This window comes from Crinia signifera, chromosome 7 (genome assembly GCF_055691185.1).
Source record: "Crinia signifera chromosome 7, ASM5569118v1, whole genome shotgun sequence".
In the NCBI taxonomy this organism is placed as follows: Eukaryota; Metazoa; Chordata; class Amphibia; order Anura; family Myobatrachidae; genus Crinia; species Crinia signifera.
The window spans coordinates 29,128,423-29,250,719 of record NC_139223.1 but is presented as its reverse complement, the minus strand read 5'-3'; the positions used below and the strand labels follow the sequence as shown (position 1 = coordinate 29,250,719).

Below are 122,297 nucleotides of genomic sequence, written 5' to 3'. Positions count from 1 at the left end.
TGTTTGAGTGTATCTCTGTCTTGTTTCTTCAAGACTCTGGTATTGGGGTGTGTGTGTATGTGTGTGTGGGTCGGCTTCGCCTTTTCCTGTTCCTTGGGTTTTGGTAGTAAGTAAACTGATTAGCCTGGGAGCAGGGCAGGGTATTAAGGAGACCATCCCAGCTGCACTCTCAGAAGTTTAACTCCTTGGTGCCCGGTCTGGAGGACCTACAATATCCCATGGTACCAGTGATTCACCATGGCTTCAGAAAAACAGAATTAACAGGTAAGACCAAAATTCCTGTTATCCACTACGCAAGGAGTTGATATTATATAGTGTGGCGAGCGCAGCAAGCCACCGAGCCCCGCGGATTACTGCGCTCGCCACACTATATAAAATCAACTCCATGCATAGTGGATAGTGGAGTTATGAACAGGCAAAAAAATTGCATCGGATCGCATCTGATATATCGGCCGCCGTGAAACTAAACAAGTGTTTTCTGTGTGTAGCCCAGTAGTTACTTGGTGACTGCGTTAGAATCAGGCTGAACAGGGCCGGAGCTGATGTCACATGACTTCCCATCCAATGCCTGGGCACGCCTGCGTTTTCCCTTCCAATGCCTGGGCACGCCTGCGTTTTCCATAGACAGGACTGGTATAGCATTCTGAAACAAGGTGGAGACTGAAGGCTTCTTAAGTGCATTAAAAGGAAAGTTATGGTAGAACCTACCTTTGTTAACTTTCTTTCCTTGAAGTCCATGGGAACCACAGGGGACATCGGGGTTGTAGGTGGATCCAGGGGGTCCGAGGCACCAATCAGCGAAGCTTCTTAAGATTTCCCAGGATGCCCGGGCCCTCTCCCCTATAACCCCGCCTCCAGGCTCACACAGCTCAGTTTTGGTAACAAGCCGTAAGCAGGAAGCGGAGAAAAGAAGAGGACAGAGAGAACACATGTCCAAGTACACATACATACATATCACGGTACATGAACAAGACTATGGTCGTTAAAGGTCACAGTGCAGTATATCACACCTAGGGATACCTCAGGAACAAATTGAAGGGAGGGCGCCCTGTGGTTCCCATGGACTTCAAGGAAAGAAAGTTAACAAAGGTAGGTTCTACCATAACTTTCCTTTTCCTTTTCAGGGTCCATGGGTCCCACAGGGGACATCGGGGATGTCACAAGCCGTATTTCAAGGGAGGGAATTTGCCTGAGGTGTCAGAAGTACCCGACGACCAAAGGAGGAATCCTGGGAGGCGAACGTGTCAAAAGCATAGAACTTAATGAAGGTATGAACAGATGACCACGTTGCAGCCTTGCACAGCTGTTCGGCCAAAGCACCTTGGCGTGTTGCCCATGATAGGTCAGCCGCTCTGGAAGAGTGTGCTTTGGTGGAAGGAGGAAAAAGGCAGATTATCCTGCCAATAAGCATCTTGAATAGCCATGCAGAACCAGCGAGCAATAGTCTGTTTGCTCGCTGGCCAACCCTTTTTGTGGAATTCATAAACCACGAAAAGGGAATTAGATTTTCTGACCGTCTTAGTACGGTCAATGTAGATGGTCAGAGCCCTGACCACATCCAATAAGCGTTCCTCTGTAGAGATATATTCCGTGTTAAATGCCGGAATCACAATCTCCTGATTGATGTGGAATCTGGAGACCAACTTTAGAAGGTGCGATGTTTTAGTCCACAACATCCCTATTGGGATGAAATATGAGGAGCTTACATGAAAAAGCTGACATATCTTGCAGAAGCAATGACCAAGACAAATACTATCTTGTCTGTCAACCTTTTGAAATCCGTCGCTTGTAGCGGCTCGAAAGGAGGCTTGATTAAGGCCTGCAGTACGAGTGACAAATCCTACTGAGTTGTAGGAGGACCATATGGAGGTGAAAATGAATCACTCCTTGTAGGAGTGTACGTACCTCTGGTAAGAAGGTTAATTTCATCTGAACCCAGATGGATAAGGGTGAGACTTGGATTATCGGAGACGGCAGTCTAAGTCCAATGTTCAGACCATTTTGTCTGTTTGTTTGTTCAGACCCTTTTGTAGGAATGCCAGAATTCTGGCCACCTTGAAAACCTTTGGATCAAACTTCCTAGCCGTACACCACATACAGTAGGCGTGCCATATTTGGTAATAAATTCTGAATGATGCTGGCTTGCACGCCTGAATCATGACCTTTTTGGAAGAAAAACTTTAACTTTACAGTAAAGTAGTTTCAAGCGCCACGCTATCAAAGACAGGCGCTGACAAGGTCCTATAGTATGAGACCACCCGAAAGGTTAAGAGGAAGGGTGGTTGGGAGGACATTTGTAGAAGGTCCACATACCAGTGCTGAGTGGCCAGGCTGGAGCTATCAGAACGAGATTCCCGCCTCCCTGTTTGAATATCCTAATTACCCTGGGAATCATGGATCTTGGTGGGAAGGCATACGGAAGATGATAATTCCTTGGAACTGCTAGGGCATCCATGAAGCTAGCTTGAGGATCCCTGTACCCTGACCCGAATGTTGACACTTTTGTTGTGTCTGGACACTATTAAGTCCACGTCTGGTAGGTCCCATCGGTCTTTGAGGAGGGCGAACAACTCTGGATGGAGTGACCACTCCCCCCCCGATGGAAGTCGATTTAGGGATCTGTTTTCCAATTTAGAACTGCTGGGAAGAAGATCGCAGACAGAGCCAGAAGACACGGTTTCGCCCAGAAAGAGATCCTAGAGACTACTTTGAGAGCAGCAGTGCTGCGAGGGTCTCCTTGGTCAAGTATGTACACCACAGCCGTGGCCTTGTCTGCTCTGATCAGGACCGGGTTCTTCTGAAGAAGGTCCTGAGAGCGGATTAGGGCATTGTAAGTTGCCCGAAGCTCCAACACGTTGATGGAGAGACGTGTTTTTGGATTGGTCCACACGCCCTGCAAGGCTCGGGAGTAAGCTAATGTCCCCCAGCCTCGAAGGGTGGCGTCGTAAGTGAGGATCGTCCGTTCTTAGAACCAGAAGGGACATTGACTTGTGGACCTGATATTGTCCATCCGTTTTGCCAGAATGAGGTGTTGAGAGGGCAAAAATGAAACTGTGCCCACTCCACCATGTTCAAACAGTGACATCAGCAATCCCAAGATTTTCATTGCGCCCAGTGGCTTAAGACTCTGGAACTCTGCAAAAACACCCATATTTGGTGATGCAGAGAATCGTCCTTGTCCATGAGAAGAGACATCCTCCATGACTGAGTGTCCAGGGTAGCTCTCCAAATGCCACATTTATTGCGAGAGGAGCCAACCGAGATGTTGGAGTGTCCCGATTGTTATCGATAGGTGATAGCAATAATAGGGACTTGGCCACCAGTAGTAGGTCGTCTATATATATAGAAAGACTCGGATACCCAGACGGTGGAGATGTTCAGCCATAAATGCCATGAGTTTTGTGAAAATCCTGGGGCTAGAATTGAAAATGGCTATTTTAAAAAGCAAACCTGAAATGTTTCTGGTGTGCTGGCAGAATTGGGACATGCCAGTAAGCGTCCCGAATGCCCAGGGTGACTATTTATCCCCCGGTCCATGGGTAGGATTATTGTCCTTAAAGTTTCCATCCGAAACTTTGAACCCTGCACCACCTTAAAGAGACTTCAGTTTTAGAATTGGCCTGTAAGTTCCGTTTTAGAACCAGGACCAAAGACGAGTAGTAGCAGAGTCTTCTCTAGTGGTGAGGGATGACCCGAGACCGTAGCAGATCTTTTTATTTTAATAATTGTTCTGCTTAGTCTGAATTGTGAGGTAGACCCATGCAAAGACCTTATCCCTTTGACACCACTTCCTTTACCCAGGCATCCTTTTTATGTATAGTCACTGGTGTTCCTACAGCACCTGGTGTTCCCATGTGGCACCGATCCACTTAGTAACCAGGTCTAACACTGTTTTCCAGGATTGGAAGAGATAGGTCTTATACAGTGTGGTATGGATGCAGGTGAGGAAGACGAGAAGTCAGCCTCCCGCTTGGGGTTCCCCCTGTGGAGGGGCGGTTATGCAGGTGGTTGCCGGGATTGGCAGGAGCCTGTAGCAGCCCATGCTTGGGCTTGCCTTAATGGCCTGATTGGTCCTAGAATAGGACTGATCTCAGGCTTTCCTTTTTGAGGTAAAGCCGTGGATAGACACGCCATTTTGGCAGCTGTCAGAGAGGCCACAAACTTGTTAAGGCCTTTTCCCAAATGAATTTTTACCCTTAAAAAGGTTAAAGTTCCAAGGTCTACCAGGACTCCAGGTCCACTTTCCTTGTATTGGGCAAATGATACGGCTGGCCTGAATGAAGCTGGTGGATGTCTGGGCAGCGACAGTGCCAGCCTCTGATATAGCTCCTATGTATATATAGATATAAATATATATATATATATATATATATGTATATAATGCTGCTTGTTTAATGTGAAGTACACATAACTCAGCATCCTCAGAGGAGTCTTCTAGGACCTGTATAAAGTGGCTTTAGCCATGTCAACAGAAGTCCTTCCCAGTGAATGGGGATATGGCCCTTAAGGAATGTTTCAAACACCTTGGTAGGGTCTTTTAATATCAATACTGAAGTGACCAACAGTATTGAAGGATACCTTAGAATAAACCAAGGGATTAGTCGTGGTTCACAAACCTGATTAGCCCCTTAATCCCTCCTGACTACCATCAAGTGGTCTGAATGAGGGCATTAGGGTTAGTTTCTGCTTTTATTAAAAACCATCTCTGGTTTTAGCAGTAGGTTCAGGCTTCACTAAGTCTGACATTAAGACCTCACGGATTGCATGAGTGAGAGCTGCCACATCAGTTGTCCCTGCTTTGAAACAGGAGTGCTGTAGGCATAGCATCATCATATTGTCATTATGAATATTGATGACATCCTCAGCATTAACATTATTTTCCCCCTTATGATCTGTGTCAACCTGTGCTACAGAAAGCCATTGTTAACAGAAACCTATTAGGTAGTGCAGCATCAGGTAGCAGGTGTTGCCTAGCTACCGAAAACTGCTGCCAGATCTGCACAGAGGTAGACAGGGCATCCAACCAAGGTGGAGGGGGCTGGACTACAGAGGGTGCAGTAGGGGGTCAAAGGCAATCCAATAGGTTGCCTAGTAACTGTTGTTAGGCTGCCCAGGGAGGTTGTGGGAAACCACCGTGGTGGCAGAGGACTGGCCAGGGGGGGATAAAGTGAATGACACATAACCCGTCCTGGAAGACATCCTGTGAGACAGGCTTGCAGCACAGCTCTTGCAGGACAGGAGCTTTGTAAACTCTGTCTGGTTGTACCCCCGTTTGGATATAATGCAAACAAACCCAAAGTGGGGGGTTACAGTGCACAATAGGTATATACCACAGAGGAAAACCTAGAGTGATATCACTGAGTGTATGTGACCCTAGAGGATTAAACCTCTGTCATCCTCCTCAGAAGATGAGAGAAATACAGAGGACAGTGCAGAAGTACTGACAGAAAGTGAAAGAACTAGCACATTGCAGTCACATACACAAGCATTTACATACAGCCATTTTACAGCCTATAAATGCTGTCACACCCTGTATCAACCGCTTGAACTCTAATGGAGTAAGGGGGATTTAGGGTGTCTGTGAAAGCGATCACTTAGTCAGTGAACGGTTTCACAGGGGAGACTGTGCCCTCTCTCTGGAAGACTACTGTGCCTGTGGGAATGGCGCTGGTCTGAGAGAAGGGGGGCGGGCACAGGGTTAATGCAGCTAACTGAGCGGCTATCTCCGAGGAGAATGGCGCCAAAGCTGGGGGAGGGACTGCAGGCTACGCGCCACCTCCCCTTGCTGGTCTTCCCCCACCAGGTAAAAAGGAGCCTTGTAAAATGGATGTCCCCCACATCCTGGCCTGCGCTCCGGTCCCCGGTGGTCTAGTGGAGTCCCTGACTCGAGGGCCAGTGTCCACGCCAGCTGCTGCGGCTGTCTCCCACAGCGCGCAGCATGGCAGCGGTTTGTGCTCTCTGAGAGAGCCTTACCTTCTCCTGGACGCCGGCCACGCTGCCTGGAGGAGATTCCGCGGTGCTAGGCGCTGTCTCCCCTCCGCCGGGCTACCCCGCTTGACCGAGGTCGTGGGGGAATGTCGGCGCCGGCAGGAGTGATGCGGCTGCTCGCGCCGCCGTCAGATGATTGACGGCGGTGAGCAGCCTCAGCCGCAAAGCGGCTCAGCCGCTTAGGCGGCAGATTCAATGTCAAAATAAATAAAAGTAAAAAATATAGCAGCTTCTTATGGGATTACCTCAGTGAGGTAATCCCTGCTGATAAAAGGTGCGTCTGCTTCCTGCAGGCACCAAACAAAAAACTAAGCTGTGTGAGCCTGGAGGCGGGGTTATAGGGGAGAGGGCCCGGGCATCCTGGGAAATCTTAAGAAGCTTCGCTGATTGGTGCCTCGGACCCCCTGGATCCACCTACAACCCCGATGTCCCCTGTGGGACCCATGGACCCTGAAAAGGAAAAAGAATTAACAAACCTTCCAATGCAATGCTTGTGTCATGGACACGTACTGTATATCTAAAGGAGTGATCCACATCCAGCGAGGGGTCGTTCTACGGGCCTGGGCATAGAAGTGGTGATGCGGAGGAAGCCAGATCCTTTCTTTAACCGGGTGCTGGACTGGGTCCAGACAGTCATTAACCCGACGTCGAGATCCCGACTGTTAAAACACAGACGGCCGTCGGCTATTTTCCCTCGTGGGGGTCCACGACCCCCATAGAGAGAGAATAGGTGGCGAGCATAGCCGTGCCCGCTGTCTGAGACTGGCCAGTCGGGATCCCGGGATAATGACTGTCGGGATCCCAACTGTCGGTGAAACATACCACACCCTCTTTAACCAGGGTTTCCCAATCTTGATTCTTAAGGCTTGTACACAGATGGTATAATCAAACTGACTGGGGTACTAATGAAGTCACCTGTGCTAGGTCGACATACATTTTGTCGACAACTAAAGGTCAACAAAAGCATTAGGTCAACAATGGGAAGGTCGGCAGTCAAAAGGTCAACATGAGGTTTTTCATGTTTATTTGAGCTATTTCATACCCTACATCCACTGGGGCGTAGAGGGAGAATATAATAGTGTGCCCAGAGAAACGAGTCACCGCGCCCGAAGCATGGCGAGGGCAGTGACTCATGCCAGGGGACGCGGTACATTGATATGGTGTCATGTCGATATTCTTTGAAATTCGGGACAAAAAAAAAAAAAAACTGTAAAAAACTCATATCGACCTTTTGCCGGTCTACTTTCCCATTGTCGATTTAATGTATGTAGACCTTCACAATGTCGACCCATAACCCCCCTGCCTTATACCGTTTTAGTTTTTTTTATTTAAATTAAAAAATTCTAATAAAACATTACATTATGGCAAAGGTAACAAATATTTACAAGGTGTATATACAAAAGGCACTTTCTTATCTAGCTCCTAGTATTGGAGAGCAGTAATTGGGGCGACTGTCCGGACAGTGGTGGGATTAGCTACAGGACCCCCAGAGTTACACGGTGCATTATAAATTCTGTATGTCCCAGACAAGCACTTGGTTATAGGACGCGGTGAAGAGAAGGTTGCCTGAAGGAGATACTCGGCAGAGATGTACGCAGTCGTCGTGAGCTGAAAAGTCTTGTTGTGTGCCCGTGGACGAGTCAATGACGCGCAGGAGTCGCTCTGTGGAGAAGTAACGCAGGTTACCATGGCGGGGAAACCAAGGAGCATAAAAAGCGAAATATTGTGTAAACAATTTTAAGAAAACTTATTCCTATAGTACATTAATAAATAGTTTTAATTAGATGGATTCTTATCATTTTATTTTTGTGCTAGAGATTAGGATTGACACAATACAACATTTAGGTTATATGCACATTTTAATCCAGTGGTTCCCAAAATTTTGTAATTGAGAAATTTAGAAACAAAATATTAAATGGAGTAAATTGTGTTTATATGTCATCCTGAAGGTGCGTACACACACTGGGTGATGTCATCCTGAAGGTGCGTACACACACTGGGTGATGTCATCCTGAAGGTGCGTACACACACTGGGTGATGTCATCCTGAAGGTGCGTACACACACTGGGTGATGTCATCCTGAAGGTGCGTACACACACTGAGTGATGTCATCCTGAAGGTGCGCACACACACTGGGTGATGCCATCCTGAAGGTGCGTACACACACTGGGTGATGCCATCCTGAAGGTGCGTACACACACTGGGTGATGTCATCCTGAAGGTGCGTACACACACTGGGTGATGTCATCCTGAAGGTGCGTACACACACTGGGTGATGTCATCCTGAAGGTGCGTACACACACTGGGTGATGTCATCCTGAAGGTGCGTACATACACTGAGCGTTTTTGCCCATAAATGTTTTGGGCCAATAAATCACTTAGTGAATACAAACTGAGCAATTTTCACACTGGCCCAGAGATTTCCAGGGTGATTGTCAGCGATTATCAGTCTCACCACTCATAGTCCGCCCATACACACTAGGGGATTTTGAGCACGAAGTAGCTTGAAACGGGAAAGGTGAGCCACTATTTTGGAGCCACTTTATTAATCAATTCTAATTTGCAATTATTAGTAGATGGTGAATGTCCTGGATAATGTCCTTACTATAAATGAAGGTACCACTCTCCAAAGGTGTAGAATGGAAGTAATCCATTGAATGGCTTATGTGATAGCGCTGGCTGATGTTAGACGTAGCAAATAGGGATAGTATCCCGCACAGGACAAAAAGTTTGGTACAATGTAGTTATAGAACCAACTTCAATACTATTGAGTCTTAACAAATATAGACAGTATTAAGTGTTGGAGGTGCCCCCAGGAATCAAGTACTAGTATACTTAAACACAGGGAAACAGTGGTCCACAAGTAGAGGGCCACCGTTCACAGAAAGAATTCCTTTTTGGAGGCACACTTTTGAATAGATGATGATGGTGTTGAATGAGTGAAGTAAAACTTAACTTTTATTTCCAATGATTTTTTTAAAATAATGCTAGCTCTATGTTTACATATGATGCATAATTTACCATAGAGAATTAAATGCGTGAAAATAATTATTTAAGAATTTTTTAAGTTTTTAATGAAAAAACAAAAGTGGAAAAACAAAACAGGGGTGGGCCACTCAAAATTAATAACGTATTTTTATCAACATGAAGGCAAATGGCCATGAATTAATAGCAATAGGGTGGCCGATAAGTGGTGTTATTAAGTAATCATGTGTTGTTAACAAATGATTAAATAGGGTCCCCAATAGGCCCAAATGATAGTATGTCCAGCGTCTGTGAGAAGTCTGTACTACTGGTTTGTTTCGTATCGTCAAAAAGTAATTTTACGAAAAAATATATATATATGAATTAACCAGGTACAGATACTTAGTCACAAATAATACCCGTTATTATTAATACCCGATGTTAGACGTATAAGGATAATCGTGTATAATTATGGGCAGCATCAGACTGTATCGCCCATCACCCGTCCCAAATACACAGCAGCTTATAAACCCCTGAAGAACCTAATCAGTGACAGACTGCACATACGTACAGCCCGTAGTACGCATGCCCGCGGCCGCGCTGCAATCAAATCCTGCTCATTTATATATCCGCAAGCCGTTCGTAAGGTGATTGACAGGAAATAGGCGTCTGTGGGCGGTAACCGGCTAGGGGAGGGTGTGCGACGCCAGCGCCAGGCCGGATATCCCTTTCTCCATTGCAACCGCTGAGTAAGTCCCTGGTTACTCTGAGCCTCGGTTCCCAGTGTAACAATCATTCCATGGCTAATTTGCATGTCGGGATTTCCCTCGAGAGGGGCAGCTGCGTAACTGAACGCTGGCCTCTGCAAATTCACTATCGTGCGATCAGGACTGAATTAGCCTCAATGTCCAGATAACATCCTGGTACAACCTGTATTAAGTCTTAGGGGGGTCTTCAATCGCCCATGGGGGAGATGGTCGCCGGGCCCTATTCAATGCTGTCTTTCCAGACAGCATTGAGCAGGGTTTCTCGGCAGAACGAGCCCGACTTCACAAGCTGTCGGCTGCAGCTCGTCACTTCCCGGCCACGCCCCCTTCTCCCTCCCCGGCAGGTGGGACATTGAATCCCGCCTGCATGTTCTCAGGGTCATGACCTACACATGGAATACCCCCCTTATAATGACCTTACTATAATATATTGTGAGATTTCTAAAATAATTGCTCACTGACGACATTTGATCTGATTATAAACTAGTAAATACTTATCGGCGCGCGTCAAAATAACCGAACGGAGCAGCACTGGACTTGTTCTGCTGGGCGCCATCTAGTGGCCACGGGTGCACACAACACTGAGGAGCAGTGTTAATTAATTATTTTAGACAAATAATTAATGGGGACAAAAATATATCTATTGTGCAATTACATTGTCATTAGAATCCATTAGAAGAGACATTAACCCCTTGAGTGGTGGGTTATGCTGGGGCAGGACAAACCTACCAGGGGAAAATTTGTCCTGCCCCAGCAAAACCTACCACAGAACATAGGAGCCCCCGCCTCACCTTTGCTCCGGATGAGCTCCCCTGCCACCGCCGCCAGTCACAGCAGTGACCACAGGCGGCAGACTCGAGGATGTTCGCGGCGGCTGGAGAACCTGAACTCCTGAGCGCTCCAGAGTCCCCCCGAACATCCCCGGGGTCTGGGGAGCTCCGGCGCATGATTGACAGAGCAGAGGTGATGGGGAGGCGGGCAGAAGCAACAGGGGGGGGGGAGGTGTAATTTTGGCTGCTTATTCCAACTTGAATACTAATATCTGAGGACTCACCGCTGCTGCCCAGGGCTAGGAGTGAGGCTGCTGGTGACATGGAGAGAGATGTGGCGAAATGCGACAGTGGGATACTCAGCAGGACCTGTAGGAGAGAGATGTGAAGAGAGAGAGAGAGGCAATGTATAAAATAGCAGGAAAGGAGTCAGTGGCATAGAGAGTCCAGGCGGTAACTGCGCAGCAACCTGACATGTCCTCCGCTCCCCGTTGCAGCTCGGTTATTCCTCCATTTGGTTTTGTAATCTAACAGCAGAGAGACACCCTCGCTGTTCTACCCCACACTCAGCTTCTCTGTGTACTGGTTAATCCCCCCCCACCTGGCCAATGCGGAGAGATCAGCAGAGGAGGCCATATACAGTAGGACACACAACACCACACAGACACAAGCACATGTTACATCTGCCCCACCTGCAGTGCAGCATGGTTTTCTCCATTTGCTAAAAAAGCAGCTTTGCAATCAGGTCTGAACTAGACCCATAGTTGCACTCGCCCAACAGACCTAATGAGAACTGTAATGGTCAGAGCATCACAGTGTAAAACACTTATTTTAGCACTTTATAGCCCCCTACCACAGTAACTGCTGCCACTGATCTAACCCTCCCTAACCTACCAGAGTAACTGCTGCCACTGATCTAACACTCCCTAACCTACCACAGTAACTGCTCCCACTGATCTAACACTCCCTAACCTACCACAGTAACTGCTGCCACTGATCTAACACTCCCTAACCTACCACAGTAACTGCTGCCACGGATCTAACACTCCCTAACCTACCACAGTAACTGCTCACACTTATCTAACCCTCCCTAACCTACCACAGTAACTGCTGCCACTGATCTAACACTCCCTAACCTACCACAGTAACTGCTCCCACTGATCTAACACTCCCTAACCTACCACAGAAACTGCTCCCACTGATCTAACCCTCCCTAACCTACCACAGTAACTGCTGCCACTTATCTAACACTCCCTAACCTACCACAGAAACTGCTCCCACTGATCTAACCCTCCCTAACCTACCACAGTAACTGCTGCCACTTATCTAACACTCCCTAACCTACCACAGAAACTGCTCCCACTGATCTAACCCTTTCTAACCTACCACAGTAACTGCTGCCACTGATCTAACCCTCCCTAACCTACCACAGTAACTGCTGCCACTGATCTAACACTCCCTAACCTACCACAGTAACTGCTGCCACTGATCTAACACTCCCTAACCTACCACAGTAACTGCTGCCACTGATCTAACCCTCCCTAACCTACCACAGAAACTGCTCCCACTGATCTAACACTCCCTAACCTACCACAGAAACTGCTCCCACTGATCTAACACTCCCTAACCTACCACAGTAACTGCTGCCACTGATCTAACCCTCCCTAACCTACCACAGTAACTGTTCCCACTGATCTAACCCTCCCTACCCTACCACAGAAACTGCTCCCATTGATCTAACACTCCCTAACCTACCACAGTAACTGCTGCCACTGATCTAACCCTCCCTAGCGACCACAGTAACTGCTGCCACTGATCTAACCCTCCCTAGCCTACCACAGTAACTGCTGCCACTTATTTAACCTTTCTTAACCTACCACAGTAACTGCTGCCACTGATCTAACACTCCCTAACCTACCACAGTAACTGCGGCCACTGATCTAACCCTCCCTAACCTACCACAGTAACTGCTGCCACTGATCTAACCCTCCCTAGCCTACCACAGTAACTGCTGCCACTGATCTAACCCTCCCTAGCGACCACAGTAACTGCTGCTACTTATCTAACCCTCCCTAGCCTACCACAGTAACTGCTGCCACTTATCTAACCCTCCCTAGCCTACCACAGTAACTGCTGCCACTTATCTAACCCTCCCTAACCTACCACAGTAACTGCTGCCACTGATCTAACCCTCCCTAGCCTACCACAGTAACTGCTGCCACTGATCTAACCCTCCCTAGCGACCACAGTAACTGCTTCCACTGATCTAACACTCCCTAACCTACCACAGTAACTGCTGCCACTGATCTAACCCTCCCTAACCTACCACAGTAACTTCTGCCACTGATCTAACACTTAATAACCTACCACAATAACTGCTGCCACTGATCTAACACTCCCTAACCTACCACAGTAACTGCTGCCACATATCTAACCCTCCCTAGCCTACCACAGTAACTGCTGCCACTGATCTAACACTCCCTAACCTACCACAGTAACTGCTTTCACTAATCTAACACTCCCTAACCTACCACAGTAACTACTCACACTGATCTAACACTCTCTAACCTACCACAGTAACTGCTGCCACTGATCTAACACTCCCTAACCTACCACAGTAACTGCTGCCACTGATCTAACACTCCCTAACCTACCACAGTAACTGCTGCCACTGATCTAACCCTCCCTAACCTACCACAGAAACTGCTCCCACTGATCTAACACTCCCTAACCTACCACAGTAACTGCTGCCACTGATCTAACCCTCCCTAACCTACCACAGTAACTGTTCCCACTGATCTAACACTCCCTAACCTACCACAGTAACTGCTGCCACTGATCTAACCCTCCCTAACCTACCACAGTAACTTCTGCCACTGATCTAACACTTAATAACCTACCACAATAACTGCTGCCACTGATCTAACACTCCCTAACCTACCACAGTAACTGCTGCCACATATCTAACCCTCCCTAGCCTACCACAGTAACTGCTGCCACTGATCTAACACTCCCTAACCTACCACAGTAACTGCTTTCACTAATCTAACACTCCCTAACCTACCACAGTAACTACTCACACTGATCTAACACTCCCTAACCTACCACAGTAACTGCTGCCACTGATCTAACACTCCCTAACCTACCACAGTAACTGCTGCCACTGATCTAACACTCCCTAACCTACCACAGTAACTGCTGCCACTGATCTAACCCTCCCTAACCTACCACAGAAACTGCTCCCACTGATCTAACACTCCCTAACCTACCACAGTAACTGCTGCCACTGATCTAACCCTCCCTAACCTACCACAGTAACTGTTCCCACTGATCTAACCCTCCCTACCCTACCACAGAAACTGCTCCCATTGATCTAACACTCCCTAACCTACCACAGTAACTGCTGCCACTGATCTAACCCTCCCTAGCGACCACAGTAACTGCTGCCACTGATCTAACCCTCCCTAGCCTACCACAGTAACTGCTGCCTCTTATCTAACCCTCCCTAACCTACCACAGTAACTGCTGCCACTGATCTAACCCTCCCTAACCTACCACAGTAACTGCTGCCACTGATCTAACACTCCCTAACCTACCACAGTAACTGCTGCCACTGATCTAACCCTCCCTAGCCTACCACAGTAACTGCTGCCACTGATCTAACCCTCCCTAGCGACCACAGTAACTGCTTCCACTGATCTAACACTCCCTAACCTACCACAGTAACTGCTGCCACTGATCTAACCCTCCCTAACCTACCAAAGTAACTTCTGCCACTGATCTAACACTCAATAACCTACCACAATAACTGCTGCCACTGATCTAACACTCCCTAACCTACCACAGTAACTGCTGCCACATATCTAACCCTCCCTAGCCTACCACAGTAACTGCTGCCACTGATCTAACACTCCCTAACCTACCACAGTAACTGCTTTCACTAATCTAACACTCCCTAACCTACCACAGTAACTACTCACACTTATCTAACACTCCCTAACCTACCACAGTAACTGCTGCCACTGATCTAACACTCCCTGACCTACCACAGTAACTGCTGTCACTAATCTAACACTCCCTAACCTACCGCAGTAACTGCTGCCACTGATCTAACCCTCCCTAACCTACCACAGTAACTGCTCCCACTGATCTAACACTCCCTAACCTACCACAGTAACTGCTCCCACTGATCTAACACTCCCTAACCTACCACAGGAACTGCGGCCACTGATCTAACACTCCCTAACCTACCACAGTAACTGCTCCCACTGATCTAACACTCCCTAACCTACCACAGGAACTGCGGCCACTGATCTAACACTCCCTAACCTACCACAATAACTGTTGCCACTGATCTAACACTCCCTAACCTACCTAACACCCTGAACGTAATGATTAGAATATTAGGGACCTACCAGAGGAGGTTAGCTGGATGTGGTGGGTCGGCCTATAATTTTAGCCAAAATGACACAAAGAACCTCACTTTTACTTGATGTTAAATTGCTAAATGATTACATATCTAATTAGTAATTTGCTTCCGTGTGTGGCACTACAAGTCTCAGCATGAGAGCACCTTTCATTACTTCTAGTTAGGATTTTCAGTCTAGGCCCGGGCGTAGTTAATACCCTGGCTAAATCACTGACTGGTCAGCAGGCAAAGGCTACAAGAACAGCAACAGCATGGCAAGTTTTCAGGAACACCTGGAGGAAGAACAGGGATGAAAGCATGAGACTACAGGAGTAGCGGAGGGCAAGAGCTGGGAGAATGGAGGCAGAGTTACAGCCGGTGCCATCCCAGTATAGCAGTACCTGCTTCTGTGCCAGGCTATAGAACAGAACTTCCTTCTGTAGCCCAAATCCTGTGTACACCACCGTGCCCGGCTGCCACGGGCAGAACGCTGCCAGGGTTGGAATGGGGGACTCCGCTTCCTGCGTGACAAAACAAACTTTAGGCAACTGCATCAGATGTAAGGACTCAGGACTACAAACAATGGTAACATGTATCAGATAATGAGACATACAGGCGACTCGTGTGACATCAGCATGTAACGCTACAGGCCATGTGTATAATACAGCAGCCTGATAGTACATGTGTAACTGCACCAGGTGTATATATACCATGCAATGCGGTCTCCAGCCGCAGTCTCACCACTCACCTTTTCACTGTCTGGAGCTGGGAAACTCAACCAATCCAAGAGTTCGCACTTGTCTTTTAGCCAATCAGAGGCCCAGACACTTACACGCCTGTCCAAACTGGCCGCCAACCAGATCTCTCCTCCCTGCAGGCCTAGTTCCTCAGGCTTTAAAAGACAGAAACATAAGTAACTGTCATATTCCATCGCCCCCTAGCTGTAACATCTGAGATGTGCACCAGGTAATACAAGGGTGCAAACACAGTACAGGCTGCAGTCTGACAGCCCATTTGGTACCTTTCTAGGTGAGCACTGGATGGTGGTGATGGGGGAACCCTTGTGGTCACTCAGTATCCGGATAGTCATTCCTGTACGCGGGCTGCTGATGGCCATCAGTCCATCCTTCCCGCCGGACAGCAGTACGTCACCTGTATAAAAGTATGGCCGTCACTGACACAAGAACCATAGCCAGAGACACGTAGATGGGCCCAGCAGTCACTAACCAGTCCGGGAGAAGGCAATGGCGGTCACGGCACAAGGGTGAGGATGAATCTTCATCTCCATCTCCGTCTTAGACACACTGAAGATTCGGATTGTCCCATCGCTGTAACCGGCGGCGATCCTCTGCCCGGTGCTGGCATGGCGGCTCCAGTCCAGACACAAGCAGCTCTGTGGCATAAGGAGTATACCATGCTGTAATAGCAGTAACCTTACACCGGGCACGGCAGATCCCCGAGCAGGAGATGTACAATGAGGCTGGTGGTACCTGGTTGAGGACTTGGAACTGAAGAAGCAGCTCGCAGCTATGGAGGGACCAGACCCGGACGCTGCCATCTTCCCCGCATGTCGCGCAGTGCGTCTCCCCCGGACCCACCACCAAATCCGTCACCTACAGAGACAGACAATTCTCTGTTCTAAGAAGGGATCAAGTAGTTACCAAACTATGGGGCCATTTATCAACGAGTGATAAAACCCGCTGTGTACAGAACACAGTGCGTATGATAAATGGGGCTCCAGACAATCAGCTCACAAATGTCATTTTTCAAACACATAACAGTTAGGAGCTGATTGGCTGGAACACAATGAGTCTGATCACTGGTTGATAAATGAGCCCCTATGGATGAATTTGCTCTCCCAGAATAATGTGTCTGTACCTTGTTCCTATGACCACTGATGAGTCGGATGCTGCTATTCTCCACCCAGTTGATGTACCATAACGTGCTAGCTGTGGTACCCACGATACCCATCTCCAGGGCATCGTCAAAGGTCGCACTGACAACGGCGCCATCTAGCGTCATCTCTTGTTCCATTAGGACAGACGAGGAGCTACAGAGGAGAAGCAATAAATCACAGTCCAACAGAAATAATGGAAAACATTTCCTCGCACAAAGCAACCAGGCGTATAGCACGGCAGATTGTACCATTCACGTGGGGGGGATCACTGGTGTGCAAAGTGCACCCATCACCGTTACATAGCGGCAGCAGTTACTCTCCTAAGAGTCACAGTAAATTCCTACAGAGAGATCCAGTTCATTGCCCTGTCCTGCATGCGCCAAGCCTCCCATCGCTGCGGTTGGTGGCGCGTCGGAGTCACACAATAAACCTAACTCCCGTACCTGGCCTCGGACCCCTTCTCTCTCAGCTCCTGCACGGCAGCCACAGACCACAGCCTTATCCTGCGAGTGTTACTACCAGTCACCAGCCTGTTGCCTCTGCACAGCAGAACACCTTGGGGCGGATAGAAATAAAATAATTATCCTGTTGTGAAATGAATGCAGTTCTTGCCGGACAGCTGAAGGAGCTGGCACTCACCGATCTCCCCCTGGTCCGCTTCCCACGTCATAAAGCATCGGTGAGTCTGGGCATCCCACACGCACACCTGCCCTGTGCTGCAGCCCGTATACAGCAGAGAGGTGGGGTTATAGGTGAGGGACGTCAGCTCTGCTGAACCAACCTCATCCGGTACCGCGGCTCTGTATAACTGGGATAAGACAGGGAGGGGGACAGGGATGCATCAATGGGTCTGTGGCTACACTTGGAACCGACACGATCTCCCAGTTCCACAGTGAGCAGACACAAGTAAGAGAGTTCATTCCAGAGGCCCTTACTGGAGTAGACAGCAGGACTTCACCAATCACATATTCTGTAGCTTTTGCTGTCCAATGGGAAAGCTTGCTTACCTTCAGCTGAGATGATGTCCCATTTTCCTCTAGGCGACAGAAATTTACAGCAGCGGTGCCCACACAAGCCAAAGTATTGGCATGTGTCGGGTTAAAGGCGACGGCGTGCACAGGCTGGATCATCTTACTACTCGCCAACAGCTCGTAGGTCCTGGTGCTCCACAGTGCAACCTTCCCATCCCGGAAATCTCCTGCCAGACAAAAACACTGATTTACGGGAGAACTCCACCGAGTGCCAACAAATGCTGCCCAGACCGCCACCGCCATTGATGGACCGGCCAGAAACAAAGGAGGGAAAGTCATTTTATTTTATTGTATGTATGTTTATTTGAAGGGACTTCAAATAAAAGGCGAAAGAGCAACCATTAAAGGCCTAATTCAGACCTGTACGCTAGGCTGGGTTCCCTCACAGCCTAGTGACCAGGTCAGCGCCGCCTGATTGGAAGATTCCTCCCCCCCTTTGGTAATAAAACTCAGTCAGAACTGTGAGTGTGTTTAGCGTATATATCTAGTACGCTTAACAAAAACATCCATGTGGCGGTAATTCCTCCCCCCCTTTGGTAATAAAACTCAGTCAGAACTGTGAGTGTGTTTAGCGTATATATCTAGTACGCTTAACAAAAACATCCATGTGGCGGTAATCGCCGGCCTGTCACATTTATATGGAACCCAGAGGTCAATAGTAGATTTCAGGAAATGCTGCGGATCCAGATCACAGAGAATAAACGCCATCTTCCCTTCCGCAGTTTGAGTGCTGACAATGGTGGGAGTCTAAACAATATATAGTACTTATGGTTCAGTGAGAACGTAATGCCTCATACAGATGGTTCCATGTGGTCTATTTTTCGATTTTATTCTGCTTATATAAGCAAAACCGAATCGTAATCGAACGGAAATCAAAACACATGAGATTCCGATGTGGCCCCGCGACATCGATATCAAATAGAAAAATAACCTGTGCAGGCAAACCTATATAGTACAGATCTGTCCGATATAGTCCAAATCCAATGTGATTGCCTTGCTGTGCGAGTCGATCCAGATCGGATCGGGATCGAATAGCAAGGCAATCGCACCTTGTGTGCACCCATTAAGAAACATGTGACAGCTGGATGACCAATGACTAATCTCCAATGAGCTGCATACTGACCGACAGTGACGAGAAGCCGGTCATCCCGGGAGAAGCTCATGGCCTGCACCTCCGCCTGGTGATACTGTAGGATTTTCTTACAGACGCCTTCTTGTGTGTCCCAGATTCTAATCTGGCACAGAGAACACCCATCTCCCGAGCCCGATGAGGACGCCAGAATCTAGGCAGAAATAATACACAAGGCTACAGTGCTCGGAACATAATAATAATAATCTTATTTATATAGAGCTCTTTCTCCAATGGGGCTCAAGGCGCTTAACAGATCGAATGAATGTAGTACAGTACAGGAACAATAAAGTACAGAAAATATTTTCATAAACTCCAGAGAGCATGGAGATTCCTAAGGGAATTAAGTAAATGCTTGAGTAAACAGGAAAGTCTTGAATCTGTTTTGTGAAAGGATTCTAGAGTGGGGGCCTCTCTAACTGTGCGGGGAAGTGAGTTCCATAGAGTCAGAGCCACATGGCTAAAAGCAGGTGAATTATGGGAGATTCTAGATACTGCTAAAAGTCCTTCATCTACAGATCGCAGTAATCGGGTGGGACAGGGATCAGAAGCTGCTGCAGGTACCTCGGGCCTTGCTCATATTGGGCTTTGAAACTCAGTAGGTTTATCTTGAAGATGATTCGTCCAGGTAAAGTCAGTGGAGGGAGTAGAGAATGGGAGTTATGTGGCTAGAACGGGGCTGGTTGGGGCAATAGAAGTAAGAGTGAGGCAATATAATGGTGTGAAAGAAATCTTGTGAGATTTACTGATGCACATAAATGACAAGAAGGGAACAGTTGGGCCATACTCACCATGGCATCATGAGTCAGTGCCAGGGTAGAGATCTCCTCGGGGTGTCCCAACCAGTGTCGCTGCATCCCAGAATGCAGATCCTCCACCACAATCACACAGCCGCACGTGTACGCAAAGAACCCTGCACAGTACACGGCAATCACTGACAATCCCATTCACGTCCTATCACCGCCATTAACAATGATCACACCCTCGCACCCCTACGGACAGTCGGACCCCTCCATATTCTTAGGACAGCATCACAATGGAAATGTTATTCTTGCATCATATCCTTTTCTCTGAATGGGGTAGTAAATTTACTAACATGGGAGTTCTATTGAAGATGTAATGTTACCCGTAGCAACCAATCAGATTCTATCTCTGTGAGAGATGTGCAAAATATCCGCTAATAATGCCAGCGTCGCTCTCATTTGTTATATAAATGCAAATAAAAATGTGGTGTAAAAAAAGATTACATTTCCTGTATAAGGTAACATTACCGGTCATTATGATGGATACAAATGTGTGCTTGGCAAATTTCCCACGGTGTTGACAAATTCACTCAAAGGGGTTAAAATGTTAGTGTACTTTTAACTAGAGCAAAACCGGATGGGCACTCGGTGTTCCCCAATGGGTTCGGAGAAGGATACAATATAAGGATCCCATTTTCTCTCTCATGGGGGACATAGGACCATGGCAATATTCCCAAAGCTGCCTCTACATATGAAGTGTCAACGCTCAGCATGCCACGGTGGAAAGAAAGCAGAAATTTCAATTTCAAAAAGAGGAGACTGCAGTCATTTGAGCTACTGTGACATCACTGTGCTTAAACTAGTGAGTGTCTTTGCAAAGCCTCGGGACACACTAGCAGTGCATGTTGGCCAGGTCTCACAGAATCGCAAGTAAAATAATCAGCACCACCTGTGGATCTTATAAAATGTGTCAGTCAGCAATGAATACACCTGTGCCTCGACATGGAGATATGGAAAACATGTACTGTCAGTTTGTCCTGAGAACTGGATTGGAGAAGCACAGCCCAGGTGTATGGAGCAACCATGGAGCATTTCTGCAGTGCAAGTCCAGCAAGCTGTCAGTCAGTGAGTGTGGCGCACGTCTCTCTGCCAGGGGGCAGTAACAGGAAGCATGCATATTATATATCCCAGTAACGCAGCCTTTCATATACACTGTCACACAGTGGCTGCAGCGTACAGTATAAGACATGTGGAGCCGAGGCTATGTATATATCATGTACCTGTATCTGGGTTCCACGCCATGTTCCCTCTGCCGTTACCATTGTACCCAATGACTGCTTTCAGCTGCAACATTTCCTGGCCGGGCGGAGGTGGGCACATTCCCTGTACAATACACAAGGTGCAATTACATCAATTCACCAGCCAATCAACGCCTGTCATTTTTCAAACGTAGCTGATTGGCTGGTGCATTACCACCTCCTACTCTGTCTCCACTTTATCCCTGCACCAGGCGTAATACATCTGCCCCACTGTGAGCGTCTTACCTTTGCCAAGCAGGGGGCTTTGAAACGAGGGTTGAAATGAGTGTAAGCATCAGGACGGGGCGTCTCCTGCCTCACATCTAATGAAGGAACACAGGAGATAAGATTATATAGAATGTGCACACAAACTGGGGAGTATGGAGGACAAGGACGTCTATAGTCCGCTCAGCAATCAGCCGTCTCTGACAGGTGCTTAGCGCGCACTCATCTCCGCATACAGGGAACATGCATTGCTCTGCACATCAGCACCGTTGGGTTACGGTGATTCTGTCTGACAATGTTGGGTTCATCATTACCTTCTCCCTGACTGCTGCTGATGGTCCTGGAACCCCAGGGCAGCTTGGACCTATTGGGCTGGCTCTCTATAATGATCAGAGATGACTGCCCATCACTTTCCAGTGGATCTCGCAATTCCACCTCTTCCACCACAGATTCTGCGTGCGCAGCTCCGGCCGCCACCACGTCCCCATCATCGGACTCTGAAAGGAGCCCTGCAAGCAGCGAGATAGGAGGACAGCAATGAAAGAGTGCAAAGATGATATCTCACAGGGGTGTTCTATACCGCACCATACCATATTACAGCGATAGTTCCTCTCACCTGCATAACCGGTATGCTGCACTGGGCTGATATCCAGGCGCGGAGGGGAGGAAATACAAGGACGAGGAGCTGTGCCCCTTGGCACTCCACTAGAGATGAATGTGGAATCTCTCCTCTGATCTACGGGACCTGTTACGGGAGAACCAGATTAGGTTCATGGGGTGCGGCCAAATCCCCTGCAGCCAGTAATGACCACTCTACGGATCCACTTACCAGTGCTGGAATGGATGGCAGAGGGTAAAGGACCATTTACACTCAACTGGCGGGCAAACGTTGAACCTCCACCAGGGATGAAGCTAGTAAAATAAAATAAAAATTGTCTTTTAGTATATAAGTAAAGAAAAACTAGCAGGCTAATAACAATTAAAAGTTACCAAAAACACACATACAAAATAAAAGGAGCACATAAATAAAAAAAAATAAAAAAATATTACCTTCTAACTGGAACATCGGGGGCCGCTTCGAAGTCCCAAATAAAAATGGCGTCCCCAGCAGTGATCACACTCTGCTGATCTGGGGAGAAGTCCGCTTGCTGCACAGGTTCCGAGTGTCCGATGAACACCTGAAAGGGGGGAGGAGCCAAGATACAGGGACGTGAATGCACAGATGCAGCGAGAGAGGACTATAAACTATAGCAACCACAGAATGACGCCACAAAGAGGAGAAAGCAGACAGCGTTATTTGGTCACGTTACCTGTGGGCGGGCGATTCCAGCCAGACTATAGTTCCAGACTTTGATAATTCGGTCCCCAGCAGTCAGCAGGAAGCGGTTGTCGTCACTCACTGCCAGTGAGTAGCAGTGCTGTTTATGTACTTGTGTCACCTGAGGAAGATCAGAGGTGTCACCTACATGTGGGACATCACCACAACAACAATGGTTTTATCAAACACCTGTAAATCTGGTTCTTCATTTACCCAACACTGACATGCGGATAGACAGATGTACCACCTGAGTCTGCTGCTTCTGAGATTTCCAAAATGAAAATGTGTATTTATTACAAAAATTTACCGTTGGTCTCCTGGCGAAATGCGTAACCTGCTGCAGTGTTTATGTAGACCAAAGTGCTAAATCTGGTGTTTTATGGTCTAGAACCCTCACCTCTCTGGTGAGACGTCCGGTCTTAGGATCCAGCCACAAGATCTTGTTGCCGGAAGTGGAGACCAGCAAGTGATAGGGGCGAAGCGGGCTGAATGCGAGGCTCAGGGCACAGTCCAGCTTAGTGCTGCCTAGATCCAGGATGCTGACATCAATGCGCAGGAGCTGAAGGAACAAGAACAAGAACAACAAGTGACGAGGAGGCAGAGAGAACCAGCTCTTCCAAGAGAGCTCCTGCTACAGAAGAGGAGGACGAGGTGTACTGGGGTCAGAGGGCAGACACTAAACTGGGCTTAAGGCCAATGTTCTAGAAGTACCTCATCTAATGACCGGCCGTGCATGACAGTCACGGTGTACTCGATAGGTCCAACGAACGCCAGGAGACATCCGTCCATGCTCAGCGACAGAGACTGGGGCCCCTGCTCGGAGTTCTTGCACACCACGTTACCTGCGCATTAGACAGTGTTTAGACCTTTGCGGTCCGACAGAAGAGAAGGGAACAAAGGATATAGGGTACGTGAAGGAGAGGGGTGAAGAGAAGCATTTGGATGATCAAGAAGGATTCCGGCTTCACAGCACTGGGGCAATGTGACGGGTCACATGTATTGCGCTGTGTGATATGTGAGCGTCCATCTAGCTATGATGTCATCACTCACCAAGCACCCGCAGAACATGCTGTTCCTGGTGTCCGATGCTGTAGAGAGCCAGAGATCCCGCAGTGCAGGCACTGTACATCAGCCCGCCTTCAGGAGAGAAGAGAAGGCCAGTAATGGCACCTCGGTGCTGCCTGGTGTACAAACAGAGCAATAGAAAATACTGTCATGATGGGAGTGACTGACAGCCGCCCATCATCTGCTCAGGATGTAATGAAGGGTCTCCCGCTGAGCACCAGTGACAATATGGGGTCTTTTCGGGAAAGTACATTTCTATTAAACATAGGACAAATATTGGGGATGATTCTGGTCTACTCCCAATTGTGCGAGTTCGGCCCTGTCCCGGTGCTCTGGGGACCGCGCTTGTGCATGGTCTATTATGCGCATGTGCCGCCCCCTTTGCGGATGGATTCGGTGACTTACATAGTCGCCGAACTGTATGCAAGCATCGGGGCAAGCGGCCGGGGGCGGAAGTGGGCATCGCCCAATCGAACGTCCAGTGATCTATGAGCGAGGGGATGTGTATTCATTACATATCCCCTCACATGTTACTGAAAGGAATCAGCATTGGCGGCATCTCAGCCGATGTTTGCAGCTTACCAAGCCAACCTGAATGGGGCCCATTGTACCAGGGGCCACACTTCTTCATACATGGGGTAGAAGCAGTATCAGTGCACATAATGGTGCGGATACCGCGTCCCCCCCATAACGAGCCTTCTTACATCCACACCGTTGTCTCTTCCATCCAACACAGCTACACCCCGGCCAGAGAACCGGCTAGGAGTGAGAAAGCCGCACTTACTTGTGTTCCTGCTGCATAGTGGTAGCCGTCACATCAAAGTATCTCACCACCCCGCTGCTGAAGCCGCATGCCAGGGCCTGCCGGGCAGGGTGAAAGGTCACAGTGCACGGAGTCTCCTCATTGGCTGTGAAGTCATACAGCTGCAAACACACACAAGAGCAGAGAATAAATTGTACACTTTGCGGATACATAAGAGAGACTTTTTATCAGAGACAATGGAGCAAGGGGTAGAACGCTTTCTCCAGGGCATTGTCACTTTAACCAATAGGATTGTGCTATTTGGGTGGAGAACCTGCTTTCTTTCAGTGTAACAGCACATTTTACTAGCATAATATTAGGGCAACATACATTGGGTCCACCACTAAAGGTCATGGATGGAAGGTTGACACAAGCATAAGACCGACAGTGTCTAGGACCACATGGGCTTTTCACAAATACCATCTACAAAGTTGCCGGCATGTTCTGTGAGCGCAATGATACAAACCGTCACACAATCCATTTTAATTCAAGGTTGTGAAGCAACAAAAATATAAAAAAAAAATTCCAGGGGCGTGAACACTTTTGCAAGGCACTGTAGCAACTGAATTGGTGTATTTGGCATTAGAAAGATACAGTCATGTGACCCACTGTACAATTACCTACAGTCAGTTATTACTAATAGTATATTATATGAGAAAACAGGCGCTGCCCATAAGCACACGGGCGCGGCCCATAAGCACACGGGCGCGGCCCATAAGCACACGGGCGCTGTCCATAAGCACACGGGCGCTGTCCATAAGCACACGGGCGCTGTCCATAAGCACACGGGCGCTGTCCATAAGCACACGGGCGCTGTCCATAAGCACACGGGCGATGTCCATAAGCACACGGGCGCGGCCCATAAGCACACGGGCGCGGCCCATAAGCACACGGGCGCTGCCCATAAGCACACGGGCGCTGCCCATAAGCACACGGGCGCTGCCCATAAGCACACATGTGTCCGCCAAACACCCAATACTCAGTCAGTGCACCTTCAGTTTCTGTTACTACAATGCCAGTGGAAATAGCCATTGAGTCGCTATTATCTCAGCGTTTCATCCACAGACATGAATGATCTGCTGCTATCTCATAATAAAAGGGGAAACAATTCTAAATAAATAGGAGGAGAAGGCTGGGTCCATTACTGACGCATACCTCCCAAAATGACCCATTCCAGGAGGTACAAAATGCTCTGTATCTGGACTTCCTAGCCAGCGACAGTTGCAGCCACAGCACAGCCCAAAGTGCCAAGAGGGGTGGCACACCAACTGTCAGTGAGTCCCTGGCTGTAGTCAGTGTTTGGAGTGACAGTTGATCTAGCTCCCCTATAGAATTGTGGCCTGTGCTGCAGCTGCACATCTGCAGCTGGCAAGGAAAACCAGGAAAAGAGCATTTTGTCCCTCCTGAAATGGGTCATGTTGGAGGGTATGCTGACGGGAAATAGTTTTTTTTATTTGGTGAATTTCAACTAATTATATCTAAATAGGGTGATACAATCACAAAATCGGCAGCCCAGATACTACATAAGTACCGGATTATCTTCCTTATAGGGCTCTAAATAGGGTGATAATACATTCCATATTGCACCAATTTTAATCACTGTTTGAAATTACCTAGATATCATCAGTGGCATAAATAACACATAACAATCAGCCTGTGATGTCACAATCAGCATGTGATGTCACAATGCCCAGTGTAAGCAGAGAACACCTCTGGCTACAATCTGCTGGACTCATTTGCTGCCTTGGGCTGAACCAGGAAGCATCATATACAACGTGCTGGAAACAGACCCTTATTATTGGAGTATATTCAGCAATCAGAGCCACCACAGACCACAATCAGTGCTATAAAGAACAGGACACTGAATAAGAATGTGGAATTGCTTGACATTCCCATGCTGCCGCAAGGCAAGCACCCCTGATGAAGACACATCAAGTGGGGCCAAGCCCACGACTATCGAGAACAGTGAGATAGGAAGATCTGCCAAGAGACAGCCGCTCTTCGGCCGAATGAGGCGATTTATGACTAAAAGAAGGCCGCGCATAAATGGCCAGGTTGATGTTACCCATCTTGTCAATGAGAGCCTAAAGAATTCCATCTCCTGTGTTGACTTATCAATCTACACACAGGACTCACAAGATACTATTGCCAAGAAGCCTGTCTGTGAGCCTGCAGAAGAAAAGCAAGAGTTATCGCCACCAGAATGCAAGAAGCCTGACTGTGAGCCTGCTGAAGAAAAGCAAGAGTTATCACCACCAGAATGCAAGAAGCCTGACTGTGAGCCTGCTGAAGAAAAGCAAGAGTTATCACCACCAGAATGCAAGAAGGTGCAGGCATCCACCGGCGAGCTGCTGGCCTGTCTTTCGGTGTTCCTCTGTCGCAGGTGCAAGCAGCGGGTGTCACCAATACGCATTGCTGAATGGATGGTGTCTGTAGACAAATCTCTCACTGGAACCTGGCAGCCCTTTGGCTTCCTCACACCGGCCAATTTAATGTTTCTGTACATGCTCTGCCGTGAAGTGATTGCATCAGAGCTGGACACCAAGCGGGAACTAATGGAAACACTGTCAACCTGTCTGTACATCTCATATTCATACATGGGCAGTGAACTAAACTGCCCAATGAGCAATTTCGTAATTGACAGCTCGAGGGAAGCCTTCTGGAACCGTGTCCTCTCTATTCTCAACCTAATGAGTGCAAAAATGCTCCGCTTCCATATGGATCCAAAATATTTCATCCAGATCTTGGAGGATCTTAAAGCTGAAGGTGGAGAGCTGCTTATACAATCAGTTTAAGACAGTACAGCTCTGGCTTGGGAACCAAAAAGAGACCCACATACAGGCTTGGGAACCAAAGACAAAGAGACCCACATACAGGCTTGGGAACCGAAGACAAAGAGACCCACATACAGGCTTGGGAACCAAAAAAGAGACCCACATACAGGCTTGGGAACCGAAGACAAAGAGACCCACATACAGGCTTGGGAACCGAAGACAAAGAGACCCACATACAGGCTTGGCAACCAAAGACAAGGAGACCCACATAATGGCTTGGGAACCAAAAAGAGACCCACATACAGGCTTGGGAACCGAAGACAAAGAGACCCACATACAGGCTTGGGAACCGAAGACAAAGAGACCCAAATACAGGCTTGGTAACCGAAGACAAAGAGACCCACATACAGGCTTGGGAACCGAAGACAAAGAGACCCACATACAGGCTTGGGAACCGAAGACAAAGAGACCCACATACAGGCTTGGGAACCAAAGACAAAGAGACCCACACACAGGCTTGGGAACCAAAGACAAAGAGACCCACATACAGGCTTGGGAACCAAAAAGAGACCCAAATACAGGCTTGGGAACCGAAGACAAAGAGACCCACATACAGGCTTGGGAACCGAAGACAAAGAGACCCACATACAGGCTTGGGAACCTGAGACAAAGACACCCACACCCCTCCCCCTCCCCTTCCCCTTTCCCCCTCCCCACCCGTGGCTGTTATTGCATGGCTATCGGGCGTGGCCCCTTGGCGATGGGGTTACCAGTTCTGTAAAAATTGGTAGTGGCACAGCCACCATGGACCAACGCAATATTTTTTTAAGAAGTCTAATGCTGGGTACACACTAGACAATATTCCAGCGATAGTGTCGCTCATGATTCCCATGAACTCACTGACAAACGATATCTTGGAGAAACAAAAAATAAAATCTTCTAAGGTAACTTCAGTGGCCACATCCAGGAGTATACTGTAACTGACCATAGAGCAGGCATGTCCAAACTATGGCCCTCCAGCTGTTGTGAAACTACAAGTCCCTCCATAGCTTTGCTATTAGGGACCGCTACAACTATGGCAAGGCATGCTGGGATGTGTAGTTTCACAACAGCTGGAGGCCACAGTTTGGCCATGCCTGCCATAAAGCAGGATTGAGCTGCATGGATAGAGGACATTGGGGTCACTAACAACCTGCGGGAGCGCGCACCATTAACAATATAGTGCGTACACACTAGACAATAGGCAGCATACACACCAAGTGATACACGCGGGTCGTTAACAACAACACCACAAACTGATGACCGCATACTTTACGAACTGGCTTCTACCTACATGTAATTGATGGGAGTCCCGGTATATAATACACAAACACAATTAGCGGGAAGAAGATCGCTTTATTGGGTAACTCTAAAATTAAAGGTAAGTGCACGACACTCAAAGAGCAACACGAAAAGCGTATTCCACTTTCCACTGCATTGTGCAAGCTGATCTAATACGGCTTCTATAAGAAATGTACTGTAGCCCGCTGCATACTGCAACCTTCATGGCTGAGCAGTGGGGCAGGAGATCAGGCAAACGGAGATGCAGAAGGGAAGTCAGACAATGCAACAAGCCCAGTTACACACAGGAGAACAGGAATGGGATTGCAATTCTAGCTTTAGGAAAGTAAAATAGATGGAGGTAAAAGTTTGGCCTATTTATTAGGGCTGGATGATATAACCAATAGTGTGGCTGTGCCCTCTCATATAGGACCTAGATCAGCAGTGAGCGCAGATATGCAAACATTTTATTTTTAAATCGCTATTTTGGGGCTACTGGTATTATGCAAGCGCTTTGCTACCTATCACAGCACTCGCATTATAGCGATGTATTTGCTACATTTCTGGGTACTTATGTATTATCTGGGCTCCCATGTTAAATGCACCCCATTTTTTCATACCCTTACTATCCAACTACGCATGGAGTTGATTTTATATAGTGTGGCGAGCGCAGCGAGCCACCGTGCCCGAAGCGTGGTGAGCGCAGCGAACCCCGCGAGGGGACGCGGTCTCATAAGAAAAACGGGAGCCCAGATATTACATAAGTACCCATTTCTGCTATTGCATTGTGGGGAGGGCGTCCAAAAGTACAAATGAAGCTGAATCAGGCCCATAATCCGCTCCACTATTACAAGCACAAGGTCTCTACATACAGCAACATTAAAAACAATGACACATATCTCCACTAACATTGAACAATGCACTAAAACAGGATTTGACAACATCCAGCATGTGTTTCTGCAGGAAAATACATTCACGCCACCCCAGGTCTCTGTACCTATCCTGCCTGCCCCATACGTAGCCATTGCATGCCTGTGCTTGGTGTGTCACTTAGTGCAGTTGTACCCAATCTGTTCCTAGGCACCCTGGGGTGCCTCCAGACACATTGCAGGACCAAAACAAATGATTTATGGTCACACTGATTGGCAGCCACTAGCACTGGTTTTGCCTATTATTAAATGAGTGGATAGCTAGAACCACAACTATGGGGAAGGGTATGCAATAGTGTTCAATCTAGGCTGTGTTAGCAGGGTGAGGCAGTGTTGGAAGTGTGAGGCTGTGTTAGCAGGGTGAGGCTGTGTTGGGGCTGTGTTAGCAGGGTGAGGCGGTGTTGGCAGGGTGAGGCTGTGTTGGCCAGGAATGCCCCCAATACAGAAGTTAGCAGGAGGCCCTGCCCACATTAGTGATGTCATTGGGCCCAGCCCAGGGCCCCCTATCCCCCAGCGCCGTGCCCTCCTGTAATCCTGCAGTTATACTGTATAAAATAGTAACATACTTTAAAAACATTCAAATTTGTACAAAAAACGTATTTGAAACAATTGATATATATATATATATATATATATATATATATATATATATATATATATATATATATATATATATATATATATATTATTGATATGTTTGTTTTAAATACGTTTCTTTGTACAACTTGGAATGTTTTTAAAGTATGTTACTATTTTATACATGAATTATGTTTTATCCTAAATGCACAGCTAAAATGCCTGGTTACATGATAGTTAAAGGTCCATCACGCCCACACACCATGTGGGAGGGGAGGAGAGTATCTAAGGTATTTAAACCAAACAGAGGGCTACAGGCAACACCACCTTGAAAAAGACCTGTTGCTCGAAACGAGTCGGTGCGGTGTTGCCATTTACATTTTTATATCCAGACTATGCCTCTTACTAGTGACCATCAGAACTGGTAAGCATCCCCGGGTTTTTTAACATCTAAAGTCTCCCAGGGACGGGTCTAGAGTAATACATAGGAACTGGCATATACAGTCTTTATCATTGGAAAAATATTTGTTTTACAATAAAAAGTCGTTTTTATGAAAAATCACTGGAAGTACGTCCATATCTAAAGATACCTTGATGTGAGGATCCCCATGCATACGAAAGTAAGTATACAAGTAAGAATACTTGCTTAAAAGATACCTTGATGTGTGTTATAACCTCCTGCTATATGTAAGCATCAAATCAGGGTCAGGTATTAATTATGGGGGATTTTAATTTACCCGACATTGATTGGGAAAACGAAACAGGTAAATCAGCAAGAAGCAATGGGTTCTTAAGCTTACTTAAAGACCAGTTTATTACACAAACGGTAGAACCTCCAACTCGTGATGAGGCACTCTTGGACTTAGTATTAACAAATAACACAGACTTAGTTTCAAACACAAAAGTAATTGAACAATTAGGGAACAGTGATCACAATATGGTTTCACTGGAAATCAACTTCAGTAAATTACATCAAAAAGGATCTGCAAAAATACTAAACTTCAGAAAAGCGAACTTTGAATTATTCAGGGAAGCCCCAACAGGAATTGGGTGGGAAACGGTTATGGAGGGAAAAAATGCAGAGGAAATGTGGGATACTCTAAAAAAGGTGTTTGATTTACTAACTATTGAATACATTCCTAAAGTAACTAAAGGTAAATTCAACAAAAAAAAGCCACCATGGTTGGACAAAGAAGTAAGGTCAGCTATCAACAATAAAACCAGAGCCTTTAAATTCTATAAAAATAACTTGAATGAGGAGGCGTTCGCAAAATACAAAGAATCAAACAAAACTTGTAAAGGGGTAATCAAAGCAACTAAAATATTATATGAAGAGTGCATAGCCACTGAAAGCAAAACCAACCCAAAGAAGTTTTTTAAATACATAAATAGTAAACGTTTAAGGAAAACATAGGCCCACTAACTGATACTAGTGGAAAAAGTGTTACTGAGGACAAGGGAAAAGGAAAACTGTTAAATGTGTTCTTCTCATCAGTATTTACTAAGGGAGAGCAGACTGTGGAATGAACATTTACCACAAACGGGACAAATAAGCCAGATCTCATTGTGGATTTCACGCCGAAGGAAATAATACTCAGGCTAAGCAAACTCAAAACAAATAAATCACCAGAGCCAGATGGGATTCATCCAAGGGTATTAATGGAATTAAGGGATGAACTAGCTACCCCCCTACATTATATCTTTAGCAAGTCACTATCGTCAGGTATAGTACCAAAAGATTGGAGAATAGCAGAGGTAGTGCCAATATTCAAAAAAGGAAAAAAGGAAGATCCCGCTAATTACAGACCCGTTAGTTTAACATCAATTGTGGGTAAACTATTTGAAGGATTTTTAAGGGATGGTATCCAGGAATATTTAGATCATCACCGTCTACTCAGTGCTAACCAACATGGGTTCGTGAAAAATCGTTCATGCCAAACTAATCTACTAGGGTTCTATGAAGAGGTTAGCAAAAACCTTGATAATGGAAATGCTGTAGATGTGATTTTCCTAGATTTCGCTAAAGCATTTGATACTGTCCCACACAAGAGATTGATTAATAAAATGGAGAACCTAGGATTGGGTGAAAATATCTGCAGATGGGTAGGGAATTGGCTATGTAATAGAGAACAAAGAGTGGTTGTGAATGGTGCCGTATCAGATATGATACCGGTACTAAGTGGAGTGCCCCAGGGTTCGGTTTTGGGGCCCATTTTGTTTAACATTTTTATTAACGATATTGGGATAGGGTTACTCAGCAATGTATCCATCTTTGCGGACGATACAAAACTTAGCAAAGCCATCAAATCATCAGAAGAGGTCACCATGCTTCAAAATGATCTTGCAATTCTAGATGAGTGGGCAAAAAAATGGAAGATGAGGTTCAATGTAGATAAATGTAAGGTTATGCACCTTGGGAGACACAACCAGTGTGCAAGTTACAACCTTAGCGGAGAGGAACTGGGTAATTCCATACTTGAAAAGGATCTAGGAGTCCAAATAGACAGCAAACTGGGATGTAGTGCCCATTGTAATGTAGCTACAAAAAAGGCCAACAAAATTCTGGCATGTATTAAGAGGGGAATGGAAACTAGGGACTCAAGGCTAATTATGCCACTATATAAAGCAGGGGTGGGGAACCTTTTTTGTGCCAAGGGCCGTTTGTATGGGGAAAAAATCCTTCGGGGGCCATATGTAAAAATTTCTCTTACAAATTGGCCTGCTGCAGCCGTCCCACGCTCCGGCGGCTGACGCTGAATGGGACTAACAGTCTCTGGCTGCTGTTGATTAAGAGGAATCTCGCAAGAACTACCGACCACTCGCGAGATTCCCCTGTACTTGACTCCTGGCAAAGCCGCCTGGCAGGTGGGAGGGCCACTCAGACCGGCCACGGGGGCCGCATACGGCCCCCAGGCCGGAGGTTCCCCACCCCTGATATAAAGCATTGGTGAGACCTCACCTAGAGTACGGAGTACAGTTCTGGGCCCCACACTATAAAAAGGACATCATAGAATTAGAAAAAGTCCAAAGGCGAGCAACAAAGCTTATTAGGGGAATGGAGAATTTAAGCTACGGGGAGAGATTAAGCAATTTGGGACTATTTACATTAGAAAAGAGATGTTTAAGGGGGGACATGCTCAACATGTACAAGTATATCAAGGGCCAATATAAGGAACTGTCACACACCCTCTTTTCTACTAGAAAGGAATCTAGGACACGAGGGCATGAGTATAGATTAGAAGAAAAAAGATTTCATTCAGCTAGTAGAAAGAATTTCTTTACGGTCAGAACAGTCAAACTCTGGAACTCTCTTCCCAGAGAGGTGGTAACGGCTGGCTCATTAAATGCGCTCAAGGCAAAGTAGGACAAACATTTACTGGAGAAAAACATCCATGGGTACAAATAAGAAATATAATCTGTCTGTAAAATACCAGAACCTACCAAATCAGCAATGGATATCTATACCAGGTTGAACTAGATGGACGCAAGTCTTTTTTCAGCCTTACCTACTATGTAACTATGTAACTATGTACGTCTATCCCTTGGTGTTTGATAAACACGTGGTGAACCCCTAAAGTTTCTTTAACACAAGGGAAGAGGAGACATTTTTGGTGGCCCTGGAAACCCCGATATATTGAACTTATATTCAAACAGGACTACACATTGTTTTTTGTTATATTTTGTTTTTATTTATATCTCATCTGGAGGAGATCGGGCAAGGAAATCAGTGACTGCATAATACTCCTGGGACGTAAGCCTTTTCCACAACAGTGGGCGCTTTTTCCTACTCTAATATTTTTGAGCACTGAATCATGTTGCAGACGGCTGAATGTTGTGAGTCTGACACTTATCCACCAGCCATTGTCACACCTTTTTTAAAGGGGAGGGGGCACCAAATTTCAACTTCCTCCGGGCAACTGGGATGACCTTACACCTCTGTGTCACGCAGGTTACGGACACTAGATGCTGATTTATAGGGATGTCACATTATTACACATGGGGGAGCTCAGCAATGAGAACCTCTGCTGGCTGTGAGATCACAGGGATCACGTTACACAGCAATGATGTCAGCATCAGAAGTTACATATAACCTCACCACAAGGGTACAAGTTGGTGAGATTGGCATCATTGTTGCACAGGCCTGTTATGCGATCGGGTACAATTCTTGCTAAAAGTCAATGTTCATACAGAAGCCTGCGACACAACATAAGAGACCTGTGCGTGGTGCCACATTACCTGCTGCAGAGAACACAGGTCCCAGATTCGGATCGTGTTGTCCTTGGACACAGTGGCCAGCTGAGGCTGAGATGGGTGGGTGGAGAAGGCTAGAAGAGAGTCTGTATGTGAGCGCATTAGAGTCTGGTAACCCCGGGAGGGCACATCCAGAACCCCCAGCTCTCCACTTCTAGTGCAGGATAGGACGCGCAGACCTTCTGGACTGATGCACACACAGCTCACCGGACCCTCGTGTTCTGCAGTGGAAGAGCAAAGACTGTTACACACTTATCAGGTCTACCTTCCTCAGGCACCAGTAACACCCATTCTCCTACATATCTACCTTCCTCAGCCACCAGTAACACCCATTCTCCTACATGTCTACCTTCCTCATTCACCGGTAACACCCATTCTCCTACACGTCTACCTTCCTCAGGCACCGGTAACACCCATTCTCCTACACATCTACCTTCCTCAGGCACCGGTAACACCCATTCTCCTACACGTCTACCTTCCTCAGCCACCGGTAACACCCATTCTCCTACACATCTACCTTCCTCAGGCACCGGTAACACCCATTCTCCTACACGTCTACCTTCCTCAGGCACCGGTAACACCCATTCTCCTACACGTCTACCATCCTCAGCCACCCGTAAGACCCATTCTCCTACACGTCTACCTTCCTCAGCCACCCGTAACACCCATTCTCCTACACGTCTACCTTCCTCAGCCACCCGTAACACCCATTCTCCTACACGTCTACCTTCCTCGGGCACCGGTAACACCCATTCTCCTACACGTCTACCTTCCTCGGGCACCGGTAACACCCATTCTCCTACACGTCTACCTTCCTCGGGCACCGGTAACACCCATTCTCCTACACGTCTACCTTCCTCAGGCACCGGTAACACCCATTTTCCTACACATCTACCTTCCTCAGGCACCGGTTACACCCATTCTACTACACATCTACCTTCCTCAGGCACCGGTAACACCCATTCTCCTACACGTCTACCTTCCTCAGGCACCGGTAACACCCATTCTCCTACACGTCTACCTTCCTCAGCCACCCGTAAGACCCATTCTCCTACACGTCTACCTTCCTCATTCACCCGTAACACTCATTCTCCTACACATCTACCTTCCTCAGGCACCGGTAACACCCATTCTCCTACACGTCTACCTTCCTCAGGCACCGGTAACACCCATTCTCCTACACGTCTACCATCCTCAGCCACCCGTAAGACCCATTCTCCTACACGTCTACCTTCCTCAGCCACCCGTAACACCCATTCTCCTACACATCTACCTTCCTCAGCCACCCGTAACACCCATTCTCCTACACGTCTACCTTCCTCGGGCACCGGTAACACCCATTCTCCTACACGTCTACCTTCCTCGGGCACCGGTAACACCCATTCTCCTACACGTCTACCTTCCTCAGGCACCGGTAACACCCATTCTCCTACACGTCTACCTTCCTCAGGCACCGGTAACACCCATTTTCCTACACATCTACCTTCCTCAGCCACCGGTAACACCCATTCTCCTACACATCTACCTTCCTCAGCCACCCGGAACACACCCATTCTCCTACATGTCTACCTTCCTCATTCACCGGTAACACCCATTCTCCTACACGTCTACCTTCCTCAGGCACCGGTAACACCCATTCTCCTACACGTCTACCTTCCTCAGCCACCGGTAACACCCATTCTCCTACACATCTACCTTCCTCAGGCACCGGTAACACCCATTCTCCTACACGTCTACCTTCCTCAGGCACCGGTAACACCCATTCTCCTACACGTCTACCATCCTCAGCCACCCGTAAGACCCATTCTCCTACACGTCTACCTTCCTCAGCCACCCGTAACACCCATTCTCCTACACGTCTACCTTCCTCAGCCACCCGTAACACCCATTCTCCTACACGTCTACCTTCCTCGGGCACCGGTAACACCCATTCTCCTACACGTCTACCTTCCTCGGGCACCGGTAACACCCATTCTCCTACACGTCTACCTTCCTCAGGCACCCGTAAGACCCATTCTCCTACACGTCTACCTTCCTCAGCCACCCGTAACACCCATTCTCCTACACGTCTACCTTCCTCAGCCACCCGTAACACCCATTCTCCTACACGTCTACCTTCCTCGGGCACCGGTAACACCCATTCTCCTACACGTCTACCTTCCTCGGGCACCGGTAACACCCATTCTCCTACACGTCTACCTTCCTCAGGCACCGGTAACACCCATTCTCCTACACGTCTACCTTCCTCAGGCACCGGTAACACCCATTTTCCTACACATCTACCTTCCTCAGCCACCGGTAACACCCATTCTCCTACACATCTACCTTCCTCAGGCACCGGTTACACCCATTCTACTACACATCTACCTTCCTCAGGCACCGGTAACACCCATTCTCCTACACGTCTACGTTCCTCAGGCACCGGTAACACCCTTTCTCCTACACGTCTACCTTCCTCAGCCACCCGTAAGACCCATTCTCCTACACGTCTACCTTCCTCAGCCACCCGTAACACTCATTCTCCTACACATCTACCTTCCTCAGCCACCCGTAACACCCATTCTCCTACACGTCTACCTTCCTCGGGCACCGGTAACACCCATTCTCCTACACGTCTACCTTCCTCAGGCACCGGTAACACCCATTCTCCTACACGTCTACTTTCCTCAGGCACCGGTAACACCCATTCTCCTACACATCTACCTTCCTCAGCCACCCGTAACACCCATTCTCCTACACGTCTACCTTCCTAAGGCACCGGTAACACCCATTCTCCTACACATCTACCTTCCTCAGCCACCCGTAACACCCATTCTCCTACACGTCTACCTTCCTCAGGCACCGGTAACACCCATTCTCCTACACATCTACCTTCCTCAGCCACCCGGAACACACCCATTCTCCTACACATCTACCTTCCTCAGCCACCCGTAACACCCATGCTCCTATACGTCTACCTTCCTCAGGCACCGGTAACACCCAGTCTCCTACACGTACCTTCCTCAGCCACGGTAACACCCATTCTCCTACACGTCTACCTTCCTCAGGCACCGGTAACACCCATTCTCCAACACGTCTACCTTCCTCAGGCACCAGTAGCATCCATTCTGCTACACATCTACCTTCCTTAGCCACCCGTAACACCCATTCTCCTACACGTCTACCTTCCTCAGCCACCCGTAACACCCATTCCCCTACACATCTACCTTTCTCAGGCACTGGTAACACCCATTCTCCTACACATCTACCTTCCTCAGGCACCGGTAACACCCATTATCCTACACCAACACAAACAGCTTAGATTTGTACTTAAGCCAAGGTGAGAAATGCACAAACGCTAACGATCACCGAAGTAACAACTTACCTGCTTCCAGGAAGACCCCAGAAAAGTCTAAGGGCCACAGACGTAAGTAGCCGTCCTCCGACCCAGTAGCACAGTAGGTGGCAGAGATACAAAGGCTGTTTATTGCAATACCGGGACCTGAGAGTAGAAGAAACACGGTGGTCACTGTTTAGATCAACATGCTCAAGACCAAATTTGACAAAAAGAACGATGTGGAAAAGGTTTGGGTTTGTTTGGGGTCAATGTCAAGTGAACACGCGGCCCCCCAATTAGAGTAGTGTCCAGAACACTTTACCTGTCCAAGTCCACGTAGATGGAAAAGTAGGAAAAAATTGTCAAAGTTGACCGCGTGCACGTCCACCTTTTGTCAATTCGACCTACACATCATCGACTTATCATCCAGATCCCTTTGGCACAGGGCAACAGTTGTAATTGGATGGTGTTACAGTGCCGTATGGTCACCGTCCTCAGAAGACTGGGTGAGAGGACCATATATGCAGCTACAGAGAGAGCGTCACTGCAGAGGCTGGTGGACACTAATCACAGGGGGACTCTGAAACTCCTCCCACTATGACATCAGCAAGGGCTACGGTATAACAGATAGACAATGTCTAGGTCCACAGTCACTCAATCGACACCTTGAAACGGTCGACATGTCATAGTTTGACATTGACAGGAGGTCCACACAAGCTTAAGGACGACATGGGCATGGTCAACACCCACTAAGTCAACATGCGTTTTTCACGTGTCTATGCCAACATGGACACCGTATAAGTGTACCACGTCCCCTCTACATGCTTCGGGCAGGATGCCCCGCTGCGCTCAGCACACTAGTATACTCTCACTCTATGAATCACAGGCGCATTGCCACAGCTTGCGACGGCTATTCCCATACGCAGTAAACATGGCTCCGGAATCTTTTGTCCTCCAGGCCGAATTACTTAAAAAAAAAAAAAAACTAAATTGTGGTTTTCTCCAGCAGCTGGATGACCCAGATGGTGGTGATCCCAGGTAGAACCCTAATCATTCTTCGCACATGACAGCGTTGTGTACCGGTAGGATAACAACATGCAGTGAGACCGTATCAGTAAGAACACAGTCCCATAATGCATTCTCACCAGAGCTGAAGGTCTGCTTCTCCCGGCGTTCGCTGTGTTGGGGCTGATTCGGCTGCAGGCGGCGCACGTTAGACAGTACCACGTTCTTGTAGTCTATCTCTAGGATGTGCCCGCTGCGGCTACACACATAGCTGAGGAAAGGAAGAAGGAGTGAGTAATCTGTAAGCGGACAGACAGACCTGGCTCTAGAACAGGCGGCATTGAGTCCGTTCTCTATACCCTCGCTACTTACAGTGTCCGGTCCTCGGGTTCTCTATCAGGACTGTGTCCGACCTCAAACGCCAGGTCTGTGAACTCCAAATTGTGGAACTCACCCAAATTAACTGGGCAGGACCGCAAGGAGCCACTACGCACCCGCCACAAGCGAATATTGTCCCTCCCGCACGATACCATCCTAAAAGCGAGGAGATTACTCATTGGTCACATAGGACAATGCACAGAAACATTCATCTTTCAAGTTTTTTTAAAACATAACTGTACAGAATAATTTTCTCCCACATCGTCATTACATAAAACACAGATATCAGGCACATGGACCAACCGCCGGGCTGCGCCACCCTAACTGGAATTCTTAATCTATCACATTTTAGCCCTTAAACTAAAACTGATATTAAGACTTAAGGCCCATTTACCATAGGATCCCATATGCAATGCGATCTGAGCAGGATCTACCGCCCAGAATAGCATTGCAATATGCGATCCTATCGCTGCGATGGATCCCCCTGCAGACGCAGGGACAGGGGCTCTGTGTCAGATAGAGAACATCAATGTATGGAGATATATCAAATACAGGTTGAGTGTCCCTTATCCGAAATGCTCGGGACCACAACCATTTTGGATAAGGGATTTTTCAGTTTTTTACACACTTAGGGGGGTATTCAATGCTCCGCCGCTATTCCAGACGTGGGAAATAGCGGCGGGTCCCTATTCAATGCTGTCTTTACCGATAGCATTGATGCGGGATCACAGCAGAATGAGACAGAGGCTGTAAGGCCAGTTCTGCCGATAACGGCCGTGGATTGTCGCAATCCCGGACGCAGACTGACAAACTACGACCGTTTACGTGGACACGCCCACTTTCTGCCGATAGCAGGCGGGACATTGAATCCCGCCTGCCGATTTGCTGTCGGGAGGGATCGACAGCCGTGATATCTCTTGTGGTGCCCCGATAGTCCCCCGGCGGCCTTCAGGATCCTCTTCAACAACAAAAACAAAATATTCGGAAATACCACGGTTTTTGGAATAATTCGGTTTTTGGATATAAGGATAAGGGATAGTCAACCTGTATCTTGTAAATACCCTTACTTGCTTACAACATCCCAGCACCATCTATTGGGGGCTGGCCTTTACATGCTAAGAAACTCCAAACATGTGTATCTTCCTAGGAGATGCACGCACATCATGCATAGTGACCTGTGGGAGTCTTTGGATGATGCCCAGAATCCTCACAAGGTTTACAAATAAAAAGAGAAGTTGGGGTTTATTTTGCCCCCAGGAAATCTTTAGAACTAGTGTAGGTCACACTGCGATCTCCCAGCATTCACCGACCATTGACCAGCAACAGGTCGAGTTCCACAAGTTGTATGAAATCCCATGATTGGTGTAATGTTAGCACTGAGGCTGTGGGTTCAATTCCCATCATGGCTCTGTGTGGAGTTTGTAGGTTTTCCACGTGCTTGGGTGTGTTTTTCTAGGTCCTTCCGTTTCCTCCCACAATTCACAAACATATTATATTGTAACATGTATAAGTATTTCTGCTGCTGCTGCGATAATGATACCTGGTGTCATCAAAGAATGCAATCTTCATAGAGTGGATGTCCACGTCTGTATGAGCCTTTGCCAGGACCACAACCTCTCCACCGCGGCCGGCCTGAGATGTGTTCCACACAACCACCATCTGCAGAGGAGAAACCAAAAGCCGAGGTGCTGAGGGCCTGACCTCATGATACCCTAGACCCAGTGTCTGGGAGGACAGATAACTACTCACATTTTTCCCGTGTCCATCTTTCCCAACGCCGCACAGGACTGAGCCCGTGTGTGAGAAGCTGGAAGAGACATCACAATGAGATGTTTGTTATTCTGGTTGATCTCCGAGTATACCAGACGCTGCCCGCCGAATGCCGGTATGCCCGTCCCCCTCTCGCACGGGCTGCAAATGGATTATTTGATGGGCGCCAACCATTTAATGATGTGGAAGGCCCACACACATCTAAGGTTACTTTCAGGTAATCTTAGATATGCTTGGACATTCAGGAGAAAGTGGGCGGGCAGTTGACATCCGGTGAGGTCAGCTGCCCGCCCCCGGCACCCGCGTCACGGGCCGTCACCATGGGAACAGCCAGCAACTTCTTATTCATTTAGAATCTTCTAGAAGATAATAGATAGCATCTGATTGGTTGCCCATAGCAAATTCACATGTGAAATAGAACTCCCACCTTAGTAAATTTCCCCCAGACACTAGAAAGCTCCAGCCAGGCTAGGGTGATCCAAATAGATCAATATCCAAATATAACTGAACCTTCATCAGGCTTTACCCTACCAGGGCTGAAGCCCGGAGCTGTCCCCATCATCCCTGGTACCCTGTCTACGGCTGACCAGCCAGGGTGATCAGGGTTCGTCCAGGGAACCTTGCTTAAAAAGTGTCTCCCGCAACTGTGGCTGTGGAGCCGGATGCTGGTTCCAAAATACAGGGGACCTCCAGTCTTTTTGTCCCCCCATATTTTTGGAACCAGGACTGGTCCAAGAGCCTGGTGTTGGTTTCTAAATACGTGGGATCCCCGCAAATCCCCCCCCCCCCTTATTTGGGAAACCAGGACTGGCTCACTGAGCCCGGGGCTAGTTATGCTCCATTTTAACAGAAATCTGCACACTCCTATTTCTAAATTACCAAATTCTGACGGTCTTGAAAATCGGGTGCCGGACGGGATCCTGACAGTCATTTACCCGATGTCGGGATCCCGACTGTTAAAATACAGACGCACGGGTTCCCGACGGGCATCGGCTATTTTCCCTCGTGGGGGTCCATGACCCCCATAGTGGGAGAATAGAATAGGTGGCGAGTGTGGCGAGCCCGCAAGGGGCGTGGTTGCACTTGCCACGCTGTCCGAGTCCGGCCAGTTGGGATCCCGACGTCGGGCTAATGACTGTCAGGATCCCAACTGTCGGAACCCTGTACCACACCCTTGAAAATCGCACTCTATTAAATTTGTGAATTTTGGGACATGTGCGATTATTTAGCTGTCCCTGTTACGATGTAGACAGCTATATACTGTACATCACCTGTTTACCACTGTCACAGTAATGAGCCAGAGATGCTTCTAGCAGGTATTCCCAGTTATAGGAGTGCTTACCTCAGGTACGACACTGAGTGAGCGTGGGTTTTGAACATGGCGAGGCAGCTGCCTTTCTGGAAGTCCCAAAGCCGTACCATGCTCAGTGCGCCAGTCTGTGCGGATGCCAGGAGGGTGCAGCTGCCATTAAATGAAAGGGCTGATACCTGCAAGAGTAGGACAGTGAGGAGGGAGAGAAGTGGCATCGTTAACATAAAAGGACGTAAAAGGTTTCCTATCACTGCTCATTCAATGTACTGATGGTTACAGGTAGCCTGCCAAGGAGATGTTTTACCACTCAGCTGACAGACTACGGTATTACTGAGGCGGTCCGTCACACAGAGCATGAGGTGTGTAACCAGGGGGCATTCCTGAGGTGTTAGTAGCAGAGATAGCATACAGCACTAAGCCAACCACCCGTTAATACACATCACTGCTGGGAACATGACTATCAGTCCTACCCTACAACCTCGCTGCCTAGGTGCCATCCCTGATGCTGAACTGTCCTTTGTTCCTCCCAATAGGTCTTAAAATCACGTTACCTACATCTAAATAACATATACAAAGTACAACCATATGTTACACAAGACAACACTCTAACCCATGTTCTCATCATCTCCAGCATTGGTTATTGCAATAGTCTCCTTACTGGTTTCCCCTGTGAGAACTGGGTGTCGGGGTAAAGAGCACACCTCCACTTTCTGATCTGTGCAGGCAATAGCTATATTGCAGAATGGGATCATAGTAGGACAAACCTTGTCTGTGTGACCCAGGAAAAACCTCTGTTCTTCACTCTGCACATTCATAGATACAATAACCGCATGGCAAGGATACACTACGGAGCAGCCTGTGTGAGTCCAGAGAGCCTGAATGACAAGAGGATTCTGGGATTAGCGTACGACAGACAGGACAATATATGAGGGGGCAGTACACCTGTCTGGGAGTAGCGAGAGGTACAGGGTATGGCAGTCTGGGAAATAGCGAGAGGTACAGGGTATGGCAGTCTGGGAGTAGCGAGAGGTACAGGGTATGGCAGTCTGGGAGTAGCGAGAGGTACAGGGTATGGCAGTCTGGGAGTGGCGAGAGGTACAGGGTATGGCAGTCTGGGAGTGGCGACAGGTACAGGGTATGGCCGTCTGGGAGTGGCGACAGGTACAGGGTATGGCCGTCTGGGAGTGGCGACAGGTACAGGGTATGGCCGTCTGGGAGTAGCGACAGGTACAGGGTATGGCCGTCTGGGAGTAGCGAGAGGTACAGGGTATGGCCGTCTGGGAGTAGCGAGAGGTACAGGGTATGGCCGTCTGGGAGTAGCGAGAGGTACAGGGTATGGCCGTCTGGGAGTAGCGAGAGGTACAGGGTATGGCCGTCTGGGAGTAGCGAGAGGTACAGGGTATGGCCGTCTGGGAGTAGCGAGAGGTACAGGGTATGGCCGTCTGGGAGTAGCGAGAGGTACAGGGTATGGCCGTCTGGGAGTAGCGAGAGGTACAGGGTATGGCCGTCTGGGAGTAGCGAGAGGTACAGGGTATGGCCGTCTGGGAGTAGCGAGAGGTACAGGGTATGGCCGTCTGGGAGTAGCGAGAGGTACAGGGTATGGCCGTCTGGGAGTAGCGAGAGGTACAGGGTATGGCCGTCTGGGAGTAGCGAGAGGTACAGGGTATGGCCGTCTGGGAGTAGCGAGAGGTACAGGGTATGGCCGTCTGGGAGTAGCGAGAGGTACAGGGTATGGCCTTCTGGGAGTAGCGAGAGGTACAGGGTATGGCAGTCTGGGAGTAGCGAGAGGTACAGGGTATGGCAGTCTGAGAGTAGCGAGAGGTACAGGGTATGGCCGTCTGGGAGTAGCGAGAGGTACAGGGTATGGCCGTCTGGGAGTAGCGAGAGGTACAGGGTATGGCCGTCTGGGAGTAGCGAGAGGTACAGGGTATGGCCGTCTGGGAGTAGCGAGAGGTACAGGGTATGGCCGTCTGGGAGTAGCGAGAGGTACAGGGTATGGCCTTCTGGGAGTAGCGAGAGGTACAGGGTATGGCAGTCTGGGAGTAGCGAGAGGTACAGGGTATGGCAGTCTGAGAGTAGCGAGAGGTACAGGGTATGGCAGTCTGAGAGTAGCGAGAGGTACAGGGTATGGCAGTCTGAGAGTAGCGAGAGGTACAGGGTATGGCAGTCTGAGAGTAGCGAGAGGTACAGGGTATGGCAGTCTGGGAGTAGCGAGAGGTACAGGGTATGGCAGTCTGAGAGTAGCGAGAGGTACAGGGTATGGCAGTCTGAGAGTAGCGAGAGGTACAGGGTATGGCAGTCTGAGAGTAGCGAGAGGTACAGGGTATGGCAGTCTGAGAGTAGCGAGAGGTACAGGGTATGGCAGTCAGGGAGTAGCGAGAGGTACAGGGTATGGCAGTCAGGGAGTAGCGAGAGGTACAGTGTATGGCAGTCAGGGAGTAGAGAGAGTTACAGAGTATGGTAGTCTTGGAGTAGCGACAGGTACAGTGTATGGCAGTCTGGGAGTAGCGACAGGTACAGGGTATGGCAGTCTGGGAGTAGCGACAGGTACAGGGTATGGCAGTCTGGGAGTAGTAAGTGGTACAGTGTATGGCAGACAGCACAGTACTCACATGACGTTGAGTGCAGCCTCCAAAGCCAATTATTTTTTTCAGTTTAAGGATAGGATCAGGAAGCAGTTTCTAGAAAGTAAATGGCTGATTACATTTTGCTATCTTTAGCTATTGTAATGCAGCCTTTGGGCTATCAGCGTATAATAATAATTATAATAATTTAATTTATATAGCGCTCTCTCTCTAATAGGCTAAAAGGCACTTAACAGATAGAATGAATGTAATACAGTACAGGAACAATGACGTATAGAAATGCTTTTTATAAACCCCAGACTTGTTTTTGAAGGTCTCTAGAGTGGGGGCCCTTTGAACTGTGCGGGGAAGCAAGTTCCATAGAGTCGGAGCCACATGGCTGAAAGCTGGACCTCATAATGGGAGATACTCCGGTATAGATACTGGGCCTAATACAGTATACAGAGAAAATCCAGCTAAAGGTGGCACACGTCCACATGGACTGCTGGAAAACAAGGTCTGCGCATACATTTCTTTACAGCATGCGGGGAAACTACACGCCACTGCCGCACTCACTGTATCATTGCTGGACACTGGCTGACGAATGCAAGTCTTACATAAATAATATTCGTAAAATTAAAGGATTAAAATAAAATCATAGGATGTTTGCATTTATGTTTTTCAATCCATTGGAAGTCACTGGAGACATGGCGTAGAGACACTGGAGGCGTGGGGTAGAGACACTGCCAGCCCTGGTGCAGAGACACTGCCAGCCCTGGGGTAGAGACACAGCCAGCCCTGGATTCCAGAGGGCTATGGCATCAGTTTGGACACTGTAAGGGGCATAATAAATGTTGATGTCGCCAGAGCCCATCCCGGTGGCTGCCACCACTGCCCCTTCCTAACAGCATCTGGCCACTTCTAACGGGAGAGGTGGAGCAGATGTAACGAGTTAGAGGCAGCAGTGACTGTACTGCCCAGTGTAATAGGCCCTGCATATGCCGCAGCCTATGGGATATAAATAGCATTACTAAATGCTCTCACCAGGACATACATCTGTTCCTGACCCTACGACCGGGGTCTCCTCACAGCCCTAACACTGGCAGTAGGTGCAGAGAGGCGGTAAGACTATGCACCGGAACAGTACTTCCCCAGCCCGCTGATGTCACCCCGCTGCCAGGATCAGGTATGGCAGCCACTGGCCACATCGCCAGCGGCATTGGCTGTAATAATTCATATAACATCTGTCGCTACTAGAGACGATGCTGGGAAGAACCCAATACTTCATTATATAAGAAGCTTACACACTATCAGGGGTTTAATTACCAAGCTGGGAGTTTTATTGAAGGTGGGATGTTGCTATGAGCAACCAATCAGATGAAGGTGCTAAATAAATAAGTAGATTCCGAATGGTTGCTCTGGGCAACATCCTATCTTCAATAGATCTCCCATTTTAGTAAATAACCCCCTTACTGTTATTGCATCCAGAATATATCTCCATATAGAAAGTGAATCTCTACTGGTTCTTTGTTAGTCCACAAACGCTCCCCTAGGACAGGCAAGTCCAAACTATGGCCCTCCAGCTGTTGTGAAACTACAAGTCCCATCATGCCTTGCCACCGTTTTGCTATTAGGGAATGCTAAAACTATGGCAAGGCATGCTGGGATGTGTAGCTTCACAACACCTGGAGGGCCACAGTTTGGACATTCCTGATCTAGGACCAGACATCTATAGGTGCATCTGTGTCTAGACCCAGCTGGAACTCACCTTAGCCTCTGCTCCCACTGAGAAGGTCTCTGGTCTGTGAGATTTGGTGCTGCTCATCTGTGATACAAGGAATACGGTAGGATAACTGTGCACATGTGCCCCCCACCCCCGCTCCATTTGATCCTACTCTTCTAGGAACTTATTGGTTTGATGTGCTTGCTCCTAACCTCCGCCGTTTCCTTTGGCACAAGCTATTATCACCTGGATGTTACTCACCTGCTGAGCGTCGGCGTTATGCCGGTGCATAACAAGTTTTTGTCCTTTGTGTGCGTAGATGTGTATTCCGCCATCATCCTCCTCCTCCCCCGCTGTGTTCTCCTCCTCGGAGTCTCTGACTACCCCGCCTCTCCCACACACGGAGAGGTAACGCTCGGGCATGGAATCTGCACATAAGGGACTGCGGTGGGGAATCTAGAGGAAGGGAGGACACAGTGAGTGGAGACATAAGGAGAACTGGGATCACAGGCTGATGGGACAACGCGGAGGTCTCTGCTCACCGGTCTGGGGGATGTGATCTGCTGGATGAGAGAGACTCTGTCCTGCACCGGCTTGCTGATGGTGACGGAGCGTGGGTTTTCTCGGATAGGACTTCGCGATGGAGGGGCACCTGTGTGGGGACAGCAAACACGTCCCATCATCTAGTAGCACACGACATATACATATGTCCCTGACGCACCCAACCCACTGTCCCCCAGGCCCATAGAGACCCTAGTGCAGTTAGACACCTTCCTATGACACAGGAGTCGCCTCTCACCTGGAGCCGTGGACTGTCCTTTCTGAATGGAGTCATAGGGCAGCTTGCAGCCATCTGATGGGAACCTGGAACACAGCGGAGATCACTCTTACCCAGACAGTCACCTCTGCCGCTGTGACCGACCACAGCTAATCGGCAGGGGATACGGCAGGTCGACACATGACATAGGGTGACTCAAAACATTAGGTCTACAGTCAAAAGGTCGACATGAGTTTTTTGTGTTTTTATCCCCAAAACAGACGGCCTTTCATACTCTACAATCCACTATGGCATGGAGGGAGAATATAATAGTGTTCCGAGTACAGCGAGCCATGCGAGGGGACGCGGTACACGGATACCGATTCCATTTCAACTTACGCTGAAATTTGGGACAAAAAAAAATAAATATTAAAAATAAAGTGAAAAACCTGTGTCTACCTTCCCATTGTTGACCCGATGCTTGTGTCGACCGTCCAACCCCGTCGACCTATTTCATGTATCGACCTTCATAGTGTCAACTCTATGACCCATATCCATAGGCAAGGGTAGGAGCAGATAGGGACTGGGGGGTGTGGTGGATACTTTGTGAGCTAAAAACGGTCACAGCTCAAAGTGAAAGTCAAAACGGTCACAGCTCAAAATTAAAGTCCATTGCAGAAGCCGTCACTTGGTAAAGACAGAAGAGCAGTTTATGCTTGGGATAGGCAGAAGAACATCCATACGAAGAACTAAGGATTAAAAAAATGTTGAGGTTGAGGGTCAACCAAGTGTCCTTAGGTCCACCGGCAGAAGACTACATCTAGACGTCTAGTTCTGGACACTGTCTAAGTGTACGGCCGCCCCTCGCTATGCTCGGCACACTATTTTATTCTCCCTCCATGCCCTAGTGGATGGAAGGGCATCAAATACCGCCTGTTCTGGAACCACAGTGGGGAAAAAAAAACAAAAAACTTCCACCGGTCAACCCAAGGACACTGTTGACCTTCAGAAACTGTTGACCTTCTGCCGGTCTACCTTTCTTGGGCCAACCTAATGACCGTATCCCGGAATCCCCACTGCAAAGAACACAAGAAGAATGCTCTGTGTCTTCTTTATAATTCACCTTATGAAGTCATACAGGTCATGCCACTTCTCTCCTTTAGGCACATGGAACGCCAACTCTCGGGGCATCGGGGAGACTCCACTGGGAAGAGACTTGGATTGCCGTGCCTCGGTGAAAGTGACTTCTGGAACGAGAGAGACAGAGAGAACAAGGGGATGAGTCAGGGTGATGGAAGGAACATCTCATTCTGAATCATGTAAATCGACCTCTGGTTGTGGTCTTTCTCCTGTTATACAGTGATACAGAGCGAAAGCAAATGCGACTTAATGACCCAACTGGAGAAAGAGTCTGATGCATCTTACCAGGGCTGAAGATCAGGTCACTGGTCACCAGGTTCTTCACCAGCAGGTTAGAGCATAGCTTAACGCTCTTCAGGTGACTGTATCTGCGGCTCAGATACAGAGACAGGATGTACTGGAGGTCCAACAGGAGACATGTCCAGCGGGAACCTGAGGGGGCCAAACCCACCAGTCCTGAAGGATGACAGTAAGGTAAGGTGCCACCATGTACTAATGTGACTGCGCTGTAGAGCCCACCGTGGCGGTATTGCCAGCACACTCACCTTGTCGCGCACTCTGCGCGGTACTGTCATACACAGATCCCTTTACTGCTCCACACACAAAGGGGAACTGCAACCACGTGGCGGTGGATTTGAACTCTTTAAATAGATTGGAGAAGGAAACTCGGACAGTTTGGCCATCCTGAGCGACAGAAATCAGTGGTCAATAGTTATACCTACAGCTCTGTTGCTGGTGTTTTATCCTCCACACAAACATCACACGGGCGATACGCAGAAGCGCCCACATCTATAGGAGGACACACAACACAATAGAACAATAATGACAGCTTCTGCCTTACCTCTGTGCTCACATCTACGTGTACCACAAAGTGCTTCCCAGGAATCGGCCGGAACAGCACATAGAGGTAACGTCCCGTCAGCCCCAGACTCTGGGAACTGGTTTTAGGAATCTGGATGTAGTTTCCAGCTGGTATAGACCCTCGGATCTTGTACACTGTGCACTTCAGGGTTTTATCCTGTCACAGGAGACATTCACAGGAAGAATAATTGAACTGAAGTGTCCAAATCCAAACCCAATAGTACAGCATGAAGCAGATGGTAATGATCTGGTATTGTGTAATCGGTGAACAAACAGAATGAATGCTGGGAATTGAGCTAAGGGAATGGTGCCTTGGACAGTAGAGTGCTCCAGAACCAGTACAGCAGCCTCACGCCAGTATTCTGGGGCAGAAGTGATAAAGTAGTCGGTGATAACACACCAGCCAATTGGCCCCTAACTCATTTTCTAAACCTAGCGTGCAACTTGGCAGTTAGGGGCTGACTGGCTGGTGCGTATCACCGACCACTTGATCACTTCACAAGGCTGAATACATCTGCCCCTCCATGTGGTTCAGTGACAATAGCTCTGGTTTTGCCATGTAAGTAGTCAGAAGAAAAATAAAAAGTTTCCTCACCATAAAATTTTATAAAAATGGTAACATCATAACATGGCTAAATACTCACCATGACAGCACTGACATCTCCTTCCTTGCTCGAGCGCTTCCATTCTTCCAGCCGCACATGTTTAAACACATTCACAAAGGGATGCTGCCAGACTGAGGGCAAAAGGGACACCATATCAGTACGAGGTAGCGGATGTACGCTCCAGGTGTCAGGACATGAATGCCTTATAAGGACACAGAGGTACTTTCCAATTATAGGGCAGACTGCGGCAGCGCCCAGCCACCGGGCAGACTGCGGCAGCGCCCAGCCACCGGGCAGACTGCGGCAGCGCCCAATTTTATGGCATTCCACACACCCTGTCCCGCAGCACCAACACTTCACACACTGGACCCTGCCCCGCAGCACCGACACACAAACACATAGGACCCTGCCCCGCAGCACTGAAACCCCACACACCGGACCCTCCCCGTAGCACCAACAACCCACACACCGGACCCTCCCCGTAGCACCAACAACCCACACACTGGACCCTGCCCCGTTGCACCGACACCACACACACCACTATACCCTGCAGCACTGACACCCCTCATACAGGACCATGCCCGCAGCACCAACACCCTACACCACACCGTACCCCACATACCAGACCCTGCCCCGCAGCACCGACAACCACATACAGGACCATTCCCCGTAGCACCGACATCATACACACCAGACCCTACCCTGCAGCACCAACACCCCTCATACAGGACCATGCCCGCAGCAACGACACCCTACCCCACACATCAGCACTGACACCCCATACCCCACAGCACTGACACCCCACACACCAGACCCTGCCACGCAGCACCGACACCTCACACACCGGACCCTGCCCCGTAGCACCAACACCCCACACACCGGACCCTGCGCTGTAGCACCAACACCCCACACACGGGACCCTGCCCGCCGTAGCACCAACACCACACATACCAGACCCTACAGCACTGACACCCCTCATACAGGACCATGCCCGCAGCACCGACACACAAACACATAGGACCCTGCCCCGCAGCACTGAAACCCCACACACCGGACCCTCCCCGTAGCACCAACAACCCACACACTGGACCCTGCCCCGTTGCACCGACACCACACACACCACTATACCCTGCAGCACTGACACCCCTCATACAGGACCATGCCCGCAGCACCAACACCCTACACCACACCGTACCCCACATACCAGACCCTGCCCCGCAGCACCGACAACCACATACAGGACCATTCCCCGTAGCACCGACATCATACACACCAGACCCTACCCTGCAGCACCAACACCCCTCATACAGGACCATGCCCGCAGCAACGACACCCTACCCCACACATCAGCACTGACACCCCATACCCCACAGCACTGACACCCCACACACCAGACCCTGCCACGCAGCACCGACACCTCACACACCGGACCCTGCCCCGTAGCACCAACACCCCACACACCGGACCCTGCGCTGTAGCACCAACACCCCACACAACGGACCCTGCCCGCCGTAGCACCAACACCACACATACCAGACCCTACAGCACTGACACCCCTCATACAGGACCATGCCCGCAGCACCGACACACAAACACATAGGACCATGCCCCGCAGCACTGAAACCCCACACACCGGACCCTCCCCGTAGCACCAACAACCCACACACTGGACCCTGCCCCGTTGCACCGACACCACACACACCACTATACCCTGCAGCACTGACACCCCTCATACAGGACCATGCCCGCAGCACCAACACCCTACACCACACCGTACCCCACATACCAGACCCTGCCCCGCAGCACCGACAACCACATACAGGACCATTCCCCGTAGCACCGACATCACACCCTACCCTGCAGCACCAACACCCCTCATACAGGACCATGTCCGCAGCAACGACACCCTACCCCACACATCAGCACTGACACCCCATACCCCACAGCACTGACACCCCACACACCAGACCCTGCCACGCAGCACCGACACCTCACACACCGGACCCTGCCCCGTAGCACCAACACCCCACACACCGGACCCTGCGCTGTAGCATCAACACCCCACACAACGGACCCTGCCCGCCGTAGCACCAACACCACACATACCAGACCCTACAGCACTGACACCCCTCATACAGGACCATGCCCGCAGCACCGACACCCCACCCCACACCACACCATACCATACCATACCATACCCCACATACCAGACCCTGCCCTGCAGCACCGACACCCCTCATACAGGACCATGCCCGCAGCACCGACACCCTACACTAGAGACCCTTCCCCACACATCAGCACTGACACCACATACCCCGCAGCACTGACACCTCACACACCAGACCCTGCCCCGCAGCACTGACACACCAGACCCTGCCCCGCAGCACTGACACCCCACACACCAGACCCTGCCCCGCAGCACTGACACCCCACACACCAGACCCTGCCCCGCAACACTGACACCCCACACACCAGACCCTGCCCCGCAACACTGACACCCCACACACCAGACCCTGCCCCGCAAGCACTGACACCCCACACACCAGACCCTGCCCCGCAAGCACTGACACCCCACACACCAGACCCTGCCCCGCAGCACTGACACCCCACACACCAGACCCTGCCCCGCAGCACTGACACCCCACACACCAGACCCTGCCCCGCAGCACTGACACCCCACACACAAATCCCCCGTACCTCCGGCCATGGCTCCCAGTCTCTACAGCGCTCAATCCTCCCGCCGTGGCCAACTGTCTCTCTGTGGCAACATAGCTCCGCCCCTGGAAACGGCACCCGCGCATCTCCTCGCCCCCTGGATACCTGGCGAGGACTTCTGACGTAAACGCCCGGAGCGTTCCCTGTACAAGTAGCCAATTACTGCTCACTGCTTCCTCTGCTGGAACTGAGAACTGCCTCTCAGCGCCCTCTAGCGGTGACCCGCGGTCTCGCAAAACAAAGTGTATATCATCAGGGGTACCGCATTATTACAATGGGGCACCGGACGCTGCTCCCTCAGGCAGACTGTGTTGAAGGGAATAATTATCTAATACAAATGATTATTGGTATATTATTGGTACAGTAAGCAGTGATAGTACATGTGTCACCTTCACACACAACCTGTATGCTGTTGCCTATAATACAAGGGCTGACAGGGATGCCATCTTGGGTCGCTGCCAGTGGCACCACTGCAAAACACATGCAGAAGTATAGTATGCCCAGGGCTATTTTTGTGCAGGCTCTAGCAGGAACTGTGGCCCTTATTCTAGTTCACTCTTTCTGACAACATATTTCTTAGATGGACAAAACCATGTGCACTGCAGGTGAGGCAGATGTTACTTGTGCAGAGATAATTAGATTTGGGTGGGGTTTTACACCTGCCTCACCTGCAGTGCAAATGGTTTTGTCTATCTAAGAAATATTTTGTCAGAAAGAGTGAACTAGAATAAGGGCCACAGTTCCTGCTGGAGCCTGCACAAAAATAGCCCTGAGTATGTCCATCATGCCACGTAAATGTCCACAGAACTTTCTATCCAACCAGTGACGAGTAACGGTCATCTGGTCCATCCACTTGACTTTAGGTCCACATGCGTTGGGTCGACTATTGAAAGTCGACAGTGCTTAGGTCGACATGAAATAGGATGGCATGGCTTAGGTCGACAGGGTTGAAAGGTTGACACAAGCATTAGGTCAACAATGGCAAGGTCGTGTTGACATGAGTTTTTCATGTTCTTTTTGTCCAGAATGTCAACATAGTCGACATGGACAACGTCAAAGTGTACCGCATCCCCTCACATGGCTCGCTGTGCGGGCCAAGCCTCGGGCACTATTCTATTCTCCCTCCATGCCCTAGTGCAGGGGGGGCCAAAGCGTTGATTGTGATCTACCTTCTTAGTGGTCCCAGTGATGCAGTGCGCAGCTGACGTCCGCACACCGCAAGTGAAGAGTTTGTTGGATCCACCTTCATTCAGTCGGCGACAGAGCGGGAACATGTCTGCACTGCACTGGCTGGGACTGACAGGGGCTGCGGGAACTGTCAGCAGTCATCGCTTTTGCTGTGTCAGCCAGTCAGCATTGGTGGAAAGCAGCCAGCGGGCAGCACCAGGACCCCTCACACACATGCGCAAATTTTGAGTTGATATTTATATTTGCAAATCACTGTTATGCATTGGGAGGGAATGGATCATGTGGTCGACCATAAGTTGGTCGACATGCTGAAAGGTCAACATGGGACAAGGTCGACAGGTCATTAGGTCAACACAAGCATTAGGTTGACATGGGCTAGGTTGACAGTCAAAAGGTCGACATGGGGTTTTTCACTGTTTTTTACCTAAATGTCGACACAGCCGACATGGACACAGGATAAAGTGCACCGCTGTAGTCGCTATGCTCCGGGCACACTATTTTATTCTCCCACCACGCCCTAGTGGATGGTAGGGCATGAAATAAAGTTCACTCATAAATCACCATAAAGCGAGTCACAAAAAGGTTTTTGGTATATGTTCCATTGTTGCAAGATAGACGAGCGCCTTATTCGGTAAACATTGAGGCTCAAAAAAAGTGCAAAACCCCATTTTGACCTTTTTGACTCTAGCGCAGCGAGGCACCGAGCCCGAAGCATAGCAAGTGTAGCGAGCCATGCGAGGGGACGCTGTACACTTACATGATGTCCATATCGACCTATGTATGTATGACACCCAGAAACACAAAAAAATCATTTTGACCTTTTCTATGTCAACCTTTAGAAAGTCGATCTTTTCACTGTTGACCTTTTCACTGTCGACTTTTTGACCTTGTCGACCTTTGGACCATGTCCATCTTTGGGCCCTGCTGTCCTTTTGGCCCTGTTGATTTTGACTGTCGACCATTAGTCGTCGACCTTATGACTGTAGACCTAGACATTCTAGATCTAATATACCATAACCCTAGTGGACGGTAGGGCATGAAATACCACCTGTCGGTACATGTCGGCAGCAGTCCATAGAAGCATTTTCACAGTCCCGGGTCCGGTGCATTCACAGTATCATTCAAGGTACTGCGCATGCACAGAACCCGGGCTGTCACCACAGCAGCCCGTAGAGGCATCCCAGAGGGAGGGAACGCCTTGCAATGGCACCGCCTTGGGTGACCGGCAGGTCGAACTTTCAATAAGAAGCCACTGCCAGTCACAGTGAAGCCAGTGCAGTCTCACAGACTGCACTTGGCTTCACAAAGTGGTGGATTTTACCTGGGGGGGCTGCAGCCCATAGGGAAAAACCACCACTGGACCAATGCATAGTTGTCTACCCTCCTGCATTCTGCAGGAGACTCCCTGAAATAGCAGCAATCTCCCTCTCATTAGTTAAGCAATCTCCCTCATTTCACCTAGCCCATATTACACTGTGACATTTTTGGGGAAAAGGGAATGAGAGACAGATACATTTACATTGAGTCATCAGCACCATTTCCCAGCACTTTACCAAGTATAGTAGCTCTTACTAACTGCTTTGGGGCTCATCTACATTTGGATATAAGTCATTTTAAAAGATTCCTCCCAGATGTAGCGGTACACACCCACGCTTCTAGGTGCCACGTTCACAATCATTTTTTCACAATCTCTCCATATATGGAACTAGACACGCCCTTTGGGTGGAGCACAACACGCCCCCTCAATGGGGCACTGTGCAAAATTCTACTACCAACTATAATCTCCCTGAAACTTGTTTTCAAAAGTAGCCAATGTACTTTTCTGCTGGATAATCTATATTCAGACTGCTGTATGATCATCCTGCTCATCAGAATCAGAGTCAAATGGTCGACAGGTAAAAAGGTTGACAGATTCAAAAGATCGACAGGATCAAATGGACAGGATAAAGTGCAACAGAATTTGTTGCGCTACATAAGAAACTGTTAATCAATAATAAAATAAATAAAGGGGTCGACATAAAAACAGTAAAAAAAAAAAAAGGTGACTATTTAATTTTGTACAAAAAAATGAGTGTACGGCTTTGCCCACCATGCTTGGGCAAGGTTACTATTTCCAAATTGTTATGTTAAGTTATGTTAAATGCACCCCCACGCCAGCCCCCCACTATAAACGTGAACCCGAAGCGTGGCGAGCGCAGCGAGCCCGCGAGGGGCGGCGGTACGCGTCCTACGACCTTTTCATACCCCCACTATCCACGTCGGCGTGGAGTTGAGAATAGAATAGTGTGGCGAGCCCCGCGAGGGGACGCGGATACCTGTGAAGCCCGCGAAGGGACGCGTTTACCTGTGAAGGTATCCGTGTGCGCTTGCCACGCTTCGGGCTCGGTGGCTCGCTGCGCTCGCCACACTATTCTATTCTTAACTCCACGCCGACGTGGATAGTGGGGGTATGAAAAGGTCGTAGGACGCATACCGCTGCGCTCGCCACGCTTCGGGTTCACGTTTATAGTGGGGAGGGTGGCGTGGGGATACACCCATTAGGGTGCTTATGCGATTTTTCATTGCATAGGGGGTAAAAATCGCGTCGCATCGCACGCCATACGGTACATGGCATGTGATGCGACGCGTTCATCGTGCGATGCACATCGGGGGCGCCGCCAAAATACACAAGTACCTCTTTTCTACCTGTCAGCCTTTTAAACGGTCTACTTTTTATATGTCGATTTTGACCATTCAGTACCCGAGGTCCCACGCTCACCTCTTTACCCCATTGTTCCAGTGTCCCCCAGTGAAGTACAAGAAAATGATTTCAAGTATGTTCAGAAATCTGTTTTTATTTATTTTTTCAATCAAACATAAGATCTTTTTGGGTTTATTTACTAAGATATAGAAGTTCTATTTGAGATGGGATGTTGCTATGGGCAACAATCAGATTATATCGATGATCTTCTAGAAGGTGCTTAAGAAATAAGAAGTAGATTTTAATTGGTTGGCAACATTCCTTCTTCCATACAGATAGTGGTAGATGCTCAATTAGTTCAGTAGCATTTCCCAGGTGCATGAGGGAGGGGTTAAATACTGGGTAAGTAAAACAAGACATTTTTTCCCTCAGCACACTGAGCAATGCTAGTAACCAATCTAGAACACTACATGATAATAGAATTCAGAGATATTGGTTACATATACCTGCGCAGGTGTATGCTATGCCCCCAAGCCGCGTCAAGGCTTCTCTGTATATTGGGGGTCCCTAGCGCTATATCTAGGTGCAGGGTGCGGCACCCCAAAAAACCATCATAAGCTGGGAAGCCCAGTGCGGCATGCCAGTGATATACTAAGTGTTAATAATTAGTGATAGGAAGCCGAAGCTATATAAAAAGAGAGAGATAAATGAATGTAATTAAAATAGGATAGAGATAGTGTTAGTGAGGGAAAAGTGTTAATAGAATGTAAGGGCATGCCGCACTAAAGCCACCCAGCCCAACCAGTCCAGGGGCACCGCACCCCACACCACTGTTACCCTAAATTGGGTCTACAATTAGTCAGCAAGGAGCCACATGATAATGGCTCCTTACTTGGTATATCTGAACTAAGAGCTACCTACCTTGGAGCAACCCCAGACTACTCCATGTTGCATATCAGGACCTGCATCTCCGCCTAATGCAAGCTCCTCTCTGCCTCTCACAACATACTTACAGATAGTGGTAGATGCTCAAATTAGTTCAGTAAAACTTTTCAGGTGCATGCAAGGGAGGGGTTAATACTTAGTTAGTAACAAGACATTGGTTCCCCCGGCACACTGAATAGTTTTAGCAACCAATCTTGAACACTACATGATAATAGAATTCAGAGATATTGGTTACATATACCTGCGCAGGTGTATGACATGCCCCCAAGCCGCGTCAAGGCTTCTCTGTATATTGGGGGTCCCTAGCGCTATATCTAGGTGCAGGGTGTGGCACCCCAAAAACTATCATAAGCTAGGAGGTCCAGTGCGGCATGCCAGTCTATCTAGACACTGTCTGTAGTGATCCCTGCAGGATTACAGGAGGGCACGGCGCTGGGGGATAGGGGGCCCCGGGCTGGGCCCAATGACATCAATAATGTGGGCAAGCCCTCCTGCTAACTTCTCTATTGGGGCATTCCTCGCCAACACAGCCTCACCCTGCCAACACAGCCTCACCCTGCTAACACAGCCCCAACACAGCCTCACCCTGCCAACACAGCCTCACCCTGCCAACACCGCCTCACCCTACCAACACCGCCTCACCCTGCCAACGCCACCTCACCCTGCCAACACCGCCTCACCCTGCCAACACCGCCTCACCCTACCAACACCGCCTCACCCTGCCAACACAGCCTCACCCTGCCAACACAGCCTCACCCTGCTAACACAGCCTCACGCTACCAACACCGCCTCACCCTGCCAACACCACCTCACCCTGCCAACACGGCCTCATCCTGTTAACACAGCCTCACCCTACCAACACCGCCTCACCCTGCCAACACCGCCTCACCCTGCCAACACGGCCTCACCCTGCCAACACGGCCTCACCCTGCCAACACCGCCTCACCCTGCCAACACCGCCTCACCCTGCCAACACGGCCTCAGCCTGTTAACACGGCCTCACCCTGCCAACACCACCTCACCCTGCCAACACCGCCTCACCCTGCCAACTCGGCTTCACCCTGCCAACACGGCCTCACCCTGTCAACACGGCCTCACCCTGCCAACACGGCCTCACCCTGCCAACACCGCCTCACCCTGCCAACACCGCCTCACCCTGCCAACTCGGCCTCACCCTGCCAACACGGCCTCACCCTGTCAACACGGCCTCACCCTGCCAACACGGACTTACCCTGCCAACACCGCCTCACCCTGCTAACACAGCCGAGATTGAACACTATTGTTTGTGTATCATATACTGGTACTCCCATCAATTACATGTAGATAGAAGCCAGTTCGTAAAGAATGCGGTCATCAGTTTGTGGTGTTGTTGTTAACGACCCGCGTGTATTACTTGGTGTGTATGCTGCCTATTGTCTAGTATGTACGCATTATATTGTTAATGGTGCGCGCTTCCGCAGGTTGTTAGTGACCCCAATGTCCTCTTTCCATGCAGCTCAATCCTGGCTCTATGGCAGGCATGGCCAAACTGTGGCCTCCAACTGTTGTGAAACTACACATCCCAGCATGCCTTGCCATAGTTGTAGCGGTCCCTAATAGCAAAGCTATGGAGGGACTTGTAGTTTCACAACAGCTGGAGGGCCATAGTTTGGACATGCCTGCTCTATGGTCAGTAACAGTATACTCCTGGATGTGGCCACTGAAGTTACCTTAGAAGATTTTATTTTTTGTTTCTCCAAGATATCGTTTGTCAGTGAGTTCATGGGAATCATGAGCGACACTATCGCTGGAATATTGTCTAGTGTGTACCCAGCATTAGACTTCTTAAAAAAATATTGCGTTGGTCCATGGTGGCTGTGCCACTACCAATTCTTACAGAACTGGTAACCCCATCGCCAAGGGGCCACGCCCGATAGCCATGCAATAACAGCCACGGGTGGGGAGGGGGAAAGGGGAAGGGGAAGGGGAGGGGTGTGGGTGTCTTTGTCTCAGGTTCCCAAGCCTGTATGTGGGTCTCTTTGTCTTCGGTTCCCAAGCCTGTATGTGGGTCTCTTTGTCTTTGGTTCCCAAGCCTGTATGTGGGTCTCTTTGTCTTCGGTTCCCAAGCCTGTATGTGGGTCTCTTTGTCTTTGGTTCCCAAGCCTGTATGTGGGTCTCTTTGTCTTTGGTTCCCAAGCCTGTATGTGGGTCTCTTTGTCTTTGGTTCCCAAGCCTGGATGTGGGTCTCTTTGTCTTTGGTTCCCAAGCCTGGATGTGGGTCTCTTTGTCTTCGGTTCCCAAGCCTGGATGTGGGTCTCTTTGTCTTCGGTTCCCAAGCCTGGATGTGGGTCTCTTTGTCTTCGGTTCCCAAGCCTGTATGTGGGTCTCTTTGTCTTCGGTTCCCAAGCCTGTATGTGGGTCTCTTTGTCTTCGGTTCCCAAGCCTGTATGTGGGTCTCTTTGTCTTCGGTTCCCAAGCCTGTATGTGGGTCTCTTTGTCTTCGGTTCCCAAGCCTGTATGTGGGTCTCTTTGTCTTCGGTTCCCAAGCCTGTATGTGGGTCTCTTTGTCTTCGGTTCCCAAGCCTGTATGTGGGTCTCTTTGTCTTCGGTTCCCAAGCCTGTATGTGGGTCTCTTTGTCTTCGGTTCCCAAGCCTGTACGTGGGTCTCTTTGTCTTCGGTTCCCAAGCCTGTATGTGGGTCTCTTTTTGGTTCCCAAGCCAGAGCTGTACTGTCTTAAACTGATTGTATAAGCAGCTCTCCACCTTCAGCTTTAAGATCCTCCAAGATCTGGATGAAATATTTTGGATCCATATGGAAGCGGAGCATTTTTGCACTCATTAGGTTGAGAATAGAGAGGACACGGTTCCAGAAGGCTTCCCTCGAGCTGTCAATTACGAAATTGCTCATTGGGCAGTTTAGTTCACTGCCCATGTATGAATATGATATGTACAGACAGGTTGACAGTGTTTCCATTAGTTCCCGCTTGGTGTCCAGCTCTGATGCAATCACTTCACGGCAGAGCATGTACAGAAACATTAAATTGGCCGGTGTGAGGAAGCCAAAGGGCTGCCAGGTTCCAGTGAGAGATTTGTCTACAGACACCATCCATTCAGCAATGCGTATTGGTGACACCCGCTGCTTGCACCTGCGACAGAGGAACACCGAAAGACAGGCCAGCAGCTCGCCGGTAGATGCCTGCACCTTCTTGCATTCTGGTGGTGATAACTCTTGCTTTTCTTCAGCAGGCTCACAGTCAGGCTTCTTGCATTCTGGTGGTGATAACTCTTGCTTTTCTTCAGCAGGCTCACAGTCAGGCTTCTTGCATTCTGGTGGTGATAACTCTTGCTTTTCTTCTGCAGGCTCACAGACAGGCTTCTTGGCAATAGTATCTTGTGAGTCCTGTGTGTAGATTGATAAGTCAACACAGGAGATGGAATTCTTTAGGCTCTCATTGACAAGATGGGTAACATCAACCTGGCCATTTATGCGCGGCCTTCTGTTAGTCATAAATCGCCTCATTCGGCCGAAGAGCGACTGTCTCTTGGCAGATCTTCCTATCTCACTGTTCTCGATAGCCGTGGGCTTGGCCCCACTTGATGTGTCTTCACCAGGGGTGTTTGCCTTGTGGCAGCATGGGAATGTCAAGCAATTCCACATTCTTATTCAGTGTCCTGTTCTTTATAGCACTGATTGTGGTCTGTGGTGGCTCTGATTGCTGAATATAATCCAATAATAAGGGTCTGTTTCCAGCACGTTGTATATGATGCTTCCTGGTTCAGTCCAAGGCAGCAAATGAGTCCAGCAGATTGTAGCCAGAGGTGTTCTCTGCTTACACTGGGCATTGTGACATCACAGGCTGATTGTGACATCACAGGCTGATTGTTATGTGTTATTTATGCCACTGATGATATCTAGGTAAATTCAAACAGATTAAAATTGGTGCAATATAGAATGTATTATCACCCTATTTAGAGCCCTATAAGGAAGATAATCCTTTTAAATGATAGAAAATTAGATTGGACATTTGAATAATCTGAGATTATAATTAGTTGAAATTCACCAAATAAAAAAAACTATTTCCCGTCAGCATACCTTCCAACATGACCCATTTCAGGAGGGACAAAATGCTCTGTTCCTGGACTTCCTTTCCAGCTGCAGATGTGCAGCTGCAGCACGGTCCAAAATTCTATAGGGGAGCAAGATCAACTGTCACTCCAAACACTGACAGACACTACAGCCAGGGACTCACTGACAGTTGGTGTGCCACCCCTCTTGGCACTTTGGGCTGTGCTGTGGCTGCAACTGTCGCTGGCTAGGAAGTCCAGATACAGAGCATTTTGTCCCTCCTGGAATGGGTCATTTTGGGAGGTATGTGTCAGTAATGGACCCAGCCTTCTCCTCCTATTTATTTAGAATTGTTTCCCCTTTTATTATGAGATAGCAGCAGATCATTCATGTCTGTGGATGAAACGCTGAGATAATAGCGACTCAATGGCTATTTCCACTGGCAATGTAGTAACAGAAACTGAAGGTGCACTGACTGAGTATTGGGTGTTTGGCGGACACATGTGTGCTTATGGACAGCGCCTGTGTGCTTATGGACCGCGCCTGTGTGCTTATGGGCCGCGCCCGTGTGCTTATGGACAGCGCCCGTGTGCTTATGGACCGCGCCTGTGTGCTTATGGACCGCGCCCGTGTGCTTATGGGCAGCGCCCGTGTGCTTATGGACCGCGCCCGTGTGCTTATGGGCAGCGCCCGTGTGCTTATGGACCGCGCCTGTGTGCTTATGGACCGCGCCTGTGTGCTTATGGGCAGCGCCCGTGTGCTTATGGACCGTGCCCGTGTGCTTATGGGTCGCGCCCGTGTGCTTATGGGTCGCGCCCGTGTGCTTATGGGCCGCGCCCGTGTGCTTATGGGCAGAGCCCGTGTGCTTATGGACCGCGCCTGTGTGCTTATGGACCGCGCCTGTGTGCTTATGGGCAGCGCCCGTGTGCTTATGGACCGTGCCCGTGTGCTTATGGGTCGCGCCCGTGTGCTTATGGGTCGCGCCCGTGTGCTTATGGACCGTGCCCGTGTGCTTATGGGCCGCGCCCGTGTGCTTATGGGTCGCGCCCGTGTGCTTATGGGCAGCGCCCGTGTGCTTATGGGCAGCCCCCGTGTGCTTATGGACAGCGCCCGTGTGCTTATGGACAGCGCCCGTGTGCTTATGGGCAGCCCCCGTGTGCTTATGGACAGCGCCCGTGTGCTTATGGACAGCGCCCGTGTGCTTATGGGCAGCCCCCGTGTGCTTATGGACAGCGCCCGTGTGCTTATGGGCAGCGCCCGTGTGCTTATGGGCTGCGCCCGTGTGCTTATGGACAGCGCCCGTGTGTTTATGGGCAGCGCCCGTGTGCTTATGGGCTGCGCCCGTGTGCTTATGGGCCGCGCCCGTGTGCTTATGGGCCGTGCCCGTGTGCTTATGGGCCGCGCCCGTGTGCTTATGGGCAGCGCCTGTTTTCTCATATAATATAGTATTAGTAATAACTGACTGTAGGTAATTGTACAGTGGGTCACATGACTGTATCTTTCTAATGCCAAATACACCAATTCAGTTGCTACAGTGCCTTGCAAAAGTATTCACTCCCCTGGAATTTTTTTTTATATTTTTGTTGCTTCACAACCTGGAATTAAAATGGATTGTGTGACGGTTTGTATCATTGCGCTCACAGAACATGCCGGCAACTTTGTAGATGGTAATTGTGAAAAGCCCATGTGGTCCTAGACACTGTCGGTCTTATGCTTGTGTCAACAGTGTCTAGATAGACTGGCATGCCGCACTGGACCTCCTAGCTTATGATAGTTTTTGGGGTGCCGCACCCTGCACCTAGATATAGCGCTAGGGACCCCCAATATACAGAGAAGCCTTGACGCGGCTTGGGGGGCATAGCATACACCTGCGCAGGTATATGTAACCAATATATCTGAATTCTATTATCATGTAGTGTTCTAGATTGGTTACTAGCATTGCTCAGTGTGCTGAGGGAAAAAATGTCTTGTTTTACTTACCCAACATTCCTTCTTCAACAGAACTCCCATCTTAGTAAATAAACCCCTCTAGTTTAGGTTTAATTTTGAAAAATCTTTTTTTTTTTTAGTTTGTATAAATGTACGCGATAGTTTATTTGTATTAAAAAAAAAATTAAATAAAAAAAAAAAAAAATGTATTCTTGTACACTGGTTTTGTCAAGGCTCCAAAATTTCTGGTGTTATGTACCTACCATAGCAACCACAGTCATATGGCATATGATGTAGTGAGCAAAGCTGCTTTGGAACACTCCTATGAGCTCTATCTGCACTGTGACTTCTTCCCAGTCCCTCCCAATTCATGGCATGTCATGCTGAGAACCGGGAGCCTGCACAGATTGGTTTAACTTGCCCCCTTGCTTTCCCTCCAGAGAGGTCTTGAACAGAGATAATGACTTGGAATTTACGTAAAAATGATTCTATGTGGGACCGCTGCTTTAAAAGGATTTTTGGACCATGTACAGTATCTGCCGAAGTGTCACATAAAAGAAAGAAAACAATGCACATTCTCACAAATCTACATTTATTTGTTGGTCATAATACTTTTCGTAGGCCAGACTTACATGGAATGTTTTATACTTCTACAAATGATATAAAGAACACAGTAAGCTTTCATAAGTATGATGGTCAATTTTCATAAGGAATAGTCAATTATCCTTCCTGCTGGCACAATAAATACAATGTTATTAATATTCGCAGGCTAGAAATATAATTCCATGTACTAATTAAGTGTTTCACTTAAATTTACCTACATTGGAAAATAATTTACATATCAACAGTAGATTGGGGTACTAGCGTGTACCCCACCCGAGTTTCTTTTTTCTTTTTGGGCTAGATTCTCTACACTTCAAAAGTGATAAACTGGAGAGTGATAAACAGCCAACCAATCAGCTCCTCCCTGCCATGTCACAGACTGTGTTTGAAAAACGTCAGACAGGAGCTGATTGGTTGGCTGTTTATCACTCTCGATTTCATTACTTTTGAAGCTTAGCGAATCTGGCCCTTTGTTTATCTAAGCTTTCGTGTCAGTAGCGAAAGCACCCATCCTCTTACTGCAGATCATATATGTTATTGTAGTACACGGATGCATATGAGGGCAATATGACTTGTCTGTTGGCATCAGCAGAAAAGCCCCAATATCACAGCTTGGTATTATTGCTCTTCCACAGTAATCTGCTGTTCTGCTTGGTAAAGGACTGGCCAGTGGTGGGCCACCATTCATACAATAAGCTCCCGATACGTAGAAGGCCCCTTGATGTCTCCTGTGCTGGTGGATGTCCTAGAAGGACGGATCTCCAAAGCCAACCTCCTCCTGCAGCTGATGTATTTCTGTCATCAAAGTCTCATTCTGTAGATTTAACTGCAAGAGAGGAGAGAATACATCACTGATATATCACTCTATCGTCTCCATCCCTGCTCTACTGACGTATGATCTCAGGAGTCCGAGTCATACAAATATTACTGGGGCCTAGGGATGGCCATCGTTGCCATTGCCATCGATGGTTGCCATCGATGGCAATTCGGCAACTGGCCATCGATAGTGCTTAACTATGAAATGGATGACCATCGATATTTTTACATATCGATGGTCATCCATTGTGTTTGATTGATTGGCCTGTGGGCCAATCAAAACACGGGGGCGGGGCTTCGCGGGTGTCGGGGGGCGGAGCTATGCTCAGTGTCCCAGCACTTTGAAAAAAAAATAAAGCAAAACATTGTTTTGCTATTCCATCGATGGAGGGAAACCATCTGGTACTCCCCCATCGATGGCAAAAGTATTGGACATCGGCCATGAACCATCGATGATTTCGAATCATCGATGGTCGATGGCCATCCCTACTGGGGCCCATGAGGTCCCTAAAGGCTCAGACTGTCCCTGGGAGTACAGGGGAACACTCTGGTGAGCCCCACTGTCTGAGAGCCCACTATCTGTGCGTATTTCAATTACACATTATACATATGTTACATTGCTAGTCCCACCAACTGTGCATCTTCCTGAGGAAGCCTACTTGTAGGTGAAACGCGTTGATACGCAGAAAAGGAATCGACCTGGCTGGATACACTGCATAACAGCAGAGCAGGAGGATAAGTCTGCCGGCAGACGTGATCGATACTGGGAACAATGAACTACTCCAATACGGTACCTTTTTCCTGTTCACAACGGTTCCCCAGCCCTTTGTTCTCTCTGGTGCTTTAGGGATACTTAACACATTAGATCTCTCAGCAAAAGATATATATCCCACCTGTTTGTACATTACCACAGCCAGAGTGCATTTGGCCTATAAGACTGTACAAGTGAGCCTTTTTCAAATATATATATATATTTTTTTATACGTTATATGTTTGTATGCCTTGTCCTTGTATACCGGTATTAGCCTCACATTAGATCATTTTTATCTTCATCTTTCATAAATCCTTTATATATAAATAAATTCATTTTTACACTTATTATTGTGCCAGAATCCATAATTTTATATATATCTTATATTCCATATATTTTACTTTATTCCTCACATTTTGGAAGTGTACATTATTTCATGTAGATTAGCGGTGAGGGTATGCGCACATATACCCCCCTGTTCTCCGTATATTACAGTTTAAAGTAGGCACCGACTGTCAGACAAAACGGACCACCAGCCAATGAGAAAATGCCAAGCGGCAGCTTCTCATTAGCTGTCATTTGACAATTGGTGCCCAATTAGCGCCAGATTCAAAAAGTGCCCACTTCTTTTGACTGGCAGCTGGTTTGGGATCCTGGGTCTTGTACTTTTACAGTACAGGTGATATACAGAAGAACCCGGTCTAAACAAAAAAAACATGAATAAGCCGCGTCTAAGTTTGACCATGTCAATGTCGTTCTTTTACTTGTGTGGACCTAGGGTATGTCAACCATTTATAGGTGTCGACCTAGTCACTGTTGACCATTAGTGGTCAACCAAGTGACTTTCACCCAGACATTGTGGACCCAGGGACATTGTCATTTATTGCAGTTAGGGTATGAGCTGGGACACCTGATTTTGTGGCATTTGAGATGCTTGCTTATATATATAGTGTCAAACTTTATTCAAACGAAATGACTTAAGATTCCAGAGTCGGAGTCAGTCTACCTGGGGGGTTTACAGTTGCCCAGCAGGCACAAGATGCATCCTTCTATCATTGACTGGAATCTCTTACCTAATAATCTGTTAATAGTGATACAGGGCATAACCTGCATTATTAAATGCATATTAAAGATGTTATCGCAACCTTTTCTCAAACTGCACCATAAATGGGAGTAGTAGTCTCCAAGCTACACCAGGCATCACTGACCTTCCTTGTATACTTGTAGGACTGTTCTGCCTCCAGCTGTCTTCCAGTCTGCAAGAAACATCACACGTCAGTTATGTCAGTAAGATCTGCAACTCACAGACCCTACCGTCCTACAATGGGAGTAACAATGGCACTGCAGCCCAAGTGGTGGCTTGGGGGAGTTGGGCTGTGGGGGTAAATGGTCTCTGCAGACTCCAATAGGTCTGGCTGCCCATATGGAATCTGCTGAAAATGTCCCTCCAAAAATGCCCGCCGCCTTGGAGGAAACTGATACTAGAGGTCCTGTTGCACAGAAGAATAGATGATAGATGTCCACCTGAGTAGCGTATATCCAGGTATGCCTGGGGGGGGGGGCTGGCCCTAATAGTGGGAGGTGTTCTCGACTCCCATGATTAGACCACCTGTCTATTTACATATTGGAGCTGATTGGCTGGAGCATTATCACCTTGCACATAACGTTCCTTATGGGGATAGATACCACTTCTCCAAGCTTCATACATTTACCCCTGAGGGAGTTACATGCTTGTTGCCAGGAGGTTACATGCCCATTGCCAAGGTTTTACATGATCATTGCCAGGGGCAATATATACAATTGCAACCTGGAATCTGTAACTTCCAAGTAGTGATATAAGTAGGGCTGCCGAGAGGTATCCCGGGCCCTGGTAAAATTTTGGGGGCATGGCCTAATCACGGGAGGCGTGAACACCTCCAGTAACAAACACTGGACGCCGGCATTGATATTTTGAGATATTACATTGCAGCAATTTGTTTTTTGTTTAATTAGTAAATAATTCCAAATACATTGTAGTATTCAGATTTGCGTAGCATATATTGTTAGCTTGACCCGGTGCCAAACCATTCCTCCCCTAGTGTCTGCCATGTACCAGCTGACAGTAGCAGGAGTGGAGAAGTCGTTGGACCAGCTGCCAGCTATGATGGGTGCTGGACCCCAGATTTTGGGGTCAAGCGTTCTATATTCTTCTGATGATCCAATGGATCTCAAAGGACAACAGTAATTAACTGACAAAGCGTGACTAAGCATTATTTATTATTGCCCTTTCACATCCATTGGACCCAGCCACTAAGTATAGTAGACCTAGCCCCAGATCTGGTTGCATGTGTTAGCAATGAGGCAGGGAGAGCAGGAATTAGCTACAGCATTAAACAGCCATTTCATCTCTTCTATACTGATGTGGAAAGCATCCCCGTAGTTTATGCCACTCACTTTTAAGCAGACGAGAGCCAGGTAACCCCACACCTCAGGGTTCCTGTTATTCAGGGCATTGGCCTCTGAGAGGGCGACTTCCGCATCCTGCATCTCCTCCAGCTGCTCGAGAAAAAAGATGAGTCAATGGTGAATGCTCCGCAAGCACACACGCACGCACGCACACACACAGGTAAGGGTGTGACGGGGAGATGGCTGCTTCACTCCACTTACAATAGCCACTATGGGCCAGATGTACCAAGGAGAGTGATAAACAAACAGCCAATCAGCTCCCACCTGTCATTTATCAAAACCAGCCTGTAACATAGCAGTTTGGAGCTGATTGGCTGGCTGTTTATCACTCTTCACTTGTATAAGCTTGATATATCTGGTCCTGTGTGTCTTCATTACTATACAGTAACATTACTTACACTACTACATCATGTAAAGTATTAAGTGGTATTTTCAACCTCATTCTGCTAAATAATACCACTTATGCTCGGACCCTGGATACAGAGCACGGGATGATGCCGGGGCCACCCCTTCTATACATGGGCGATGACCAGGATAATTCCCAGGTCGCCTTCCATCACACTGGACCCAAGTCTCCGACCTTACCTGGGTCATTTACCCAGGCTGCAAGTGGGACCGGTTCATAGATCTACAGTGTCTAGTCAGACAGTCAATAGGTCTAGCTTAAAAGGTTGACATGTAATAGGTCGGCATGGTCAAAATATCAACATGAAAAAAGGTAGACTTGTGACAAGGTCGACATAAGTTTTTCATGACTTTTTTTTAACCAGCTTGTTCTTAGTACACAATCCATGTCGGCGTAGACGGATATGCGTTACACTAATTGGGGGTTCATGTCGACAGTAATCGACATGGACACAAAATAATGTTATCAACCTTTTTCATGGTTGACCTTTTGGGGTTGAGCTATTGACTGTTTCTCTAATAATGCATCCCCATTGCAGGTCCCAGGAACCTTGGACTCTCAACCCGGGACCGCTAAGCTGCATTGGGGACCGTGTTTGAGTACCTCTGCCCTAATGGGGTCTAAACATGGGGCGATTTCAGGCCATTTTCAGAGCGATATTACTTCATTTAACTAGAAAGAAAATTCCCCAACATTGCTCCCTGTGTAGGGGCCATAGCGATAGTGATGTGGGGCCCAGTAGCGCACGCAGGGGGGTTTCTGAGTACCCAGAAACCCCCCCAGGAGTCTAAGGGCCCTCAACTGAAAGCTGAGGATCCCCTCTTTCCAAGGGTATAAGAATTGTAAAAATCGGCCCTTGGGAACTGGAGATATCTTACTTCAAAGCAGTGGTCCCCATCCAAGCCTGTTAATTGTTATTCCCAGTCAGATATTTTGGGTTCTGTCTGACTTAGAGTTTTTCTGAGGCTATATTCCAAAAGCTGAGACTCTCCCTCTTTAAAGGACACTAGAAGCTTGTCTCTACTGTTCCCAGAACCAGAGATATCAGCCTGCCAGCAGCTGGTTACTGCTCCAGCTCCACACACCTGGTATGTAGTTTTATATTCTCGTTGGCAGATTGCTCTGCCTCCTGAACTCTGATCTCCCAGTCCCCAATACCATTTGGTAGGTGGGATTCTCTAGTTGTTAATTCCATTAAGCTAATAAATCTATTTCCGGGAACTGGAGATATCTGCAGTCAAGCAAGCTGTCCTCCCACCAGACAATTATGAATAATAAGCCCACTCCACTATACACCCCTCCTCTGTGTATTAAACATCCTCCACCACCCTGGAAGTTATGTATCAGGACCCCTTCATTCAGCCCAATGCCCCCTTCTCCCACCATCTGTGCAGTAAAGGGGTAATTAGTGGAGATTACTGACCCAGGCCCTACATGCTGTGCGGTTGATATAATACCACCCACAGGACATCAAAACTTCCCCCACCCCTACTGCTGGAGGATCGGTAGGGGCCCCAATACATTGCTATGCCCAGGGGTCTACACTGCTGTTGACGCCCCTGTATGTATGTATGTATGTATATTTCATATTATTATTATTTATATACATTTGGTCTATCTATAATACTTTAACTGACCCAGCATATACTGGGTCACCTAAGTGTCCATCTCCGTGCTTTGCTCCGCCCCTCTGGAAACCCCCTTCTGAAAATCCTGCTTTTGCCACTGGGGCCCCACCCGTCGCTATCCCCCTGGTGATTAATATCCAGCACGCTGGATAACTCTAGTTAATCGCCAGTCAGGACCAGTGTTCTCATTGGAGAACACTGGCCCTGACAGATCGCTGTGCAGCGCTGTGTTCGGAGCGATCTGAGGGATCTACATTGGTCAGATCGCTCAGCAGTGTCGTCTTGTGTGTGGGGCCCCTAAAGAGATTCTGACCCTGACTTAGTAAAATCTGGAATCCGTTGAATAAGGGATTCGGGAATATCCACCATAATAATCTCAGTAATGTTTCTGTAGTGTATTAGTTATGTAGCTATGTAATAACAATCGGTTCCGCTTATATAATAGCTTACTCCGCTGTGTGCACTCATCAGGGGCTTGTTGTGTGCAGAGTGAGAGCGACTGAGGGCCTGATTCAGATATCCCTGCTGTGCGAATTTGCGCAGCGACCAATTATCGACATACTGCGCATTTCACTATAGTGGAGGGCTTCTACCTGCTCTCTGGCCGCTGCACATCGCTCAGCAGCAATCGGGTCTGAATTACCCCCAGAGAGCGTGGATTGTATATTACACAGAACATTACCCTGTAACAGGCGATGCCGGCGCCCAGCCAGGTCAGGCAGGTGGGAGTGCGCTTACAGGCCAGCAGGTACGTCGTCTTGGCCTTTTCATACTGTAATGTGAAGGAAACAGAGACTGTACATTAATACATGCAACTGTGGGAACTATAAACACAGCAACTTTCAATAAACTTTATTGATTGTAATCAGTAGTTAACGATCTCCAGAGAACTGCTGGGAGCTGTAGACAAATGAACAACAGGTACAGGTAGAGCATTTGGCCTCTGAACACCTCATTACATATCTGTACTTACCTCTCCTTCTTGGAGGTAGATGGACCCCAGGCGGAGGTAGACAGAATGCATCTCCGAGGCATCAGCCACCAAGCTGACAGTGTGCTCATAACATTCCCGGCCCTCGCCCTTCCGTCCGCTCAGGTAGCGCAGGTGCCCGGTGAGGGCCCAAACGTCGGGGTTCTGTATCAGGGTGGCAGAGACGCTATTAGCTGCTGACACATCACATTCATTTCCCTCCTGACATACACGGACCTCTTCACACATGGCAGCAAATTACAGGACACAGCTAAAAACCCAACAATAATTCAAGAAGAATTCCATGAGAAATGCATAATAATGACAATCCGGGCATACCTGGTGATCTATCTCGGATGCCCGCAGCAGGTTCTCATTGGCCGCATCGTACTCTTTCCTCAGCAGGTGCATCTGGGCGCACATCAGGTGGTAGCTGCAGCTGGGTCCCCCCTCTGGGCACAGGAGCTCATGTGACAGCGCTTTCTGGACAAACTAATGGATGGACACGTCAGTAATGTGCGGCTGAGACCGGGGTTTCATGCAGTTTTTTTTAACCTCCATTAGAAACACTGACCTGGGTGGCATTGACCTGTGCCAGGAATTTTGCAGCTTCCATGTAGATGCTACTGACACTGGGTGGAGGATCTTCAGTGGTGTCGTTACCTGCAGGTGTATACACGAGGGGTTACCATGCAGTGTACGTTACCATGGAGTGTACGTTACCATGGAGAGTATGTTACCATGGAGTGTATGTTACCATGGAGTGTATGTTACCATCGAGCGTACGTTACGTTGAGTGTATGTTACCATGCAGTGTATGTTACCATGCAGTGTATGTTATCATGGAGAGTACGTTACCATGGAGAGTACGTTACCATGGAGAGCACGTTACCATGCAGTGTACGTTACCATGGAGAGTACGTTACCATGAAGAGTACGTTACCATGGAGAGTACGTTACCATGGAGATTACGTTACCATGGAGAGTACGTTACCATGGAGCGTACGTTACCATGGAGAGTACGTTACCATGGAGAGCACGTTACCATGGAGCGTACGTTACCATGGAGCGTATGTTACCATGGAGCGTATGTTACCATGCAGTGTATGTTACCATGGAGAGTACGTTACCATGGAGAGCACGTTACCATGGAGCGTACGTTACCATGGAGCGTATGTTACCATGGAGCGTACGTTACCATGGAGTGTATGTTACCATCGAGCGTACGTTACGTTGAGTGTATGTTACCATGCAGTGTATGTTACCATGCAGTGTATGTTATCATGGAGAGTACGTTACCATGGAGAGCACGTTACCATGCAGTGTACGTTACCATGGAGAGTACGTTACCATGAAGAGTACGTTACCATGGAGAGTACGTTACCATGGAGCGTACGTTACCATGGAGATTACGTTACCATGGAGAGTAAGTTACCATGGAGCGTATGTTACCATGGAGAGTACGTTACCATGGAGAGCACGTTACCATGGAGCGTACGTTACCATGGAGCGTATGTTACCATGGAGCGTATGTTACCATGCAGTGTATGTTACCATGGAGCGTACGTTACCCTGGAGCGTATGTTACCCTGGAGCGTACGTTACCATGGAGGGTACGTTACCATGGAGCATACGTTACCATGGAGAGTAAGTTACCATGGAGTGTATGTTACCATGGAGAGTACGTTACCATGGAGCGTACGTTACCATGGAGAGCACATTACCATGGAGTGTATGTTACCATGGAGCGTATGTTACCATGCAGTGTATGTTACTATGCAGTGTATGTTACCATGGAGAATATGTTACCATGGAGAGTACGTTACCATGGAGATTATGTTACCATGGGATGCGGTCATTTGGTCTACTGCATTATGGTAGAAAGTCATTAGGTCGAATCCATTAGGTCGACATGCTAAAAGGTCGACATGACTCTAGGTCGACATGGGAAAAGGTCGACATGATTCTAGTTCGAAAGGTCATTAGTTCGACAGGTCATTAGTTCGACAAGGTCATTAGTTCGACATTGTCTATGTCGACATTCACAAGGTCGACATGGAGTTTTTCACTGTTTTTTGAGTCAACATGTGCCGACAGGCGGTATTTCATGCCCTACCATCCACTAGGGCGTGGTGGGAGAATAAAATAGTGTGCCGAGCGTAGCGAGGCACCGTGCCCGACGCATAGCGAGCGCAGCGAGCGATGCGAGGGGATGCAGTGCACTTTAAACTGTGTCCATGTCGACTGTGTTGACATTCAGGTAAAAAAAACAGAGAAAAACCCCATGTCGACCTTGTGAATGTCGACATAGACAATGTCGAACTAATGACCTTGTCGAACTAATGACCTGTCGAACTAATGACCTTTCGACCTAGAATCATGTCGACCTTTTCCCATGTCGACTTAGAATCATGTCGACCTTTTAGCATGTCGACCTAATGGATTCGACCTAATGACTTTCTACCATAATGCAATAGACCAAATGATCCCAACCCTTTACCATGGAGTGTACGTTACCATGGAGAGTACGTTACCATGGAGAGTACGTTACCATGGAGCGTATGTTACCATGCAGTATATGTTACCATGGAGCGTACATTACCATGGAGTGTATGTTACCATGGAGAGTACGTTACCATGGAGTGTACGTTACCATGGAGTGTACGTTACCATGGAGTGTACGTTACCATTTAGATTATGTTACCATGGAGAGTATGTTACCATGGATGTTATACTAAACATACATGCAAAACTTCTTATTAGTTTACAGATCCTCAGTATTAATTCTGAATGGCCAATGACATTTCGTTACACACCGATATTATAAATGATACCCCCCCCCCTTGTGTCCACTACTTGTCTTCCTTGATTAGTGTAGAATTAGAAAAACAAATGACACAATAATTGTGAACTACACTAACGCCCCATACACACGGTTCTATTTGATCTAGTTTTTATTAGATTTTGCTTATATAAACATAATCGAACCAACATCGAATGGTTTTCAGCCACATTTGATCCCGCTGTGCGGCCCTGCGGCATCAAAATCTAATAGAAAAATAGAAATAGATAGACTGTGCAAGCAGGACTATGTAGTAAGGAGCTGTACCATATAGTCCATGTTGAATGTGTTTCGCTTGCCATTCGATTCGATCCCGATGGAATCGAGATTGGATCGCAAGCAAAATCGCACCGTGTGCACACCCCTTAGTACTGACGTACAGAAGACACCCACCTTTGTCACCACCGGCCTTGCTCTTAGTGACCACCGATGGAGGAGACTTGGGCACTACGTTTGGCTGATCCTCCTCTGAGTGTTGGGCGGTTACGGTGAGATCTTCTGATGCAGTCTGGCCCCCCGGGGCTCTGGCCATGTTCCCCTCTGTGAGTTCTCCTTTGGAAACTGAACTCACCAACAATCAGAGAATAAATAAGATGATCTCTCTAAATTTACTAAGATGGGAGTTCTATTGAAGATGGGGTGTTTCCCGTAGCAACCAATCAGATTCTGCTTCTTTTTTATTTAGCTCCTTCTAGAAGATAATACACATACAATTGGATTGGTTGCTATGGGCAACACCACCTCTTTTCAGTTTTAGTAGCCATAAGAAATCTACCCCCAAGATTCTGCTTAGGGCAGTACGAGATGTCACTACAGATGAGCAGGGTCATTTCCAGTTTGGGGTTTTTGGTAGTACATTATACAAACTACCCCCCGCCTGCCTTGCTTTCCTTAATGTGGAAGTCCCTCCTTTAAAACAATGTCACCTAAGGCATAGACAGTGCCTCTGCTGCCCATGCCAGTGTCTTAGCCAGTGGGGGGCAGGGCAATGAATGCCCACTAGTTCCTTGTTAATGATCTGACTTTGAGCGATCTCAGTGCGGATGACAGTAGCTTTGGTCACAGCGTAAATCACAAGGGGTAAAAGACAAAAGGAGGAAGGGGGAGGGGTTTGATTTGTCATACTCCACCCAAAAAAATTAAATAACATTTATTGGGAATCTATCTTGTGTACATACTAAATAGAAGCTAGAAACTAGAAGCAAACCCCTTACTGATGGAGCTATTTGCTCCTGCACAGGAAGCCTGCAAATTCTATATATATGAACTTACTATATTAGATGGATTTATATAAAGGTGCATACACCAAGGTGGCTGGGTGCTCCTGTTACCTCTCTCCCCAGCTTCTCCAATCACAGTCCTCCCACTGTCCGGAGAGTTGAACCGAGCCACAGAACCCTCCGTGGCCAACTCGGCCTGGTGGTGTTTTCTAGCTTCGGAGAACGCCATCTCCATCCGGATGTCATTCCCTTGGATCTCATACAGCAGACCTGCAGGACGTAGGGAACGCTGGTTACCCAACGCTCAGCATAATAATAAATCTCCTTTGTATTTAGTAAAAATGATCAATGTATAAACACTCAGAAAGTAGCAATGCTGGATATGACTATATTTGAGATCAATAGGATGTAGGTACATTTTAAGTCAAAAATCCAAAAACGGCAACTAACATTTTGTCTGTATGGCATATTACATCCCAATATTCTTCATTGCTTTGCACTTGATAGTTGTATGTTGCAATGTTATAAGGAGCTGGGACTCTCCTTGCTGTGGGTACACTTCTCCTTACTTCGTTTTGTTTACTAAAGAATTTACTAAAGTGTGAGATGTTGCCATAGCAACCAATCAGATTTTACTTATCAGATAAAAAATGGCAGGAATCCGATTGGTTGCTATGGGCGTCACTCACTTCTAAAAACTCACATTTTAGTCAATTTACCCACTATACTTAAAGAGCACCTCTTACCTATGCACTGCAGGCAGCCATTTTGTGATTTGATACTCACGGTACTGCAGCCTATCTGCTTACTAGCTACAAGTGCTTTCATGAATATTGGTCGTGGCTCATGAATATTGGTCATGGCTCATGAATATTGGTCATGGCTCATGAATATTGGACATGGCTCATGAATATTGGTTATGGCTCATGAATATTGGACGTGGCTCATGAATATTAGTCAAGGCTCATGAATATTGGACATGGCTTATGAATATTGGACATGGCTCATGAATATTGGACATGGCTCATGAATATTGGACATGGTTCATGAATATTGGACATGGCTCACGAATATTGGTCATGGCTCATGAATATTGGTCATGGTCATGAATATTGGACATGGCTCATGAATATTGGTTATGGCTCATGAATATTGGATGTGGCTCATGAATATTAGTCAAGGCTCATGAATATTGGACATGGCTCATGAATATTGGATATGGCTCATGAATATTGGACATGGTTCATGAATATTGGACATGGCTCACGAATATTGGTCATGGTCATGAATATTGGACATGGCTCATGAATATTGGTCATGGTCATGAATATTGGACATGGTTCATGAATATTGGACATGGCTCATGAATATAGGTCATGGCGCATGAATATTGGACATGGCTCATAAATATTGGTCAAGAATATTGGACATGGTTCATGAATATTGGACAAGGCTCATGAATATTGGTCATGGCTCATGAATATTGGACATGGCTCATGAATATTGGACATGGCTCATGAATATTGGACATGGCTCACGAAAATTGGTCATGGAGCATGAATATTGGACATGGCTCATGAATATTGGTCGTGGCTCATGAATATTGGTCGTGGCTCATGAATATTAGTCAAGGCTCATGAATATTGGACATGGCTCAAGAATATTGGTCATGGCTCATGAATATTGGTCGTGGCTCATGAATATTAGTCAAGGCTCATGATTATGGATCACGGCTCATGAATATTGGACATAGCTCATAGATATTGGACAGAGCTCATAAATATTGGACACGGCTCATGAATATTGGACATGGCTCATGAATATTGGACATGGCTCATGAATATTGGACATGGCTCATGAATATTGGACACGGCTCATGAATATTGGACATAGCTCATAAATATTGGACACAGCTTATGAATATTGACACAGCTCATGAATATTGGACACAGCTCATAAATATTGGACACGGCTCATGAATATTGGACATGGCTCATGAATATTGGACATGGCTCATGAATATTGGACATGGCTCATTAATATTGGACATGGCTCATGAATATTGGACATGGCTCATGAATATTGGACATGGCTCATGAATATTGGACACGGCTCATGAATATTGATCACGGCTCATGAATATTGGACATGGCTCATGAATATTGGACACGGCTCATGAATATTGATCACGGCTCATGAATATTGGACATGGCTCATAAATATTGGACACGGCTCATGAATATTGGACACGGCTCATGAATATAGGACATGGCTCATAAATATTGGACATGGCTCATGAATATTGGACACGGCTCATAAATATTGGACACGGCTCATGAATATTGGACATGGCTCATAAATATTGGACATGGCTCATAAATATTGGACATGGCTCATGAATATTGGACATGGCTCATGAATATTGGACATGGCTCATGAATATTGGACATAGCTCATAAATATTGGACATGGCTCATGAATATTGGACATAGCTCATAAATATTGGACACGGCTCATGAATATTGATCACGGCTCATGAATATAGGACATGGCTCATAAATATTGGACATGGCTCATGAATATTGGACACGGCTCATGAATATTGGACATGGCTCATGAATATAGGACATGGCTCATAAATATTGGACATGGCTCATGAATATTGGACACGGCTCATAAATATTGGACATGGCTCATGAATATTGGACATGGCTCATAAATATTGGACATGACTCATGAATATTGTACATAGCTCATGAATATTGGACATGGTTCATGAATATAGGACACGGCTCATGAATATAGGACACGGCTCATGAATATAGGACACGGCTCATGAATATAGGACACGGCTCATGAATATAGGACACGGCTCATGAATATTGGACACGGCTCATGACTATAGGACACGGCTCATGAATATAGGACCTGGCGAACCTCAGTAATGTCACTGGTGATAGCTGCCTCAGTTGTGTAAACATAACAAGTGCACATTACATATGATAGGGAATAAAATGCATTCTCCAGGCTTGGAATCTTAAAACCTATTATTGCACAGTGCACCACTAAGTAAGGCCAATAAGTAATGTCTGCGCTAAATCAGGCATGTTACTATACTAGGGGTCACTTAGACAGTGTAAGCTTCAATCTATTGTCCACTGCGTGTGTGAGGAATGCACCAGTGCCTCAGTTGCGCTCTTTCTCTGCAACGACTTTTGCAATATGTACCAAACGGCTGCTATTTGACTGTAAAGCATTTATTAATGGTTGCCCAGCTTCTATTATGTCTGCTTCTACTGCGTGTAACTGGGACAGTTGGAAATACTTCTATAATCAGTGGCATAACTACTGAGGGTGCAGGGGATGCAGCTAAGGGGCCCTGGTGCATGGAGGGCCCACAGCTACCCCTGCACCGTCACTGGCAGCTACCAATGGCCGCAGCTCTCACTTCTTGTAGCATAAAACCAAATGACCTCTCCCTTCATACGCCAAGCCTGCAGCTGCAGTGCTGCACAGAAAATATAGCTGAGGGGGTTAGACTCAGAGTACCTAGATTTCTGGGAATTTAGGAGGCGGAGCTTACTGACAGGAAGTGCTACAGATCATACTTGTTCCTCCTCCCTCCCTCTTTCTCTCTCTCTATCTCTCACTCCCTCTCTCTCTTTCCCACTAATTTCCTCTCCTCTACCTGGCATAACGTGTAACAGGGACTTTACCTGGCATAATGGGGGCTCTGCCTGGTATAACAGGGGCTCTACCTGGCATAATGTGGGCCATACCTTGCGAAACGGGGTTCTACCTGGTGTAGCATGTAATGGGGGCTCTACCTGGCGTACCTTGGGCTCTACCTGGTGTGAAGTGTAACTGGGGCTCTACCTGGCATAATGGGGACTCTAGTTACGCCCCCGTCTATAATAGTGTCAGCGATAAGCGGTGGATTTATCATACATACCCAGCATGGTCCAGGCCAGTGGACTTTTGGGGTCCACACATGTAGCATCTTCAAAGAACACCTCTGCCCCATCCACATTGTCCATCAGAGCAGCCACTATGCCGCACAGGAGCAAGCTGCACAGACAGCGCAATGTTATTGCTACACCCACACATCAGCATCAGCGGCCATCAGCCTTATACTGAAGCTGGGAAATACACATCACACCTTTGAGAGAAACAGAAAAGGTTGCCCATAGCAACTAATCAGCTTCTGTCATTTCATAGACTGTGCTAGAAAAATTACAGTTATAAGGTAATTGGTTGCTCTGGGCAACTTCTCCAGTAACTATTGCTGATATTAAACAACATATGAATACATACATGTACAGATACAGTGTACAAAGTAGATCATTTTACCCACCAGCTTTATCTTTTATACATTTCCCACCACTAGCATCCATACTCCTGTCTTCATGCCTCCTGCTCTGGTCTTCCTTTCCCCCGTAACTCATCTCCAGCAATCCGCAAATGTACTGTAATTCTCCAGCCATCTCCTTACTTGTACTGCATCCCCCTCCCCGTTACTCATCTCCAGCCACCCTCCTATGTACTGTAATTCTCCAGCCATCTCCTTACTTGTACTGCATCCCCCTCCCCGTTACTCATCTCCAGCCACCCTCCTATGTACTGTAATTCTCTCCAGCCATCTCCTTACTTGTACTGCATTTCTCCCGTAAATCATCTCCAGCCACCCTCCTATGTACTGTAATTCTCTCCAGCCATCTCCTTACATGTACTGTATTTCTCCCGTTACTCATCTCCAGCCACCTTCCTATGTACTGTAATTCTCTCCAGCCACCTCCTCAATTGTACCGCATCCCCCCTACCCCGTTACTCATCTCCAGCCACCCTCCTATGTACTGTAATTCTCTCCAGTCATCTCCTTACTTGTACTGCATCCCCACTCCCCCGATACTCATAATCTCCAGCCACCCTCCTATGTACTGTACTGTAATTCTCTCCAGCCACCTCCTTACTCATCCCCAGCCACCCTCCTATGTACTGTAATTCTCTCCAGTCATCTCCTTACTTGTACTGAATTCCTCCCCTGTTATTCATCTCCAGTCCCCCATTACTCATCTCCAGCCACCATCCTACTATGTACTGTAATTCTCTCCAGCCATCTCCTTACTTATACTGTATTTCTCCCCTGTTATCCATCTCCAGCCACCTTTCTATGTACTGTCATTCTCTCCAGCCATCTCCTTTTACTACATTTCTCCCATGTTACTCATCTCCAGCCACCTTCCTATGTACTGTCATTCTCTCCAGCCATCTTACTTGTACTGCATTTCTCCTGTTACTCATCTCCAGCCACCCACCTATGCACTGCAATTCTCTCCAGCCATCTCCTTACTTGTACTGCATTCCTCCTGTTACTCATCTCCAGCCACCCACCTATGCACTGTAATTATCTCCAGCCATCTCCTTACTTGTACTGCATTTCTCCTGTCACTCATCTCCAACCTCCCACCTGTGTACTGTAATTCTCTCCAGCCATCTCCTTACTTGTACTGCATTCCTCCCCCCCGTTACTCATCTCCAGTCCCCCCTTTACTCATCTCCAGCCACCCTCCTATTTACTGTGCTTCTCTCCAGCCATCTCCTTACTTGGACTGCATTTCTCCCCCACAACCCTCTCTTATAATTCATCCCTCAATACATTTGATCCTATCCTATGTAATTACTTCTTCCTCTCCCCTGTAACTCATCACCCCTCTCCAACCCTCCCAGTACCACCAAGGGCCTGCTAATCGCTGCCTTATACTCAGCTCTGTCACCTGGGAATATGCTCGTAGTTTAAGAGCAAAGCCTCTTGGAAGCATTCCTGCGCTTTAATGTGGTCACCGACCAATAGCTTGAAACTGCCATAATCCAACCAGTGATGGATGCTCTGCCGGTCACGAGCCAGTCTCTGTATGGGAGAAAGGCAATCAATCAATGGGTCAATGCCAACCGCTACTCAATCATTTACTGTCACCGTGTAGCACCAACATAATATGTGACAGCAGCATCAGGCCTAGGGAGCTCACAATCTAAATGTAAAATATGGTATCTGGATGGCTGACAGACTATATCTACCTACAGTAGGTCGACAGTCAATGGGTCAACAACATATGGTCGACATATATTTTCGTCATGGCCAAACTCATGCCAACCTTTTCATGTGTCGACCTTTTCCGGTTCAACCTTTGCTTGTGTCGACATTGTGCAAGTCGACCTTTTGGGATCAACCTAGACATTGTCGACCTGCTATACCACATCCGTAAAATAAAAAAATTCAGTCTTGTACCCGCGCATGTGGGTGATATCACCAGGGAGAGCTGAATATTGGGAGAACATGTGACAATAGAAATCTAGAACCCTGCGGTTGTCAGGGAAACGTTACATAGAATCACAGTGAGAACATAATGAGCCTTATTTATTATGCTGGATCTTCGCTGCTTTGATCACAGCTCTCATTACTTTAAACGCATCTATAATAAGTCATTGGCTGCGCGCTCTCCTCCCAATGCTGCGCGCTCTCCTCCTAATGCTGCGCGCTCTCCTCCCAATGCTACGCGCTCTCCTCCCAATGCTGCGCGCTCTCCTCCCAATGCTGCATGCTCTCCTCCCAATGCTGCGCGCTCTCCTCCTAATGCTGCGCGCTCTCCTCCCAATGCTGCATGCTCTCCTCCCAATGCTGCGCGCTCTCCTCCCAATGCTGCATGCTCTCCTCCCAATGCTGCGCGCTCTCCTCCCAATGCTGCGCGCTCTCCTCCCAATGCTGCGCGCTCTCCTCCCAATGCTGCACGCTCTCCTCCCAATGCTGCATGCTCTCCTCCCAATGCTGCGCGCTCTCCTCCCAATGCTGCGCGCTCTCCTCCCAATGCTACGCGCTCTCCTCCCAATGCTGCGCGCTCTCCTCCCAATGCTGCATGCTCTCCTCCCAATGCTGCGCGCTCTCCTCCCAATGCTGCATGCTCTCCTCCCAATGCTGCGCGCTCTCCTCCCAATGCTGCGCGCTCTCCTCCCAATGCTGCGCGCTCTCCTCCCAATGCTGCACGCTCTCCTCCCAATAATGCGCGCTCTCCTCCCAATAATACGCGCTCTCCTCCCAATGCTGCGCTCTCTCTTCCCAATGCTGCGCTCTCTCTTCTTAATGCTGCGTGCTCTCCTCCCAATGCTGCACACTCTCCTCCCAATGCTGCGCGCTCTCCTCCCAATGCTGCGCGCTCTCCTCCCAATGCTGCACGCTCTCCTCCCAATGCTGCATGCTCTCCTCCCAATGCTGCGCGCTCTCCTCCCAATGCTGCATGCTCTCCTCCCAATGCTACGCGCTCTCCTCCCAATGCTGCGCGCTCTCCTCCCAATGCTGCATGCTCTCCTCCCAATGCTGCGCGCTCTCCTCCCAATGCTGCATGCTCTCCTCCCAATGCTGCGCGCTCTCCTCCCAATGCTGCGCGCTCTCCTCCCAATGCTGCGCGCTCTCCTCCCAATGCTGCACGCTCTCCTCCCAATAATGCGCGCTCTCCTCCCAATAATACGCGCTCTCCTCCCAATGCTGCGCTCTCTCTTCCCAATGCTGCGCTCTCTCTTCTTAATGCTGCGTGCTCTCCTCCCAATGCTGCACGCTTTCCTCCCAATGCTGCGCGCCCTCCTCCCAATATTGCGCGCTCTCCTCCCAATGCTGCGCGCTCTCCTCCCAATGCTGCACGCTCTCCTCCCAATGCTGCGCGCTCTCCTCCCAATGCTGCACGCTCTCCTCCCAATGTTGCGCGCTCTCCTCCCAATGCTGCGCGCTCTCCTCCCAATGCTGCACGCTCTCCTCCCAATGCTGCGCGCTCTCCTCCCAATGCTGCACGCTCTCCTCCCAATGTTGCGCGCTCTCCTCCCAATGCTGCGCGCTCTCCTCCCAATGCTGCGCGCTCTCCTCCCAATGTTGCACGCTCTCCTCCCAATGCTGCACGCTTTCCTCCCAATGCTGCGCGCCCTCCTCCCAATATTGCGCGCTCTCCTCCCAATGCTGCGAGCTCTCCTCCCAATGCTGCGCGCTCTTCTCCCAATGCTGCGCGCTCTTCTCCCAATGCTGCGCGCTCTCCTCCCAATGCTGCGCGCTCACCTCCCAATGCTGCGCGCTCTCCTCCCAATGCTGCGCGCTCTCCTCCCAATGCTGCGCGCTCTCCTCCCAATGCTGCGCGCTCTCCTCCCAATGCTGCGCGCTCTCCTCCCAATGATGCGCGCTCTCCTCCCAATGATGCGCGCTCTCCTCCCAATGCTGCGCTCTCTCCTCCCAATGTTGCGCGCTCTCCACCCAATGCTGCGCGCTCTCCTCCCAATGCTGCGTGCTCTCCTCCCAATGCTGCGCGCTCTCCTCCCAATGCTGCGCGCTCTCCTCCCAATGCTGCGCTCTCTCCTCCCAATGTTGCGCGCTCTCCACCCAATGCTGCGCGCTCTCCTCCCAATGCTGCGTGCTCTCCTCCCAATGCTGCGCGCTCTCCTCCCAATGCTGCGCGCTCTCCTCCCAATGCTGCGCTCTCTCCTCCCAATGTTGCGCGCTCTCCTCCCAATGCTGCGCGCTCTCCTCCCAATGCTGCGCGCTCTCCTCCCAATGCTGCGCGCTCTCCTCCCAATGCTGCGCGCTCTCCTCCCAATGCTGCGCGCTCTCCTCCCAATGCTGCGCGCTCTCCTCCCAATGCTGCGCGCTCTCCTCCCAATGCTGCGCGCTCTCCTCCCAATGCTTCTGAGCCCAATACCGGGAGCAGGATGACGGTGACAATGTGTCCTACTGTGGTCTGTGGGCATGGAGGCATCTTCTCTCTCCTTTGGGACTCTGACACCCGACCTTGGTATCAGAGCCAATGCACTGCACATTGGGCCCAATTCAGACCCATTCGCTGGGCTGACAAAGGGGTTACCGACCCCGAAACGTCAGCTGTATTTTTACAGAATATATTTCACATTGGAAACTCCGCTGAGTGCCGCTGTCTGATTAGTGACCGTCTATACATTAATTATCAGGGGTCAGCAGGGTCGTTGAGGAAAGAGGGAGAATGCCGAGCTGCAGCAGTATGTACAACGGCCTCGGTCTCCTTACCTCCTGGTAATACATCTCTGCGTTATCATAGTCCTCATTCATCTCAGCTTCCTTGGCGAATCGTAAGAGCTGCTCAGAATCTGTTGCTGGGGCGGAAGGCGGTTCCTCTTTGTCACCAAACAGGGTCTGTGGGGCGTAAGAGACAGCAGGTGATATCTGGTATCTTTATAGTGGTATACCAATGATAGATCATCAATGTATTGGTCGACAGTCAAGAGGTGGACATACATTATGTGGACAGGAACAAAAGGGTCAACAGATAAAAGGGGAACAGTGCTTAAGGTCAACAGGTACAAAAGGGGAAAATGAAGTAGGACAAGCATGCTTGTTTGTACTGATGGTGACCCAAATAACGCCAAAAATGGTGTCAATCATTGTCATGTCGACTGACCCAGACAACTACTGGCACCTGATGAGCTGAGCATCGTAAATCTATTGTACCTCTCCCCATTGTAGTATGCCTAAGAACTGCCCTGACAGCGGTGGTTCCTGGTCCTTAAAAATGCAGGCATTATCACAGTCAGTGGGAAGTGGCAGGCAGCAGCATGTCAGTGCGTCCAGCAGGTGCTGGCACCCACATAGACCCCACTGTGGCTTGCTCCCCCAAGCGGCAGCTGGGGCTGCCTTACAGTAGTTACGCCACTGACCTGACCTATAGCGTAATTGCCAACACTGTACATCACATGGTCTATGCTGGAGCTGCCCCGTCTCCAGGGGGTGTGCCTCCTACATCTATGGCTCTAGTGCACCTGCAGACACCAACAGGTGCTCTTATCTCTGGTTTGCCAGGCCTACCCTCAGGGCAGTGAGCAGGATATAACTCAGCAGTCGGGTATTACCTGACTGATGTCACTGCACAGTTCCATAAATGAGTTGCCACTAAGTCTGGGAAAATAGAAGGCAAACAATGGTCACCCTGAGGGATCTCACAAGGCTACTGTATCATCAGACCATAGTCATCCCCTACCGATCTCACATCACAACGCTCTGTGCTGTTAGTCTTCAGATGGTTGTATTGGCTGTATGTTGGTCTAGATCTCAGCACTACTGAAACACTCTGTACTGCTAAGATGGTACGACTTTGCCAATGGCACCATCAGCGTATTCTCTAACTCTGGTCCCCCTCACGGCAGCACTGGCTTGAACACAGACAATTCAAATGCATCTCACGTATTCATTACTGTACCATTGTAACCGGCATGACCTCACATCCCCACCCGGAGGTACCTTGTTAAGGCTGACATGCATCTGATCCACCAGGTAGATGTACAGCTCACTCAAGAAAGCCTGCAGCTCATCGTGGTTCTGGAAGGCCGTGTTCTTCATGTATTTCTCCCGCACGATCTTCACCACTGCATGCTGCATACAGAGAAATAACAGGTATTTAGAAAATGAACCGAGCCGTGCACCCAACAGCTCCACAACGAGGAGGCCTCAGGTTTGGTTAATGAGTTGGTATTCATGCGAATGGAGCCTACCTCAATTCATCAGCTCTCGCAGCTGAAAGACCTATGATGGAGTGCCAAGGCAAACATGACCACCTACCAATCCCACCCACAACAGACCTACAGACACGAGTGGCACAAGTGCTTAGCCACGGTGGGCAGTTTAATGACCTTGAGTTGTTCCTTGAAGGCAAAGTATTTCCCCGAGCAGTTTAACTCATAGTTGAGCTGGCACTTCTGTTCCTCCAGGACTTGTGGGTCCACTTCCAGCCCTGTGGTCTCCCGCTGGCCAAACAGCTCGCAGTACTCTTCTAGGATCGCGCTGGTTATATTGGTGACCTGGCTGTGGTAGTCTGCAACCGCCTGGCGAAAAATACACAGATACGGGATCACAAGGCCCTAAATATAGGTTTATGGTCATTTTGATTTTGTGTACGGGCTCATCAACATTTACTGGTCCTTGGAAATGGGATTTCAGATTCCCAGGATAAATATTAAGCTGTTATGCCCTGGTGGCCACTTCTACAGAAAGACATAGGAATGGTGGAAGGATGGTCTTACTCCTCAGGCTACCTCCACCATCAAAGCAAATGGAACACTGTCTCGTTCTTAGATGCAGGTCTACACTGGACTCTTACCTTCTGGGCTCCAGCAGTACGTCGTCCAAGCTGAGGCCGAGCTGGTACAAGGTCCTTTACCCTGTGAAGGGGATGATATGAGACTGACCATCAGCCATTGTGTAAGCCATGTATGAAGCTTGGACAAATTATATTTAAATGCGGCGATAGATAATTCTAATACGGCAGCCATACAGATTTATAGCCAGATGGGTGAAATCTGTGGAAATATGTCCTATCCTTGGCTCAGATACATTGCAAAGAAAACTGGACATTGGTGGCCAAGATTCCAAAAAGAGAATGCAGAACTCTAATGGTGGCCCCCATGCCCAAATCTCCACATATACCGACCACAGAGGGACATAAATGATTAATACTGTGTGGATGTTGAGAGAAATGATAACTAGAATGTTATTGGTTGCTATGCGCATCATCAGCTTTAAGCTGGCCATACACTACTGTAGCAGTTTATGTCCATCCCATCCCCCGTGAGCCGCCTGGGACCTTCCCGGGCAGCAGGATCACATGCGACACATCGTATATGGTCCTTTCCTATGTGATGTATTGCAAGCAACCCCTGTTCCCCGCCGCCGGGAGGGGATTCCGAGCCGGAGGACGGACCTGCATGAACATCTGACCTCCAACGCAGGTCTGATGCGCATGGGACCCGATGGCATGTCAGACACATCCGCTGTAGTGTATGTGGGGCTTTAGTAACACTACCCCATTCCCACCCTAAGTGGCTGATTAGGGCCAATGAAAGAACGTAAAAGGTCTGGTGGGCCGGTACATACTTAGACATGCAGAAGTGGCACAATACAAGGAGGTGAAATATTGAGAACGCAGGCACTAAGGTCAGGGCAGGCAGCAAACAACCATGGTCAGAAACAATAATCCAGTAGACAATAATACTTTGGTTGTGAGAGCACATACGGTACATGCTCCCACATCCAAATCTGCAACAAGGCACCACTGAGAGCAGATCACACAAAGCCTGGACCAGGCCTAAGGGCCAGATGTATCAAGCTTCAAAAATTGATTAACTGGAGAGTGATAAACAACCAGCCAATCAGCTTATACCTGTCATCTTTCAAACCCAGTCTGTAACATGACAGGTAGGAGCTAATTGGCTGGCTGTTTATCACTTTTTGAAGCTTGATACATCTGGCTCTAAGTGCTTTCTAGTGTTAAACCCTATGACCCTGGGAGCATTACACGGGACACGATCTGAGTAATCACATCTGTACCCCTTATGCATGGGTTAATGGGATATATATGAATATCACTTACTTCAAAGCCATCTCTTCAGCCATCCGTTTGGGGACCAAAGGTTTCTCCAGGCTCAGTTCCAGCACCACATACGTCCTGGCCTCTGCGTATTGCTATGGAGAGATGAGAAAGCAGCGCCGTGTGTGAGTGACACTCAGCGAGGAAAGTTCTTGTAGGAAAACAGCGACATTACACTATAGTAATCCTGGCGTAGGCACATTCCCCCAATGAATGCCTTTACCTGGCCCTCGATGTTGGCAGTTGGTGTAACTGCCGTCCCCGGGTCAGCGTCTGCTACTTCTGTTGTCTTCTGCACTGCGGACATCTGTAGGCAGAAATATAGGGGTTATGTCCACTGCCCAATGTAGCACAGTACGAAGCCCACCGGACCTATTCCCTCATGCCGATGCCGATTTTCAGAACCGGTCTTTAATCTGCTCTAATCTTAAAACTGCGCAGTAACGGTCCAGGGAGCCTGATCCACGATGGAGTCTCACAGACTTTGCCCACAGATATGACCCATCTGTTTGGAAATTAGTATATTCTCCAAAAAAACACATTTAATATTCAATATTAAAAAAATGCGCTGTTCAAGGGAGCGGAGTTATGGCAGGTAGGGGTAGGGGGGTGCCCATAGATATCAGTGTACCAAGAACCAAGATTTTTGTTGCCGGCCCTGCCCATGGGAAACCGCGCCCTGCGTGTGGGCAATGCCTGAAATGCTCAGCTGCAAACATATGAGAAAGCATCACCGTAGGTGCCACCAACAGTGGCGGAAACAGATGTGCCTGCATGCGCGCTAAAAGTGGGTAGAAACTTTAAATTGACATTGACGCACTTTATAATCCGTCACTATTCCGGCACTCACCCGCCTGGTGTCCTTCTCCTTGGCGCCCTTCTCCTCTCTCACCAGACGGCTGGGCGCCGGCTTGCCATGAGGAGAATTGATACCCAGCGGTGCAGACACCAGCTTACTCATCAGGCTGTCCTGGCGCACGAGATCCCGCAAGACGCTGGAATGGCATTTTGTCTAGAAGAAGAGGAGAAATGTTTAACATGACAGAGCGCACTGCCGCTGGAGATGCCATTACTGTTACGTTGTTCCGTCATTCTGACTGGCAGGTAACCAATAATACGCGGTAAAGAATTTGAACCAATCAGAATCCTTTCATCTGGGTGTAATCTCTTAGTTTGATCACGTGCCTTGTATAGCGCCAACATACTCCACAGAGCTGCGTTACCAGCGAGACATCCTACACTGACACAAGAGCTTACAATCTAAAGGCACTATGGGAAATAAAACAGCAATATACCCATATTTAGTACACACATCCCCCAATATGGCTGCCGCTTACCTTCTCCAGTACTTCGGACTCCTGATAAGGAAAGACGCGGTAGGCCCCGCGCAGGCGCTTGACCCCCGGGTACAGCAGAGGCACCAGGTTCACATAGGCCACTCCGTGGAATGAGACCTGGGCATCCTCATCGCTCTGTGGGTCAGAACAGAAAATGGGTGTGGATTACTAGATAGACAGGGGGAAATTTGAAAAAAAATATGGGATTCTATTTCACATGAGATGTTGCTACGGGCAACAAATCAGAATCTACTTATTTAGCACCTTCTAGAAGATAATAGATAGAGTATCTGGTTGGTTGCCCATAGCAACAACCCATAATGTAAAAAAGAATTCCCATCTTAGTAAATTTCCCCTACAGTATCTAGACAGACAGCCAATAGGTTGACCCCAAAAGGTTGACATGCAAAAGGTCCTTACAATCTGTCATGTCGTCATTTTGATCAAAATGTCGACATGAAAAGGCCGCCATTCGTTTTTCAAATTTTTTTGGTGTCCACGTTCACAACTGTTGACATGGACCCCAGTTTAGTGTAGCACAAGCTTCAGGCACACTATTATATTCTGCCTCTATGCCGACACGGATGGTGACATAACAATTCAGTTTTAAAAACAAATGGTGAAAAACTCCTGTCTACCTTGTCATGTATCTACCATGTCGACACTTTGACCCTGTTGACCTATTGCATGTCGACATTTTGACACTGTCGACCTATTGCATGACCTTTTAACCCCGTTGACCTATTGCTCTCTTGGCTCGCCATGCTTCGGGCTCGGTGCCTCACTACGATCGGCACACTGTTATATCCTCACTCTATGCCAACGGGGCGGGTGACGCGTTCAAGTCGGTTTAAAAAAAAAAAAAAAAGGTATTCATGTCGACATTTTGACCCTGTCAATCTATTGCATGTCGACCTTTTGGGATAGACTTATTGACTGTCTAAACACTTTGGGTGAAATGTAATAGGACGAGAGATTCAGAAAGTGAGAGATTTGGTGAGAAATCTCCAGTTTTAATAAAGCGGCAATCATTTACACTGCAACATCAGCCTGGTTTGGCAGTATAAATGATTGCCGCTTTAAAAATACTGGAGATTTCTTACCAAATCTCTCACTTTCGGAATCTCTCATCCTATTTCATTCCCCCCTATAGATCTTTCAACCGGAACCAACAGAAAAGATCCAGGAGACTGCTCACATATGATACGGCCGATTGGCTCTCTGAGACGGCACGGTGCTTAATAAGAAAGACAATTGGGGCTAATACAGGCACGTAGTGAGCAGGTAAATGCTGGCCACTGCCCCCCCTGGCAGGTCTGAATTGTGCCCAGAGTAGATGTATTCCCAGAACTAATAGGAGTCATATGTGACCACCATGGAACAATGAGGCAGATGTATTAAGCCTGGTAAACTGATCATGTATCAGCCAATCAGCTCCTACCTGTCATTTTTCAAACACAGCTGATTGGCTGGTGCGTTATCACCTACCACTTTATCACTTTACCAGGCTTCATACATCTGCCCCACTGTAGCAGATTTCGCAAATAGTCAGAGCCTGATTAAAAGGGGGGGGGGGGGGGGCAGGGGTCAGCACCCCTCAGCCCCCCTTAGCAATAGGACCCTCGGCCCCCCTTACCAATATGACCTACCACCCACCACTGATCGGATTGCTCTTACGATCCGCCGCAGATCAAATCGGTAAGATCAATGCTGTGCTCCCAGCTCCGTTCCACGTGGCTGCCGTGAATGATTGACAGCCACCAGATCAGTAGGGGGCCCAGACCTAACATGGAGGCAGGCCAGTAGGAGGCCCAGACCTAACATGGAGGCAGGCCAGTATTGGGTCCAGATCACTTAGATCTTCCTAGGAGCCAGATCAGTAGGTGGCCCAGATCTACCCCAGAAAGAGGCCAGTAGGGGCCCCCGCTCTACCCTGGAGGCTGGCTAGTAGGGGGCCCAGATCTGCCCCGGAGGCGAACCAGTAGTGGGACAAACTTTTCTTATGCTTAATCCACTGCTGCACCCGGTACTTACTTTTTCAGCCTTGCTGGGTTTAGACTTGCTGGTGGTGGACAGAGGCGCCCTCATAATCTCCACGGGCCAGTACCGACATTCTGCGATCCGCTTCTGCAAGCTGCGACACACACACACCACTGTTATTACTACAATACTCACAGCCTGTGTGCAGGCCTATTCATATCACCCAACACTGCATGTAGGAGTCAGCTGTCTACAGTCAGATACATTATATCCCCGGCATTGTCTGTACATGAATTATTCACTAGTACTGTGTGATACAAGCAGAGCTGGCAGGAGAGTGGTCACCTGATCATGGTGAGCTGATCCAGGTAGCAGCGTCTCTCGATGTCCCATGTCACCCTCTTCCTGTGCGTCTCCGCTTCTACCCGGAACTCCTTGTCCTGCAGGAGGGTACAGACGCATCAATTCAATAGGCACTTATGTCACTAACATATCGACCATCAATGATTCCAAATCATCAATGGTTTATGGACGATGTGGAATACTTTTGCCATCGATGTGGGAGATCCAGATAGTTTATCTACATAGATTGCACAGCAGAAACAGTGTTTTGTTTTTTTCAAGGTCCCGGGACATGGAGCATAGTTCCGCCCCCACCGACAACCCTGAAGCCCTGCCCCCCAATGTTCTGATTGGCCTATGGGCCAGTCAGTCAAATAGAATGGATGATCATTGATAGCTAAAACTAATCGATGGTTGTCAATCATATAGTTTATATCGATGGCTTGTTGCAGAATCGCCATCAATGGCAACCATCGATGGCGACTGCACCGATGGCCATATATGAACCAAGTTATGGAAAGTAAGCCTATGACCTAAAACAGAACTGGCCAACCTATGACTCTCCAGCTGCTGTGGAAACTACAAGCCCCAGCATGCCTTGCCACAGTTTAAATATTAGGTTATGCTATAACTGTGGCGGGAGAGGGGGGAGGGGGGGGGTAGTAGTTGCACTGATAGAGTAGCCAATACAGTGTTCATTTTGGGGTTGTTTATTTACTAAGAGTTCTATTGAAGACGGGATGTTGCTATGGGCAACCATTCAGATTCCATCTATTATCTTATAGACTGTGCGGTACTTATGTAGTAACTGGGCTGCCGATTTTTTGATTGTATGCCTTAAGTTAAGGCATACAATCAGATGCGATGCGATGCGATATCGCATCGCATCGCATCGCATCCGATATCGGATGCGATGACCCGATTTTTCCATAGGAATCAATGTTAAAATGATTCCTATGGAAAAATGGGTCCTTTTCATACCCCTACTATCCAAGTGGGCATGGAGTTGGATATAAACCTGTGGCGAGCGTAGCGAGCCACCGAGCCCGAAGCGTGGCGAGCGAAGCGAGCCCCGCGAGGGGACGGTATTCGTCCCCTCGCGGGGCTCGCTTCGCTCGCCACGCTTCGGGCTCGGTGGCTCGCTACGCTCGCCACAGGTTTATATCCAACTCCATGCCCACTTGGATAGTAGGGGTATGAAAAGGACCCATTTTTCCCATTGAATTCCATGTTAAAATGGACTCAGTCCATTTTAACATTGATTCCTATGGAAAAATCGGGTCATCGCATCGCATCGCATCGCATCGAATCGCATGGTCGCATGCGATGCGATGCGATCTCCCGATCCGACCCGATTTAGAAATCGGCAGCCCAGTTACTACATAAGTACCGACTGTGCTAAATAAATAAGAAGTAGATTCTGATTGGTTGCCCATTGTAACATCCCATCATCAGTAGCACTCCCATCTTAGTAAATAAAATCCTTTGTGGCCAAATCTTGACATCCCGCATACCTACTCCCGGTATGTCTGGGAGACTCTCAATTATTTGGGTCTCCCAGACCCCAGGAAGAGCACCCCACCCATTTCCAGCTGATACAGAGATAATACCAGGAATCAAGGGTCCACAGGGAGGGGCTGGGTCAATGTGATGTGAATCGTATCATTTTGGCCCCGCCTCCTCTACTCAGACCGGCAACTATCATTATTATGCCACGTTATCACACTACCCCGCCCAGTCAGTGGCCAGCTGCATCTCCTCTCTGCACATTCTCCGCAGCAGTCCTGCGCACCTCAGTCACACCTCCACTAGCGGCTGAATTGGCGCCACTGACCAGCAAATGGTAGACCACGCCCAGACAAAGAGTCGATGAGGGCATACACATGGAATTACTGGCTATGCTGAGCTGTGCGCGGATTGTGGGCGGTTGCAAACAGTAGTTCGTAGAGCCCAGCATACGGGCAATCATCTGCGCTTAGTTGCGTGCACATGGATATGGTGAGAGTGTAACTGCGTCTGACTACAAGTCAGCACTGTCCCCACCATTGTGCAGAGCGGAGGAAGAGGAGGGGTTGTATTTCTCTTGCTTTGTGGGTTGGTGCATGGATAGCTCCACGATACAGAACACTGCGCCGCTCACGTGTATTACTAGGTATTGCGGCAGTGACAGCATCTTTACACATGAAAGTAATGTGGAGGATCCGGTCCAGCAGCAGCAGCAAGAAAACTGATGTGATCAGGGATGGGCTTATTAGCAGCACCTGTGGCCTCCTAATAAAAGTGTTTCCACGGTCATTGCTCTTGATGGTGGAATGACTACCCAAGTGATAGGGTGGGGTGTGGGCTACATTAGGGACCACTGGGGCTTTCTGAAGAGTTTGTACCATGCTGTGATTCCCTGTATGCGGCAATGCTGTAACCATACTTGCTTACGCTGATAACCCCACAGAAGAGAAACTTGGTTGTGTTGCCAATCCCCTTGTACGGTCAGACTGAGACTATAGCTGGCAAATTATCTACCTCTTTCCCATTCATTTCTCCATCCTCTTCTTCATACACTTGTCCAAGGATGAAGGCTTCTGGGATGTTCTGCGCCCCTGGGGCTGCGATTCCGCTGACGGGCCACCTCTTCTGCCGAGAGTTTGGCTCACTTTCCCCGCCCGCCTTTAGGACTCCATTGGAGAATACAAGGGGGAGATCTCTCTGCACCTATGTAATAAATGAGACTTACTAGTAAGAAAACCAAATCCTATTATTAACAAAAAACAGCTTTTGTGATCTATCGGTGCATCATACACCTATAATGATCCCCCAATGCAGAGTAACCCCTTAGTTTGCTATTCGGAATCGTATTTTGTGTAGCTCAGCATGAACGGCTTCCTTAGTACTCTGAATCGGACCGTGTGTACAGAGCCAAATTACGGCCAAATATCACCATAGGCTGCTATACAATACATGTTCAGGGAGTAAAAGGCAACTGATGCATACGGTGCCAGAACACATGGATAATATTATGAGCCCTTTAAACATAGGGACTAAGGTGGTCATTCTGGTTGACCCGCAAAGCTGCAAATTTCGCCGGTTTGTGGGTCATCTAAACGTAGCCCACACAAACGCCCGTCCGCTGAGGCGGCGTTTACCGGCACCAGAGTCTGACAGCAAATTCATTATAGTCTACGTAGAGCTTCATGAAGAGGTAAGATTGCACTTGTATTGCAGGGTCTCATACAGTAGATGTCTTGCTTCTCACCTCCCCCTTTATGGGTATCTGTAGGCTGGCCACGTAGTTGTATTGAGGCCCTGTAGGGTTCCAGGACTCCGGCACGCAGTAAGCGGCTTCTATGGTGGCTCTGAGCAGGTTCCCGTCACTTCTCTGGGACTCAGTGAGTAAAGGCGCTGGGACAGACACTGACACCTCCAGGCTCGGCTAAAATACAAACGGTAAGGACACATGAAGCTAATAGCAGCCATAGGATCCCATTGTCCTCAGAACACAATAAACACCTCAGTTCAGTTCAACATGGACGCTGAATGGTTCCACTTATACAAAGCTTACAGAGCGAGTGTACATAATACAAGGCTTATGATTGGTTCTATTTCGTTACATGAGGAGGCGATAAAAACCCAAGCGGGATCATAACAATTCATTAATGTAGCATTAACCCTTTTAGTGCCAAACGCTGCTGGGAGATATCCGGGAAAAAAAAATGCCGGATTCTCTCGCGGCGACTGTTCTTTTATCATAAATAAATACAAATACGGCCAAGTCAATGAATTGATGTTTAGTTAAATATTGCACCACATTTTTAGTGGATATTTTGAGGATATCTTCTGGCACTCAAAGGGTTAATAACAAACAATCTTCACATCTTTTACAGAAAGGAATAGAATCCAGCGATTAAGTCCATGCGGTGACGCTAAGCAGTAACTGTCTGTTCGCTGCAGCCGAGCCTTTATCTCACGCTGAGCGTGCAATCTTATACGCAGACAGAAATCTGGGATCGACTAGTGTACACTGGGCCCAATTCAGGCCCGATAGCTGCCGAATTAGCAGCGATCAGGTAAATGCTGCCTCGCTATAGGGAAGTCCCGCCTTGTGCCGCTGACCATCGAAAATGCCACGCCATCTATCGGCAAACACATTAACCCACTGTCTTTTCATTTGGGCACACCTTATATGTAGCATTAGGCATACTTGCCAACTTTTTGAAGATACCTCTCCGGGAGAAGCCCAGAGAGGAGACCCAAATCTGCACTTTGGGGCGGGACAAGGCTGGTGTCACAAAGCCCAACCCCCAAGCCACACAAACTCTGTGATCTGCAAGGAGGGTGCGGGGCTACAATGACGCAATCTGTGTTATTTTATTTCCGTCCCCTCCCGCGGACCCGCACATTCTGCGGGTCCGGGGGATGCAGGGGCTTTGGGGAGCATGCGCAAGACTTGCCCACCTTTCCGAGGGGCTGGGAGGGGGTGACGATTTTTGGGAGCCTCCCAATGGCCGGGAGGGTAGGCAAGTATGGTATTAGGTAGGGTTATATGAGATCAGTCTAATGAAAAAACTGAAACTTTCCTGTTGTCCAGAGATCACTATAATTCCTGCTGAAGAAGTCTCTGCTGTCACCACTGCCACATCCTGTGGCTTCCCAGTCACACGATATATCGCATGTGATCCAGCAGGCAGGGAGCTGCCGGGTGAGGTGCCAGGATATTGCATGTGAGGCTGGCATGCAATACCTCAGACTTGTGCATGAGGCCAGTAAGAGTTTGCAAAAACCGTAATGTGATCATAATAGATGTTCCTAAACAGGATTCGGTATGAAATCCCGACGGTCAAAATCCTGACATGGTTTTTTTTCACTGTTTTTTGACCCGAATGTCGACATAGTCGACATGGACACAGTTGGAAGTGAACCGCATCGCATCGCTCACTATGCTTCGGGCACTATTTTATTCTCCCACCAGTGGATGGTAGGGCATGAAATACCGCCTGTCGGCACATGTCGGGTCAAAAAACAGTGAAAGAAACCATGTTGACCTTGCGACCTGTCGACGGAAAGTCATGTTGACTGTTTCACCTGTATATTTTATATGTCGGTATTTCAGGGTTGCCGACCCTCCCGGAATTTCCGGGAGTCTCCCGAAAATCGGGTCCCCCTCCCGGCCCCCCGGAAGGGTGGGCAACCCTCCCTGATTCAGGGGGGACCCCCGCTGTCCCCCGGATTGCGGCATTAAAATGCCGCAATCCTCGGGTCTCAGAGGAGGGGGCGGAGCTAAAATGACACAAACGCGTCATTTTAGCCCCGCCCCCTCCACGGAGATCCCTGAATTCGCTGGTTTTACAGCATGGGCTTAGTGATGTCAAGCTTAAGCCCCGCCCCCTGAGCGGCTACTGAAACTCTCCTCTCCGGGCTTCTCCTGGAGAGGAGAATAAGAAAGTCGGCAACCCTGCGGTATTTTGACCCTGTCGGGATTTCGTCCTTGTCGGGATTTTAAATGTCGGGATTTTGTCCATGTCGGGATTTTGTCCTTGTCGGTATTATGACCCATTCGGGATTTTGACTGCATCCCCTAAACAGACCCTCGCGGGCTCGATGCACGTGGTGGCATGGATAGTGAAGGAGCAAGCCCCTGGCCTTGCTCCTCCCCATGGGCGTGGAAGGTCCTTTAGCCCACTACAATTTACCAACTACCATTACTGCATGCTCCACCTCTCTCTCTCTCTCCATGTGACCTTCAGAAATCCTCCATGAATTATCCATCACAGAAGATACTAAAACACATACACATGACAGCTCCACCTGCTGTCCCTCTGATGTTATTGCAGTCTCAGTTTCACTGTCAACATATTAACCTGTAACTTCAGATGTACCTTGGCATCCGGGCGTGACTCCAGCAGTGACCCGGTTACTGGGTACAGCGTTGCCGTCGTGTTGAAATTGCATTCACCTGGGGACCAAAAAGGTCAGTGGTGTTAGATAACCTAACTGCCATGGTTTTGCCACAAACACATCATTCCATGAGTATAATCCCGTACATTTACCCCCCCCCCCAAGCAGAAGTGGAATTAGAAGTCCCAGCATGCTTTGCCAACAAGTGGCAGGACATGTTGGAATATGTTGTTCCACAGAAGCGTAACAACCAGATTCCGCCTGTTTTCCAACTGTTGTTGTGAAGTCCCAGCATGCCCTACCATTTAGAAGTCTGAGGGTCATGCTGGAACTTAGTTCGGTACTTGTGTATTATCAGGGCGCCCGGCTACGCTATGTTTTCAATGTAGGCTAAGCTACGTTGTCAGCGTAGCCGGTGCTGTGATAATACAGGAGGCAGCACTGGGAGCAGGGTGGTGTGGTTAATACTTACCCTCCTCCGGGCGGCGATCCCCAATGACTCCCCAGCGGCAGCGACGGTTACTCCCTGGCGGCAGCGACGGTTACTCCCCAGAGGCAGCGACGGTCACTCCCTGGCGGCAGCGTTCAGTCCACCTCCTCCGGCACTTGCAGCGGACGCTGTACATAAATCAGTGTAGTGCCGCTGGTGGCGCATCACATAGTTTCCCTGCTCCCCCAGCAGCACTATGCTAATTGCGTACAACGTCCATGGCGAGTGCTGGAGCAGGGGGACTGAATGTGACTGCCGGGGAGTCACCTTGGATCCCATCGTGAGTCAGCGGGGATCGACGCGGTGCCCGGGCCGGAGGAGGGTAAGTATAGACCAGACATTTTACCCCCACTATCCACGTCATATCCCCACTATCCACGTCATATCCCCACTATCCACGTCATATCCCCACTATCCACGTCATAAACCCAGTATCCACGTCATATCCCCACTATCCATGTCATACCCCCAGTATCCACATCGGCGTGGAGTTGATTTTATAAAGTGTGGCAAGCACAGCGAGCCACCGAGCCCGAAGCGTGGCGAATGCAGCAAGCCCCGCGAGGGTATGACGTGGATAATAGGGGTATGACGTGGATACTGGGGGTATGACGTGGATACTGGGGGTATGACGTGGATAGTGGGAGTATGACGTGGATACTGGGGGGGTATGATGTGGATACTGGGGGGGTATGACGTGGATACTGGGGGGGTATGACGTGGATAGTGGGGGGTATGACGTGGATAGTGGGGGGTATGACGTGGATAGTGGGGGTATGACGTGGATAGTGGGGGGTATGACGTGGATAGTGGGGGTATGACGTGGATAGTGGGGGGTATGACGTGGATAGTGGGGGGTATGACGTGGATAGTGGGGGTATGACGTGGATAGTGGGGGTATGACGTGGATAGTGGGGATATGACGTGGATACTGGGCGTATGACGTGGATAGTGGGGGTATGACGTGGATAGTGGGGGTATGACGTGGATACTGGGGATATTAAGCATTGTGTATTTTTAGGGCTCCAGAGCCACTTACGTAGTTTACGTAGCCAGCATAGTGCTGTATTGGCACAATTAGAAGAAAGACATAAGTCAGTCGCACAGGGCAGTAACGTTATTGGTATGCTTTCAAAAGGACCCTCCTAGAAACAAGTGTAATTTGCAATTATTTCATATAGGTGATGAGGGTGTGCCACCACAGGCATGGAATTTTACAAGAAAAAAAGGACAGAAGGAATGCCTTTTGTAGGTGCACCTAAGAATAAATTGAACTCATAATACATAACTTTTAATAAATTTACATATAAAATATCTGCGAAATAAAACCAGGACATACAACAATCACACAAATAAAAAAGGGGAGGACGTTCCCCTGACTCAGTGTGACCCCCTGGTCACCACAGCCCCTATCTGTAAGTGTTTTGATGTTTGGTACTGTAGGCAACAATAAAGGAGTGGGTATTCTCCTACATGCAGCGGTTTAGCGGTAAGATCTATTGTCATAAGTAATATCACGCGTGTTGGGAGAAAGTAAATGAATGAGGGTGAGGCACGCACCTATTGAGGACAATCCTCTGATAGTGCTGCCCTCAGCCCAGGTAGCCGCTACCGCTCAAAGACACTGAGGGCTGGTGAACCCAATGTGAGGTGTGCAGGCATGCACTTGCCTCGTTCACTCAGCTCACTCAGGTAACGCTAAGTCTGGCGCCAGACTAGCGTGTCGGTCGCCGGGTGGACCGCTCTCAGGTTTTGCGCAACAACACAATTCAAAATTTCAACATCATAAGTGGGGAGGGGAAGAGGGGGTTTTAAAACACACTGAGTGTGTTAAGACGGTCAGCGTACGCTTCGCAGTGAACGCTTCCTCAGCCCTCAGTGTCTTTGAGCGGTAGCGGCTACCTGGGCTGAGGGCAGCACTATCAGAGGATTGTCCTCAATAGGTGCGTGCCTCACCCTCATTCATTTACTTTCTCCCAACACGCGTGATATTACTTATGACAATAGATCTTACCGCTAAACCGCTGCATGTAGGAGAATACCCACTCCTTTATTGTTGCCTACAGTACCAAACATCAAAACACTTACAGATAGGGGCTGTGGTGACCAGGGGGTCACACTGAGTCAGGGGAACGTCCTCCCCTTTTTTATTTGTGTGATTGTTGTATGTCCTGGTTTTATTTCGCAGATATTTTATATGTAAATTTATTAAAAGTTATGTATTATGAGTTCAATTTATTCTTAGGTGCACCTACAAAAGGCATTCCTTCTGTCCTTTTTTTCTAGTGCTGTATTGGTATTCTGAATACACCACTAGGTTAACTACGTAATGGGCGCCCTGATAATACACAAGTACCCTTAGTTCAAAAAATGATGATGGGTGGGCGGGGATAGCATAATAATAATAAATAATAAATAATAAAAGTGTCTCTGGTTCTTCCCATTACAAGGAGGCTGTAATACATGACAAGGCTCAGCTGCGTTATATACAGAGCGGGGATTACACTGGAACACAGGGAAGGAAATCCATACTGTGTGCGCACTATTAAGTTATCAGGCAGTATAATAAATCTGTCCCTCTCCAGCGGCCGGTGCAGTCTGGAGAGGTGGGAGAGGTTCAGTGGCCGGTCACAGCGCTGGCGGCCAAATCTCCATCACCGCTCAATCACATTGTGTAACCGGACACATCCAACACTGCGTGTACACCGCTGTGGAACATTCCCGGGGATTATGGGTGATTAACATGCCGACAAGCCATACGGTACCTCTCCACAATAACCAGGGAACGGTCAGGGATTGGCTGCATTTTCTTCTACAGCGTTATACAGAGCCAACAGGGTTCCAGGACCAGCTGGCAATGCTACATGCGATTGGAACATGTTTCCGATGGGTCAACACCCCAATCTTGATCCTCATATGTCTCTCATTCTATGTGCACTCAGACCTGGATAATCCATTAAGCAACCTGGGGCCTAATTCACGTTCACCAATTGGCCCCGTTATGATGTTTGGGGGTCTGCGCATGCAAAAGCGCGTATTTGCACATGTGCAGGCTCCGGCCTTGGGGAGTTACACACTCGCTGGGCTGTTCGTTGAGCGAGGAAGGGGGAGGGCCGGGGGCGCGTGGCGAGAGGAATGGGGCTCGCCCATGGGAATGCCCAGTGGTGTAACTATCGTCCCGCAGCCCCCGCGGTGGCGGGGAGGCGCTGAGGGTATGTGGGTGCCGGGGGGGCTGCGGGACTATTATTACGCACTGGATGCCTTCTGCCGCCGGCGCTTTTATGTGCACCGGGTCCCAGCTCTCCCGGCTACTGCTAATACAAAAGGTAACACTTGGAAAATGGCTGCCCCCATACCGCAGACAGTTTTTCGTCTGCGGTATGGGGGCAGCCATTTTCCAAGTGTCACTTTTCATTAGCAGCAGTAAACGGGAGAGCTGGGACCCGACGCAGACGGATGTGGCCCGAGGTAACACATACACACACACATACACCCCCCCCCCCCCCCTGGCTCCCCTCCGGCTCCCCTCTGCTTGTGTTTTTTTACCCGGGGGGGCGCCCCCATGCATTGTCGGCCGGGGGGCGCAGAATTACTAGTTACACCACTGGGAATGCCCAGCATTTTAAGGGCATCCCAATAAAAAGCTGAGCGTTTCCATGGCTACGTGGGCGGGCTGATGTCACAGAACGTCAGCCAATCGATGGTTCTAATGATTTCTCCTGCAGCGGAGGCATGCGAGGGGGGGATGCGGTCATTTGATCTACAGCATGATCTACAGCATGATGGTCGACATGGGAAAGGGTCGGCATAGTTCTAGGTCAAAAGGTCATTCGTTCGACAGGTCATTAGTTCAACAGTGTCTAGGTCGACAGGCAAAACGTCGACATGGGGGTTTTCACCGATTTTGGAGCCGACATGTGCCGACAGGCTGTATTTCATGCCCTAACATCCAGTAGAGTGGTGGGAGAATAAAATAGGGTACTTGTGTATCATCACGGCGCCCAGAATTTCTGCGTATGGAAGCGTAGTGAAATCGCATCGCAGTGCATCGCATGTATGGCATACAATGCGATGGGATGCGATTTTTCTCACCCTGTCTTTTTAATGGTCTATACCACTAAATTACATTAAAATGCCATTTAGGGTGGCCCCCCACTATCCACTTCCCTCCCACTATCCACGTCCCCCCCCCTATCCACGTAATCCCGAAGCGTAACGAGCGGCGGCGGAATGCGTCTTCCGACTTTTTTCATACCCCCACTATCCACGTCGGCGTGGAGTTTATTTTATATAGTGTGTGAGCGCAGCGAGCCACGAGCTCCGTGAGGGGACGCGGATTACTTCACAGGTATATCATGTCCCCACGCTTCGGGCTCGGTGGCTCGCTGCGCTCGCCACACTATATACAATCTACTCCACGCCAAAGCGGATAGTGGGGGTATGAAAAAATTCGGAGGACGCATTCCGCCGCCGCTCGCCACGCTTCGGGATTATGTGGCTAGTGGGGGGGGGGGGGGGGGACACGTGGATAGTGGGGGGGGGGAGTGGATAGTGGGGAGCCACCTAAATGGCATTTTTATGTCATTTAGTGGTATAGAATGTGATGGGTGCTTGTACAATTTTTCATCTCATTGCATCGCATCCTGTATACAATGCTGTAGAATGCTGTAGAATGCTGTACAATGCGATGCGATTTTCCTTCGCAGAATAGCCCTGTACGCTAATAGAGTAGTGGGTGCCGTGATAACACACAAGTACCTAAAATAGTGTGCCGAGCGTAGTGAGGCACCGTGCCCGACACATCGTAAGGGGACGCGGTGCACTTTAAACTGTGTCCATGTCGACTGTGTCAACATTCGGGTAAAAAACCTGTGAAAAACCCCATGTCAACCTTTTGACTGTTGAACTAATGACCTGTCAATCTTTTCCCATGTCAACCTTTTCCATGTCGACCTAATGGTGTCGACCCAATGACTGTCAACTATCATGCTGTAGACCAAATGATCCCAACCCTGCGAGGGGGGCGGACGTCTCAGGCACTTGGTAAGCTGCGATGTTCCATGCCCATGGTCTATTGTAGTGTTTTACCACCACGGTCCTCATGGCACAATAACAGTCCAGGTTTTTAAGAATAGCCATACTTACGCACAGGTACCTCAGTTCTTGGGCCAGATGTATCAAGCATCAAAAAGTGATAAAGTGCAAGTGGAGAGTGATAAACAGCCGGCCAATCAGCTACTACCTGTCATTTTTCAAGGAGCTGATTGGCTGGCTGTTTATCACTCTCCATTTTATCACTTTTTAAAGCTTGATACATCTGGCCCATTGTGATTTAACCATATGTGCTTAAACCCAGTCATTTCTGAAATAACCCGGGTTGCAGCTCAGTGGAAAAGGGTTCATCTGGGTCCAGCGACCTGGTAATCCAACCTGGCAAGCTTGCAGGGTTGGTCCTGGGAAGGACCGAAGTTAAGGGACAGTGTAAACGGATTACAATATGGGGAGATCCACAGTGATGCCGCTTCCTGCAGCTCTGACACTGGTCCAGGGGTGGGGCCAGTGACATCAGGGGGAGGAGCCAGAGTCTCTACTTTGGTTTATGCTGCTGCTGAGACTCCCCTACTGCGCCTATGTGCAGTGTAAACAGCTCTGACCTGGAAATAATGACTCCGGGTGGTAGCCACGGTGGAAAGTGGTCAGTCCGCTGTCTGACCTGGTTTGTACTATGTTCCAAATCTCGGGTGAAACCTGTAACTTAGGTGAAAAAGGGGTATCTGTGAGCCTTGAGGACCAAGGTTGGGAAATACTGGTCTAGTGGGTACTGAGATGCCTCAATTAAATGGCAAGAAAACAGGGTAATTTGTCTTAAAGTCGCAGATGGGCGATTGCCAATACATGCCCTGCAAACACTATTGGGCGTGCCTCACAATCAGACGCTAAAGGTGTATTTAACAGTTCATTCAAAAGAGAGTGAGGTGTGTGGCTCCTCCCACCTCTCAGTAAGGGGAGCAAATCCACGGTCGCTTGTCCCAGGACAATGGTCTTCTCCTCCTTCTGCTTCTTCTCCTTGGGTAAGATCTCGATTAGAGTCACTGGAGGGAGAAGAGGAGAGGTCAGCATACAAGGAGCACCCTTGGGGTCTATGGGGTTCATTCAGACTTAATCGCAGGGCTGCTCACGGTGCTCAGAATAAAGAATACAGAGATAATGGGCCTGATTCAGGAAGACTCGCTAAGCATCGGCCTGCCCATGTTCCCAGGGGAACGCTCAGTGTGATCATGGGGATTCCCATAAAATGTTCCCCTGATCCAGTGCCGTTTTCTCCCCCATCCACTAGGGACGGCCATCGACCATCGATGATTTGAAATCATCGATGGTTTATGGCAGATTTTGAATAATTTTGGCATCGATGTGGGAGAACCATAGATCCGCCCCCGACACCCGGAAGTCCCGCCCCTGAGTTCTGATTGGTCCACGGGCTATTCAGTCAAAGATAATGAATGACCATTGATAGCTAAAACTATCGATGGTTATCCTTCATATAGCTTACGACTATCGATGGCTGGTTGCAGAATCGCCATTGATGGCAACCATCGATGGTGACTGCACCATTGGCCGTCCCTACTGTCCACCCTCATCCCTCCCCGTAATGAACGTCCTGGCGAGTGTGTGACCCGCTGAAGCCGTTCGGTGCCGCGGTTTGCACATGTGAAGAAATGCCCACGAGCAAACCTTGACCATCGTGGCAGGGGCCCAAATTCGGATCCTGAGTTGACCCCGATGTACCAGCCAATCAGCTCCTAACTGTCTTGCGACAGACTGTGTTTAAAAAATGACAGTTAGGAACGGATTGGTTGCAATTTTATTTCCATGAACTTTATCTCTCTCCAGATTTTACTCCATAGACCCCTATGGCTGTTATGACTACCAATAATAGAAGAGCTTTGAAGGGAGACTTCTATATAAACTATAAGCTAATATGATCATCACATTTCCTTCATCAGAATGTCATAATTATTATTATACTCTAGATGGAGCTACAGTATGGAGACAGTTACTATATAGGTCATGTTCCTAGCTGCTAATATACCAGCTGTCTGCACCATGGGAGTATGTATAGTTGGCACCCATTGGCTAGGTACTGTGGGTGGCAGGGGACACTTACATATGACGGGCTTGTGGGTGATATCATCCAGGCTGTGAGGGCTATCTGCACCAATGTCAAAGGTGGAGGTGAAATTGTACTCGGCGGGCTTCTCCGGGGCGGCCTCCAGTCTGGGGGAGTCTCCGAGGAGGACGTTGTTAAACTCTGATCTCAGATAAGTCATCGGGGAGTCGCCCTTAACTCCTTTCTATGGCAATCAGGGGGAAGCAACATGCATATAATCACTATAACCATCATGTGTAATAGCTGACGTGAGGCACAGAACGTGATGATATGAGCTGACGTGAGGCACAGAACGTGATGATATGACGTCTGCTGACATCCCTGATGGTCACTAGCAGCTTCCTGATCCTGATTTACAAAACAACAATTTACAGTATCTACTAAAATACCCTTTAATTAAATGTTCACGATCTGCCCATTCCTGGCCGCTAAGCCTGAGAGCCACTAATATGGAGAACCGCGGCCAGTAAGTGGGCCAGTGTCCTGCAACTCTGAGTGTCAGTGTACCAGTGTCCTGCAACTCCGAGTGTCAGTGTACCAGTGTCCTGCAACTCCGAGTGTCAGTGTGCCAGTGTCCTCCAGCCCAGAGTGTCAGTGTGCCAGTGTCCTGCAACTCTGAGTGTCAGTGTACCAGTGTCCTGCAACTCCGAGTGTCAGTGTGCCAGTGTCCTCCAGCCCAGAGTGTCAGTGTGCCAGTGTCCTCCAGCTCCGAGTGTCAGTGTGCCAGTGTCCTCCAGCCCAGAGTGTCAGTGTGCCAGTGTCCTCCAACTCTGAGTGTCAGTGTGCCAGTGTCCTCCAACTCCGAGTGTCAGTGTGCCAGTGTCCTACAACTCTGAGTGTCAGTGTACCAGTGTCCTGCAACTCCGAGTGTCAGTGTGCCAGTGTCCTCCAACTCCGAGTGTCAGTGTGCCAGTGTCCTACAACTCCGAGTGTCAGTGTGCCAGTGTCCTACAACTCCGAGTGTCAGTGTACCAGTGTCCTACAACTCCGAGTGTCAGTGTGCCAGTGTCCTCCAACTCCGAGTGTCAGTGTGCCAGTGTCCTCCAACTCTGAGTGTCAGTGTACCAGTGTCCTCCAACTCTGAGTGTCAGTCTGTCAGTGTCCTCCAACTCCGAGTGTCAGTGTGCCAGTGTCCTCCAACTCTGAGTGTCAGTCTGTCAGTGTCCTCCAACTCTGAGTGTCAGTCTGTCAGTGTCCTCCAACTCCGAGTGTCAGTGTACCAGTGACCTCCAACTCTGAGTGTCAGTGTGCCAGTGTCCTCCAACTCTAAATGTCAGTCTGCCAGTGTCCTCCAACTCCGAGTGTCAGTGTACCAGTGTCCTCCAACTCCGAGTGTCAGTGTACCAGTGTCCTCCAACTCTGATTGTCAGTGTGCCAGTGTCCTGCAACTCCGAGTGTCAGTGTGCCAGTGTCCTCCAACTCCGAGTGTCAGTGTGCCAGTGTCCTACAACTCTGAGTGTCAGTGTACCAGTGTCCTCCAACTCTGAGTGTCAGTGTGCCAGTGTCCTCCAATTCTGAGTGTCAGTGTACCAGTGTCCTCCAACTCTGAGTGTCAGTGTGCCAGTGTCCTCCAACTCTGAATGTCAGTCTACCCCCAGTGTCCACCAACTCTGAGTGTCCGTGTGCCAGTGTCCTCCAACTCTGAGTGTCAGTGTGCCAGTGTCCTCCAACTCCGAGTGTCAGTGTGCCAGTGTCCTCCAACTCCGAGTGTCAGTGTGCCAGTGTCCTCCAACTCCGAGTGTCAGTGTGCCATTGTCCTACAACTTCCAGTGTCAGTGTGCCAGTGTCCTCCAACTCCGAGTGTCAGTGTACCCGTGTCCTCCAACTCCGAGTGTCAGTGTACCACCAGTGTCCTCCAACTCTGAGTGTCAGTGTACCACCAGTGTCCTCCAACTCCGAGTGTCAGTGTGCCAGTGTCCTCCAACTCCGAGTGTCAGTGTGCCAGTGTCCTCCAACTCCGAGTGTCAGTGTGCCAGTGTCCTACAACTCCGAGTGTCAGTGTGCCAGTGTCCTCCAACTCTGAGTGTCAGTGTACCAGTGTCCTCCAACTCTGAGTGTCAGTGTGCCAGTGTCCTCCAATTCTGAGTGTCAGTGTACCAGTGTCCTCCAACTCTGAGTGTCAGTGTACCCCCAGTGTCCACCAACTCTGAGTGTCAGTGTGCCAGTGTCCTCCAACTCCGAGTGTCAGTGTGCCAGTGTCCTCCAACTCCGAGTGTCAGTGTGCCATTGTCCTACAACTCCGAGTGTCAGTGTGCCAGTGTCCTCCAACTCCGAGTGTCAGTGTGCCAGTGTCCTACAACTCTGAGTGTCAGTGTGCCAGTGTCCTACAACTCCGAGTGTCAGTGTGCCAGTACTCGCATATCCCCCCCCCCCCCCGCTTGCCCCAGGTGGGACGGGGTACTATATATAAACGCGTCGACCTATACAGTACTTTGGAACGTCCGTGTTGCCCTGTATGTAAGTTGCATATCTTGTATATGTTGCACAGGAGTCCCCACATCCCTTCCGTTACAACCCCTGACAATGTGACAGTGCAATGGGTTAATGGGAGACAGGGAGCTATTTATGAGACGTGTTACCAGATCATGTGCTCTGAGAACCGTGATGATCACCGGTACAGGAGGACGAGCGCTCACTTCTGCCAGTGCCGTCTCCATAGCTACAGGTCTGTAGGACCTGTAAGATACCTGAAAGATAAGAAACATGAGATGAGGGATGTTGGGTCCATTAAACATGTCATATCAGCACTGGGTTATTACCATCTTGCGGCCCAGCGGCCCAGCTCCCTCCCGCACACAAGTGGAACACAGTAGGGGAACTTTATCTACAGCAATTCTCTCACAGCACTGCAGCCAAAGGAAGCCTTGGACAGAGATGGAGGAGTCGTCCAAATAAACCAATCAGCTCCCGGCTGTCATTCCATAAACTCAAGCTAGAGAATTACAGCTAGCTGATTGGCTGCTATGAAAAAGCCAATGTATTACTTTGGAATATTCCAATTTATTGGGTTTTATCATCAGTACATCCCAGACCCCAAAAATATGACTTACCTATGGTCCGTCCTTCACACGATCTGTCTTGCTGATTAATTTACTCCGGCTCATTAGGGCTGTTTTTAATTATCCTTTAACAACCAGGTAAAGCCATTATTTGACATTAATGTATAAGAAAGGCTGTCCTACCAATGCAGTGTTAGTACCTATCTATATATGCCCATCCCTGTTCTCAGTCACTCCTCAGCAGCAGGACACGGTGCTAGGAGGAAGGTGAGGCTCTAACAGAGCAGGCACAGAGTGACTGACAGCCCGGAAGTTCCGCTTTGCAGAAGTGGGGACTGGAGGGTTAATACACAGAGACATCAGAATATTCAGCACAATGGGGGTTATTCACACCTGCTCATACACAAATGTGATGGGATGCGATGTGACATTGCAATGAGATGTCTCATCGCATCTGATCGCATCTTACGGTGCACAATGCTTTCTTTCCAGTGCCCAATTTCGCATGCAATGCCACATCAGGTGCTGGAAGAGGGATGGCGGTGGTGTAGCGTAGCAGGCGGCAGGAGGGCTGGCGTGCGGCGGTAGTCAGTGGTGGGCAGCAGAAATTGAAAAAAAAAATTGAAACACCATGCAACCCTCTGGTAGACCAAAGGAGCCCTGAGCCAATCAGAAGCCTCACATTCAGGGCGCTGCTGATTTGCTGAGAGCTCTCTCTCAGCCAATCAGTGGGCCGGCCAGTCTTTTGGAAAAAAAAAAGTAAAATTCTGCCGCCCGCCGCTGAATCCCAGCGTACGCCAGCCCTCCTGCACAGTATTCCGCTACATCAATGTCCGCTGTCAGCACTCCTGCCTCCTGCTCCATTAATCCGCCGCCAGCGCTCCTGCCACCCGCTGATCGAATTGCGAGCAATCGCATGTGGTTAAAAAACCACTTGCGATCATTCATGCAATTTGTAACATTTTAGGTGCAGCCAGGGCAGCCATTAGGTGGGGACTGCGGGAACTCCAGTCCCGGGCCCAGACAGAAAGAGTGCCCTGGACTGGATCATATAAAGTATAAATTCTCATAAACAAGGTTCAAATTTCCCTTGAAGCAATGTAGAGGTTGAGTAGTGCGGTCAGTGCTGCAGACACCGGAGGTCTAACCAGGCATTCTAGGTGTCCGAGAAAGGGAAGGAGGGCCCTGCCTATTTTGTCAGTCCTGGGCCCGACAATTTCTGATGGCAGCCCATAATACATAACTCCCAACATGACCCTCTCCAGGAGGGACACATTGCTCTGCTCCTGGACTTTCCTCTTAATGTATGATTACCTTCATCTGTGTTGAACAGGTTCATTGCAAAGAAAGTTCTTTCAACAAAGGTAATGACAATCATACATTAAGAGGAAAGTCCAGGAGCAGAGCAATGTGTCCCTCGTGGAAGGGTCATGGGTTAGGAGCAGTGTTCCCTCTAAGCTGTGCGCACGTGCGCGCGCACACAACTCGACGAGCGTGCGCACAGACATTGCAACAGAGCGCACAAAGCAGCAGTGGTCCCTTGTTGCAGTTGTGGACTCAATTAATGTGTGTTTCACCCATTAACTACATTGTGTGTTGTGTTTTGAATGTTTAAACGTTTAATATCATTTTGAAGTAAAGTTAACACAAATGCTGAACGTCATTTTCCAGTTATATATAAGTGACGCACAAAATTTTTTATTTCCTTCCAAAGTTGCACAGCCCAAATCTTTTGCCGCACACAGCCTTCATAAAATAAGAGGGAACATTGGTTAGGAGGTATGCATCATATCTATCGACACGACGTTTGACCGGCTACGTCAGTAAGCGAGGCAGCCAGTTGAAGGGAATAGCCTGGCACAAAGGTGACAGCGTAAAAGCTACGGAGCGCAGAGAGCATGACTACTGGAAGGGGGTGCAGAGCCGGCCTTAAGCATAGGCAAACTAGGCAATTGCCTAGGGCATTTGGAATGCCTAGGGGCATCAGCAGCTTCTGCTGATTAAAATGATATGCAGCATGCCTATATTCTGTGTGTGAGTGAGGCTGTATCTGCATATGAAATAGTGTATTCATGGAAATCACTGTAACATAGCATTCCGTATGCAGGTACAGCCACAGTCGCACACAGAATATAGGCATGCCACATATCATTTTAATCATTTGAAGCTCCTTGTGTGTCCTGGTCACATAACAATGCAAATAAGATGAAATTTCAGCAAAAAATGCACCAAACATTAGCAGAACTGGCCAGGAGCTGCATGGCCTATTGAGGCAAGATGTATGAGGAAATATCTGTATCCAAGCAGAGGCAGAGGTCACAGTGTTAGCGGCAGTGCGAGTGCTGTCTGCGGGTGGGTTGGTTGTGCAATAGTGTTCGGCATATGTGTAAGGGGCATTATGTGTGTCATGTATAAATGCATTAATAATGTGCGACATATGTGTAACCGGCATTATGTGTGTCATGTGTATAACGGTATTAATAATGTGCGACATATGTGTAATGTGCATTATGTGTGTCATGTGTATAAGGGCATTAATAATGTGCAACATATGTGTAAGGGGCATTATGTGTGTCATTATGTGTATGAAGGGCATTAATAAATGTTGGCATAATGTGTAAGGGGCATTATGGTTATAAGGACATTAATAATGTGTGTCATGTGTAAGGGGCATTACTGTGTGGTATTATCAGGGGTGCCGAGAGAAAGGGGTAGGGGGTACAAATTACCCAGGCCAAAGTCTGATGGAAGGGCCCAGTGGGGGCCCCGGGGCCTCTCCCCTTAAGTGACAGCAGCAGCTGCAGCTCTTCTCTTCTGCCCAGCACACACTGCTTTGTGCTGGGTTGCAGTGTGGCCATGAAGGTGCTTAAAATACAATATTTTCTCAGGATTTTTTTCCAAGGGTATAATGTGAATAATGTGAGGAGTAATGTACATAAGGTAAAGTGGTACTACTGTGTGATGTAACGTGAATAAGGGACACCATTGCATGATATAATGTGAATAAAGTTGCACTACTGTGTGGCATAATTTGAATTGGGGGTACTATTGTGTGGCCATGCCCCTTCCCAGCAAGAACACACCCCTGTTTGGGCTGCGCACTAAATGTGTGCACTGTTTCTATTTAAAATATTGCGGGTAGGAGTACCAAAATGCTGCCTGCTATGATGAGGGTTGATGGTGCTAGGAAAGGGGAGCAGGGTCAAAGGCAGAACTAGTGCCGGTGCTAGGGGGCACCAGCCAAAATCTTGCCTAGGGCGTCATTTAGGCTAGGGCCGGCTCTGAGGGGGTGCAGAATGCAGATAAGCGGGATGGCATCACGATGGTGAGGGCTCTGCAGACTACACAGGGAGAAGTGTCCTGAGTGACTGCTGAGGCTGCTGATGAAGAGGTCCGGTTACAGGTGGAACCGCATTAAAAAAAAGGCCAATGACTGCATGAAACGTTCTATACAAAATTACTATTATTTGCAGTACACAATGCTAGCCGCTAGGTGGCAGCATCTGACCGCAGACGTTACCCAATGACCGGCTATAACGGGCATATTTGTCAATCCTATTTTTATTGAAATAATGTGGGAGAGAATGGGGGAGCTAAAGTCAAATGGTGCACAAAGTAAGTTGGAAAAGCAGAAGCAGCGCAACCACGCTGACGGTACCTGTGTCCCCGGTAGGCAGCTCTCCTCTCCCGCAGCTCTCACTACCCGGCGTCCTCCGTTCCCTAGCAACCAGCTCAGGGACTCCGAGCGCGCGCGCCCGTTGCCCCGGCAACCCAGCCGACGTCATTCATAACACAGGAGGCTCGCACTACAACTCCCAGAATCCTCGTGCAGGGGGTGGCTGGCTGGGGGCTTGTGGGATTCGCAGTTCTGTGTCATTAGAATGGCTATTGGCTAATATCTTCACCATGTGCTTTAACTAGCTGTGCTGGGTTAAACTCTCTAGTCGGGCAGTATATTTATTTATTTATTTACAGTTTCCTATATATATTATATGTATCCCAACTAGAGAGTTTAACCCAGCACAGCTAGTTAAAGCAAATTGTGAAGATATATACTTGCTGCTGGCAAGTGAGCACTCTAGGAGTACAAAAGAAGGACCTTACTTTTGATTGTTTTTGGTAGCTGAATTGGACATCCCATAACCCTCTTTCTGGATTATGCGATTTTGCGATGTACATATAGTATTCCCAATACTCCTATACGCACTATATGCTATTGTTAATTATAGTACAATATATTATTTCACAAACACTTTCTACAAACTTCTATTAGCTACTCTGGGAGGAGACAAAGCAATTAAACAGAGATTTTGTTTACTGGTATCAATTCGGAAGCTTGGACTACTATCCCAATATTATTGGTCCAGTTATAGGATCCCTAAAACAAAAGTTTTTTATTTGCCTGGCACCCCTAGGGTCGGTTCTATGGGGTTTATTCTAGTTCATTCTTTCTGACAAAATCCTTCTTAGATGGACAAAACCATGTGCACTGCAGGGGGCAGATGTAACATGTGCAGATAGAATTAGATTTGGGTGAGTTATTTTGTTTCTTTGCAGGGAAAATACTGACTGCTTTATTTTACACTGCAATATAGATCTCACTTTGAAGAAAAACCCCACCCAAATCTAATTCTCTCTGCACAAGTTACATCTGCCCCACCCGCAGTGCACATGGTTTTGTCCATCTAAGAAGGATTTTGTCAGAAAGAATGAACTAGAATAACCCCCTATATCTCATTTATACACATATAGGGGGAAATTTACTCAAGGAAATTTGTAAAAAATAAGTGTATTTGTATCCAGAAATACACTTATTTTTTACATTTACTACACCGAAAATACGGCAATTCGTATTCGTATTGATAGCACATCAATACAACTACGAATTGCCGTATTGTCGGGATAGTAAATGTCAAAAATAAGTGTATTTCTGGATACAAATACACTTTTTTTTTACAAATTTCCTTTAGTAAATTTCCCCCATATTGTCAGAAATTATTCACCCCAACACGGGGATAGTGAATACTCACATAAAGGAAAAACACAAGAGTCCAATCATCGGACAAAATTATTTTATTCATCTACCCAATCATCGGACGACAATTCTGTCTTTCGTCTACTGAATAAAAAGAGTGTTAAATGTGCCCCTTATGAAGTCTTGTTAAATGAAACGCGTTGGGCCGTTTGGCATTTCTTTGAAGATTTTAAATAAAACCATTATTTGGAAGATTCCTCTCATTTGCTTCATTGTAAAACCCTGGATAACATGGACATATAATTATATATATATGAATCCAATTTCCTTGTTAATGGAAAACACGGCACTCAGGAGACGTTTTTAAAATGCAAAACAAGTGTATTGCGGGTTCCGGGAACGTTTCGGGGTGTTATCCTCATCCTCAGCCCTACCTACAGCAATAAGACATACAAACATCTAACATTTAAATACCTACCAGCACCCGGGACACACCTCAGCGCAATACCACACCTCCATCACATCACCTGTCCCAGCCATCACCAATAAACATAATAGGTATTTTGGTGTATATGCTGCCTCACACAATAAAATACACTTCAATATTTCCAAGAAGACATCAACATTCACGGAATACAGAAATATGAAAACAGTAAATTTTTACGCAAAGACAGCAAAAAAGAATTAGCAAGAAAAAGTTACATTAGAGCATTCCAGTTAATTTTTTCATTAAGCCCATTGGGCGAGATGGTTCCAAGACGGAATATCCACTCTGACTCCTATTTCAGAAGTTTCTTCGGCCTATTACCACCTCTCATGGAATCAACCACATGATCGATGATAAAGTATCGCAAAAGATGGTGACCCACAGTTTTGAAATACCCCCCTGCCTTTGAGGGCTAGGTTTATGGCCGACCGGTGGAGTGTCATTCTCTCACGGAATGTCCGTATTGTCTGTCCAATGTAGTACATACCACACGGAAACATAATGGCATATACAACATGAGATCTCAAAAAATTTGGCAAAACTACAGCTATATCTACGCTAAGAAATCTACTATTGGCGATATTACAGCCATTTAATTCAGGATTCAAGGTCATTGGATTGCTGGTCAGAAAATAGCTTGTCATAAGAGAGACCTTTTTTCTCTGAGACGACTGATGCATGAAGCAAACTTGTATTGTGCCGCTTCCATTGCCCCTGAGGAAGTCATATTTGATCACGAAACGCATTGGGTTTGCTATACCCTTTGGAAGTTTATACAACTGATATTCATCTTATACTGTATATATATATATATATATATATAGGTACTTATGTATTATCTGGGCTCCCATGTTAAATGCACCCCATTTTTTCATACCCCTACTATCCAACTACGCATGGAGTTGATTTTATATAGTGTGGCGAGCGCAGCGAGCCCCGCGAGGGGATGCGGTCTCATAAGAAAAACGGAAGCCCAGATATTACATAAGTACCTATATATATATATATGTGTGTGTGTATATATATATATATATATACACATATATATATATATATATATGAAACACAATTGTCTGGCGCCTATAACCTAAATGTTACATTTTAAATGTCCATATGCAATAATCAATGATCCAATTTAGTGGAGCAAAGAGAGATGTTCGGCCAATATTAGTTTATTTTTCTTCAATGGATTAACCCTTGCACCTGCCGCTGCCTATGAATTCTGTGCGTTAGTATAAATCACCTATCATACTGTACAACAACATTTATTTATTTATTTATTTACAGGTTCTTATATAGCGCAGCAGATTCCGTTGCGCTTTACAATAGTAGACAGTGATAAAACAAACTGGGTAACAACATACAGACTTGGAGGTAGGAGGGCCCTGCTGCAAGCTTACAATCTATAGGGATATAGGGGGAAACACAAGGACAGGCACCAGTAATACCATAGCAGTCCCACCAAGTTACAAGTACAGAAGGGTAGCTATATAATACATAAGTGCCTCAGAGGGTTATGCATGTAGAACTTAAACATTATAGGCTTGCCTGAAGAGGTGAGTTTTAAAACAGAAAATACCGACAATTCCTTGGCGCTGACAAAGGTTTCTCTCTTGTTCTCATGAGGTTGTTCCCAAAACAAAGAGAGAAAAAACCACAAGAGTGTAATAAAGTCTATATATTTAGACAGGTATTGATTGAAGATATTGGAAGATAGTGGGACTCGTACCCCATGTGGTGGTCTACTTTTCAAGGTAGACACAAATCATTTGTTGGGAAACGGTAAAGTCACCACTAGATTGCAAGTACCTCCAATTCCAGATGTAATATGCAATGAAAAAGAGCTGGTATGGTGTAATACCGCTTTTTAGTCAAACCAAACATTCACATGTAACAGCTGACTCTCACCGAGTAATTGTCCACAGATGTAGACAAATAAAGCAGATGGTACAACAATTGCAGGCTTCCCTAGAAGCTTTTCCCCGTTGTCCACCTTCTCCTCCTCACGACCATGCGTTTCAAAACCAGCAGGTTTCTTTTTCAAGGCATCGAAAAAGAAACCTGCTGGTTTTGAAACGCGTTGGTCGTGAGGAGGAGAAGGTGGACAACATCTAACTCAGCTTGGGGAAAAGCTTCCAGGGATGCCTGCAATTGTTGTACCATCTGCTTTATTTGTCTACATCTGTGGACAATTTTACTCAGAGAGAGTCAGCTGTTATATACCTTTGTTTACATGTTAATGTTTGTTTGACTAAAAAGCGGTATTACACAATACCAGCTCTTTTTCATTCCATATTACATCTGGAATTGGAGGTACTTGCGATCTAGTGGTGACTTTACCGCTCCCCAACAAGTGAATACCTGTCAATACCTGTCTAAATATATAGACTTTATTACACTATTGTGGTTTTTTCTCTCTTTTTGTTTTGGGTACAACTTTATGAGAACAAGAGAGAAACCTTTGTCAGCGCCAAGGAATTGGTATTTTCTGTTTTAAGGTGGGTACACACGGAACTCGTTAACGAGTGTATCAAATCGTTCATCGTGCGTACACATGGATCGATTGGATACACTTGACAAAAGATTTGTCTATGATCTTCCTGACTGCAGGAAAGATCATAGACCATCGTTAACGATTCACGGGTACTCGCATCGTTAACGATGCACGGAACGATTTGAACGATTGGTCGTTCCCATCGATCGGGAACGCCCACATCGGGCTTCAAATCTATCCGTGTGTACCCAGCTTAAGTTCTAAAATATTGGTGTCATTTCTCCCATACATGGAACAGCCACTGCTTATCAGGCCTGCTCCTTTATGTCTATGATGGCCTAGGAAGGAGAGTGCCGCTTGGTATGCCATCTAGCCTTGAGCACCATATCTTCATGATATATCTAGTGCACATGGCCAAGTGCATACCTCCCAACATGACCCTCTCCAGAAGGGACACAATGCTCGGCTCCAGGATTTTCCTCATAATGTCTGATGGCATTTCCCCACAGGTGATGGTAATCATACATCAAGTGGGAAGTGCAGGAGCAGAGCAATGTGGCCCTCCTGGAAATGGTCATGTTGGGAGGTATGCAAGTGTAGAACTTAACTTACTACGCTTCTACTCAACTGCACCAGAACATCATGGGATCATGAATGAGAGGCACTTCTGGGCCACAACATAATGGAGGCTCTGTCCCAGAGCCCAGTGCATGGAACATGTGCCAAAAAGCAAGTACCTTTCCTGGCTCAAGAGGGTTTCAATTATGGGTATCTGAGCTGAGTAGTGCCACCCCTGCTTGCCTAACGAGAGCCATCCTGGCAAACCGGTAGCTATGGCCCTGGTGCCACTTATCCAGAACACTCCTAATCTCCTGGAGGAGACTTATATCATTGTAAGCTTTCCCAGACTCATGGAAGAGCAGACCAACCTCCATGATCCCACACACCCCAATGTCCTGGGCTTGATGATGGGCATTTCCCCGGAATGTTGGGGATGACACTCAGACACTTCTGTATGTGATATGCTTACGTGCATTATCGCACCTTCTGTAGATGAGTTTCCACCAAAATAATAAGCGTTGTGTCTGAAGCTTAGTGGACCACTCGTGATCCATTCTGCCTCTTTCTGAACACAGTAGGGATGTCCATCGGTGCAGTCGCCATTGATGATTGCCAGTTTTAGATATCAATGGTCATCCCTTTTCCTTGACTGACTGCCCGTGGGCCAATCAGAATGCGGAGGTAGGGCTCCAGGGTTGTCGGGGGCGGAGCTATCCTCCACATCCCAGCACCATGAAAAAACAAACATTGGTTCTGCTGTGTCATCGATGTGGGGAAACCGTCTGGTTCTCCCACATCAATGGCAAAAGTATTCAACATCGGCCATAAAACATCGATGATTTCAAAATGGCCATCTCTAGAATACAGTAGCCATCTAGCAGGTTGACATGGACAATCTGTACCCTTCAGCTTAAGCATGTACGGATAAGCCGCAAACCTCTCCTGCCATTCAACTACATATGATGTTTCCACCAGAATAGACATGGCATTTGCTTTGTCTGGCATCCTGCCTACCTTGGCTGATCTGCCACCAAGAAGTATTGCTAACGCTCTCTCTTTGCGTGAACCAGGAGACTGCTCTGACAAATGCCTTTTAATATTCCTGTAGTAGGTTTCCGGTTTGCATTATGACCCTGGTAAATAAGAAATGAGCGGTAGTTTGACTGTGCGCTCTATTAATGCACTATAGTGCAAATAATTAATTCTGATGTACAGCAAATATTTAAAATGTAACTAATATAGGTCCTGATTCTGGTCTATTTTCAAAAGCAAATTCTCTCTCTAATGGAAAAAAACATGTGCACTGCAGGTGGGGCAGATGTAACATGTGCACTGCGGGTGGGGCAGTACCATATGCAGAGAGAATTACATTTTGCTGTTATTTTGTTTCAATGCAGAGTAAATATGCAAAAAAGGAGCTGATCAAGCACCAATCAGCTCCTGACAACAGACTGTAAAGGTGGCCATACATCAGAAAGACATTGCACCCAATCATACAATCTCAATGGATTGTAAAATGGATTGTATGCAGATTGTGTGCACACAATCACACAATCTCCACTGGATTTTTGGTACTCCTATCCTTTTGATCCTAGTAGGCCAGCCCCCTATTTAAATGAAGCTTCAATCATACAATCATGCAGCAGATGGATTGTATGACAGACTGTATGACAGATTGTGAGTAAATTGTGTGTCCAAAAACCACCAAGGACTGCCGGGGAGTTGAAGGGAAATTGTACACAATCATAATTGGAAGACCGGTCTTTCTGATGTATGGCCACCCTAACATAGCAGTTAGGAGCTGATTGGCTGGCACTTTACCTCTCTCCAAGGCTAAGTACACACCCCCATGGTTTATTTAGCCCTCTGAGTGCCAACATCTGTGTGAGAGATGCGTCAAATATCCACTAAAAATGCCGGCGTGGCTCACATGTGTTATATAAATTCAAATAAAAAATGTTGTGAAATAAAAGCTTCTATTTCCTATATGACGTAACAATTACCGGTCATTACGTCCAATACAAATGTTTTCACTTAGCACTCAAAGGGTTAATGACTGTCATGTCGACTTAATGCGGTCGATCTAACGACTGTCGACCGACATGCTGGGTGACCCAATGACCGTATCCCTTTATTTATTAACAGTTTCTTATATAGCGCACACAGATTCCGCAGCGCTTTACAGAGCATAATTAGGAGCAAAATCACATAACGAATTACATTACAAGACAGTTTAGGACAAGTACATGGTTAATACGGATAGTTGCATCAGGGGACAGGACACTGAAGAATTCATCAGGGTGGCAGTGGTTTATATATTCTAATAAAGGCACATAAGGAGAGAGGGCCCTGCTCGTGAGAGCTTACATTCTAATGGGGAGGGTTAGACAGACAGGGGTGACACAGAAGGGAGAGAAGTGGGCATAAACAGTAGGTTAGGATGAGAGATGGTCAGGTTTTATGCAGGAGGGGGGGAAGAGGTCAGCTTAGTCTTTGATATTTTAAGTCTAAAAAAGCGCTGGGTCATCCAAGAGTAGACAGCAGAGAGACAGTAGAGGCCCCCATACACTAGCCAATTTTGGTCAGATTTCAGCCAGATCAGTCGGATCTGGCCGAAATCGGACCAAAATCGGCTAGTTTTGATGTCCCCTCAGATCCGATGCGCGGTCCCGTGCGCATCGGATCTGCATCGGGTGGTCGGACCTGCTGCACGTCTGACCACCCGACTTGGGACCTAGTGGGGCGGCGAGGCGGTAAAGGGAGCAGGGGGGCTGGGGACACTGCGGGGGACACAGGCGGCATAGAGCCGCGCAGAGGGAGCCGGCGGGAGCTGTCAGTATTGAATAAAAAAAAAAGCCCATACAATGCATGGGCGGCCTGTGATTGGCTGAGCGCTCTCTCAGCCAGTCAGCAATTGGCTGAGAGAGCGCTCAGCCAATCACAGGCTGCCCATTCATTGTATAGGCTTTTTTTTCTAGCACTGACAGCTCCCGCCAGCTCCCCCTGCCCGGCTCTATGCCGCCTGTGTCCCCCGCAGCGTCCCCAGCAGCGGGGGACACAGACGCTGTCCCCGCAGCGTTACCAGCAGCGGGGGACACAGACGCTGTCCCCGCAGCGTTACCAGCAGCGGGGGACACAGACGCTGTCCCCGCAGCGTCCCCAGCAGCGGGGGACACAGACGCTGTCCCCGCAGCGTCCCCAGCCCCCCTGCTCCCACCTCTGTAGCCCCCCCCCTGCTCCCCGGGTTTTTTACATGTGATAAATCGAGACGATTTATCACATGTAAAAAATGGCACATCAAGTGCCAATCTAATCAAGCTCCCCCGCGGAGCAGCCGGGGAAGCTCAGGGGGAAGTCGGGGGCGACTTGTCCTAAGGACAAGTCGCCCTAGTGTATGGGGGCCTTAAGAGATATGAGTGAGGATGGAAGGAGAGAGATCAGGAAAGGAGCGGTAGATTTTAGTATTATCAGCATAGAGGTGGTAGTAGAAGTTAAGTGAGCACATGAGCTCACCCAGAGAGGACATGTAGAGAGAGAGAAGAAGAGGACCAAGAATAAAATGATGGGGGACACTACTATCAATGGAAGAGCAGAAGTGGTGAAGTCATTAGAGGCATACCTCCCAACTTCTGTGTTGGGGAAATTGGTCGCTGCGCGAGCGCCCGAAAAGGGGGTGGGCGTATGCAAATGAGGGCGCGGCTTATGCTAATTAGCTGCGACCTCATTTTCATACGAGAATAGACGATGTGCGCATGCGCACAGCATCTATTCTATTAGATTGGGGGGTCTCCCAACTGCCACCCCCCGGAGCGGGACAATGCCTGCCGCGGGTGGGACAGCGGGACAGGACCCGAAAATCGGGACTGTCCCGCTGTAATCGGGACAGTTGGGAGGTATGTTAGAGGTACAGCTGGGCATTTTCAAAACAGACAGTGCAAATACAAGCATTAACAGTGATAGTAAAAGTTTTAGCAGTTGCAGAAATGGTGATAAGCTGGATGAACAGTCAGATAGCCAGAAGTAGTATGATGTGAGTATGAAGTGAGCTCACTCAAAGCAGTCCCTTGGTTTTCTGAGTTACTGTAGTTTCTGTTTTTCTGAATCACTTTGATATCAAGATGTTAAGTTGGTTGGCAGTTTCTGTCCAGTTTCTGTCCAGAATAAGTCCAATCTTTAATCTATGTAACTTTTTTCTCCCTACTTAAAAATCTTCCTACTTTAAAAGCTGACAAAATATCAATAGTCAGCTTTCAATGGTCAGCCAGGCTGTGTCAGCCTAGTATTCTCACTTTAAAAGGATGCACTGCATGCTCGTCCAAAAAAATGTCCAATTCAATATTTTCCATTCATATCTATGATCCGAATACTTAAAGCGCTAGGCTCGACCTTTTGTTATGAACTGTAGTTTATTTTGCAGCATTACACTGTAAAGAGAATTATATTGTTTTCCAGCACCGGCTGTGTAACCAAGACAGAATACACTAATTGAGAAAATGGCAACAATTACATTATCTGATATGAAATCCTTTACTCATTTTTATGTCTCCCTTGATCTCGGAACAAAGAGATGACCTCACACCTTTACAGGAAGATGAATCCTATTACTGTGTTTACGTGACCTCTGTTCCTCGCCATCCTCAAACACATCATTGATTTTCTCCTAACAAATTCTCCCAAATCCATCAAAGGCGTTCGGCGGCCGATAGTAAGTGCTGCTGACTGTTAATATACAAGTCTAAAAATAGCCGTAATGAGATGTAAGTTCAGTGGTCCAGATTTCATGTCTGCTGCTGCAAAAAAATAACAAAAAGGGCTGAAGGGGTGATGATGTCATATATGGATGTTCCTCATCCGCGCCACTAATACATTTTGCGTAGTTCTGCGAACAGTTAATATTCTGCAGTCGTTTTTTTTTTCCTGGAAAAAAAAGAGTAAATGGCTTTTCAGAAGTCTAAGCCCTGGAAATAAAATCTTATTACAGGCGATAATGTAATAAAATTCCAGTATTTGCACCTACACCTACATGGTTCTCTCAAGTATTTTTAGATTCGTGTAAAATCTACAAAGTCATTATAATTGCCCAAGGAAAAAGCGATTGTTTTAAAAAGCGGCGTGCGTCGGGTTTTTATTTTTAGAAATAAATTGAAATCTGTGCCTGGAAAACTCAAATATATTTGTCAGATGTGTACAGGGAGAAGATAGTCATGTGTGTTGGGTCAGCACCCGCCCCCCTTTTTGGGCCTTATTTTTATCCACGAACGGAGAAAAAAATAATTAGATGGTGAGTGGCCATCGTATAATTTTTCCTATGTACGGCAGCATGCGAGTTGATGTGTAAGCCTAAACATCCACTTGCAAGCTAGGGAGCGGATTCAGGCACCAAGAGGGGTGGGGTGGATGTTCGGCGGGGTGGTGGTTGTAGTTTTCCTGCTCGCTAGGCATGGCCATAGGCCATCGATGATTCAAAATCAGCGATGGTTCATCGCCGATGTCGAATACTTTTGCCATCGATGGAACAGCAAACCAAATGGTTTCCCTCCATCGATGGAACAGCAAAACTATGTTTTTTTTTTTTTTTTTTAAAGTGCCGGGACAAGGAGCATAGCTCCGCCCCCTGACACCCGCGAAGCCCCGCCCCCGTGTTTTGATTGGCCCACAGGCCAATCAATCAAACCCAATGGATGACCATCAATATGTAAAAATATCGATGGTCATCCATTGCATAGTTTAGCTCTATCGATGGCCTGTTGCAGAATTGCCATTGATGGTTGCCATCGATGAAAATGGCAACGATGGCCATCCCTACTGCTCGTTCAGCTGCAAATACACACAGTCTAGCGTACAGGCCTGAATAAACCCCTTACATGTCTGGGGTCTTATAGACTTATAGAGCCAGGTCATAAAGGCCACTATGCCATGCGGTCAGTGACATTGTGCTGTGCTCTATAATAATCTGTATGTAAATGTAAGCGGGTCAGCAATGGCTAGAGCAGGACCCAGGAAATAAACGCACACAATCACCACAGGTTCTTCCTACAAACACACTGCAATGGTAAAGCAGACCTGCTGAAGAAAATGTGGCAGTGCGGTTTGTATTGTGTATTTGTTGGATTCATGTCGCCAATGATCAGTGATAGAACAGAGGTTGATGGGTTGAGGGTGACAGGAAGAGAGTGTTGGGAGAGGCAGTTGGGACAGGGATATATTGTCAGAGGGTGGTGGGGAGAGTGGAACCAGATGTTTTGTCAAACTGCTACACTAAGGGGAAGGTCAATTCCCCCAAAAAA

The 122,297-nt window shown here is 48.1% G+C and overlaps 2 protein-coding genes and 2 pseudogenes across 2 annotated transcripts; 1 reads left to right on the top strand and 3 right to left on the bottom strand.

Moving 5' to 3' along the window:
• Positions 1-6,472: 6,472 nt before the first annotated feature.
• Positions 6,473-52,551, bottom strand: LOC146021116 (WD repeat-containing protein 90-like). The gene is made up of 43 exons (XM_083154917.1): positions 52,384-52,551; positions 49,726-49,817; positions 49,062-49,238; positions 48,766-48,904; positions 48,506-48,676; positions 48,204-48,327; positions 47,123-47,187; positions 46,866-46,975; positions 46,585-46,779; positions 46,369-46,425; positions 44,649-44,717; positions 42,801-42,911; positions 42,067-42,212; positions 40,704-40,761; positions 40,495-40,613; positions 38,949-39,110; positions 38,717-38,847; positions 37,620-37,736; positions 34,241-34,476; positions 24,388-24,527; positions 23,589-23,719; positions 23,250-23,380; positions 22,936-23,097; positions 22,531-22,659; positions 22,271-22,398; positions 22,050-22,132; positions 21,837-21,965; positions 21,535-21,729; positions 21,242-21,318; positions 20,978-21,080; positions 19,746-19,867; positions 18,949-19,108; positions 17,802-17,992; positions 17,434-17,602; positions 17,238-17,349; positions 16,776-16,947; positions 16,388-16,510; positions 16,125-16,290; positions 15,919-16,049; positions 15,646-15,789; positions 15,299-15,418; positions 10,774-10,858; positions 6,473-7,650 (listed from the first exon to the last, which is right to left on the bottom strand). Exons 1-43 carry the CDS (start codon positions 52,391-52,393, stop codon positions 7,493-7,495), a joined length of 5,550 nt encoding a protein of 1,849 aa, XP_083011043.1. The 5' UTR covers positions 52,394-52,551; the 3' UTR covers positions 6,473-7,492.
• Positions 26,277-27,200, top strand: LOC146020410 (cyclin-dependent kinase 5 activator 1-like; annotated as a pseudogene).
• Positions 52,552-59,927: 7,376 nt separating the features above from the next.
• Positions 59,928-60,851, bottom strand: LOC146021115 (cyclin-dependent kinase 5 activator 1-like; annotated as a pseudogene).
• A 3,376-nt stretch (positions 60,852-64,227) lies between these two features.
• On the bottom strand, positions 64,228-111,231 carry CFAP70 (cilia and flagella associated protein 70). Its single transcript, XM_083152736.1, has 28 exons — positions 111,152-111,231; positions 107,074-107,181; positions 104,492-104,678; positions 103,320-103,418; positions 96,818-96,894; positions 94,198-94,374; positions 93,468-93,656; positions 90,951-91,045; positions 90,660-90,759; positions 88,626-88,760; positions 88,139-88,300; positions 87,512-87,595; positions 87,292-87,383; positions 86,023-86,083; positions 85,556-85,747; positions 85,167-85,298; positions 83,940-84,065; positions 80,644-80,777; positions 78,822-78,937; positions 74,981-75,139; positions 74,043-74,210; positions 71,382-71,470; positions 71,147-71,299; positions 70,811-70,972; positions 70,520-70,609; positions 67,792-67,893; positions 66,567-66,614; positions 64,228-64,617 (listed from the first exon to the last, which is right to left on the bottom strand). Exons 2-28 carry the CDS (start codon positions 107,149-107,151, stop codon positions 64,537-64,539), a joined length of 3,288 nt encoding a protein of 1,095 aa, XP_083008862.1. The 5' UTR covers positions 107,152-107,181; positions 111,152-111,231; the 3' UTR covers positions 64,228-64,536.
• Positions 111,232-122,297: the final 11,066 nt, after the last annotated feature.

What these genes read in the sequence shown, in the direction of transcription:
- LOC146021116 (XM_083154917.1), bottom strand. An exon ending in TGGGGTCTTCCTGGAAGCAG is followed by an intron (nt 34,477 to 37,619) that starts GTAAGTTGTTAC and finishes CTTCCACTGCAG; the next exon opens with AACACGAGGGTCCGGTGAGC. An exon ending in CTGGAATCGCCCGCCCACAG is followed by an intron (nt 22,399 to 22,530) that starts GTAACGTGACCA and finishes CCCCCCTTTCAG; the next exon opens with GTGTTCATCGGACACTCGGA.
- CFAP70 (XM_083152736.1), bottom strand. Translation starts at nt 107,151, where the DNA reads ATGGAGACGGCACTGGCAGAAGTGAGCGCTCGTCCTCCTGTACCGGTG. An exon ending in AGGAGAAGGACACCAGGCGG is followed by an intron (nt 87,596 to 88,138) that starts GTGAGTGCCGGA and finishes TTCTGCCTACAG; the next exon opens with ATGTCCGCAGTGCAGAAGAC. An exon ending in CACAGGTCAATGCCACCCAG is followed by an intron (nt 71,300 to 71,381) that starts GTCAGTGTTTCT and finishes TCCATCCATTAG; the next exon opens with TTTGTCCAGAAAGCGCTGTC.